The sequence below is a fragment of the Dioscorea cayenensis genome, chromosome 15, assembly GCF_009730915.1.
Source record: "Dioscorea cayenensis subsp. rotundata cultivar TDr96_F1 chromosome 15, TDr96_F1_v2_PseudoChromosome.rev07_lg8_w22 25.fasta, whole genome shotgun sequence".
Taxonomy (NCBI): domain Eukaryota; kingdom Viridiplantae; phylum Streptophyta; class Magnoliopsida; order Dioscoreales; family Dioscoreaceae; genus Dioscorea; species Dioscorea cayenensis.
Genome location: NC_052485.1, coordinates 4,014,446 through 4,141,413, shown reverse-complemented (window position 1 = coordinate 4,141,413; position 126,968 = coordinate 4,014,446). Strand labels below are relative to the sequence as shown.

At 33.3% G+C, this 126,968-nt stretch overlaps 15 protein-coding genes and 1 pseudogene across 15 annotated transcripts; 6 read left to right on the top strand and 10 right to left on the bottom strand.

Annotated features, from left to right (window-relative positions):
• Positions 1-2,884: 2,884 nt before the first annotated feature.
• On the bottom strand, positions 2,885-5,633 carry LOC120276665. Its single transcript, XM_039283332.1, has 3 exons — positions 5,428-5,633; positions 4,194-4,715; positions 2,885-3,552 (listed from the first exon to the last, which is right to left on the bottom strand). Exons 1-3 carry the CDS (start codon positions 5,507-5,509, stop codon positions 3,032-3,034), a joined length of 1,125 nt encoding a protein of 374 aa, XP_039139266.1. The 5' UTR covers positions 5,510-5,633; the 3' UTR covers positions 2,885-3,031.
• Positions 5,634-17,826: 12,193 nt separating this feature from the next.
• On the bottom strand, positions 17,827-20,693 carry LOC120278218. The gene is made up of 3 exons (XM_039285162.1): positions 20,013-20,693; positions 18,182-18,253; positions 17,827-18,061 (listed from the first exon to the last, which is right to left on the bottom strand). Exons 1-3 carry the CDS (start codon positions 20,643-20,645, stop codon positions 18,059-18,061), a joined length of 708 nt encoding a protein of 235 aa, XP_039141096.1. The 5' UTR covers positions 20,646-20,693; the 3' UTR covers positions 17,827-18,058.
• A 4,074-nt stretch (positions 20,694-24,767) lies between these two features.
• Positions 24,768-40,840, bottom strand: LOC120277082 (insulin-degrading enzyme-like 1, peroxisomal). The gene is made up of 26 exons (XM_039283827.1): positions 40,656-40,840; positions 40,485-40,560; positions 40,283-40,350; positions 39,201-39,292; positions 39,028-39,101; positions 38,899-38,942; positions 37,957-38,008; positions 37,275-37,397; positions 37,088-37,200; positions 36,770-36,932; positions 35,154-35,246; positions 34,910-34,995; positions 33,602-33,688; positions 32,818-32,921; positions 31,663-31,765; positions 31,428-31,523; positions 31,159-31,348; positions 29,505-29,566; positions 27,405-27,509; positions 27,122-27,323; positions 26,809-27,017; positions 25,953-26,077; positions 25,815-25,866; positions 25,637-25,723; positions 25,298-25,420; positions 24,768-25,158 (listed from the first exon to the last, which is right to left on the bottom strand). Exons 1-26 carry the CDS (start codon positions 40,776-40,778, stop codon positions 24,907-24,909), a joined length of 2,904 nt encoding a protein of 967 aa, XP_039139761.1. The 5' UTR covers positions 40,779-40,840; the 3' UTR covers positions 24,768-24,906.
• A 7,733-nt stretch (positions 40,841-48,573) lies between these two features.
• LOC120277593 (sugar transport protein 8-like) lies at positions 48,574-55,987 on the top strand. The gene is made up of 3 exons (XM_039284452.1): positions 48,574-48,727; positions 52,330-52,430; positions 55,535-55,987. Exons 1-3 carry the CDS (start codon positions 48,574-48,576, stop codon positions 55,985-55,987), a joined length of 708 nt encoding a protein of 235 aa, XP_039140386.1.
• A 583-nt stretch (positions 55,988-56,570) lies between these two features.
• LOC120277592 (insulin-degrading enzyme-like 1, peroxisomal) lies at positions 56,571-58,099 on the bottom strand. Its single transcript, XM_039284451.1, has 6 exons — positions 58,058-58,099; positions 57,636-57,760; positions 57,498-57,549; positions 57,313-57,399; positions 56,972-57,094; positions 56,571-56,822 (listed from the first exon to the last, which is right to left on the bottom strand). The coding sequence occupies exons 1-6, from the start codon at positions 58,097-58,099 to the stop codon at positions 56,571-56,573; spliced, it is 681 nt and encodes a 226-aa protein (XP_039140385.1).
• A 1,295-nt stretch (positions 58,100-59,394) lies between these two features.
• On the top strand, positions 59,395-61,409 carry LOC120277399 (annotated as a pseudogene).
• Positions 61,410-61,992: 583 nt separating this feature from the next.
• Positions 61,993-66,091, bottom strand: LOC120277398 (pre-mRNA-splicing factor 18). The gene is made up of 2 exons (XM_039284230.1): positions 65,210-66,091; positions 61,993-62,718 (listed from the first exon to the last, which is right to left on the bottom strand). Exons 1-2 carry the CDS (start codon positions 66,041-66,043, stop codon positions 62,311-62,313), a joined length of 1,242 nt encoding a protein of 413 aa, XP_039140164.1. The 5' UTR covers positions 66,044-66,091; the 3' UTR covers positions 61,993-62,310.
• A 1,640-nt stretch (positions 66,092-67,731) lies between these two features.
• LOC120278058 (photosystem I reaction center subunit II, chloroplastic-like) lies at positions 67,732-68,539 on the top strand. The gene has a single exon (XM_039284957.1). It carries the CDS (start codon positions 67,810-67,812, stop codon positions 68,389-68,391), a length of 582 nt encoding a protein of 193 aa, XP_039140891.1. The 5' UTR covers positions 67,732-67,809; the 3' UTR covers positions 68,392-68,539.
• Positions 68,406-71,062, bottom strand: LOC120278057 (thermospermine synthase ACAULIS5-like). The gene is made up of 10 exons (XM_039284956.1): positions 70,753-71,062; positions 70,586-70,652; positions 70,416-70,510; positions 70,229-70,331; positions 70,061-70,149; positions 69,824-69,980; positions 69,663-69,738; positions 69,515-69,573; positions 69,312-69,448; positions 68,406-69,221 (listed from the first exon to the last, which is right to left on the bottom strand). The coding sequence occupies exons 1-10, from the start codon at positions 70,857-70,859 to the stop codon at positions 69,131-69,133; spliced, it is 981 nt and encodes a 326-aa protein (XP_039140890.1). The 5' UTR covers positions 70,860-71,062; the 3' UTR covers positions 68,406-69,130.
• A 9,378-nt stretch (positions 71,063-80,440) lies between these two features.
• On the top strand, positions 80,441-82,764 carry LOC120276772 (COMPASS-like H3K4 histone methylase component WDR5B). The gene is made up of 2 exons (XM_039283466.1): positions 80,441-81,153; positions 82,224-82,764. The coding sequence occupies exons 1-2, from the start codon at positions 80,479-80,481 to the stop codon at positions 82,509-82,511; spliced, it is 963 nt and encodes a 320-aa protein (XP_039139400.1). The 5' UTR covers positions 80,441-80,478; the 3' UTR covers positions 82,512-82,764.
• Positions 82,765-84,490: 1,726 nt separating this feature from the next.
• On the bottom strand, positions 84,491-87,940 carry LOC120277444 (primary amine oxidase-like). The gene is made up of 5 exons (XM_039284297.1): positions 87,145-87,940; positions 85,889-86,273; positions 85,688-85,801; positions 84,910-85,457; positions 84,491-84,803 (listed from the first exon to the last, which is right to left on the bottom strand). The coding sequence occupies exons 1-5, from the start codon at positions 87,906-87,908 to the stop codon at positions 84,599-84,601; spliced, it is 2,016 nt and encodes a 671-aa protein (XP_039140231.1). The 5' UTR covers positions 87,909-87,940; the 3' UTR covers positions 84,491-84,598.
• A 691-nt stretch (positions 87,941-88,631) lies between these two features.
• Positions 88,632-92,806, bottom strand: LOC120277591 (primary amine oxidase-like). The gene is made up of 6 exons (XM_039284450.1): positions 92,043-92,806; positions 90,374-90,567; positions 90,152-90,342; positions 89,676-89,789; positions 88,931-89,478; positions 88,632-88,836 (listed from the first exon to the last, which is right to left on the bottom strand). The coding sequence occupies exons 1-6, from the start codon at positions 92,798-92,800 to the stop codon at positions 88,632-88,634; spliced, it is 2,010 nt and encodes a 669-aa protein (XP_039140384.1). The 5' UTR covers positions 92,801-92,806.
• Positions 92,807-94,750: 1,944 nt separating this feature from the next.
• LOC120277445 (primary amine oxidase-like) lies at positions 94,751-99,408 on the bottom strand. Its single transcript, XM_039284298.1, has 5 exons — positions 98,634-99,408; positions 97,181-97,565; positions 96,994-97,107; positions 95,308-95,855; positions 94,751-95,226 (listed from the first exon to the last, which is right to left on the bottom strand). Exons 1-5 carry the CDS (start codon positions 99,386-99,388, stop codon positions 95,022-95,024), a joined length of 2,007 nt encoding a protein of 668 aa, XP_039140232.1. The 5' UTR covers positions 99,389-99,408; the 3' UTR covers positions 94,751-95,021.
• A 3,904-nt stretch (positions 99,409-103,312) lies between these two features.
• On the bottom strand, positions 103,313-110,034 carry LOC120277443 (inorganic pyrophosphatase TTM2-like). The gene is made up of 12 exons (XM_039284296.1): positions 109,798-110,034; positions 108,577-108,940; positions 108,161-108,275; positions 107,823-108,018; positions 107,498-107,611; positions 107,207-107,380; positions 106,758-106,952; positions 106,043-106,165; positions 105,833-105,954; positions 104,652-104,772; positions 104,281-104,538; positions 103,313-103,833 (listed from the first exon to the last, which is right to left on the bottom strand). Exons 2-12 carry the CDS (start codon positions 108,911-108,913, stop codon positions 103,615-103,617), a joined length of 1,974 nt encoding a protein of 657 aa, XP_039140230.1. The 5' UTR covers positions 108,914-108,940; positions 109,798-110,034; the 3' UTR covers positions 103,313-103,614.
• Positions 110,035-114,093: 4,059 nt separating this feature from the next.
• On the top strand, positions 114,094-121,540 carry LOC120277511 (aminopeptidase P2). The gene is made up of 15 exons (XM_039284375.1): positions 114,094-114,439; positions 115,467-115,592; positions 115,700-115,819; positions 116,052-116,327; positions 116,888-117,060; positions 117,364-117,472; positions 117,554-117,648; positions 117,886-118,037; positions 118,369-118,559; positions 118,699-118,807; positions 118,914-119,068; positions 119,618-119,710; positions 120,148-120,228; positions 121,056-121,170; positions 121,281-121,540. Exons 1-14 carry the CDS (start codon positions 114,131-114,133, stop codon positions 121,122-121,124), a joined length of 2,058 nt encoding a protein of 685 aa, XP_039140309.1. The 5' UTR covers positions 114,094-114,130; the 3' UTR covers positions 121,125-121,170; positions 121,281-121,540.
• Positions 121,541-123,371: 1,831 nt separating this feature from the next.
• LOC120276989 (mavicyanin-like) lies at positions 123,372-124,941 on the top strand. The gene is made up of 2 exons (XM_039283728.1): positions 123,372-123,680; positions 124,442-124,941. The coding sequence occupies exons 1-2, from the start codon at positions 123,515-123,517 to the stop codon at positions 124,864-124,866; spliced, it is 591 nt and encodes a 196-aa protein (XP_039139662.1). The 5' UTR covers positions 123,372-123,514; the 3' UTR covers positions 124,867-124,941.
• The last annotated feature ends 2,027 nt before the right edge of the window (positions 124,942-126,968 follow it).

Here is a 126,968-nt window from a genome sequence, read left to right as displayed (position 1 = left end):
GGATTAGTTTATTATTGATTATCTTAATGAATACTAATAAATATTATTAAAGAGAGACATGTGGGTCATGTTGCTCATTTGGAGGCTTGTCCTCTGCTTTTATTTGGGAATCGAGCTGCTCTTTTGGGTTTAAAGAAATCAGATTCCTTTTTTTTTTCTTTATCTTTCTTTCTCTCCCTCTCATGAGTCATGACTACTTTTATTTTTTATTTTTATTTTTTGTATTTAAAAATTCTAGTCACTTCCCTGGAAATTTGGCATGAATTTAGGACCAAGAATGAATTATAGTTGAAGTATAATGCTTTGTTTGAGATTGGATGTCAAACATAAGTTATAGTTTCATATATATAGTATAAAAAGTGTATGTATATATAAATATACAAATTATATCTACATAAGAGCTTACTCTTACTGAGCTCACAACTCGAAGAAACTTGCGTTGGGGATTCGGTGATAACTATCAAACACACTTTTAACTTTTTTGTGCATGTTTTTTTTTGTGCTAATGAGATCCACTACAAATTAAAGATAAAATGAATAATTTTTAACATTTTAGTTTCATAGAATAGCTATGGACAGATGATTCTTTTTTAGATAGTCATTTTTTTAACACCTTATTATGCTCTTCCACGATTTCTCTATTATTATAGGATTATTTATTTATTTATTTATTTATTTTGATGAAAGCTGCAAACACTCTATACATTAGAAGCATATGGGTAAGATATAATCCCAATTTTGTTATATTGCACTTTATATTTATTTATATTCTTCAACTATTGATGTTCTTTATAGATTTGATGTCAAGTAATAGTTTCATAATATAATATAAAAGGGGTATGTATATATACACATTATATCTACATAAAGAGCTTACCCTTATGGTGCCCCAACTCTAGAGAACTTGAGTTGTTGATTCTGTGACAATCATCAATTCACAATTTTAACTTCTTGTGCATATTTTTTTTTGGTGCTAATGATCGATTCACTGTGAACTAAAGATCAGATGAATGATTTGTAATATTTTAGTTTGATCGAATGGTCATAGACAAACGACCTTTTTTATATGATTATTTTTTAAAAACTTTATCATACTCTTCCACCGTTTTTCTATTATTATAAAATTATTTATTTATTTATTTATTTTGATAAAAGTGGCAAGCGTTAAATACGCAAATTTTGTTATATTGCACTTATATATATATATATTTATATTCTTCAACTCTTGATGTATCAATAATGCATCTCATGTTCGCTTCATATAGCTGTTGTATTTGTACCTCCCTCTATCATTTTTTTAAAATATTTTTAAACTGATTTATCTATTATTTTTTTAAAAAAAATGTGTGCATATATAATATTCAGGGCTTGACGGACTTGGATCTGGTCAATTGATTCAAATATAAATGCATTGACATTTTTGTTGTTTATAGGATTGAATTAGTGATTAACATGAACTTATTTAAGTTATTTCAATATGATAATAAATTAATTAGTGAAACTTTTTTTTTATAATCTTTAACTGTTAAGGATGTCTAAGGGGGTATTTGTTTGGTAGTATTTAAAACTCCTTGTAGTTGGAATTACAAAATTCCTTGAAGTAAGTTGTTTGGTAAGGTGAATTTAAAAAAGCAACTGGAGTTGCAAATTCTCTCTAGTTGGATTTTGGTGGATTTGGATTTTCAATTAAAATTATTTTTTTAAAAAACTAGAATTTAGTTAGAATATAAACAAATAAAATTATATAATTAATTAATTTGATAAATGATTTTTTTGGTGGTTATATATATTAATTTAATACATATTATATTATTTATTTTAATAAATAATTAATATATGATATTTTATTATGATAAATTAAGTATATATTAATGATATTAATTACTCATAATATTAACTACACTATAATTATATTTATAAAATATTAAATAAAATATAATTATAGTGTAATTAATATTAAAAATATAGTATAAAATTGATATATTATAATATATTAGTTATTTTAATAAATAATTAATATATTTTATTTTATTATAATAAATTAAGTATATATTAATTATATTAATTACTCATAATATTTGAAATTTGAATTCATATTTACATAAAATAAACTATATATTTTATAATTTATATTAATTATTACATCAAACCAGTTTTCCAAATTCAAATTTACAAATCTTTCCAACCAAACACAAAATTTTGTGATCCACCATTATAAATACATCAAACCAAACACTGGATTTGACTCTTCTGAATTTTCAAATACAAGGATTTGTAAATACAAATCCACTGCATTTTCAACTTCATCCAACCAAACGCCCTCATAAGTATAAGCATTTACTTCATTTTAGTAACATTTGGTTGGATGAGTTAGAAAGGTAGCATAGGTCAAGTGGGTTAAATGAACATCATCATTAATGATACATATATATATAATGATCCTATACGTTTGCCATAAAGATTAAGAATAAACAAATAGTATCAAAACCTAAACTAATAAAACGTTTGTTTAGTGTAAAATAAATTTATTTTCAAAATACTAATTGATAAAAAAATCTATAAAAATAAATACGTAAATTTGGAAAAGAAATGTATAGCCAATATAATTCCACTTTCTTAGTCTCAAGAAAGTTCAAAAATAAAATAAATAATAATAATAATAAAATCAATGTTATTCTTCTAATAATATATAAACATATAAAACTTTTATAAATTAAGGACCACTTGGTTTATCTCAGCTCAAGTGTTATCTCTGACCTTACTGGAAATATATTAGCAATTACAAACTTTCATTCTCTTTACTTATAATGAACACGGATTTGGTAAAAAGACCATCAAAAGTCTTCATCTGAAAACCCAAAGATTAATTAAACTAAACTAAATATGCTCCAAAATATCCAAGGCTTCATATATATAATAATTACTAACACCCAGTTCTCTCATAAACCAAATTCCAACATGCAGTAAAACCATCAAGTTCCTTTTTTTTTTTTTACTGCAAACCATGAAACTCTAAAACTGAGAAACAGTTCTAATAGATTGGATAAACTCTAACTCGATCCAAGACAGGTCCACAAAGAGACCCAACATCATTAATCTTAGTGTGATAGAATGAACTGAAGAATGTGATCCTTGTTCTTGATCCCATGGCAATGAACTTCAAACTCCCCGGCACGAACTTACCTTTACCATGAGACTCGAAAGGCACTTTCGCCGTCGCATTTGCTGCAAAAGCTTCCACTAACATTTTTCCATGGCAGCCATTTTTCGCGTCTCCAATGACAAATGTGAGGTTGTATGATTTTCCAGCAACTGTTCTTAGCAATTGCGCAATTGCGCTTTCTCTCCCTGCAACGAGTTCGACTGCATATTGGCCATATGGGATGGAAAAATGAGCTGAATCGATGAACCGGACGGCTTTGAGTGATTCAATTATCCAACCGGGTAATGGGGAAATTGCGTCCTCTTGCCTTGGAGGTAGGAGTATACCCGATGTCGAGTTCTTGAATGAGTGTGGTCCTTCTTCAAAATCTCCATTCTTGACCAAGTTATCTAAGAGATCCAAGACAACAATCAAGACATAGTGTTTCATTAGCACATTTGAGTTGATTATAAGATACATTCTTGAGTAACATATAATATTGTAAGAATTAGTACTAGTTAAAGAACAAGCATCTCATCCATGCTTAACTAGTAATGAAAACAAAGCATATCAAAGCACTTGATAAATCCTCATTTTGATGAGGAATCTTTCAAAGAATTCTTGTCTTTATAATTTGATAACAATGAACTTAGTAGAATTATCCATCTATATATATATATATATATATGTCAATGAATCATTAATACTATTAAGAAACACTTATCTAATCTATGTTTTAACTTGTAACAAAACAAAGCATGCCGAAGCACTTCATAAACTTGTATTACGATTGCTGATGTTTCAAAGGATTCCCCGTTTTAACACACTAAAATTCAATTTCCATCCTTAATCCTTTTAAGGCTTAATCAATAATGCTAGTAAATTACAGAGCAAAGCATATCAAAGTGGTTAATTCACTTGTCAGTATCAACATTGTAAAAATCTTACTTCCCTCAGCTTTAACCATTTGAAAACGAATAAACAAAATACAAGAATACGAAAGAATTTATCAACATAAAGCATGAATTTTCAACTGAATTAACACACTTACATCTTGTGGGGAACGGAGGAACGAGCTCCTTGATAGCCACAATATCCAAAAGAGGTCCACAAGATGAGTCCTCTTGAATTCCCGGATTATGGAACATAACTGTGACTGTGACGGTAGTAGCATTAGCTTGATTGGTTTTACGGACAATGAAAGCCCAAGCATACGTATCGCCTCCATTGCTGCTGTACAAAGTTTGGAGAGGGAGATCACCGAAGACGGGTGGCACGGAGACTCTCAATGTCTCGTCCTGTGGACAAGTTCTCGATGCACCAAATGAAAGCGCATAGAGTTTGCCTACTTTAACAGTTATGTTCTGAGAGATGGATGCATGATTGCCAAGTCTCACTGCATGAACACCGTGTGGCACCGCGAAGAACATGCCGCCCGGTTGTGGACCGCCAGAGACATACTCAACATGGCCACGGACAAGCCAATTTGGAAGAGAATGTTTGCCGATAATACGAGTTTTGTTCAGCTTACTAGACTTGGGACTATCTTCAAAGTTACCATTAGCAAGAAGTCCTGATAACATTCAAGTGTGTATAATTATAAAGGTTGACATAGAAATGATTTGTTTTGCAAACAATGTGCATGGAAAATGTCATATTTCAAAGAACAAATTAGAGTTTTTGCTTTGAATGCTTCATTTCAAGTTACAAAGATGAACATCTCAAAACAATGGAATCTTTGTTTGAAGCATTAGGAATGGAAGATAAGAATGGATTTATGCTTTATTTCTTTTTTTTTTAACACAATATGCATGACAAATGCTATATTTGTTAGAACAAATCAGAGCTTCTAAGCTAAACCTCTAAAACATAATAAATGTCCAAGAAAAAGCAAGCTAAGACATAAACAGAGCATTTACTCATGGATTCTGCAAACTAAGTTAAAAAGTTAAATCTAAAAAATAAAATAGAAGTTAAGAGTTGGCAAGATACAAGAATGGTTCAACATTTATTATTTATTTATTTATGGCAAACAAATCACAGGAGTAATATTTACATTCTTCAGAGAAGCAGCAGCTCCATTTCCTAGATAGAATGAGGGGAAAAAAGTAACAGGCTTCAAAACGAAATCCCTCAAACATTAACCCCCTGAAGCTAAGAAAATCTTCAACACTAGCAACATTACTTATTTATTTGCTTATTTTGAGAAACAAAAGCAAGACAAACAACATCTCTAAGAAACAAAACAATAAGAAAAACAGAGAAACAAAACACAAAAAACATACCATCAAGAACACCAGTAGTTGCAAGAGCATGGCCAGAAGAGAAAACCAAAGAGCAAAAGAGCAGGAGAAGCAAGAAAGCCATACTAAGACAAGACTGAAAAGCAAGAAGCTAAAAAAAAGCCAAAGGAAGCAAATGCTACCACAGTGAAACAAGTGCTGCCAACCTCTGAATTTATTACAGAGTTCATGGTACAAAGTTCCCTCAGAACAGTATAACTCAAAACATGGAGCTCCAACTTCAAATATGAACACCATGAGCATCTCTTTCAACTTTGGAATCTCCATGGCAGAGTTGGTGTAGCTTTTCATGGTCCAGAGGTACATCTTAACAGCCTTTGCCGGTGTCTTGAAAAAAAAAATAAAAAGATATATTAATAAATTTATTGTTTCCATAAATCACGTTGCAGCAGATTGGTCATGTACGTGAACTGAGAACTTTGAATGCTGTGAAAGCAGTGTCAGTGTCCTCTGTGTTTATTTATTTATTTTTTTTACTTTTTCTTTTTTAAATTTTTTCTTTTTTGGTGGTTTGGTAATACTCTTTAATATAATAATTTCTTTTTGGTTATTTCGAGGAATAAAAAACATTTTATAGAGTTTAGGGAATTATTGTAAACTGGTTGAGAATAGATGGGATGCTTTTAATATAGGAGAAAATAAAAAATTAATACTAATTTATTGTTAAATTTGTGTCTGTACAATGTTGAGTTAGATAACTATTGCAATATTTTCCACTTTAAAACACTAATGAAAATAAGAGATCAAACTATTTCATAGATCATTTGACAACAGTACAAAGAAGCAACTTTGGGTACAGAGTTTAATTCAAATAAACCTGAGAAGTTGATAGAGGATCGAGCAATGAAGTGACCGATTGAATTTGTGGTGCTAGATACATGAGTAAGGGAGAGAGCAGGGTTTGAAAATACAAAAATCCTTGGGAGAATTTAAAGATCAAGTATTTTTTATTTTTAAAAAAATACAAAAAACATGTTACATATTTAAAGTTCATATCCCATTTGGCACCCACGGTTTCCTTGTGAATTGAATCAAGAACTTATATATTAAAAATAATACAAAATTCTTGGGAAAATTTAATGATTAAGATTTTTTTTTTTACATAGTAAACAATCCGTATATAAATAATTGATCATTCGAGCACAGAGAATGAATTATAAATATACACTTATAATTAGAGAGATTTTTTTAACACCCTTACATTTGGAGTGTGTTTCAAATTTTAGATAGTGAAAATTCCACATAGACTCTTGAATTAAATAGTCTTATTTTTTATAATATCTGAAAAACAATTCATGACCCATATCTTGTTGCATTGAAGACACAAAAACAAACGATAATGTAATAGTAATTAATACAAAAAGAAAAACTTTATTATTTTTATTACTAGAAGCGTGGATAATGACAAGTCAAGCATAAAGTCAGATATATATATCATGTTTTGGATATGTTGATCTTTGGAATTATTAATAAAAATTTCCTTGTTGAGCATTCATTACAATAATTAAAAAAAGAAAAAAAAAAAAAAAGAAAAAGGGAACAAGGGAATAATAATGATTCAGGAGTGCATGTGAAGAGTTGCATTCATTTTGTTGAATTTTGGGAGTCGGTGCACATGATCATACAATGCATGGGACCTTCTTAATGTTCCATAAGTCATATACACAAATAAGAACATACTTCACGCCGTGATCAGAGTTCACTTCTTCACTTGAAAATCATGACTTTATATATCTAATGATTCACTTTATTTTTATTTATTTTATTTTATTATTACAGGAGAAAATTAGCTGCCACTTGATTGAAGTTTTTAAATATATATTTTTTATTAATTAAAGTTTTTAACTTTTCTAATCAACCTCTACGACAATTTTTTATTTGTACTTTTATTTGTAGTTCTTATTATTTTGATAATTTTTTGTAATACTAAACATATCTTTATATTACTAGCATTTTGGTGCAGGGATGGCAATAATCCCTAAACCCGATTCGACCTGAATTTAATGAGAAAAACCTAGTTTGACCAAGTTTCAGGTCGAGTTCAGGGAAACCTGACTAATGTAAAGCGGGTGCAGGTATGGGAATCCTGATACTTGACCCGAACCCGATCCAAAATTCAATTAACAAATATACCAAATTATATATATTCAAAAAAATTTTTTTGTTTGGGTTTTTCAAATTCATACTCCATGATGTTGAATTTATCTATTTTATGTTGTTTTGAATGTATATTTTCAATTCCAACTCTATGGTGTTTATTCAAACAAAAAAAATATGATTTTGGATTAAAAAATTTTATTTTTAACTTGGTATTTTAATTTTATTTTAAATATTTTTAAATAGAGTCACGGCATGACGGGCATCCCCGTGGGTACCCGATTATCCATCAGATACGGGTGTGGGTTTGGGTTTTAAAATCCATCGGATTCAAGTTCAGGTTCAGGTATGGAGACAGAGTAACGGGTGCGAAAGTACAGGTATGGTAAAACTCACATCCAACTTGACCCGTTGTCATCTCTATTTTGGTGCAAAAACAAGCTTATTTTTTTTCACATTGATTTATGTGAGTAAAAACTGGAGTCGGATTGATAATTCTATATGAATTTAAAATATAAATTTCAAAATAAATTGTTAAAAAATAAAAATTGACAATCCAACATGTTTCTTACTTAGAATATTTATTTCAGAAAAATTAAATATCTAACACTAAAACTCAAAGTAAATGGGTTGGAACAGCAAAATGGTTCGGTGTGGGATTTCAGATTGTTGCTTAATGAGCCGCCATTCTCTGGGGAGCCTGAGGTGTGTGTGATCCGAGATAGGCTACAAAGATCAGAGCGGGATGTTAGGGACACTAGGCGGTGGAAGCTAACGGGAAATGGGGCTTACTCGGTTAACTCCTTTTACAGATTTCTCAATGATGATGGGCTACGTTGTCCTATCTCAAAATTTTTTTGGAAAAATAATTGCCCGAGAAAGATCAGCATTTTCAATTGGCTGGCTTGGCATAACAAGATACTCACTCTTGATAATCTTGCACAAAGAGGTTGCAACAGGCTCCCATCTGCAACATGCGTTTTGTGCCATTCTGATATCGAGTCAGTTGACCACTTGTTCTTGCATTGTGCTTTTGCTCGTGTCCTGTGGGAATATTTTGGTAGACTATTTAATATGCCGAAACCTCCGAGGACCTTACATCAAATTTGGTGTTCGTGGAGGTTGGAGTTGTGACCTTCTAGTAGGGTTCTGACTGACTTGGTTGTTAAGGCTTTATTGTTGAATATCTGGCTTGCTCGGAATGAATATCGCATATTTAATTCTAATTGCTTGCCTGCGCATGCTTTGTCCTTGAAGGTTAATCGTATGTTCCTTTTGTGGTTTGATGTTCTTACGTATAGTGCTAAAGCAAAACTGGAGGAACCTATGGCAGTCGTTCGACGTAGCCTGGAATTCCTTGGATCTAGTGGGGAAACGACTGGGATGGCCGAGGAGGCACACGATATGTCCACGGGCTAGGCTCCCTTAGATGTTGTAGGCTCTGAGGAGGCATGTTGTTCTTCTGTTTTGTATTTTGGTGTCTGGTCTTGTGTATCACTTCTTGTGGTACACCCTCTGTATCTTGTCTCTTTATCTTAATTTAATGTGATTTATTCATTTTTTTTTTAAAAAAAAGTAAATGCATTGAACTATTAATTTCATATCTTTGTATCGAACTCTAAAACTCAAAGTATATGTGTTGAACTCATTAATTTCATTTTTATGAAGAACCTCTCCAACTGGGGAAGCTATGTATTAAAAGTAAACGAAGACAAAGATATTAATCTGAGAACTAAACACAAAACTAGAAACATAATTAAAAGCTAAAACCGAAACTACGAAATGATTTCATAATCCAAAACGGAAGGTCTTTGCCGAATAGAAAAAGATTGAGCTGATGATGTATTAGTCCGTAAGTTGCGAGGTTGGCTGCCGGATAACCGTCCAGCGAGGGTATAATGTGTATTTGGGGATGACCGCATGCGTCGAGTAAGAACTTAAGGTTGCTAACTTGAGCCTCGAATCGCCACGAAGAGATGTGATCCGAGCAATTCAGGAGTTGTATGACGGCAGCGTGGTCGCAAAGAACATGCTTCACCGGGATGTGGAGGTCCAGCGCGGCTTGAAGAGCGACTTCCACAGCACTAATTGCGTCTAGATGCCGGTCAGAAAATTGTCTGGAGGAGCTGCCAGCAAGAGAAATTTTATAATTAGCGTTTGAAAAAAAGAATCCTGTTGAACTTACCCCGGTGGATTGATCAGATGCTGCATGAGAGAACAAGAAGTAGTCATCCGCGGAAGAGAAGTTGGACGGCAGGAGTTTTCTACCCAACATTTTAGAATTACACCAATGGTATTCTTCAACATGAGCAACAACTTTGGAGGCAATGCTGGAAAAGATGGGACGAGTGTCCCTGAAAATATAGTCACAACGGCACACCCAAATAAACCAAGCGCAAGCAGCAATGACTGCTAAATTGAACTTGGAATGCTTATGCTCAATAACCCAATTACCAGAAGAAAAGCCACCAGAGAAATAAAAGGAGGATTTAAGGATTCTGTTTACATGCTCCCAAATTTCTCTAATTCTATCGCATTGAAAAAGAATGTGATCAATAGTTTCACGATGGATACCACAGAAAACACAGGGATTATCAGGACCAAGGTGAATGCTGTGCAGGAAAACAGAAGTGGATAGCCTGCCTCTCAAACAAAGCCAAATGAAGTGTTTTATTTTGGGAGCAACAGGAATGCTCCAAATAATATTCCAACCAATCCAATCATTGTAGCAAACAGGATGCTTATTCAACGTGTGATAAACAGCTGAAGATATTTTGATATTAGAAGCATTAGAGAACCAAATCCAATGATTCTCAGAGTTTTGATTGATAGTAACTGAAGGCAACTCCAAATTATCAGCAGTATTACCAAAGATATGACTAAATTCATGAACAGACCAGTGATCAGAAGAAGTAAAATCAGAAAGAGAAATCCCGTTTAAATCAACATTCATGTTAAGATAAGTAGGCTTAAGTGCAAGTGGGATCTCAAACAGCCAAGGGTCCCAGAGAAAAGAGGTGTTTAGAGGATTAACATTATTGATTTTGCAATGATTTTTGATAACAAATGCAGATTTGCATAAACCCCTGAAGAACCAAGAGCATTTGGCCGGGACAGGATCAAGCCAGAAATTCATTTCACCATATTTATGAAGCACAATATCAACCCAAAGACAATCATGCTTGTTTAAGTATTTGAAAATGTTTTTAGACATAAGAGAATGCTTGGCAAGGTGAATATTTTTGATACCTAAGCCCCCCTCAGACTTACCTTCGGATATAATACTCCAACTCACATTGTGGATGCCCTTTCCATTACCATTCCTGGACCAGAAAAACTTTCTCACAACTTTGGAAATGTCAGTCAGGATTGAATCAGGGATTGGATAAACTATAAGAGTGTAAACAGGAATTGCTAACATGACAGAATTGATCATGATCTCTTTGGCAGCAGGGGAAAGGTGATACTTGGACCATTTAGAAGCTAAGCAAGAGACTTTATCAATCAGTGGCTGAAAAGTAATCGGAGCTAACCTTTTAGGAGAAATAAAAACCCCTAGATACTTGAAAGGGAAAGAGTCTTGCCTGAGATGCAAAATGTTACAAATCCGACTGATAATATGCTTATTCATCCAAGAAGGGAAGTAAATTTTGGATTTAGTATAGTTAGGAAACTGGCCAGAGTAATTGCTGTAAATTTTTAAGCAAGTGCAAACGTTTCGGGCAGCTTTCCTGGTAGCATGGGTGATAAGAATTAAATCATCCGCATACATTAAGTGATTGAAATTTTGACTCAGAGAGTTATTAAAGCCAGGGATGAGATTGCGCTGAAGACTGAAGTTGAGCAAGGTAGTGAGAGTTTGAGACACAATAATGAACAAGTAAGAAGAAATGGGATCACCTTGCCGCACTCCTCTAGAAGAACAGAACCATGGAGATGGGTTACCATTAACTAGAAGAGAAAAGGAACAAGCCTTAAGACAAGATTCAATCCAAGAGACCCAGAGTTGGGGAAAATTCATTTTCCTAAGAATGGTAAGAATTGCACTCCAATTGATGGTATCGTATGCCTTTTCGATATCAATTTTAAGAATCATCCTAGGGGGGCTATTAGTATCAGACTCAATCGAATGAACAACCTCTTGCACGGCAATGATGTTATCAGAAGAGCACCTAGAAGACACAAAACCAACTTGCTCTCGACCAATGATGCTGGGAAGAACTCTTTTGAGTCTATTAGCAAGCAACTTAGAAAGAACTTTGAAACACACATTGCAAAGAGAAATGGGACGAAAATCTGAAACCGTTTTAGGACTATCTTTTTTATGAATGAGAACGACGAAAGTTTTACCCCAAGATGAAGGGATGAAAGAAGTTTTGAAAAAGTATTGAATAGCCTTAAAAAGATGGATACCCACGATAGACCAATAAGCTTTGTAAAACTCCACATTAAAACCGTCGGGTCCAGGGGACTTACCTGAAGGAAGATCAAGCAAAGATTGATGGACTTCCTCGAGAGTAACATTGCGGATAAGGAAATCGCTATCAGAATCGGAGATTCTGGGAATATCAGGTGGAAGCTCGTCCAAATTGATGCAGATATTATCCGAGGGGCTGCTCCAGAGATTTTTATAAAAATTTGTAAAAGCTTGTTCAACGCCGTTGGGATCCCTATAAACAATACCATTAACATCCTCGATTTGAGAAATGTGATTGAAATGAGAACGGGTTCGATAAATAGCATGAAAGAAGCTAGTGTTTTTGTCGCCGTCAGAGACCCAGCTTAAACGAGCACGCTGAGCCCATTTAATGTTGTTCTGGCGTTGAAGAGCGGAAAGTTTAGCATAAAGGCCATTGAGAACCAGATGAGAGTTGTGATCCGGATCGGAGATCTCAAGCGAGTTAATAGCACTTTCAGTATCTGATATGGCAATGTCCAAATTATTAACTCCAAAGATACTCCAACGCTTGAGGCGATATCTGGTGCGAGACAGAAGATGAGAGAAAACGTGCATAGAATTACCACGAGGATGAAAATCCCAAGCATTACGGATGCACATGTGACAGCCAATGTAATCCAACCAAAAATTTTCAAACTTAAAATTGCTCTTTTTAAAACCAGGAGAAAGGTAAGCTGTGAGGAAAAGAGGAGAATGATCTGAAAAGGAACGATTAAGATGGGAAAGAGTGTAGGTTCTAAAAATGTCGTTCCACTCGAGATTAACCAGACAACGGTCGAGTCTGGCCCATCTGCGAGCCGAACCAGACTGGTTGTTGCACCAGGTGAACGAGGGCCCAACGAATTTGAGATCCAAGAGATTATTGCCGTCGATAAAGTTATTGAAGAATCTAGATTTGCGACTGTAATAAGAAAAAGAACCACCACGGTGCTCAGTTCTAGAAAAAATAGAATTAAAATCTCCCAGAATGAGCCAAGGAAGTTTGAGGTTAGAAAGTTTATGGAGCAGATCTCATGTTATGTTCTATTATTATGATCATTTAGAATAATTTGTGCTATCCTGTTTTTGAAAAATAAATGGGTATCTGTTTTATCAAATCATGATTCCAAATGCTCAATAAGTGGGAAACATCCATCATGAAAATTTAATTTATTATAATAATATTTTTATCTTCTTCTCTATGTTTCTTCACTTAGGATTCTGTTATTGTGCAGAGGGTGCTGTTTAAATTTTGTTTTTTTATTGTGTGAAAATGCATTTTAAATATATGTTCTAGTCTTCTAGAAATATTTGTCGGTGAAAAATTAAAAGTAATAAATAAACCCATCTCATCCAATTTTTATCCAAGTGAATATGAAATATTTTTTTTCAAACAAATAAATATAAATTTTCATTTATTCATATGTATGAAAATATTAAATGATAAATAACATATTTTTAATTTATTAAATTGGTTTAAAATTTTTGTAGCATATGAGAGAGCTTTTCTTTGCCTAGGGATGCTTAGATTTATCTTTGTTTTTTCATATATTTGTTTTTATAAATTTTCAATCTAGTAGATAATTTTTTTATTATTTTTATATATTTTTGTTATTTTTGCCTCGAATTTCTAAGTTTATTATTCCTGCATATTTTGTTGACAAATATCTTTGTTTTTCAATTTTATAAACAAATTCATGATTTACCCACTTAAAAAATAATTTAAAATAAAAATTGTACCATTATCCACAATAAAACAAATCAAAGCACCTTGTGAGAAAAGCCAATTTGCTATTCAATTTTTATTTCTTATTTTATCAAAATTCAATTAATTAGTTATTACTCACTAGGTTCAAAATTACTCATCACATTTAAGCTTCACACAAAATTTACAAATATTATTAAAACTCTTAAAATTTACTAATACAATAAAACAATTTTATCCTTCTATTGTGATTGTTAAGTTCCATTGATACAATCTCTCTTTAAATAAAGTTGATTAAATAAAAGGAGTAAAATTTAAAAAATCATAATTAATGCTTATATAATTATTACAAATGATAATTAATTTGAAAAAAAAAACCAAAATTTCCAAGACAACAGATAATTTAGAGAAGAGAAAGTAATTTTTAGTAATTTTAATTTTTTTTATATTTCTAAAATGCCATGACAAGATTGAGATCCATTTCAGGAAAAAAAATCAATTCTACGTTACATTTAAATATTTAAAAATAGGTTTAATTGTTGTACAAGTCCCTGTAATTGTGTACTTTCTGCTTTTTTAGTCCTTACAATATTTTTAGGCACAATTAAGTCCTCATATTTAGTCGAGTTGGGTCATTCTAGTCCACAGTGTAGATGGACAAGTATAAATTACAAGGACTTAATTATACCCAAAATTATTGCCGTGGACTAGAATGACCCAACTCGACTAAATATGAGGATTTAATTGTACCTAAAAATATTAGAAGGACTAAAAAGACAGAAAGTACACCATCAATTAAACCTTAAAAATAAGATTTAACCCTACATTACTCATTTAAATTAATTTTACAATATAAAAAAAAGGTTATTCTACATTACATTTATCTAATAATTTGTTTCAAATGAAGGTTATTCCTACTCCAAAAGGTATCAGGTTGCTAGTATAAATTAATATAAAGTATATTTTTATTGAATTTTAATATATACATATATATTCTTAAAAAATAATTTATCCTTACCACACTTGGTCAATTTATCCGGGTCTATTTAATTTAGATCCAATCAGTATTTTTAAATGTAACTTGATCTCAATCAAATATTCTATGTTCACACTGACAACAAAAGCTTGATGACATATATTTTAGTAGAAATTTATTATTATTATTATTATTATTATTTAAATTATGACATTTAAAAATGTCTTGGTGAAAATTATTATTTTTTAAAGTTATATTATATAGAAAATATTAAATCTTATATGTTTTTTTCTTGAAAAAGGAAAAAAATTGATGGAAGAATTAACATAAGATTTATTAGATTACATAAATTACAATGATAAATTCCATATGATGGTAATAAAAAAAATTTCAGATAATACTAAAATTAAAATAACCAATGACCTTAAAATTATATACATAATACATATATATTTAATTTGGGCCATAAACTGCTTGAACTTGTTTATTTTATCATTTCAATTCAACATGAAAATCTTATATATGTTTCATTGAACCAGTGAGTTAAAATAAATGATTTATTTAATTGATGGACTAAAATAAATTTATTTAAAGGTAAAATATGATTAATAAACCAAACATTCTTTGCTAATCCTAACTTAAATGTCAAAGGGATCAAACATGATGGTTGATTATTTCTCATTTGGCCTTAAATTTGGAGCTAAGGTATAGCACACAAGGCCACTAAGAGTAGCATTTGTTTATGACTTTTTCTAACTTAAAATATTAAGCTAAATTATAATATTATACAATCATGCATAGTTTTGTGTTTTTTTAAAATAAAAAAATTAAGTCTTGTGACACGTTTTAACATTAATTAATGCATTAATGTATTAAACATCTTGTCTTGGTTCCAACTTCCAAGATGTTCAAATTATGGGTTGAGAACTTGAGAACAATAACAAAGTCATAGAGATAATGTATTTATTGGAGTAATAGGGAGAAGATGGAAACATAAGAGCATGCGTTCATTAGGATTAAAGATAGCACTATGCTTTGAATTCTTTCTTTGAAGTTTTAATTCCATAAATAAATAATAAAATAATATATAGATATAATAATTTAAGAGGATTTGTTTTTGTTTCATGCCACCGTCTCATTATTCTAGAAATGCCTCATACTTTAATTTATATTTACTTTTAACATAATTTGATGTTTTTTATTTTATTCACAATATAGAATTAAACTATATATATATATATATATATATATATATTTAATTTAAGAATACTATCTACTTTTAATTAAAAATAAAAATTACGTCAATTTTTGAAAAAGAAAATATTATTTTTCATATAATAAATTTCTTATATATATTACTAATATGAATAAATCATTTTTACACATCCTAAATTTCCAACCATATTTAGAAAGCTCAACTTTCTACATAGGTTACTGAGATATTTGGAGGTGGTTATGCACTTATATCTCACATATAATACTACAGAGTTAAAAAAAAAATTTATATAAAAAGAATAAAATTAATTTACATATGTAAATAAAGTTAAACCGTTATTCCATGAGAAACAAACATAAATTTGAAGATGGAGAGTTACAAGTTATTTTGTAAAAATGAGAAGGATGACAAATAATTTTATATTTTTCTGGGGGTTTAAAGATGAAAAACCTCCTTCAATTTAATGATTATTAATAAAAAAAAAATCTCAATTTTACATCATGAGAAAAATAAAATACCAAATAAAAATAAAGTTCATCGTATAATTATAGTTCTCATTTCTGTTATTAGTTATTAACATTTTAAGAAATAAATCAACAAATATAATAAATGCTAAAAATGTAATTACACCCTTAAATAATACATTTAAAATTTCCTTTTCAAATATTTATTATTATTATTATTATTATTATCCAAAAAAAATTGTTTTTTTTAAATAAAATATATACACTAAAATTCAAACAGGGCCATGCACATTGAAAATGAAAGGAAAGAAAAGAAATTGAAAAATGGTAGTATTATAAACATTCAATCATAATAATTACAAAGAAAAGAGATTAAAAATCTATGAAACTAAATCTCTCTCTATATATATATATAGTAAAGAATTACTGATCATGAAGAGATGGAGATGGAGATGGAGATGGAGATCGAGATCGATGGAGATGGTGGTGTTCTCTTGGATTTTGATCCATTGGAGCGCCAATCATAGTGCCGGTGATGGAGCCGGCAACGAAAGGAGCCGGGATGATCCGTCGGAGAACACAGGCACTGTTTCTTCAACAACGACGGTCGCGGCGGCCGAGGAGGAGGAGGAGGAGGAGGAGGAGGGGAGAGGGAGAGTGGTGGAAGAGGGGGAGAGAGGAGGAGAGGGTAGGGTTGCACATGGTTAGGGTTAGGGTTAGGGTTTGGGGGTTTGATTTTGGGGGAGAATTGGGAGGAGTTTGGATGAATTGGTTTTTGGTTTGGATTTTTGCGAGAATGGGGGGGATGAACTGCGTGGTAAAAGCATCAATTCTTGGGACACGTGGCGCTTCCTCAGCTACTTGAAACCTCTTTCTTTATTATTATTATTATTATTTTAAATTTTTGATTTTTTATAATTTTGTTTGATTTGATTCTGATGCATTTTATGTCATTGTTTTTGAGATTAATGAGGTATCTTTTGATAAATATCTGAATATTTTATTATTTATAAAAAAAAAAGATTGTAAAGATTCTGGATGTCTGGTTAGTAAAAATTGTGATTTTATATATATATATATAAAGCAGTAATCTGATAGGACAATTGTAAATTAAATATTTTTGAAGAAAGCATTTTTATAAAATTTAGAAAATAAAATGAACAACTTTATATTTTAAAACAAACAATAAATATATAAAAACCAAGCTTATAAAAAATTTATTAGATTTTTGATTGTTGAATTTTGATTTTTTTAAAAAAAAAATAAAAAGGGGAAGGGGGGAATAGAAGGATAGTCTTAATATTTTTAATTTTATCTTTTTGTGCAATTAGAAAGAAAACTTGAATTGAAGAAACTAATAACAACCCAATCAAATTTCTCAGCAAACGCAGGAATTGAATTAAAATCAGAATTTAAAAGCTTCAAACCACACCCTGCTGAATGTTTGAATTAATATGTGAAGATTTAAATCACAACAAATCCATGTATGATAATTGATAACCAAACTATTTATATTTATAGGAGGCAAAGTCTGATAACTATATGCAAACCAGATCAACCAAAATAAAGACAAGATAAGGCCAATTCTAGTAGTAAATTTACAACAATCTTTATTCACATAGGTAAATTTCAAATTTATCAGCACTCCAAACATCAAGATTTACCTATATCATTTTGACCATAGCAAGGAACAATCATCCACGGTCTCTCTCTACCATCACTGCACAAAATTAAGAAAATAGTTTCATAAATATATATATATATATATATATATATAAGGAAGAGATATTGGTAACAATGAGTGAAATTGGTGATGAAATAAAACAGTGAAATGACAAACCTCAGGATAACAACCCTGATGAATGATAGTTTGATTTTCAGGATTTACATGCACTGCACAGGAGATTCTTCCCTGTAAAAAATAAAATAAAATAAAAGACATTTGAGATAATGAGGCAGCAATGGATGGTGAATCACATGTCTTACAGTTTAACTATAAGAATAATATAATCACAAGAATAATATCAATTATATTCTTGTATGTGTTTCAAGATATGTAAAAGATCATATAACCATGGCAACTATGACATCTGGTATAATAAAGGTTAAAGATTAAAAGATGCACAAAGTGAAATACTTCTCCTTTGTTGTGAGTTGAGCAACATAATGAGCAACAAAGTGAAATTAATTGGAAACAGATGCCAGGCAGTCAGGCTTAACCCAAAAAACAGCATAATGATCTGATAAATTCTGTAAATCCAATAGATACCTGATCATGAAGTTGTTTGATAGATCAAACAAAAAGAAAAGGAGATTTTGTGCTTAGAACACAAAAAATATTAAACAAAAAGATAATGTCAACCAAGACAAATGATTCTTCTATTGTGTGTTATTGTCATATCAGACAAAAAGTGCTTTTATCCATTTTGAGTAAAATCACAACTTTATGTTTTTCTTAACTCATCAATGGTGTAAAATAATTGATTTTATTGGTGGATGTTAATAAGCATGGATTATTATGATCAGTCAGTTTCAACTTACTTGCCTTCTATCATTCTTTGCCTGCCACTAGTTCCTATTTTTTTTTTTTAAAAAAAAATCTATCTGACTTAGCACTTTGTCTCCGCTTCAAATTTGACAATCCAACTTTGACCGAGTACATGCCTATGTACACAGAACATTCATGTGTTTCCTGTTTCTGATATTACAAATTTCCCTTGATTTCACTACTTGTTTTAATTCTTATGACTCTTCTACCAGCAATAAAAGGTTAAATATAATGGTACTATGGAGGATAGACAAAAAAGTAATATGATTCAGAGATGAAAATCAAAGCATTTAATCCAGCGCACAAACCAGACTTTTACATCTCCGCAGAAGCAATGTCAGTCATGTTCAGGATTGCCTTCTCTTAGTCATAGACAATATTATCACCATATAATAACTTGAAAAGAAACTGATAAGAACAATGGATAAAACAGACAACATCATTTTACTTCCACTGATTACTTACTCGATTTCATAATATATGCGAAAAAGCTGTACATATCTTCCATCAATTCATGCGTCAATTACTTCCAAACTTACACTACAGATCCAATATGAAAGATTAAACGAAAGCAAAGAAACAATCTCTAATGAGCATATATATGAAATGGAAGGTTTGTCAACTCCATCCAGACGAGATTCATGTTATTTCAATTAACATAACACTCACATTCAACATCAATTCTAAATCTTGGGAGCAATTGAACTGATAGATTGTTACAGCCTATTGCATGAACACCTTTATTACTAGGTAACCTCCAGAGTATGTGCTAAAAGATATAGAATAGATGTAGAGTTTATCCATTGATCTAATAATATGAAGATTAAATGAAAGCAAACAACCAGTACCTAATTAACATACATGAACTGAAGGTATTGTCCAATTCCTCTGGATGAGATTCACAGGCATATCAAATAGCATATATGCAAAACTTGAGGACAATTGAACTAAAAGATTTGTATGAATTATAGCAAGAACACCTTCACTGCTCGGTAATCCCCAAAGAACAAGTTAAAAATCATAACTTTCTTCTATTAATTCACAGTAAATCAAACGCAAAGTTTATGGTATGGATCAATGGTAAAAGAAACAGAGAATAATCAATAGGGGACGAAATGCATACCTGAATTGGGACATCAAGGGAGAAGAGGTGAAGCTGGCCTTCGATCTCAGTAACAGTGTCAAGAGGAATGGAACCCCTGGCGAGGTCTTCAATGAGATAAAAGACATCATTCAGAACACGAATCCCATCCAGATGGAGCTCCGCGTCGACATACGACACTCCGCGCGCCACCAAATGCCCACCCTTTGATATCACCGACCCGAGCCTCCGCCCTCGATACCCAATCGAGGCGACGACACTGTCGTAGTCGAGAGAGAAAAAATCCCGGTTCCGAACCTTGATCTCAAGGCCGATGGAGATGTCCAGCCTGACGATGGGTTGGGGGAAGACATGGATGCGGTTGAGGCGGAGACGGGCGACGGAGATCTCCGGATCGGAGGGCCAGAGGAAGAAGAGAGAGCCAGCGAGGAGAACGGATACGAAGGCGAGGGAGAGGAGACAGGAAGAGGAGAGAAGCGAGCCGCACCAGCGACACGGGCGGCGCCGGCGACGGGGGAAGACAGGGAGAAGGATGTAGGTGGGGGGAGAGGGGTCGTAGATCGGCGCCGGGATGCCGTAGTAGGGCTCCGACGCCGGCGGAGGCCGTGGAGGCGGCTGGAGGAACGGCGTTGTGGAGGAGCCGAACTTCTCCATCGTGGTGTCACGATTTGGGGTCGAACGAAAGGTTTCAAATGATTTTTTACTTTGATTTTAAATAGTTTATAAAATAGTGGTTTTGATTTTTTTGTTTTATAAATGCCTTTTTTTATACAATTGATTTTAAAGTTTTTTTAAATACTTTTTTATTTAGTTTTGGAATATATTATTTGAAATTGTCATCATCAATAACTATGATGCCTCTTATTTTAAGTTATTATTTAGAATATTTAATTTGAAAGAAATAAGCACACTGTTAATTGTATGGTGTTTTAGTTGATTTCAATGTTAATTAAAATTACTGTTGGTATTTGTAGTTCATTAAATGGAAAGGATAAAGATAGAGTTTTCCTTATTTTTCTCTCCATGATGTCTTTATTTTCGTTAATGTAGCTCTTTTTCATTTTGCTTTTTATATCTTTGTAGGTAGTGGACATCCTTTATATCTCTATAATTGTTTTTCATTTTCTTTCTATGATATATCTTATAATTTGTTTTCTTAATATATATTTGTTTATTCATTTTTTTCAATAAAAAATAAATTATAAGTATTAAGATTTTGTAATTTTCTAAAGAATATTAGATTTAGTCTCTCTAATATAGTCAATCTGCCTCTTTGGTCCCTCTAATATAATTTATCCCTAAGAGCCTCTATTTTAATATTTGAAAAATATAAGCCTCACTATTTAATATAATTTGTTCTTAAGAGGTCCCTATAAGGACTTATATTTTTTAAATATTAAAATAGAGGGACCTCTAAAGGATAAATTATATTAGAGAGATCAAATAGACAGGCAATGGACAGGCTGACTATATTAGAGTGATTAAATAAAATATTCTACCAATTTTTTTAAAATATTTTATTACCACAGCTATAACCCAAGAGATAAATATTTTATTTCTTTCTCTGTCAAGAGAATATATTTTATTTTATTTATGTCTATTTAGAACTTCAAGGTTAGATCCAGGTGGCGTGCATGTAAAAGTACTGTTTGTTTTGCAGGAATGGAGTTGAAGAGGAATGAGATAGGAATGAGATAGGAATGAGAATAAGGGAATGAATTAGGAATGGAAGGAAAAAGCTGTGTTTGGTTGGAGGGTATGGGAGAGTAATTCATTGGGAATGAGAAAAGTAAATAGAAAAAATATGTGCAAAATGTCTTTTATGCCCTTATAGAGTAAATATTAAAAAAATAAATACATTGGCCAATAATATTATTTTTATTTGTAATATGTTGTCATTATTGTCATAATTATTTTTTTATAATTAATTTTTTACAATCAATCTTCATTATTAATATTGTTGTTTTGTTACTAATGTTATCATTTTTATTTTTTTATTATTTTTAGAATTAATTTAATTTATTGTTATTGTTGTTGTTGTATTTTTTTATAGTATTAATTTATTTGTAATATGTTATCATTATTATTTGTTTACATGATGTTTCTCAACATTTTTCCTATATATATAGATAAAGTTTTTAAAGTCAAGGGTAAAATGGATATTTCACCATCCGGATTGGGCATTCCTCAACCAATCGGGGAATGCTCAATCAACCTTCTCCCTCATCTCATTCCCTCATGGATTCCTCCCACATTCCCAGTCGCTCAACCAAACAAAGATCGTTCGTCATTCCCTATCCATTCCCAATCCATTCCCAATCCAAGCGCTGCAAAACAAATGACATTTCTAATAACAATGAGACCAAATCATTTTGACACATACATGACTTAGAGTGATACCATAATTTTGAGAATAAAGATTCCCAACAGGAAATTTTAGCTATTAGAAACTATAAAAGTAAGATGAAAACATAAAAAGAAAATGAAACATACCTTGATGTATACCTTCTCTTCAACCTGTCTTAGTGTCAAATCAGTTGGGATAAATATATTACTAGCAGGAAGATGTAGAAATTTATTAGGAACTTTTACTTTTTCTATCCATTGATACAAAGAAAATTAGGGGATTATAAATCTGTACAAGAGACAAATGAAAATCTAAAAACACAATGCTAACAGAACAGTATAAAATTATATAGGACTAGCATAATGAACTGATATTCCAACTGATCGAGAAAAAACACTACCTGAAGTTATTTGGAGTCAATTTGTCCAACATCCCCTTTATAGTGCTTGGATCATATCTTGAAGGGAATGAAGATCCACATAGCCAATCCTTATGGGATATAGCTATCATATATAAAGAAAAAACAGACAATAAAAAATTAAAATTATTACATTTCTAAAAACTAAATGTTCATTCCCCTTAAAAATTGAAGTTGGTGAACAACATTAATGGAAGACAGACACATCAAACTGAAATTTACAATTTTAGATATTGGCTAGGCTGAAAAAAAAAGGATTTTACAACACGTATAATCATACAAGCAACTAGTTTAATAAATTATGTTACAACATTAGTAGATATTTTATCTTTATAGTGGAAGTCCATCTCACATATTGCCACCAGCTTAACAACCAATTGAAATGTAACTCACCAAGACTTTTCAAAACGTAAAATAGAGATCCCACCCCTCTATACCCAACAAGGTGAGAAAGAAAGTTATCTAGATGGGCTTTCTTTGTAATGTCTAATGTTATGAGTGATAGGCCATATGATTGTAGAATACCTATTTAGTCTCTCTAATATAGTCAGTCTGTCATTTTGGTCGATTTCTGTATTTTAATTTTTGAGAAATATAAGTCTCTCTCTAATATAATTTATTTTTAGAAAGTCTTTATGAAGACTTGCGTTTCTCAAGAATAAAATACAGGGACCTCCTAAAGATAAATAATATTGGAGGGTCCAAATGAGCAGACTGACTCTATTAGAGAGATTAAAGAGGGTATTCTACCGGTTCTCAAATGCAATATCCCTTTACTGGGATAGCTTTAACAAGAATCTACAATAATATGATAGTTGAATCAAGAATTAAATTCTTGAAGATCATAGCAAAGCAATGAAATCAAAACCTCATTCGGATTTTATTAAATGTGAACATTTAAAACTTGTAAATCACATGAATTATTATTAGTATTAGCTTTTGATCTTTCCATAATTTAATTTAAACATACAATCGCTATTGAGAACACATAACAGAGAACCCCATTCCCCAATAAACACAAGAAAACATATCAAAACTACCCAAAAACAGGAAAAGAAGAGCATTTTTATAACATATAGCAATCAAAACAGATCTCCACATAGATTTATGCTCCTCCAGACATCTGTTTTCTGGATGCCATTATTAATACAATTTTTACCAAAAATTTCTTAAGAGTTTTTAAAAAAGCAAAACAAAATAAAAACCATTTTGTCCTTTTTTTTTTCTTACCCTATTTCCAATTTGGCAGATGGATTCAAATGGACTCAAAGAACACAACAAAGTTCGCTTGGATTTTGAATCACAACTAGAACTCCATCAAATCACGGAAAACAAAGAATAAATAAAACCAGTGGATAAAAAAAATGGGAAAAGGAGAAGAATTGTTCGGCAACCCCGGAAGGGGGAACTACTCCATCTCTGGGCCTGAGTCATCTACGCCTTCTTCCCACAATCATTATACCTAATCGCTCTAATTCCTTCCATCTCTTAAAAAATTGCACTCAATCACAGACTAACATGCAAAAGAGAAAGACGCACACAACAGAGAGAGAACCTGAGAAGAGAAAGACATCAAGGAAAACATGCCGAACATCCACTAGATCAAAAAGACAAGAAGACAACGCTCAAAAAAACATTTTAATTTCCCTCTTTTTGTTAAAAAAAGTGACAATTCATCCACTATCAAAGCGACGGAAAGCGGCATTTTTCCCATAATCCCTAGAGTCTTGTCAAAACACGTGTCAAGAGATCGGAGGGCCAGGGTCTCGTCTGATTTTGGAACCAGGCAAGACAAGTCCCCTGGGCTCCTCCAAAATGTTCCAGCTACTATAAAAGTTCTAAATAGCTGAAGCTATTCTACTGTTTTAAGAACAGGGAAACCAGACCCAACTATTGCATGGGCAGAATCAATATTTCCAAATTCTAAGATGGGAGTAGAAATTAAGGAGCATTCACAAAAAAGAAAGATGCAACGCGATGGACTTATTCTCACAGCAATCAAGCAACAAAGTTTAAAGCGAAAGCAGGCACAATTCATTCCTTCTTTATTGTCCTGACTTTATGGATGGAGTAAGAATGACAAGTCTGAGAAGAAAGAAATAGTGATACAAGTTGCAATACAATACAATACAGAGCTTGAGTCTGGAAATTCACAGCTTCATCTGGCCTAAGCCGCCTCTAAAAGAACCATACAAAGGCCTCGACCTTTTGAAGCTGAATATGTCTCTAATTTGACAGTTTTGTGGTTGACTTGATCCACGAATCGTACTTTGAAACTCAGTAGAATGCCGACTCCCATAGACTTGAATACTGAGAGTCTTCCTCTGTGGGGCACCGACTTTGATGTATGAATCGAAGAACTCAAACAGTTCTTGCTTTGTCAGTTCCCTTAGGGCTGCCACCTGGTTTCCAGCAACAGATAAAAATGATTCAGGAGAATTAACTGGCTGAAAATCAAAGAGAATCCAATGAAAATTCGAAAAGCTTGTGTTTCTTGCACAGAATGGGTTTTGTTTACTGGTGCAAAAGATAATTAATTACCTCGGACTCCCGCCGATCAAACCTCAGAGTACCATCAAAAATTTCTCTCCAGTAGACAGCAGATTCTTCCCTCAAGTTCTTGAATTTCTCCAGCTTCACATCAATCAGTGCATTGACATTGCTCTGTACAAGAATCAACGCAAGTCAGTAATAATGAAATATGCTTGACATAGATGGTGAGCAAAAATGTCATTGAGACAACTGAAAGAGTAGAATTGTATCAATTTGCGTGCATGTGACTGCTCACATGCATATTGTGGGGATTAACACACAATATTTAACACATCCATGACGAGATTGTTAAGAGAAAACGATCTTAAACAGGCAGAAGATCCCAACCTTAAATTGATCATCAGTCATTTCATAAAGTTCACTTTCAAACATCTTCAGAAAAGCTTCAACCCTGTTATCGAGCTGTGCGGGGTCCTGAGAAGCTCAATAGAGTGTTAATGAAGAAAAACAATAAATGATAACTCTGACGACAATAGCTGAGAGAAACAAGCTGAAATGTTGGTACCTTCACTGTGGATTGGATGATGAACTGAAGTCCCCAAACCCCTGAATCATTTCTGCATATGGGATGTTTTCAAGCTTTAAAGCATAACAATTCAAAATTATGGCATACATAGCAGAGGGAATAAACTTATTTACCAACCTTTGCCTGAGCACAGTTATGTAGCCAAGTTGTTCAACTGACCGAAGCTGATGGAAAGCTGGTTGTTTTGCAATAAGAGCAAACAGCTGAAGCTTTACATTTAACTTGATATTATCTTGATGAATCTAAACAAATAAAATGAAATCTAGGGATTAATGAAAATGAATGAGTAGATCATATAAACCAAGTTTGATATCATGAGATATATTTAGATGATAGCAACCACTACACCAAGACAATGTGACAATCAGATCCATCCACCATGTGCTACAAATAAATTATCAGAAGTAAATTCAACACTAAACGAATCTTGTTTTTCATCAAAATTCAGGATTTTCAGGCATTAAGAGGATTAGAGCTGCCCTGGCAAATCAAGATGTGAATAAAAATCTCACTTGGGACAACAAATCGCATGATCTTTTAGCAGCTATATACACCAGGATTATTTGAGCCAAAAAAAAAACATAAAGAAAAGAAAAAGATCTCTCAACCATTAAAACGGCAAAGCCAAACAAAAGTATAAAACTTCCAGATTCATAACATCTGCATTCCTCTTCTATGATTTAATTTCAGAAGAAACAACACATCCAAATGAATTCACAGCTCAAATAGAAGTCAAATAAATGTGTGCATCTGAATATGAAATAAAAGCTTCTTTTACAAGGTCCAACATATAAAATAAAACTTTCATCTACTGGCAAGCAAAAATTAACTGGTAAAGAATAATTCAAGAAAGAGAACAAATCCATTTATGCCAAAAAAATCTAAGTAACAGACTTTAATTTTAATAAATCAAGAAAAAAAACAACAACATATATCCTTTCCCATAAAAATAAAAATATATTATAAATGAAACCTGAATATAGTGGACAAGTGTAGAATTCTCATCGGTTTGATTTAGGCCCTCAACGGGATAGTAGTACCCCAGACCTCTTTCAAGGTTAACAATTCTATTTGTCAGATGCTGAGAAGGAAGCAAAGGTTTAGAAGTAGCATGGGAAGATTTAAATAGAACATCTTCAACATGATCGATAATTGATATTGCTTCAGTTGAACCAACATTTCCTGCAAACCATTAGCAGAAAGATCACCAGAAGAACAACTATTAATCAGCTTCACATGGTGCATATATGAAACAGTTAATATGATATACTCTTATTCTTTCCTACCAGCTATGTAGCACTCGCAAAAAGCTCTTGAGAGAAGGCAAGGATAAAATTTCATAAGATGATCAGCTTGAAGAAAAGGGAGGATTTCAAGTTGCTCAGTCAATGGCCACATCTGTTCTTCCAGTAATAATGAGCAATAATACAATGCTTGGTGGTATGGTTGTTGGAACTTAAAATTCTGGTAGTCTTTCATAGTCGTTTCCTGATTAGCATAGCAAAGTCAGTAAAACAAAATTTTAAGACATTAATATGTATAGCCATTGAGAATAGAAGCTATATCTACCTTGATCACAGAAAAGCGGTCAAGTTTCACTTCAAACTGCTTGATCTTACTGATTATCATCTCTAGCAAGATTCTCAATTTGTGATTATAACCAACCACAACCACCTAAAATAAAAGCATTGTACATTCCATCAAAGAACAGAAAATTGGCTCACCATAAAGGTAAATTATACAAATAGATGATATCGTAAATTTGGAAATCTTTGGGATTCACATGTTTTTAATGCAAGGGTTTTATTAAGCAATCCTCACTACAAACACCCAAAACTTGAAAAGAGCTGACATGATAGAGTTACAAATGACAATTATAGTAAAAATTTCTGTGCTGTACTGTCCCCAGTAACAGGGAACACAGATGCAGTAAGGCAAGTTGTTGAACCTTAGACGGCAAGAGCCCTGAATATAGAAAGCTCTTTAACTGATGCCGGTTTCCCATAAAAATGCATTACCTAAATCATTTTCAATAAAAAAAAAAATGCTCTCTAAAGCAACTGTAAGAATTTAAATTTGGATCACAACATCAGGCAACAAATGTGATCCTTAAATAGACAAGAAGCCAAGGAAGGATTGACATGAAAAAAAAAGTTAGTCACTTTGCATCTTTATAGAACAATTGAAGATAAACTAGTATAGCCAAAAGGTTGGACAGCTTAGGTGGGATGCCTTAGTCAAAGAAAAGATTTTAAAATATCAAATTAGGGTAAAGGTGAACTGTGTAAATAAATATTATCAGAGCCCACCTGTCATTTAACTCATTAACCTTAGGGTGCTTCTTGGAAGATGAAATCAGGTTATCCCACAGGCTCCAACCAAACACTTAATTGGTTTAGATTATCCCGCCAGCCCTTGTACACACAATTTAATTATTTAAATCAATATGCTTGATAATTAATTTTTAAAAATTACTAATATTAATGAATGGTTATCATTAATTAGAAAAGCATAAGTTTAACCTTAAAATGTCCATTTTGATCAGTACCGAAGCAACTCAAAATCAAAGTTTCTATCTAAAATAATTAAAAATAAACCCATCATCCCAATCCCCAACCCAAAACGCTAGGAAACGTTCAATAATCAAGAACCAGTGATTAACTTATACACAAACATATTAATTACCAAAATCAGACAAATATGATATGGCAGGCATACACATTATCTAAATCATATACATATATTTGTGGGTCTAGCATCTGGTGTATACTACTTACAAGCATCTTCTAACTATAATCTATCCACAACATGTTAATAAAAACTAAATAGTGTGTTTTATTTTATTATTGATTCGATAAAAAATTTTAAGCCACTACATAACATATTGTTTTCCTGATAAGATTTTAAATTTTTTTTATTCATTACAAAAAGACTCGATTGTAATAATATTTTCAATAAAGAGACTGAAATTTTTCTCAAATCTCATGAAATTCTCAAAAGCAAACCCTCGTTCCACCCAGCTGCTCACCAACCCCTCATTCTCCACTGTATAAAATAAAGGTCTAGCGTGGGTTTGATAACGTAATTGTAAGGAAATAGAATTTCATTAGACATCTTAGGATATTATTTAGGTCATTCTAAATTCAAAAAATCAAAAAATAAAAAAAAAAACCCTGAAAATTCATGACATAAATTTTGCTTATTTGAGTCCCTCAAATCATGCATATTTCCAATATTTTCAATAAATCCAGAATTTGGAATGACTTTCATTTTAAGTTCCTCCTAGTTGCATTTTTTAATAGCACAGAAGTTAAAAAGAATAAAATTAAACAGAAAACATAAAAGTAAATACAATTGGAAAGTAATATAAATGACAGGAACAAAGGGAATCAAGATATAATTTGATCCTTATATAATATGTTTGCATGTCAAACAGCAAAGTATAGGCAAAAGTTGAACTTCTTCAATGGTAAATAATTAAGTTTATTCATGGTAAGATATAGTGGTTCAATGCAAACCCAGCATTATTTTTAGCTGTTTTTTCCCCTGATTTACAACTCTCTATAAATCACAAAAGCCTAACATTCTTTCAGTGAAAGCATTGAAAACTCATTTCAACAAGTAAAACAACGTTTCACGCAAAAAAAAGAATAAAGCAAAGGAATATACCTGAAATCCAGTATCGCTGCATTGTATTGAATAATAAAGACCAGCAACTTGAGCATCGTATGCTGGAAAAATTCGACCAAATTAGCTCACTGTTGAAAGCAAGAAATAAGAAAGACCAAAAAAAAAGTTCAAGCAGCTGCACCATATATGGTCTGTAAAATTACCCATCAAGTCTATATACCAAGATAAGACTAGTGCTGAAGTGAGTGAAAAGTAAAACTAGAGAACTGAATAGAAGTACAAATTGCAAATAGTTCAGATGAAACTTTTGTCATCAATAATATCAATAAACAACACATTGCAAGTGATGTTTTGGTATGCAAATTGGTTGTTACAAAACTCAAATGATGAACTGTGAGTCTTAGTAGCAGTGCTAAAATGACTGGGAGCATAAATTGTTCTCATCTTCTCAAAGTGCTTTATTTTAATAACTTCAAGTAAATCACCAGTAATGGTGCAGAAGCTGATTCCTTCACTATATATAAATCACAAGCTCCTCTATGGATTCCCCAAGCACTTATGAGATAATACCGTCTCACTAAAACAAGCTTACTGTTGGAAACTTCAAACTAAGACCAACTTCAGGTTTTCATATTCCTTGAGAAGCACAGATGTGAATTTTGCTTCAACATCAAACTGTTTGTAGATGTTGTGGCCTGTCATGATGCCAAAGGTGGACACTACAACTTCTTTTACACTTTAAAGTACTACAAGAAAATCCAAGTTGACAGTTTTGTGAGGCCATCATACTTGGTGTAGTTATATTTGCTTCTATAGTAACTACTTACAGCATCGATACAATTAATAACTGATTTCAATTGGCCATCACATTATTACAAAATTTAAAACTAATTTACAGTAAGTTTCTTTACATATCTAATACGACATACTCATTACAATGCAGGCATGCAATTGAAGGAAAATAACAACCTTATTCACAGGCATAGATATTATGGGCATCAGCCATACCTATTCTTCACCTGAGAAGCATATCTTAATAACTATGCAAACTTCCTATAGAATATCTCCTACTTCATGAGCTGTTCACAAAATTCTGGTATTTATTTCTTGTATTCTAATATTCTGAGCCACAACCAAAGTAATTTCAATTCCCCATAGTTTGTTTATGGACATCTGTCCCGCATAAAGATAACAAGAGAAAAAAGAATGCACAACACCTTACATCAATCAAACTTCTTTGCTTGAACCTTCACAACTATGCCAAAGTTTAGGATATAAGGTAAGAGTTCCACATTCATACAAGACCGAGAAGATGTCCCATTAAATTACCAAAATTTGATTTATCAATTGTAATGCTATGATTTTACATCAAGACTGACAATGGCCATTTGATAAAAAAAATAGCTGCTATAGTCAAATTAGTTCAGTCCCTAGGAGAAAACCAACCCTGTTCTAAGAATGAAATGAGAACCACCATGTCAATAGACTCAATACTCAAAAAAATATAAAACTGATTATATATATATATATATATATATATGCAAATACGTAAGCAAAAATGGTAAAATAAGGAAAAATTTTACGTTGATCTACACCTTATTCATCAATATCAAAATAGTTAAAGAATTTCCAAAAAAAAAAATAATAAGAAAGGATTCAAGTTATGCAACAAGAATGATGCTTCAGTAGTTACCATATTCATTAAGATAATCTGCCACTAATCTGGTAAAAATGTCAGTAAGAACAACTGCCTCTGGTGAGAATTTTGACTCTGGACAGTTGAAATCAATTCTCACATATGCTTTAGGTGTGAAGAATGTAGTATCAGATTTATACCACAATTTGGATAATGATGATTTCCTCAATAAAACAGGAAATTTAACCTGGTAAAAGCTTTCGGCCATTAGAAAATATAAAATAAGACAAAGACATAAAAAGAAAATGAAACATGTCTTGATATACCTTCTCTTCAACCTGTCTTAGTGTTAAATCAGTTGGGATAAATATATTATGTTCAGGAAGATGTAGACATTCATTAGGAGCTTTTTCTACCCATTGCTACAAAAAAAATCAAGTAACTAATTAAAAAATAAAAATCAGAGAGATGAAAATTCAATAACACAATATTAACAGAACTACCTAAAGTAGCTATCCCAGAATTGGCTACACTTATATACACAAAAGAATAAGAAGAAACCTGTATGGAAGCAAAAGTTATTCTTTCAATCGTATAAGAAGTTTTATACCAAGGTTCCAGTGAGTCTGTGCATCCTTTGAACTTCTGGGATTCCCAGAAAATTCTGCAGAAAAGAACAATTGTCTTAGCATGAAGAATGATTGAATTAAACAACACCTTCTAAATAACACAAATGAGAAATTGATCGGTTAAAAAAATGAAATCCACCAAACACTTTCATTAGCTGATCAACATTTCATTTCATTTTTTTTATTATTTGCCACATTAAAAATTGACGTATTGGAATTTACCCATCTTTTCCATGACAATACTTTTGCCAAAGCAATGTAATAGGAACTTAGATTAGACAGAGTAACTTGTTGAAAATATAGTACCACATCGGTTGTGTAATAGAAGTGTAATGGGTTTATATATAGGTATAGAGGTTGAGCCACTAAGTCCTCAGACTTTTTGGTGGAAGACCCCCAAACCCATATAGAGCCCATATAGAGCCCACTAGTATCAAAATATAAAATCTAACATGGTATCAGAGCAATATAGTGGAGCCACCGATGTGGTACAAGTCACATGATGTAGTATGACTCCATGTAGTGTAGGACCTACGAGACACAAGTAGTGTACAAGTCAGTATAAAGCGGGACCTTTGGTGTACAAGTCGCATGCAAATTCGAATCGAGTTGAACTTGAGGGAAGAGTGTTGGAAATATAGTCTGCATCAGGTTGTGTAATAGAAGTGTAATGGGTTTATATATAAGTATAGAGGTTGAGCCACTAAGTCTTGAGACTTTTTGGTGTAAGACCCCTAAACCCATATAGAGCCCATATAGGGCCCACTAGTACCAAAATATAAAATCTAACATAACTAATATAAGGGTAGTAATCAGCACAACCTAAAATAACATTTGAGAAGATTTCAAGTATAAGCAAATAATTCGTTGTTATATTGCATATGACGGATAAGAATCTCTGAATCACTACCACAAATATCATTGGTTCAATTATGTTTTAGCAAGCATTTGTATCTTTGTGTAACCTTACATTTTTATACATAGGATTAGCCTAGTGAACTGATATTCCGATAATTGAGAAAAAATCACATCAACTATTCAAGGCAATATATTAGAAATTTTAAATGCAAAAAAATAAAAAAACTACCTAACATTATTTTGAGTCAACTCGTCCAACATCCTGTTTATAGTGCTTGGATCAAATCTTGAAGGCAATGAAGATCCACATAGCCAATCCTCCGGGGGAAACAACTAGCATATATAAAGAAAAAACAGTAAATAAAGGATCAAATTATTACATTGTTAAGCACTAAAAATTCATTTCCACTTAAGTGAACAACCTTAATACAAGATGGACACATCAAACTGGGGTTTATATTCTTAGATATTGGCCAGCTGAAGCAATAAACAAGATTTTACAGCATGCATAATCATTCCAGCAACCAGTTTTAATAAATTATGTTACAATATTAGGAGTTACCAGTTTGCCATTCAATACGGTAAGTCAAAGGAACTAGAAGTACTAAACCTAAATAAAATGTTAAAAGCAATTTAAAATATAAAACAGTCGTCCATTAAGCATTACTTGGGATTGCCTTTGTTCTTGTCAACAGGCCACAAGTCTAATCTTATACAGACCGATTTATCACCAAATTATCATGGAAAGTTCAAGGCATACTATGTTGGGAGCTGGAGTTAGGACAAAACCAAACTGTCCACTATATAGACTGACATAGCTATACCCATTTCTGACATCATCACAAGGGCAATCCGATCCCAATTTACCATGGAAGTTCAAGGTGTGACTTCTTGCACACACGTGCACACAAATATATACGTATGCATAAACTAAAAATTTTTAACATAATAAATCATAATTATTGAATTAGGAACAAAATTCATCAATAAAATGAAACCAGATAAGGACTTACCTGCATATTTAATGCAATATTAGCAACATAGTTGATAGGTGGGATTTTGTCTTTATAATGGAAGCCTGTCTCACATATTGCCACCAACTAAACAACCAACAAAAATGTAAGACTCACTAAAACAAATACATCTAAGAACAAAAATTATTATGAATGATGCCAAATCCATATAATAGAATATTAATATAAGACCTTCCAAAAATCATAAAAACATCGGCTGTGAAAGAGAAAATGCAATAAAGGATCAGCAATTTCAGGTGATCACTTCACCTCAATATAATTAGTTGTGAAGACATAATCCAAAGTGGGCAATCATGTCTTTAACACGTGAACTGCATATTATTATCCAGTTAAGTAAAAGAAACCCTAAATTATTTTCAACCAAATCATTTTTGCTATGTCCCTTATTGCTACCAACTAGTTATTATACAATATTGGAAAAATGGCCTCCAGGACAAATCATATTTGGTTACAGTGCTAACTGAACCACAACAGTAATTGCTAACACAATGCCATTAGTGTTCCCATTCTGCTTCTATGACACTTCATTTAAACATGTTCAGAGGCCAATATTTGACATGATATATCAAGAGGATGATTGTATGATAATTTATCCTAACAGTGTGTGATAACTTTGAAGTGAAAAGTAATATGATTTTATGCTCCAAATATGCATCACTCTTCTTTGACAGGTTCCAAAAATTACCAAGCATGCAAGTAGATTCTGTATGATACAAATCAGAACCATACAGCATCAAAGATGCTTTTCAGGAAGAGAGAGAGGCATAGGTCATAGAGGAGGCCAGCACATCATTCAGTGATTAGTAAGGTTTGATGGAGGTCAAATATATATTCAACATTTTTCTGTCTATATCTTCAGTAAAAGTTATAATCGAATTCATTGTCAAGCACATTTTGTGTGCAAAATTCTTAATTCATGATCATGACAAGAATTATATGTAAAAACAAACAAAATGGAAAGAAACAAAAAAGTTGAAAATTATGTAGTGATTTAAACATCTCCCAAACTACATGTGACCCCGCAAGAAGCATGATGAGAATTATATGCAAAAACAAGCAAGATAGAAGAAATAAAAAAGACTGCAACTACAAACAAATTTAAAAGTCTGCCTAACTCATACAATCCAGCAAGAAACAGGATGACCTACCAAAACTCCATAAGTGCCCAACTCTATATATAACAATGTTGTGCAGTAAGAAACAGATGCATCAACTTATTTAATCCATGAAGTTATTAAGACATTTAAGATTCATTCCAGCAAGCTTCCATAAGTATTAAAGTATCACCTCATCAAAAATCCATTTATGGATGCCAGAATTCCGTAAAAGTGCAATATATTTGAACAATAACCCGACAACATCTTCTACATGCTCTGTCATACATTTTAAACACATCAAACTGGATGGCATAGTCCAAAGCTTTGGCCCCACAGGCAGTTAATTATTTTGTGGGAAATGTGAAACGCAGCATTAGTTGGTAACAATAAATTGGAAAAATAAGACAATTTTTCTTTGGTGGATAAGAACTAACCATGTCCAGAATCAGTGAGCTCAATGTTGACACAAAAAAATGCGAAATCATAGCTTGAATCACCTTCTCCAGCAGTAAGACTCATTGCCCATCCTACAATATTTATAAAATTTAAGGAAAAAGTTAGTCTAAATATTAAAACAATTGTTACATGTAGAGATATACCAAAAATGATGGTAGTCAAGAAAAATTGAAACAAAAGTCACTGATAAAGCCAACCAAAGCCTCAAATTAGAATGGCAATGGGACATGTTTGGACCAGAGATGTCATTTTCAACTGCATCCCTAAATTCCCTAACCTCTTCTCAAACCTGCCGTGTTCCCTAATGGGGAACTATACATGACACCCATCCCCACATCCAATGGGGCTGGAGATCCCCGACCCTAGCCCGCCACCCCGCAGAGAAACAGGGATAAGGGACCCATCATGCCGGGCTAGGGATCCCACCATGCCCTCGTCCTATATTCAAACTTTTAGCATCAAATTAAACAGGCATGTATGGTTGTTTTTTTTCTTTTTTTTTTTGTGCGCTTAGGGAAGAGGGTGTCAATAAGTGTTTTTCAAATAAGTTAAAGACTTATAGGCCAACTTTAGTTGTTTGGATTGGCTTTCTTTCATATGAAGAAGCTCTTTAAAAAAAATTAAAAAATTAAAAACTCCTTCTCAGAGAAGATTGTGAGAGCAGCTCCTGAGAAAAGACTTCTGAGAAAGTGTATTTGGATTTTCCTTTTAAAAAAAATGTTCTTCAAAAATTTTATAAATTACCCTTATAGAACTAATGGTTATTTAAACTACCTCCAGTGGCTCAAGTGAACTATTAGATATCATGTGCAGTACATTTCAAAAATAAAAATCCTCAGTCTCTTGAAAACTAAGTATACATTTGTTCCATGTTAAATCTATAATTAAAATAATGCATTGAAAATGGTTAGTAAAATTCAGGCTGTGTTTCATGATGCATCCAACAACCATAGATAACCAGCTAAAAGCTGAAACAGCCAAGACATAGTAGATAGAAGATCAAGCATATAGGCCTAGCTAAAAAGACTTCGTTTTATAGCACAAAATGGGAAACCAATTAATAAACCTTGTGCATATGGTGGTGAAAATGTGAAGAGAAAAACAGACAGGTCAACAAATACTCTTACAATGGTGGCTAGAATTCACTGCAGTAGCTTACCTATGCCTTAAACTAAGCATGCTGAGATATTGGCTACATGAACCAATGTACTCTAGAATGCTACCAAAAGCCTTAAGGACATTAAAAAAACCAATTTTTCCTCCACTTAAATAAAGGGCACCACAGGCCCAACCTGAACATAACTTTACACCTAAAATACGAGCACCTTGGGGTTTCTGGCCTTTCTAGAGCCACTTGAAGAATTCAACCTTAGTTATCTCGGTGACTTCACCACTTCCTGATTTCCCAAAAATTACCCAAATTAGAAGAGACCAAACAGTAGAAATCCAAAGATGTGTCACCCTGACCAGATATAATAACATGCATTCAGAGCTAACATAGTTTTGTCATGAAACACAAATAACAATGAACAATAAATAATAACATGACATGAAGGTATCCTGCAAACTATGAGATGAAACCATGTTAACTCACCGAGACTTTTCAAAACATAAAACAGAGATCCCACTCCTTCATGCCCAATAAGGTGAGAAAGATATCTAGATGGGCTTTCTTTGTAATATCGTATGTTAGGAGTGACAGGCCATATGATTCTCAACATGTGACCTTCCTTTATTGGGACAGCTTTGACAAGAATCTGCAACAATATGACCATTCAATCAAGAAAAAAACATTCTTGAACACCATAGCAAGGCAATCAAAGCGAACACACATTCAGATTTTATGAAGTAAATTTAGAAAGTAACATTCATCAACAATTTCACAAATATAGGCAAAGAGAACAGAACTTACCTGGAGATGTTCTGATGAGCATGGCTGTCCAGGAAAACAAATTTTGCCCCGCTCAATGTTCAGAACATCTTTGAAATTGCTCTCGACCAGGTTTTGCAGTTTGTCAAGACTCTCTGATTTCATTCAGAAAGAGACACTTGGTGAATAAGGAATAAAATCAAGAACCAAGTTGAGGATCAATTATAACCTTTCCCATAAACGACAAGATGCATTATGTTTGCAGAATAATTATCTTTATAGAATTTGATAAGCTCAAGCCTTGTGTCTAGTCCTTTAGCCTTTGGTACAACTTCCAAAGTATCCCAATTCCCTGAAAAGTTACATAGTTAAAAATTTAAAAAGCAAAACAAACTATATTCAAATTAAAATAAAAATAAACACTAAAAACTTATAAGTAACAGTTGAAGAAAGTGTGAACAGAGTGGCAAACATTTGAAATATATGTGCATAAATCTGATGACGAAGACCTAAGAAATTGACCCTGTAGTATATGATGATTTGAAACAAAGTCAACTTTATCACCGAGAAAACTCAAATATAGAAATTTACTCTATAAATTTGTAAAATGATCTAATCAACTTGAGCTGATAATGCTTAAAATGATCTAACAAAGAATCGGAGATGATATAGCAAACTGTCATGTGGTAATTCTAAAGTAATCGCCAATTGAATGTTAATATGCAAACAAAATATTGAAGTCTAAAACGAAGTATAAATGATGATCATAAAGATCCAACAAACAATAAATCAAAATAGTGACAGAAAACAATGACATAAAAGATCATCTACGAAATATTATTATCAAATAGAAAAGTAATTACTAAAATCAACTTCATTAACATATAAGAAGCTGAAAAACGATAGTACACCTGTACTGAATTTATGATATGGGTGATCCTTTGAACAGATATGCTTTTGAAGCTGAAAAGAATAAAAGCAGGGAATAATTGAACCTTGCACAGTAAGGGTTAAAAAAAAACTAGAAAATACTTACAATGAAAAACCCTGGATACTATAAAAATTTCAAATGCCTTTCCCCACATAAAAGAACTATTTCTAACAAAAATATTTCACCAAAACAAAATTTAAATAAACAAATAAATAACGAACCAGTGTGTCACAAAAACAAGACAATTAGAATTCACTTTCTTTCATTTTGTATATTCAAGAAAAAAAAAGAAGCACAAACATGAAAAGCTTCTGAAACCACTTAATGTAAAAGGAAAAGAATGGGCCTTGAAGGATGAAATTACCACGCACCCTAATGGATTCCTAATGTGCCTAGAGTGTCCACTTGCCAAATCATGTTGACCAAACAATGCCCAGAAGGAAGAAATTCACAATTTATTTTGTCACTAGTTAATGTTTCACTCATACTCAACACTGCAAATATAAACACTCAAGTTACTCGACCTTTATCAGGATACAGAACAGTCAGGAATACTTAGGCCGCCATAGGATGACAATAGAACAGTCCCAAGTTCATATCCATTTTCTTAGCAACAAATTTCATAGCAAGCGGTATAAGCTCCAGCATCACCAAACCAATCTGGCTTTATAAAGAACACACATAAGAAAGACAGGTTTACTTGGAGTTATAAGACTAAAGCAGTCAAGCTAGAGCAAAAGAGCAAATCATAATATGCCACTTTCTAAAAAAGGGCAGTTGATAACAGTCATCTATGTTTTAATAACATTTTGGTTGCTCAACAATCAGACTGTGCTGCAATCCACCATATAAAGCAGTTTTTAATCTATGTGCCTGTGAAGAGTTAAAAATTGTAAAAACATAGGCAAAGTATAGTACATACCTGACCCATTCGCCAAGCATCAGATAACAGGTTCTTTTGATTCTCTGGATTGAGGAAAGAAAAGAAATGTCATAATTATTGGCCGAGATTATCACATTGAATGCTAAAAGCTGTGAAGGAAGGGCCTACCAGAATCAACAGCTTTTATTTCTCTCTGAGTAGCATCAGAAGACATTAATGGTCTGATAAAGAATTGCCCGAATCTGAATAAAATATGACAAACTCAGAATGATCTGAAGAACTAGTAGAAAAAAATACAAAGACAATGAATAGCTAGAAAAAACAGTAAAAAAGAAGCTTACCGGTCCAATGCCTCATCAAGGTAGTCTGCATTAATGTCAAAGAAAAAGTTCGTATGCTCAGCTGTCGTGTATGCATTTGTGGAACCGCCATGCTGATGGACCCACAAAAATAATACCAATGGCAGAGGAAAAGAAAAAATACAAAATCATCAGCAAGTGGAAGCATCAACAATGCATTATCTCTATGAAAAAGAACTAACCAATCTACCAGAAAAAAAAAATTGAAATGAAGAGAAGTTGATGCAAGAGCATAAAGAACACTTGAGATGTAATCCTTCAATTCTCAAAGAGATCTAATTGTAGAGCAGTTAGTTCCTTTTGTTAGAAATAGAAGGATAATCTGATAGGAAAAGCATTTTACTGTCAGAATCAAATGAGTTCAAAAGTATATTAATAAATGATAGAATCAAATTCATTCACAAACTACCTAAGAAATTGAGCTCATTACACTGTTTATAATGATCTCACAGCACATCCACACTTAGAACATTCCACCGGACACATACTAAGTGAATAAAGGATCTATACCAATTAATGAGGATTAGATATGAACCCTTGTTGAATACTTCCTGTATATGACATCCCAAGTCACTCAGATACTAGCTAAGAAAATGTTCGGGATAAATGTTCAGAATTGCCCTAGCAAAATCCCTACATGCTGCAACTACATGATAGGTTATTTTCCCGTGCGCGCACACACAAGTACGCATAAATCTGACCCACAAGCAAACAAGTTCAACTATTATTTATGCTCCAAGATCCAATATTTACAACATCTTGGGCACAGAAAGGCTACAAGGCCACCCAAAAATGGAAAATAGACCACTACTGTCCATATAAAAGCAAGCCCAATAACCAGGAAATTTAATCAGAAAACTTGGTGGCTGGTTTAAGTTAAAGGCCTATGTGAAAAGAAAACCCTAGGAAGAAATAACTCAGCTTTGGATAAATACAAGGCCCATAGATGAAAGTACAATTACTTACGAGATAAGAAGAAAAATTAAAGCCAAACGGAGACTTTTCAAGATTGCAAAATAAACAAAAATGTACAAAAAAGACAAGATAAATCGAATTACAATCACCTCAGTTATAAACTTCGAATAACTATCTTCAAGAGGATATTTCTCGCTGGCATAAAACAGCATGTGCTCTGTGGGTGAACACATAGAATTCTTTAAGAAAATCAGAGAAAACATGCAAGAAACCCTCCATATCAAACAAATCTCGCCAATAAATAAATAAATAAATAAATAAGAATCACAAGAAATACAAATGATCACGAACCAAGAAAGTGAGCCAAACCCTCAAGTCCTTCAGGATCACTGAAATATCCAACGGAAACATTCATCGCCGCCGCAGCCTTGAAGAAAAACACACACATCCGATCTCAATTCACAGAAATTAGAGATCACTGATGAAAAGAAAAGAAAAGAAAAGATCAGAGAAGACTGACACCTTATCGGTTTCCGGATCACTGATGAGAAGAGCTTCAAGGGAGTTTGGAAGGACGATCCTCCGATACTCCCGCTTGTCCGTCCGGGGCTTCAAGATCACCGTCTCCGGCGAAATCACCGCCATTCCTCCTCCTCTGTCTCCCTCGCTGTCTCTCTTTCTTTCTTTCTTTCTTTCTTTCTGAAAGACTCAACCGAAGACCTTAATAACAAAAGCAACGGACATTATATGAGTAATAATAAAGACCCGCTCCTTAAACTTCCCAAAAGATCCCTAGAAAGTGTTTCGTTATAATCCACGTCCCTATGTTTTTCATACATGAAAAATAATATATTTAGGTTTTTTCCCCTATATTTAGCTGAATATTCACGGAATACCCCGTATATCTTATACACTTATTTACTCCCATGCATTATTAAAATATATTATCACATATAATTCAAATATTCCTAAATAGCCCCTCTAACTTTGGCAAACCCCGGACAACCCTTCCGTTATTATTTAAATTCCATTTTACCCCCTACAGTTCACTTCAAATGGGTCCATGTTATGAAATTCCATTGTTGCCCTTGAAAATTGTGGGGAAAAAAATCGTCCAATCACATCATGCCCGACCTTTATACAAACAATTTTGCATTTTTTTTTTTTGCCTTTCTGCTTGCTTTTTTGTCAAACAAAGTTTAGAAGGCTCATCATATCTTCTTCTTCTTCTCCTCATTTGGTTTGTTCGATTTGAAATTCGCCGATTTCTTGATAATGTGAGAATTTCTTCGATTCGAGTGCTAATATTCACGGCGCTGACTTCTTGGGAATCGGTGTTAACTGAGATATGTGAGTGATGGGGTCTCGATATTTTCTGTGTCAGGGTGAAATTTACCACACCCGATAGATATAAAACGGTTTGTCCAATAGAAAACGAGGTTGACTTCCAGCGAATGTATCACATGTACTCCATCTTCAAATGCGTTGTAGTCGATCTTGTTGTCGAGACATGACGATATGCCATTGTCTAATCCTACTGAAAAACGAGGTTTTCTCGTTGTATGATTCTTCTTTTTTATGTTTATCTAGTTGTATAAGTTCATTACTGTTTAACTATGCCAGTCTCATGTTTAAATATATTGCGTTTACATTTAAACATTATGTTCTTCGTTTAATTTATTCTGTCTCTTGTTTAAATATTTATGTTAACGTTTAAATATTTACTTAACCTTTAAATTTTTAATTATTATTTAAAAACTTTATGTCTCTCCTTAAAATATTGATCTTTTTCGTTTAAACTGAAAGTGTTGGCAGGTGGCAGATGGCAAGTTTATGGTATCCCGTGCACAAGAATTAATGACGGCATTAAATTTTCTAAAATTTAACATAAATATCGGAAGACCCCTTCCTCATTATCAGTCAAGCACGGTCCCCCATGCGTTTCCCTTTTTTTTTTCTTGGATCTGAAGCGTCAACCAGCTTGTGGACTTCACACCATAAATGAGAAAGAAGACCCCTTCCCCTGGACACCCCCAACTCCTCCTCCTCCTCCTCTGTTTCTTCTCGGATGAGTTTCTTCTTCATGTGTCCAGGATATTCACTTCAGTCAGACCACATTTTTTAGATTAACTCTATCTTGAAGGATGTGTCATGATCATCCTCTTCTGGAGAATCAATCAGCCGCAATCACGCAACAAGTTAAACTATCTTTTCTTGCCCAAGTCAGAATGCCCGCGTAATTGGTTGAATGCGGAGGATTCTCCAGCAGAGGATGACGGGCAAGCAATTAAGCGGGCATTTCGACTTGAGCAAGAAAAAAGAAAGTTTTCACTTATTGCTTGATTGCTGAGGATTCTCCAGAGGAGGATGACCATGATACATCCTTTAAGACGGAGTTGATATTTATCACTTGAGAATTATTCTTGTCCTTTAAAAGCTTTTTTTTACTGTGCAAACATCATTGTCTGCGTTTAACTATCTCGTTCTTCGTTTAAATTCTAATGTTATCGTTTAAATATAATTTTGTCTATTTAAATATTAGTGTCTTTGTTTAACATTGTTTAAGTGTTCGTGTTCTACGTTTTACAGGTTGAAGTTGATATGCATATTATGCAACCACCGTGAGCAAGTGAACAAATGGGAGACCTACTTATGCCCGGACATACATTCGAAGGTAGAGATACTTGTTGAGGAAAGCCGAAATCTTCATGTTGGTCGTTGTGTCGATGATCTTAATAGATGAAAGAGTATCGAGTCACAAGTGTCCGAGGTCCGAGTAGGCATTGTAAATTTTAAATATTTTAAATGAAACAAACTTATTTGAGTGTCAACTTTTGATATTTAAACAGAGACATTCTCTTGTAACATTTTACTTAAACATTTTGAGAAACAAAAACGGCATTGTAAATAAACAAAAAGTTAAACAAAAACTCTTATTATTTAAACAATGACAACGGTATTTAAACAAAAAACAATGATATTTAAACAATGAGATAATTTTGTTTAAACAGAAACAATATTTTTTAAACAGATAAACTTAGAAATCAAACAATGAAAATGATATTTAAACAACATCAGTTATATTTAAATGAGATACAATGTTATTTACATGGTATCAGTGTCGCGAATAAAGGGGATATTGCCGTCGGGGAGAGGGTGTCATTAAGTGAACGGCGTCGAGGGCGCATTCAATTTAAACAATAACATATATTTTTAAACAGTTAAATGAAAATATTTAAATGGTTTACATATGTATTTAAATGATATCCAAAATATTTAAACAATGAACCGAAAAATTTAAACACTAAATCACATGTTTTATTGCCTCTTTTCTTTCGAGCGATGACAATATGGCTTCCATCATCCATCATCCACTTATACGTTGCTTGCACCCATACATATCGTCCCATGCATATCGTTCCATCAGTTTGAAAATCTTTTTTGTATCATAATCATTTATAAAAAAAACCATAAACACAACTTCTTCAACGTCGTCCACCTCGGCTCAATACCTCACACTGCAAACTAATGAAATGCCGAATACTTCTTTGAGACAATGGTGGAAAAGTGAAGAAGAACTTCGAGACAAGATGCCCAGCCAAAAAGAAAACCTGAAGAGGAGGAAAGAGAAAAAAAAAGTATAACCGGTGCCAATAATGATTGTCTCTAGGGATTACCCCTTGTCGGTCACTTCAAGTTGGTACATGTTATGAAATTCTTTTTTTGCCCTTGCGATGAAGGAAAAAATACCGCCCAATCACATCATGTCTAACCTTTATGCATACAATTGTGCACTTTTTTTTGTTTGCCTTTCTGCTTGCTTTTTTGTGAAACAAATTTTAGAAGGCTCTTTACATCTTCTTCTTCTTCTTATTATTATTCTCCTCATTTGGTTTGTTCGATTTGAGTTCTGTCGGTTTTCCGATAAGATAAAAATTTCTTCATTGCCGTTGCTTTCATTTTGATCATTCTGCGGGAGGGAGTGAGTAACACAATTTATAAAAATGCAAGTTTATTATGGAGAGTTTTTGTGGTATTGCTAGATACAACGGGGAGGGATGAGTGCTAATATTCACGGTGCTGACTTCTTGAGAATCGGTGTTAGCTAAGATATGTGAGCGATGGGGTCTTGATGTTTTCCGTGTCAGGGTGAAGTTTATCACACCGGATGGATATAAAACGGTTTGTCCAATAGAAAATGATGTTAACTTCAAGCGGATGTGTCACGTGTACTCCATCTTTAAATGCGTTGTAGTCGATATTGTTGTCGAGACAGACGATGTGCCATTGTTGAATCCTACTGAAAACGAGTTTTTGGCGTTATAAGATTATTTTCTTTTATGTTTATCTAGTTGTATAAGTTCATTATTGTTCAACTATGTCATTCTCTGTTTAAATATATTACGTTCCCATTTAAACATTGTATTCTCCGTTTAATTTATTTTGTCTCTATTTAAATATTTAAATTAATGTTTAAATTTTTAATTTATCATTTAAACACTTTATGTCTATGCTTAACATATTGATCGTTGTCGTTTAAACTGAAGTGTTGGCAGGAATTCGGATTCTGCGAGCGCTCCGATCACACCCCATGGCGACCCTGACGGTGTAGGATGCCTTCCTTCCTCATCAGATCAATCTGAAGTGTTGTCGTTGGATATCGGACAACGTTTTGAAGGCGTTGAACATTTCAAGGACTCACTTCGAAATTTTACAATCAAACGGAATTTTGACTTCAAATTCATAAAGAACAAAAAACACCGAGTGACTGTGGAATGCGCTGTCGATGGTTGTCAATGGCGCCTTCATGCATCAAAATAATATAATAAAAATACTTTCAGAATCAAGACAATCAACCCGTCACACACTTGCGGTGGTGGAATAGGATCAGTGTCACATCTGAAAATGTCAAAAAAATGGGTAAGCGCATGAGTGATTTAGAAGCTCAAGGACCGACCCTTGTACAAGGCCATCGACATTCCAAAGGACATGTTGTGGGAACATGGCGTCCACATTCCATACAAGCAGGCTTAGTTGGGAAAAAAGCATGCCCGGGTGATCCTCGACGGCAACAACATCTCCAGTTATGATTTGTTGCTTTGGTACGTGGATAAGGTGGTTAAGACGAACCTCAGCAGCATTTGCGATTGTTGAAAGACACAGTGAGCGTTTTAAACGTGCATTCTTTTCTTTCAGTGCATGTATTGTGGGATTCAAGAGAGCTTGCAGGCCGCTGTTGTTTCTCGATGGTACGCATCTCCTTGGAAAGTATCGGGATACTCTATTGGGTGCAACATGCAAAAATAAAAATAATGGTTTTTTGCACGTCACCTTCGATATTGTCGACAACGAGACCACTTGCTTTATATGATGAAGGAGATTATCAAGAGATAATTACATTCGTGTTGGACAGGTCTAAGGGCTTTGTGAACGCTATTACGAGAGTCTTCCCTTCTTCCCCACATGCATACTGTCTTCGATACTTGGAGGCAAATTTTATGAAAGCCAACGTCAGACTTGGGAAGGCATTGAGGGAGGACTGTTAGTCTATATACTTTCGTATTGCGTGGGCATCGGCGGCTAAAGATTTCAATGATACCATGAATGAACTTCAGGCCACATCACCCGAAGCCCATTATTGGTTGATTAATAAATCGGATATAACACATTGGTCGAATTATCTCTTCAGAGGTGAACGTTGGGGTGAGATGTATTCAAATGTCGCGGAGTCGTTCAATGCGTGGATCAAAGAAGCTCGGCATTTACCGGTGACGAAAATAGTCAACTACATAAGGTATTTGAAATTAAATTAATTTCATTATTGTGCAAAACGTCTGTGTTTAACTTTCTTACTCTTCACTTAAATATTTCTCCTACCCTTAACACATAATTGTTACTGTTTAAATATCAGTGCCTTTGTTTAAATATGTTCGTGTTCTATATTGTACAGGTTCAAGTTGATGCGCATGTTATGCAACCGCCGTGAGAAAGCGAACAAATGGGAGACCTACTTATGCCCGGACATACATTCGAAGGTAGAGATACTTGTTGAGAACAGCCGAAATCTTCGTGTTGGTCATTGTGCCGATGATCGTTATGAAGTGATTGACCAGTGCAGCAACTCTGCAGATCTTGCCAATAGAACTTCCTCATGTCGTAGATGGCAAGTTTATGGTATCCCGTGCAAACAGGTTTGCGCTTCAATAATGCAGACAGTTACCAACGTTCATCAATTTATTAGCGGCTACTTCACCGTCGACAATTACAAACTGGCGTATAAGGAAGCTATATTCCTCACACCCGATGATGACAAGCCTACGGACGGAAATCGTGAACTGCGTTTGCGACCGCCTATGACGAGAAGGCAACCTGGGCGTCCTAGACGAAAGAGGATCGAGTCTCAAGTGTTTGAGGTGCGCGAGTTACATTGCAGCCGCTGCCACGGCTTCAGTCACAATCGTAGATCTTGCAATGAAACTGTCGCCGACTAGGCATTATAAATAAACAAATTTTTAAAAAGAAACAAACTTAATTGTGTCTCAACTTTTGATATTTAAATAGAGAAACTATTATTCTTAACAGGTAACACATATTTAAATAGAAACATTATTTGTTTAAACAGAGACTACTTTATTTTTACATATTATCCTACGTTATTTGTTTAAACAGAGACTACTTTATTTTAAATGTAAACACTAATATTTAAACAATAAAATTGAAAGTTAACCAAAGAAATTCAATTACATAAGTATACTGACTAGTAAATTTATATTGAAAATTTGTCATGTTCTTCGAAAACAATGAATTGAATTTAAATTTGAAATAAACAATATCATGTCAATTCTATTTTCCCGCAGTCGAAGACCCCCCTTTCTCAGTGATGCCAGTTGCCCTCCCTTCCTTAGGTATGCGGGTAACATATTTTAATCTTAGATAAGGGACGTCTGTTTGCGGTAGCCATAGCTTTTTATCATTGAGTAATTGCTCGATAAACCGCATGACATAGACAGCGCAGTCGACACTTCTTTTTTTTGTCGTGGGGTTTCAATGTTGTGAACTAGTGGGTACTTTGCGGTCACCGTCTCGCCAAACTCCAGATCGATACAAATATCAAATAGTCTCCGCTGTCGAGGTATACATTTGAGATTAGAATACCGATTATTTATCAAATACTATTAGTCAAACTCTATTTATCAAAGAACTTACCATTTCTAACGCGTCTTTATTGTACTCCTCACTTTGGCATGAAGAATAATGCCTATATTCTTGTTTGTTATTGTCAAGGACCACGACATGGAAGTGGCTATTTATTATTATCGGGAGGATGACAATGTCAACATTATGCAAATTGCGCGACATCTCCGATCATAGCGAAAGTCATGTTAGACGCGTCTTTCTGCTTTGACATAATCAGCGCCAGTGGTCGTGTGATGGAGGCGTGTTTCTTATAAGGATATGGTACTCTGCTTAGCGACTTTTGTATTATGCATACAAAAGCGTCCATCACATTGTCTGACACCATCTCCTTCCCATTAAGCAGCGTGAATAGTCTGGACTATGTGGTGCTGAGAGAGTCAATCATCCACACGACAGTGCTGCAGTTAAATGGTAATAGATATAATTAAACGATATTGTAAATATTTAAATGATATCTCAACTATTTAAATGATATTGCAACTACTTAAATGATAAGTACATAAATTAAAAGTTATCATATAAATGTAAACAACAACATAAAAACTTTAAACTTACTTGTCCATAGAGCAGTTGAGGAAGATCCTTATCAACTCCTGCTCGAATTTGTTGAGTCGCGATTGTCTAAGGTATTTTTTCTTCTTCGGAATAAAGTCTTTCCGAACTTCTTCATATTGTTGGTTGGCAAGGATCCTATCTCTCGTTGTTTTTCGGTGACGTTCCCTTTTCACTTGTCAACAGCTGTTTTGGGATCATCATGCGGCACTGTTGTTGACGGTTGTCGGTGTTCAGCACCAATAGCATCTTCCTTTGATGCGGCATGATGACAGCATCAACCGGAGATATATCCTTACATGCTTCTTGTTGTTGTGGGATTGTGTCTGCCTTCGATGCGGCACTGTCGGACGCTGATTCCACAGTAGGCATGATTTGGTTGACGACAGACTCAACGATCTTCTCAGTCGCGGCCATGGCAATAATATCAACAGGAGACACACCTTTGCTGGTTCTTGTTCTTCAGGGATTGTATCCACCTTCGATGCCGCACTGTCGGCCGCCGGATCAATGGGAGACACACCCTTAACAGGAGATACATCAACGGGAGACACACCCTTAACGGGGATTTTGTTAACAATAGAGTCAACGATTTTATCAACCGCAGCAATGGCAACATCATCTACGATATTCTCCACCGTGACGGGCATGTCATCAATGGCGGCAGGACTCAATACGACATCGGTCGCCGATGGTCTTCGCTATTGTTTCATCGTCAGCCAGAGGTGGATACAGAGTCATTATTGTTTTCCTCTTTTTTACAAGTCTCTTCAAACGTGGTCGTCTTGGAATAGGCATCCCGATGAAGTCGTCGTCATCAAATTTCAACGCCTCGTCCGTCCCGGGTGCTTCATTTGTTTGGAGGGGACGGCGCGATCGATTGTGACCATCCTTCGATGCCTCGACCGAGGCGACGCCGAGGGAACTCGGTCATCAATATTTGGCACGCCTGCAGAAGAGTTGTAGTGACATCATTGCCTAGTGCCGTCGGGGGGACTGTCGTTGTTGTGGTCGCTGGGGGAGGGGGGTGTTGCAATCAGGCAGGGTAGGGGAGGACCTCTCCAACGTCTAGAAATGTGTGCACGCGTTGGGCTGGAAGTAGGAGAACGACGTCGAGCGCGCACGGAAGAGGTTGGCCTCTCATCTTGCCTTCAAGCAAGTGGTTCCGGAGCAATAGCATCCACCCGGCGGTTGGCCCGAACAAATATATCTTCATCAGCATTCGCCGGGATCAGCTTAGGAAACTAACATATGTAAACCAAACAATCTCAGCGAAATCATTCAGTTTAAACAATAACAAATATATTTAAACATTTAACTTATATATTTAAACGGTATTGCATAATTTTAAACATAAAACAAAATGTTTATGTGGGCTCCTTTCTTTCCATCCGGCCTTTGATTAGGATTGACCGGATAAAAAGCATGGATCACAAATCAAATTTTAATATTTTGTAGACTTCAAGGGATTATGGGTTCATGACTTCCATTAGGGGCAAACCCCTAATGTTAATTACCCTGCACATTGTCACAGGAACCTCCGATTAAGAAAATAAGTGTGAAGAAAGAAACAAATTCTGACAAATAAATTTTTATTCATGAATTCATAGTCTTCGTTAAAAGTACAAGAAATTTGGAATTTAATCATCTTGACATAACAATAATTGTAGCCTTTTATCTCTTTCCGACTATTTTGCCGAAAATCGCGCTTTGACTTTTGTTGACTTTTGGTCTTCGTCAACGGTCAAAATATGCATCTTGAACATGACTTAAAAACTGGTGAAGTTGTGTCTTGGATATTTGAATTTGCATCTTGGACTTGATTTGGAATTTGATTTGAATTTTCATAAGCTTCGGCTTCAGGCTTGTGAAACTTTTTGCAACTTGTGAACTCTCCAACGCTTTATCCTTGAGGTTGTTGAGCTCATTTGTTGACTTGCTCGAAACTTGGATCTTTGATTTTGAACTTGCATCTTAGATTTTTGATTTGGAACTTGATTTGATTTTTTTCATAAGCTTCGACTTTTCATGCTTAGTAAAAGCTTTTTGGCAACTTGTGAACTCCCCAACGCTTTATCCATGAAGTTGTTTGAGCTCATTTGTTGATTCATTTGAAATTTGTATCTTGAACTTTGAACTTGCATCTTGGATTTGATTTGAAACTTGATTTGATTTTTTTATAAGCTTCGGCCTTCGGGCTTGTGAGGCTTTTTGCAACTTGTGAACTCTTCAACACTTTAATTTTAAGGTTATTGAGCTCATTTGTTGATTTGTTTGAAACTTGGAACTTGGATATTGGAATTTGCAACTTTGATTTGATTTGGAATTTGATTTGACTTTTCATAAGTTTCGGCTTTTGGGCTTGTGAAACTTTTGTAACTTGTGAACTCTTCAACGCTGTAGTCTCGAGGTTGTCGAGCTCATTTGTTGATTTATTTGAAACTTGAAAGTTGGACATTTGAACTTTTGCATCTTGGATTTGATTTGAAACTTGATTTGATTTCTTTATAAGCTTTGGCCTTCATGCTTGTGAAGCTCTTTACAACTTGTGAACTCTCCAACACTTTATCCTTGAGGTTGTTGAGCTCATTTGTTGATTTGTTTGAAACTTGGATCTTTGATTTTGCATCTTAGATTTTGATTTGGATTTGAAGCTGTGGATTCCCTATGTTGATGAATCACAAACTTGGTTTGACTTTTCATGAGCTTCGGCTATCATGCTTGTGGAGCTTTTTTTTGCAACTTGTGAACTCTTCAACGCCTTAGCTTTGAGGTTGTTGAACTCATTTGTTGACTGTTTGAAACTTGGAACTTGGACTTTTTAGTTTGCATCTTAAATTTGATTTGGAACCTAATTTGATTTTTTTATAAGCTTCGGCCTTCAGGCTTGTGAGGCTTTTTGCAACTTGTGAACTCTTCAACGCTTTAACTCTGAGGTTGTTGGGTTCATTTGTTGAATTTGCTTTCTTTGATTTGATTTGGAACTTGATTTGACTTTTCATAAGATCCGGCCTTCAGGCTTGTGAAACTTTTTGCAACTTATGAACTCTTCAACACTGTAATCTTGAGGTTGTTGAGCTCATCTGTTGATTCATCATTTTTGAATGCCTTGATTTTGATTTGATTTTTTTTTCCTCTCTTTTTTTTGTTTTAAAATGCTTGGCTTTTGAAGATCTTGAAATTTCTTCATCACTCTCAAGAGAATCAATGGCCTCAAACAGGGTCCATGAGCTCAAAAAGAGTTTTATGGGTTTTGGAATTTTTCATCACTCGAAAGAGAGTCAATGGCCTCAAACAAGGTCCATGAGCTCAAAGAGAGTTTTATCGGTTTTGGAATTTTTCGTCACTCGAAAGAGAGTCAATGGCCTCAAATAGGGTCCATGAGCTCAAAGAGAGTTTTAAAGGGTTTTGGAATTTTTTTATCACTCCTAAGAGAGTTAATGACCTCAAACAGGGTCCATGAGCTCAAAGAGATTTGTCATCACTCCAAAGAGAGTCAATGGCCTCAAACCGGGTCCATGAGCTCAAAGAGAGTTTTAAAAAGGATCTTCAATAGTCCATCCGCTTCCGTGACTGTTAAGAGGCAATGAAGAGGCCCTCCAAAAGAGAGCAGTCGACATGCATTAGACATCACGGTAAGCTTAAGACTTAAGAGGGTCTTGTGAAATTACCAAAATACCCCTCATCTTCGTTTAAAAATCCTTTTTTTCTTCTTTTCTTTTCTTTTCATTTAAATCCTCTAAGTTTTCATTTTTTTTCACATTTTATCAAAATTTGCAAATAAATCCCCAAACTTTCATATTTTCATATTTTTCCATATTTATTATTTTTTGCAGTTAAACCCTCGAGCTTTCGTATTTTCACACATTTTCACATTTTTGCACATGTGTCCTCAAAAATTTTCTTTTCTTTCTTCTTCTTCTTTTTTTACGATGGTGTTCACAGTGAGTGTAAACCAACAGCATGCATATGCTCTTGTCTATGGGCATGATTTAAAGACAAATTATGCAGAGGGAAGGGTTTAGCATTAATATTTAAAGATTTTTTATGGCATGGGTATGGGAAGTACAACCAGAACGCATCTTATACATTTTGTATAGAGTTTCATCTACCTCATCAAGATGATATTTTTTTTCTATGGCATTATGCATGGGATTAACAACCAAATGTAGGTATTTTGCATGAACTTTCATCTAAGATTTTTTTTTCTTCATGGCATCTTGCATGGGTTGAACGAAACCAAAACATACTTGTATATATATACTTGGTATGAGATTTTATAAGGTCATCTACCTCTTTTGAGTGACGAACTTCTCAAGCATGCTTCGGGATTCATGAAGAGGGCATCACCATCGTCAAGCATCTCAGTAGGACTTTCTTGTTGAGGCCTTAAACGGAGGATAATGACGATCAGACGATCGCTGGCTGGGAGTCCATTACTTTGCAGGTCTTCAAAAGGATGACAAGGCTCATAATGTTGTTGTGCACGTAGGAGCTAAGGTTGTTGATCATGTACAGAAGTCTAGCTTGCACAACGAGATGCATCATGTGAGAAATGGCACAACGCCGATGAGCTTTGCAAGGAGTTTTGCATCGTCATCCATCCCATCCATTTGCATAGCATCTTATCTATTCTATTCTTGCTCTTCTTCATCTTTTTTTTTTTTCTGGATCTGTTCATATTCACTCTCTTCTTCCTCTTACTTCAAACTTCACAACAGCACCAATATCATCATTCCAGTATCTCTTTTATTTGTGTATGCAAAGAGGTGGCAACGAGGAGGAGCGTGCTTCATCTTCTTCACCCGGGTCCCGCATCAAGAGAAAGCCTTTCATCCTTGCATGGGCATGCTGACTTCTTTTTTTTTTTAGTACTCCCGGTCCCACCATGGAGAAAGGATCCTCCAATCATGCATCACCATGCTATTTTTTATATATATTTTTTATATCCTAGCGGTCCCGCCATGGAAGGGAAAACTAGCCCTCCTTCTCTTTTTCACCTCGGTCCCACCATAGAAAGAACCTCCTTTGAAATAATTTTTTTTTTTGACCGGGCCCCCATGGACAGAAGTATGTCTCCCTTGTTTTTTTTTTAAACTCCCTCCTTCTTCATGCCCTCCTCTCTCCCTAAAAGATCCGGGGCCCACAATATTGTTATTATTTTTTTAACCAAAAGATTTTTTTTTTGTTTTCAAATATCCGGATTTTCATTAGCATTATCCGAATATTTATGTTTTTATTTTTATTTTTTTATTTATTTTTATTATTATTATTTTTTTAATTTAATTTAATTTTTTAAATTTTTTAACTCAAATTTAAAATTTATATATTTTTTTCTTTTAAATCCGAATTATGAGATAGAATCGGACTTTGATTAATATTAAAACTCCTTTTCTCTTTTTTTAAGCATGGATAAGCTCAAAATGACCTTTATCCCCCTAAGTTTTATTTAGAGATAAAGATTAGGGTTTTATTCAAATTAAAACTCTTCAACTTTTTTTTTCTATATAAACAGTTTAAACTCTAAAGAATACTTTTAAATAGAAAATAAATACTGTTAAACGCTAAATACTATATTTAAACATTAACTACTGCTGTTAAACATATTGTTTATGATTTATTACCTCTTTTCTTTTGAGAGATGACAAACTGGTTTCTATCGTCGCTTGCTTCCGGTAACTATTTTCACCGTAGCACAGCATCTTTTGAGTCTTGCCGAAATGGACTTTCTCTCCGGTTCCGGTCAGCTCATAAAACCAGATGTTTAGGGCGACCGAGCAGCTCTTAATATACCCTAGGTTGGTCTTCTCCCCGAGCATCTAGCTTGCACTCGAGCGGCTGCTTGTGGAATGTCCTCCATAAGCCACTTGTGTGTTGCCTGCGCTCATGCGTATCACCCCGTGCCAGGTAGATCATCGACATAATCAACGATCCAATTCGGAACCGAGCATGAGGTATTCGGAAAGAGGATGGTACCCTAAGTTACACCATCAGTAGTTTTACAAAATTTTCTTTTTTTCCTCTCTGTCGAACAAATTGCTCAAGAGTTTTCTTGATGGAGTTTCTGTGTCTCTCGTAGGTTTTTCATAAATACCTCTCTTCGAAAGCTGAGCGTGCTTTCTTCTTCTGAAACACGACTGCGTCTCCATCGCAACGCAGACGAAGAACGATGCCCACATCTTCAGGCTTGAAACTCAGCATGCTTTCCCCGATCCTGAATTTATTGGTGAGGCCATTGTACCTTTGCAATAGAGAATCAAGAAGGGTCCTCTCTTGCAATACAGCTTCCAGTTTAGTAAATGCTGCAAAAGTTGTCCTTCGGATGAGCTCCTAGTGTCGAAAGGTCATGTGAACTTTCAATTCAGCCAAGGTCTCCACTATTGGTGTCAAGTAGCATCGCCCATTAACTAGGTTGACTGCCATAATCACAAGCTTGCGACAATAACAACACATTCAGCAGTATTCATAAATTTTTAAGCGGAAATATAAGGTTTTAAACAGTAACCTCTTAATTTTTAAACAGAAATATCACTTGTTAAACAGAGACCTAGATTCTTAAACAGAGACAATAATATTTAAATGGAGGCATACGTTTTTAAATTAAAACTCAATTTTTTAAACAGAAACCTCATTTGTAAAACTGCAACCATATCAAATAAAAAGGGAAATGTACATTATAAACATTACACAAATCATAACAATCAAAAAACTATTTCGATCATGTACACAGACGAAAATGTAAAACAAAACAAAACTCTAGCCGAGAAATCTCCCTGCAGACTAACAAAACCCCAGTTGAGAAATCCCCCTGCAGACTTCAATATCTTCTAATAAAAACAAAACCACAAAACAAAACCAAAAAATCTTTTTTTTGTAACAGAATAGTTAACATAAAACCATAATCACAACGTCTTCAATACCTTAGATTGCAAACTGATGAAATACCAAATACTTGCGCGGGATTTCTCCTTTGAGAAATCGGTAGAAAGCGAAAAGCTGAAATTACAGAGGATGTGCCGGTAGAGCAACTTCGGAAACGGAAAAACAAGTATACGGCTCTAGTAAAATTGTCTCTTGGGATTATCCTAAGAAAACCCCCCTACTTCCTCTCAAACAACCAAAATGATTGCAGTGTCACGACTTCCTATGCAAAGACAATTTAGTCCATAAAATTTAAAAATAATTCTGTTAACCACCATTACATGGTTTGGGGGTTTGGAAAAATTGAGTTTAAAAGAAATGGGTTTTTAGAGATTGCCAAATTAAGGGGGTGTTTTTGGCAATATTGCAAACTTAGGAGTTTTTTTTTGCAATTTCGCATATAAAATATATCTGTACATATAAATTTTTTAATAATTATTAAATTAATATTTTTACATAGATATAATATTAAAAGTTAAGTTTTTTTTATTCATCACATCTTAATAAAAATAAAAATAAAAATTATATTTTATTATTATAAAAATTTAATATTTATATAATTTATTTAAGAAGATGCGCACAGATTCAAAATTCAAGTACATTTGCTTTCAACAGTTGGATTTCCATCAAAACGATCATAATCATATTTTTTTTATTTATGTTACTGTGCTTAAGATTGTGTTGTGTGTGTTTTGTTATTATATAAAGTTCTTCTTCTTCTTCTGTTGCAGACAATCATAGGAGGAATTCTGGTAGCGACGTTGCATGACAATAACACACTGGGAAAGGGAATGGCTGTTGGAGTGGTGTTGTTGGTCTGCCTATTTTTGTCTGGATTTGCATGGTCATGGGGTCCTCTTGGTTGGTTGATACCAAGTGAAACATTCCCACTAGAAACAAGAACAGCTGGTTATGCATTTGCTGTGAGTTCAAACATGCTCTTCACTTTCCTCATTGCACAAGCATTTCTATCAATGTTGTGCCAGATGAAGTCTGGTATCTTCTTCTTCGCGGGGTGGATCATCATCATGGCGTTGTTCATAAAATTCATGCTGCCAGAGACCAAAGGGATTCCAATAGAGGAGATGACTGAAAGAGTGTGGAAGAATCATTGGTATTGGAAGAGGTTCATGGTTGAAGATGAATGTGAGCTTTCCAAGATGGAGAAGGGCATTTCACCCTAATAAAGATTATAAACTTTAGTGTATTGTTTTTTGTTCCCTAATTATTTTTTTTTTTTCGGTTTTTTTTCATAATGTATGTATGTATGTCCATAAGACTGGTTCTATTAAACAGTAGTTCATTCTCTTCGTTTAGTTCATGAGATTGTGAGGGGCGTCGAAGTTGAGAGACTAAACCTTAAACCTTTTCAGTTACCTTTGTCTTTGATGTTTAACTGTCCAAATTAATAAAAGCTTGTTCTATTAAACATTAGTTCATTTTCTTTGTTTATATATTCTTGACACAACCAAACTTTAATTTTAGAATCTCTGATTCCCTGGCAAGTGGCAATTGCACTACATGGAGCTTAGATATATTATGAAGCATTCACTAAAAGAAAGATGCGACGCAATGAACTTATTCTCGCAATTAACTTTTTTTGTTGCAGCAAGCAACAACAAATGTTATAGTGAAAACAGGCACAATTCATTCCTTCTTTATTGTCTTGTCTTTATGGATGGAGAAAGAATGGTAAGTCTGAGAAGAAAGAAATAGTGATAAATACGAGTTGCAATACAATACAATACAGAGCTTGAGTCTGGAAATTCACAGTTTCATCTGGCCTAAGCCGCCTCTAAAGGAACCATAAAAAGGCCTCGACCTTTTGAAGCTGAATATGTCTCTAATTTGACAGTTTTGAAGTGAACTTGATTCATGAATCGAACTTTGGAACTCAGCAGAATGCAGACACCCATAGACTTGAATACTGAGAGTCTTTCTCTGTGGGGCATCGACTTTGATGTATGAATTGAAGAACTCAAACAGTTCTTGCTTTGTCAGTTCCCTTAGGGCTGCCACCTGTAATTCCAGCAACAGATAAAAATGATTCAGGGAATTTAAAAAAAAAAACTGGCTGAAAATCAAAGAGAATCCAATGAAAATTCGAAAAGCTTGCACTTCTTGCACAGAATGAGTTTTGTTTACTAGTGCAAAGGATAATTAATTACCTCGGACTCCTGCCGATCAAACCTCAGAGTACCATCAGAAATTTCTCTGCAGTAGACAGTAGATTCTTCCCTCAAGTTCTTATATTTCTCCAGCTTCATATCAATCAGTGCATTGACATTGCTCTGTACAAGAATCAACGCAAGTTAGTAGTAATGAAATATGCTTGGCATGGATGGTGAGCAAAAATGTCATTGAGACAGCTGAAAGAGTAGAATTGTATCAATTTGTGTGTGCATGTGAGTGCTCACATGCACATTGTGGGGATTACCAACAATATTTAAACACATCTATGATGAGATTAGTAAGAGAAAAGGATCTTAAACAGGCAGAAGATCCCAACCTTAAATTGATCATCAGTCATTTCATAAAGTTTATCTTCAAACATCTTCAGAAAACCTTCAACCCTACCATCAAGCTGTGCGGGGTCCTGTGAAGCTCAATACAAAGCGTTAAAGAAGATCATAACAATAAATAATAACTCTGACAAAAAAAAAAACTGAGAGACACAAGCTGAAATGTTGGTACTTTCACTGTGGATTGGATGACGAACTGAATTCCCCAAACCCCTGAATCATTTCTGCATATGGGATATTTTCAAGCTGTAAAGCATAACAATTCAAAATTATGACATACATAGCGGAGGGAATGAACTTATTTACGAACCTTTGCTTGAGCGCAGTTATGTAGCCAAGTTGTTCAACTGACCGAAACTGATGGAAAGCTGGTTGTTTTGCAATATGAGCAAACAGCTGAAGCTTTAAATTTAATTTGATATTATCTTGATGAATCTATAAGCGCAGTTGAAGCTAAACTAGGATAGCAAACAGGTTTGACAGTATAAGATTTATCAAATGGGATGCTGTAGTATTTAAATGTCATATTAGGGTAAAGATCAACTTTGTAAATAAATATTCTTAGAGCCCACCTATCCTTTGACTCATAATCTTAAAGTGGTGTTTGGTTGGAGGTAATATTAGATTACCCCCAAAATATAGACGAGGTAATTTACATTACTCCGTTTGATTGTCTAAAATGACAATATTATATTCCCGGAATGTGATAACTTGGCCAAATTAGTGAATTACCATAATGTGATCACCGTTTGAAGAGCTAATTAATATTTTCATATTCCGGGGAGAAAATTTTTTTTTTCACTATTATACCCCTCAAGCTCAATACAATTATCAAAATACCAACTTTTAAAAATTTTAAAAGTAAAAAAAAATTAAAATATTTTGTTGGACATAAAAAAAACATTTGAGATTAAACCTTTTTTATAACTATTAAATAATTAAATTTGTGGAAAATCTTATATTTATTTAAAATAATTAAGTTTAATTTAATGTTTACTTTTTAAAAAATTAATTATTTAAAACTTATATATTAATAAAAATTAAATATCCTAATATTAAAATTTATTTTTTATAATAACAAATATTTATTATTAATCAACTCCAATATTTGCATTAGCAAATGCTATGCACTTTAATTTATTTGGCACCTATTAAGTAAGGGTATATTAATAAAGATGATAATTGATAATGTAAGATTCTAACCTAACCAAATATGGTAATACTCTCTTCGTTTCTTTTTAATTGTCGTGATTAATTGAATCTCACGTATCAAAGAATTTTCTTTTTAATTATCGTGATTAACTGAATCTCACGTATCAAAGAATTTAGTTATTTCACAAACTTTTATAAAAAATTTGTTATCTTTACAAAATTACCCATAATTTATATCTTCACATTTTTCCAAAAAAATAATTGAATAGAATGTTAAGGGTAATTTTTGGAAAAAAATATAATAAATGCTTCTTGATGTTATAAAATAACAGATAAAAAAAGAACATGGATTTGTGATAGATAAAATATTATCACTCCATAATAAACATAACAAAGAGAATATAAGTATAAAATAAATAAATAATTTATTTTATGGATTAGTTCAATAAGTCGAGACAATAGTTACTAGATAACAATTTAATTTACACATATTGCAATATATTAATATATCACTAATATCCAATAACGCGGTGTAAATGTGTACCACATCTATAATCTAATTATTATTTAATAATACTATTATTATTTGTAAATTTGATACTTTAAAGGGATGTGTATATATATAGACATATTTTAAAAAAAGAAAATTAGAAAGAATAATAAAATAATAATTTAAAATATGACTCTTTCCTAATTAAATTAGAAGTTCATCCTTACTAATTTAAAATATGAATCCTAATCAAAATTAGAAAGTCATCTCTCTAATCCGACTAGGAATAGGACTAATTAAACACTCTTCAACTCCTACACCAACTACAACTACAATTCATTGCCTTTATATGTGCATCCATGCATGGTGTGTTGTACATTTCATCAGAAAGGTTGGGATTAATTAGAAGCAAGTAAATTAATTAAGGATGGGAGGCTTTGGGTTGTCGACGACGAGCACCGGCGGACATGTTGAGTTTGAAGGGAGGATCACATGGTATGTTGTGTTGTGTGGCATCATTGCTGCCACTGGAGGTCTCATGTTTGGATATGATATTGGAATTTCAGGTATATACTTAATATATGCGTGTTTGTCAATGTTTTTTTATATATATGTGATTAATTCTAGTGTCTGTGATTTGGTTAATGAAAGCTTATAAGAGTTCGTTTGATAATTAATACTTATTAAATTATGATGTCATTGTGATTGATTTGGTTGTGCATATATTAATGTACAGGGGGAGTGACATCAATGGATGATTTCTTGGAGAAATTCTTTCAGGGAGTGTATGTTAAAAAACATGAGGCCAAAGAGAGTAACTACTGTAAATTTAATAACCAGGGCCTTCAGCTTTTCACTTCATCACTGTATCTGGCAGCCATTATTGCCAGTTTCTTTGCTTCTAAAGCCTGCTCAAAGTATGGCAGGAAACGCACCATGCAAGCTGCTTCTCTTTTCTTTCTGGCTGGTGTTGCCTTGAATGCTGCAGCTGTTAGTCTCCCCATGCTCATCATCGGAAGAATTCTTCTCGGCTTCGGAGTAGGATTTGCCAACCAGGTCTGATCATTATTGTCTCTAATAATTAATTAATTAATTTTCACTCTGTTTCTGTCTTATAGACAACTAGTTAATTTGTAGAATATATGATGTGTTTATGTTTTGTCTCTTAATTAATGAATATTGTTTATCAAAATTTTGCAGGCTGTTCCATTGTTTTTGTCAGAAATAGCACCGGTGAGAATCAGAGGAGCATTGAACATCCTTTTCCAGCTGCAAATAACAATTGGGATATTCATAGCAAACATTGTGAACTATTTCACATCCAAGTTACATCCATGGGGATGGAGGCTCTCTCTTGGTATTGCGGGAGTTCCGGCGCTCATCCTCTTCCTTGGCTCCATGCTCATCACGGAGACTCCAACAAGCCTCATTGAGCGAAATGAACATGAACAAGGCCGTCAAGTGCTCAAGAAAATCAGGGGAACAGACAATGTGAATGCCGAATTCGAAGAACTTGTTCATGCAAGTGAAATAGCACGACAAGTGAAACACCCTTTCAGAAATCTCATGAAGAGGAATAGCAGACCTCAACTCATCATTGCCATATTGATGCAAGTGTTCCAACAATTCACAGGAATTAATGCCATCATGTTCTATGCTCCTGTGCTCTTCCAAACAATGGGATTCAAAAACAACGCTTCATTGTTGTCAGCTGTGATTACTGGTCTTGTGAATGTTTGTCCACCATTGTTTCTGTTGCTTGTGTGGACAAGGCTGGCAGGAGGGCGTTATTGCTTGAAGCTTGTGGTCAGATGCTCATTGCACAGGTGAGTAGCTAGTGTCTGCTTTGACTTGATATATCAATAATACTAATCTTTTGTGTTGTGTGTGTTTTGTTATTATATAAAGTTCTTCTTCTTCTTCTTCTTCTTCTTCTGTTGCAGACAATCATAGGAGGAATTCTGGCAGCGACGTTGCATGACAATAACACACTGGGAAAGGGAATGGCTGTTGGAGTGGTGTTGTTGGTCTGCCTGTTTGTGTCTGGATTTGCATGGTCATGGGGTCCTCTTGGTTGGTTGATACCAAGTGAAACATTCCCACTAGAAACAAGAACAGCTGGTTATGCATTTGCTGTGAGTTCAAACATGCTCTTCACATTCCTCATTGCACAAGCATTTCTATCAATATTGTGCCAGATGAAGTCTGGTATCTTCTTCTTCTTCGCGGGGTGGATCATCATCATGGCGTTGTTCGTAAAATTCATGCTGCCAGAGACCAAAGGGATTCCAATGGAGGAGATGACTGAAAGAGTGTGGAAGAATCATTGGTATTGGAAGAGGTTCATGGTTGAAGATGAATGTGAGCTTTCCAAGATGGAGAAGGGCATTTCACCCTAATAAAGATTATAAACTTATTAGTGTATTGTTTTTGTTCCCCTTTTAATGTTTTTATTTTTTTTATTTTTGTGGTCTTTTCATAATGTATGTATGGCCAAAGACTGGTTCTATTAAACAGTAATTCATTTTCTTTGTTTAGTTTATGAGATTGTCAGTATAATGCCAATGATTTGTGAGGGCGTGTGGCTGAGAATTTAAACGTTTTTTTTGTTTTTGATTGGCTTTGATGTTCAATTGTCAATAATAAAAGCTTGTTCTATTAAAACATAAGTTCATTTTCTTTGTTTTTGTTTAAATATTCTCGTGAACCGACCATGCCTATAAATAGAACAAACTCAGGTTTAGAATAATCCATAATACATCACATTCCTTTATATAAATAAAAAATTTAAAAGAAAACTATTTATCATCAAAAGTTGTAAATTTGATAAATTAGAAAAAAAAATGTATTTATTTTAATAATAAAAATAATATTAAAACCATTAGTACCTGTCATATAAATGTCCTTTTTGTCCATTTCAGACTCAAAGGTAACAATTTGTGAAGCAGCATATACAATATGTGATGGAAAGTAACAATGTCCGTGTTTTCATCCACCATTGGAAGTCCTCAAATTTTCTTTCATCTACAAAAATCCCACTTTTATTGCTTTAAAACCCATCGATCATAAATGTTCCTGTCAGCCAACACTGCATGCTCTGTTTCTAATGATAGATTTTACATAATTATAAGGCTTTGGAGAAGATCCAACTTCCAGTTTTGGAATTCAAGCACAATTAACTGTATGGATATTAATCACAGTACCAACAATGTGATTTTGGAGAACACTGGAGACCACTGCTTGCTCAAAGTAAAGAAAATTAGCCCTTTTAAAACCAACAGACCTGACAATAATGTACATTTCCCAATCTTGGTGGATAATCAAAATGCATCCATAGATAGCATTACTCCCTTGCTGCAGGCATTATGCGGAGCTTTTCCTCGGATGTAGGTTTCTCAGTCACCCTTTCCTCAGATAGAAGAGAATGAAGGTCGCTTCCGTTTGCCAAACTATTGAATTCCACTGACTTGGAAGGATCTGCTGGGTATCGACGCTGGCAGAACGTCATTAGTCTCTTCACAGACTGCAGGTACTTTCGAGTTGTCTCATCGTTCATGATATGAGCAACACTGTTTGTGTAAATCTTCTCACGAGCTGAACGCTCGTGAATGCCAACCATAGTAACACCAATAGGCCAAGGTGCATTGCCAATGGCCAACTTTATGTACTGATCCATAGCAGCCAAATAATCTCGTTTCATGCAACATTTAACCACTACCATCAATGCTTGACGGATATCATCTTGAAGAACCTGTAAGATTATCATACATCCGGGTTATCAATGGATATATTTGATATATTTGATCAACATAACCATAAGGGTTGATCCAGACAATTGCAATTTTGTGTATAGCTTGCTAGCAGCACAAATAATAGGGCATACCGGATAACAAAGAACCAAGTACATTAGGAAAAGGATTACTTCAATTAATTAACAGCAAACAGGAAAACCACCCGGAAAGACTCAATCTCATTTACCCTTTCATTATCATTTTATGTAAATGTCATAATGGGAAAATATATACTGTAACATGATAATTCAAAATGGAAAAATTGCACAAGCTGTGGATCACCTTTTAATAATTATGCGCACAACTCTGTCAATCAAAACTTGAACCATCAGGTGAATATTTCACACAATAAGATTCTTAAGCTGATGTCTGCTAACTAACGCAATGTACTCTTCTCTCTATAAAGCTCCATAGCAGAAACCACCTACAATCTAAAAGGAAGAGTCTAATGCCACATGGTATTCATGAAGAACCTAACCACTTCCGATGCTAGTCAGTTCACTTTTGGCAAGCATAGAAGACATACACAGACATGCAGAATTTCAATCTTATAATGGATCGATTTCACATAATTTTGATAAACATCCTTCATAAGTTTCTCAAGGAAAAACCGATATATCATGATTTCTTTAATCATCTCATCCAAATATTTCTCATTGGCAAATACCTTAGTCCTATTTCAAGCGAACTAAGCAATTGCTGTCAAACACCCACGTTCTATCAGGCTAACATCACAGCTAGAATCAGAACTTTTACTAGGGTACCACCAAAAAAACGACACAACTAACTTCAACATGGCCACTTTGGTAGGCCATGCTCTAATTGTAAAATGCAGCGTTTTAAATTCCGGATTGACCCAGCACTTGGTTCGACCGAACCCTCCAAGGCCCCCTAGTTGGTATTTATAAAAAATTAGGTTGAACTTAAAACTCATATTTGACCCGGCTGGCCAAACCAAGTACCCAATGAACTAGTTGACCTAGAGCTAAGTCAACCAAGTCTGTCAGGTTACTGATTTAATTTTTGTGTGTGTGTGTTTGGGGGTTGGGGGGACAAATTTATTTAGGATATTAAGTTAGTATTAATAAATTATTAAGTAAGACTATTTCTTTGTCATACTTTTTGTATTATTTTTTTCCAAATTTTTTTAGCAATTTATAATTTTTATAGTATATCTTATATATTTATATATAACTAAAATTATAAAAAATATATATTATGGCTCGACCCAGGCGCCTCCCCTGGTTCAAGTTTCAAAATAATAGCTAAGAACTAATTGCACAATTACCCATCAAATTCAACAATAAAATAATTTCTCCAGCTTCTTAGCGTTACAATTCTTTAGCTTATCATTAACCAATTATAAGCCTCAAAAATACACTCTAATGCATTAACACCAAACATGGCCAAACAAATTCAACACTTCAATCCTTATTTCGCATTTTTGCATTTACTGGGAAATCCCTTGACTTCCGTATTTACTCAGAGAAATCCAATTCACTCTCCAAACTTTTTTTTTGGTACAACAATCAATCTGATATCAAATTTATTTAGGATATTAAGTTAGTATTAATAAATTATTAAGTAAGACTATTTCTTTGTTATACTTTTGTATTATTTTTTCCAAATTTTTAGCAATTTATAATTTTATAGTATATCTTATATATTTATATATAACTAAAATTATAAAAAATATATATTATGGCTCGACCCAGGCGCCTCCCCTGGTTCAAGTTTCAAAATAATAGCTAAGAACTAATTGCACAATTACCCATCAAATTCAACAATAAAATAATTTCTCCAGCTTCTTAGCGTTACAATTCTTTAGCTTATCATTAACCAAATATAAGCCTCAAAAATACACTCTAATGCATTAACACCAAACATGGCCAAACAAATTCAACACTTCAATCCTTATTTCGCATTTGCATTTACTGGGGAAATCCCTTGACTTCCGTATGTACTCAGAGAAATCCAATTCACTCTCCAAACTTTTTTTCTTGGTACAACAATCAATCTGATATCAACTCTCTATGCTATTCAACAAACTTTAGGCTCGAGTACAATTGAGTTTGTAACCCTCAGCATCCTAGGTCCAAATTCACATAGATGGAGACACCAATGCCATGAATACAATCTACCCATGACAATTAATCTGACATCAATCCTCCATTTATATTCAACCAATCTAATGCTCAAGGGAAACTGAGTTTTGTAACCAAATTTAAAATAAAACCAAATAAACATACACAGATATGGAGTCATGGAGATGCCGCCTCTAGCACATCCTACCCATGAAGAAACATTAAAACATACAACAGACATCTAGGGTTTGACTGCAAGTACTAAATTATGCAATAGAATCACAGAATATTTGTAAATAAGTGCTCAATGTAATGTAAGACTATTAAAAAAAGTAAAGTAGTGCATATGTTGAGGAAAAAAGCTCACCTTTTTTCTGCAAAACTTGAACAAAGGATGGAGGTACCGAGCGCACTGCTTGAAGGTAGCAACCATCTGCTTGCCCTTTGCTGTCCGCTTATCAGCCTCCGGCATCTCGTCCAACTCCTGATTCCACTCATTCAACAGCCTCTTGAAAAAAACAAGAATCTTATCCTCGTCGCACAGCTCCTCAAAATTCGCCTTCATCCTCTTGATATCCTTATCAGCATCCATTCCCGACGAGCCCCCATCGCCGCTGACATCCTTATCCCCATCGTCATCGCCACCATCGCCCTCAATCCCATCGCCATCGTCCCGCTTGTGCTTCGCCCGATCATGGAGTAACGATCCGGCCTTCTGGCGCTTCCGGAGCTCGTAGATATCGCGGAGGAAGTCATTGGTCTGACCCTCGGTCATATCGCTATCAACATCGAAAACCCCCGATTTAAGGGTGAGCTTGAGGCGATCAAGCCGGGTATCATCGTCCTCGCCGAAAAGGGTGATGGGTTGCTTAAGAAATCGAAGGCGGCGGATGACCTCGTGGCGGGGGAGGACGAGGTCATCGATGCGCTGCTCATCGGATTGGGCCTCGGAGGCCTTCTTGGAGGAGGCGGCAGCGAGGGCAGGGGGTAGAGAAGAGGATGAGGAGGATGAGGAGGAGGAAGGGTTAGAAGTGGAGGAGGGAAGGGGACGGGATCGGGATTGGAGATGGCGGTGCTCCTCCTGACGGAGCTTTTGGATCTCCTTCTGCTCGATCTCGGAGCGCTTGATGAGCTTCTTGCCCCCGAAGTCAGCGGCGAGGCTCTGGCGCTTCCGCTGGAGCTCTTGCTTCAAGAGATCCATTAATGGTGGTGGTGATGGTGATCTAGGGTTTCAGTCGAGAGCAAGAGCAAGAGCGAGAAGGGAAATTATATCCACAGAGAGAGAGAGATGTTGGCACGTGACAAGCACGTGCATATTTTCAAAAATATACTCCATATAATTATAAATTATAAATCTCACCGTAGTGAGAAAAATGCATGTGAGTGAGTGACTTATTATAATGTAGGAAAAAAAATTATGAATGATATACTGTTTGATAATTTAAAAAAAAATAATTATGAGCAACCATATTCGTCCTGACTTAAAATTTTAAATGAAAGTGCTTGTCATTTTAACTGCGCTCCACATCTGTACTTATTTATGACTTAAACTTTAAATATAGTGCTTATCACCTAGTATAAAAAAATTTTAATTATGATTTTAATTTTAATGAGGGTTTAATTTTTTTAAATAGTTAGAAAATATTATTTTTGTCTTATAATTTTTTTTGTTATGTATTTGCTTTATAATTTTAATTAGTGTATCCTTCCACTTATCTCAATTATTATTAAATTTAATTATATATTTATTTTTTGTCATTGTTTATAAACTTAAAATATATATATATATATAGTCTAAATAACTTGATATATATGATCCAAAGCTACTTAGTTAAAATAATTAGTGACATTAAAAGTAAATCTCTAATATCATATTTTTATAAGAAGTCTACATATAATATGTACTTTTAAAATATTAATTATGATCATATATATTTAATTTTTATTTTAGTTTGAGATGGTGGAAATACTTCCCGAAATATATTATTAATTTATTAATTATTTAAATTGTAATTTAAAAGGAAAGCTCACAAGATATTTAGTTTACTAGCCAATTTGTGAGGGATCCCTTGATACCAAATATACATGTTATAGTTGAAAATATTAAAGTTTTATTATGTATTTTAATATATATATAATTTTAAGTGTCTTACATTGGATTTTTTTAGTTTTTAGTTGAGTTTTATACAGTCTGTGACATTAGTTTTTATACTGTCTATAAATATCAAAAAAATCCATCCATGAAAAAGTGATATTATATATCTTTTATAACGACAAAAAAATCTCACATGGAAAGGATTATAACTGTCAAAAGATATATAAATACAGTGGTGCACCAACTATGATTATTAAAGTCCTATATATCATGTGCATGCACAAAAAAAATTTTGAAACTAAATCGAATTAATAAATATCTTCTACTATGCAACCCTATACATCTTTTGTACATGGGACCTGTGAACATTAAATGAATAATATTGTATAAACTATTCTATAATATATGCACAGTATTGTTATAATATTATCGACCCAAAGATGTGACCCCAAAGTCGTTTATTAATTATTTTTATAATATCCTTGCATCAAACAGTGATTGTTATTAAAAAATCAAAAATATTGATGAGGCTTGTGTGTTTTCTATTTTATCAAAAATAAATAAATAAATACCAAAACAGATATAAATAAAAACAAAGTGCACATACGCGTAATCCTAAACCCACAAAATCATCATCTTAAAAATAAAATAAAAATAAAAATAAAAAAGAAGAATGAATAGTGAATACCACCAGCAAATCAAAATCAGCTCATCTGATTGGGACAATCCTCACAACACCTTATCCAAAATCACCATGCAAAACCATGCAGAACCACACATCCCAAATCCAAATCCCATTCCCTCCTTCCCTTCTCCACCATATCACTCACCACCTTCCAAACCCCTCCTCCACTCATCCACCTCCTCCATCAATGGCAGCCCAAGCATCCACCTCCTTCTTCTCCCCTGCCACCCTCACCGGCACCACCATCCCCTTCAAACCCCTCAAACCACTTACTTTCCCCCAATCCAACCGCCTCTCTATCAAACTCTGCGCCACCGATGAAAAGACCGCTCCGGTTGGCTTCACTCCTCCTGAGCTCAACCCAAACACTCCTTCTCCCATCTTCGGCGGCAGCACTGGTGGTCTTCTCCGCAAAGCTCAGGTGGAGGAGTTCTATGCCATCACTTGGGAGTCACCAAAGGAACAAATCTTTGAAATGCCAACCGGCGGTGCTGCCATAATGAGACAAGGTCCTAACCTTCTCAAGCTTGCTCGGAAAGAGCAGTGCTTGGCTCTCGGCACTCGGCTTCGGTCCAAGTATAAGATTAATTATCAGTTTTACAGAGTGTTTCCAAATGGAGAGGTTCAGTATTTGCACCCAAAAGATGGTGTTTATCCTGAGAAGGTGAATCCTGGACGCCAGGGTGTTGGTCAGAACTTCAGGTCTATTGGTAAGAATGTCAATCCTATTGAGGTTAAGTTCACTGGGAAGCAAGTCTATGATTTGTAAGCTAGTTCAGTTTGTGGTTTATCTGTTCATGTGTTTTAAATATCAATTTGTATCTGAATAATTTTATGTTCACGTTGTTGTTGTTGTTGTTGCAGTTATTGTTGTTTTTTCTGCTGATTTCTTGTTTTATATATATGTACAATATGGATATTTTGTTCATCTTGTGTTGTTAGTTTGAATTAATCATGATGAGTTTTTTAATTATGTGCATGGTTTATGGGATGAGTTCTTGGTTGGGGAAAACAGAGTACAAGTAGGAGAAAGTTTGGCAGAGATGATGATTTCTTATTGTTATCTTGTGATTATATATTAGTTTATGTTTGCAACATTGAATCATGATTATTTATTTATTTATTTATTTTTTATGATGATGATGATGTGTGTATATATATAGCTGTGCATAAGAGTTATTTGTCAGTAGAGGAAGTTTTCCATTTTTTTTCTGAATAATTTTTGGTCAGTGAAAGCAGAGTACAAGGACAAAAGAACCAAATGTTCTTCACGGGTAAATTTTATCTTGTGAAATATAATGTAATTTCTGATCATAAGAGCTTGAATTGGGATGAAATTTAGTTGAAATGAGAAGCTGGTACTGAATTGAACATTGAAAAGAGAAAGCTACATTGAGAATTCATAAGTACTAAGGTACCACAAATACATAATTCCCTCAACTGAGCCAAAAATATCCATCACTCTGTGATCACTTGGTAGCCAAATCTCCGTTCGGGTTCTTCGAAACCTAAGTTGATGACTGGAACTTGTGACCAGCACCGTGGCCGTAGATGAACTTTGCCGTCCCCTCAGTGTATACTTGAGTTTCATTTGCTAGCCTGCCAATTAAACAAGACAAGCATAGAACCAAATCAGTTATAAATATGACCAAAAGCAAGGTTTCAGGTTTTAGTTTCGATGTCACTAACGATATTCTAACGGCCTTGCTGAGCATTGAAGCTGATGCAAATGTCTTGCCATCAAGATATCTGTTCTCCCCTTTGATCCTCTGCCGGATTCTCAAATCCAATTCCTCAGCATCTTGTGTCAATGGAGAATCAGATGCCTGAAAAGGTTCGATTATAAGTTTGGATGTTATCGATCGAGTTAATTGTTATGTTATAATCTTTACCATAATCCAACCCCAAGTATCGGCGTACGAAGGAATGTGAGCAGAATAAGGCACCACAACTGCAGCAAAAGACAAAGAAGAATAAACCAATGTATCAAAAATGGATTGCATTAAAATTCAAAGGGTTTAAGGTTTGAAAAAGCCAAACATTTGAACACTTGTTTGAGTGTGTTGTAGATGCAAGAGAAGACCTCTGTGTGCGAGAAAACTCCGGCAGGTCCTGCCTGTGAATCAAATAAACACACTAGTATCACATTACATTGTTAATTTATATAGTTGTATACAAAGAACAAATAAACAAACAAACACCTGAGTGACAAAAATGCCATCATCACTGAGTCTAGGCTTGAGAGTGTCTTCATAAAATGATTTAGTATAGAGTTGGTAGCACGGCCCGCCTTCGATAGGATCAGCAAGGTCACCGATGATCACATCGTATCGGCCTTCACTCTTTTCAAGCTCGGCTCTGTTCGACACCCAATTATGAATAAACTAGACTAGAATGAGCAAAAGAGTTTATTGCTATCAGAATCTAGATTATAGTACCTTGCATCATTGATAACAAGTTCTAGTCTTGAATCGAAAAAAGCATCTCTGTTTGCAACAAGGTAAGATTTGCAGAATTCTACCACTTCCTGATCAAACCAATGCAAATATAAAATCACAACATTGAACTCTAATAAAAACATAAAAAGAACAAACAAACAAACAAACCTCATCAATGTCACACATGACCACCCTCTCAACAGTTCTATGCCTCAAAATCTCTCTTGCAGTGGATCCTTCTCCTCCTCCCATAATAAAAATACTCTCAGGACTACAAAACATACATCTCAGGTCACTTCAAATCAATCAATCAAATTACAGTCAACAACAACAGGAAGAAGGAAACAGATCATACTTTGGGTGGTGGAGAAGAGCAGGGTGAACAAGAGATTCATGGTAAATAAACTCATCAATCTCAGCACTTTGAAGCTTGCCATCAATAACCAAAGCCTGAAATGAAGAATGAATCAGCATCCAAACAAAGTACAAGATTAATCAAACTCAAAAACCTTCATATATACTGACTTTCCCAAAAGGTTTAGTGTCCAGCAATGCAATGTCTTGGTACTGAGTAGCTCCAGTATGTAAAATACTACAAAATAAAAAGAAAAATACATCATAACAAGAAAAACAAGAAGAGCAAGAAGAAGAAGAAGATGAACTCTATCTCTTATTCATGTTAGAAGAAGAACCTGTTAAGAGCAAAACACCATCTCAAGTTCTGTTCAATCTCTTCTTCATACCAGCAGCTCTTTCTCCTTGCATCAACTTGGCCATTAGAAGGAGAAATGTCACCCATTGTTGATACTCAAGAGTAAGCTTTGAAGAAGAGAAAGACAAATAATAACAAGTATAAGTGGAGACAGAGGAATGGGATATATAACAAGGGAAATGAAGAGAAGGCACAAGCACACAAGAAAAAGGAGGAAAGAGAAAGAGAGAGTGAGCACTGGTTCAGAGGATGATCCGGAGAAGCAGCGCGCGTGACAGAGATTTGGGGTCATGGGGAATGGAGATGAAATCATGGTCCACAAGTGGGTGTGGAGAGGCTTTGGATTATGTGAATTTTTGGGAGTATCCAACAAATGCACTCACTCTCCACTTACATGCTACAATATCAGCACCTTTTTTATTATTTCTATATTGAGTTCCAACATGCATTGCTATTTTATTTTATTTTATTTATTTCTATATTGAGTTCCTAAGATGCATTTTTAGGTTGCTTGTTTATGCTTTTAATGTGTCCTTTCTATAAATATGAAATATTATTTTTATTCTTGTTGAAAGTTAGCTTTTTCCCATTGAATTGTATATTTGAAACTATAAAAATGTTTTTAATATCGCTCCGACTCGAATATTATATTTTTTTTATATAAATTGAGTAAACCATATTTTACTATAATAAAATAAAAAATTGATACAAAATTATGAGACATAGCAAATAGAACTTAGAGTGACATAGAAATTTACTAAAAATAAAGAGGAAATGCAGTCAAATAACAAAGAATGCAAATAGATATAAGTAATTAAATATAAGAGCGTAATGCAGTTGAAAGACTTCAAATTCTCATCACTCGTAGAGGTTAGTATGAATGACTCTAGTGGACATTTCTCTTAGGTAGGGATAAAAGAGCTCATAAGATTAAAGCTTTTTTAATTAGTAAGGTGCTTGTCTCTAATTTAGCTTTTTTAGACTACAAACACACATGCAAGAAATATGTGATTTATCTTAAAAATAATAGAAATAAAAACTTATATTAAACTATTAAAAATATAATTATTTCGTTCAAATCAAATATTCCAACCAAATATATGTATTTATATTTTATATTTTAATTTAGTCCTTGTGACTATGGCGTCTATGTGTATATGAAAATTTTCAAACAAGAATTAAATTTAAATAGGAAAACTAAAAGTAGAATGAAAAGATACTTTTCTAAATGCTACATATTAGGTGATGCAGTGACTGTTTATGGACCATGGTAACTTTGTATTTAAATTCAATTATCTCAATAAATTTCATATCAATATCTTTTAATGTCATGAAGTTGTGAAATGACTTTTAGTTTAGAGGTACTAATTCCACTACAAAAGATATTATCTATAAAACATTTATTGATTAGGTTCGAAACGCGCTAAATATAATGATAGTAAAAATTTTTGATTGTGGGTGCAGATTTATAATTCAATTTCTCTATCGGCCGAGTAAAAGCACATAAGCTTTACTATACACACGCCCCTCGTTATATATGTGCTTGTCACATTTTAAAAAAATCAAGGGGTTATTTTTATTATTATATTCTAATATAAAATAAGCACAAACATAATTCAAACATGTAAAACAACTAGTACATTGATAAAAATTCAATAATTTTAAGTTTAGATGCAAAATTAAGGCAACAAGGAAAAAAAGAAAAATTGAAACAAAAGTAAATAGGGAGGCGAAAAGGGAGCACATGATGTGGATGCACATGAAGATGTTGATGATGGTGATGAATAATCACCATGCATGATGGTCTTAAGAAATTTGGATAGATGCTGAGAGAGAGAGAGAGAGAGTGTGTGTGAAGGGTGAGGCGTGCTCAATGGACATCATAACCGAGCATGAAATAAAACAAGAAAAACAAATAAACAAATATAAATATAAATATTAAAAGAAAGAGCACATTGTTTTGGTTGGTTGATAGTCCAAAAATAGAGTGTAGCGTGCGTGCCCGGGATGAATGGCCGAGCCACTCATCATCACAAATTCATCATAACCAACTTGAATAAAAAGTTACACTTTTGGACTACCATCTCCTGTCAAGTTAATTAATAATTTTTATTTAAATAATTAATAATTGAATTTTCAATAGCTAATTGAGTGGTAATTATTGATAGTAATGTAAATAATTATTTTTAAGTAATTTATAATATATATATATTGACAAGGACACAACCACCGCTCCATAAAAAAATTGTTAAAGAGATAAACATATATGTTGGTACATTAGTAGGTGGCTTAATGATCCCTTATTAAAAAATTACGGTATGTATCCAATATAATGTATCAGAGACCAAAACCCCATAATAATAAATATTTTTTTCTCTACAACTCTAAAAAAACGGAGAATAAACTTTCATCCACAAAAAAATCTAACAAATAGTATTCTATAATATTTCTATAGTATTATACAGTGTTACTATATTATTAATTAACTGCATAAGGATTCAACCCTCTATCTCCCAACTCACACCCACATATTTTAGTTAGACCCACCTATTAAAGCTCGTACCCTAGGATTCACTAGTACTTAATCGGAATAAGCTGATATTGTTTTTTTTCCTAGCATTTTAGGCTAGTACTGAAGATCCACAACACCAACCGATACACGTATTATAAATATATATATATATAATCTCTTCTCTACTTAGGACTTAACCCAAATCACCACTTTCACTTATTATTTCTCAAATTTATGAATTATGAGTATTATATATTTAAAAAATAATAATTAAATTTCTCTCAACAATGATGAGGGGGCAGAGAGCAGATGACAGAGGGCAGAGAAAGTAGCCACAGGCATATGTGCGGCTGAGTACATGTCAAATAACATTTGAGCTATGCTTGTGGACTTGTGGATAAAGTAAACCTGCGGGCCAGTTGGGTTGAGGAGGCCCATTTACTAGATCTTGTTGAAGTCGGCATTCAATCTAAAATATAATTATATTTATATCAAGCCGCGTCATGCCAGTTATCCTTAAATTTTAAATTTATGTATGTTTGACGGTGCTCATTAGAATCTAATTGCTATTATTTATTTATGTACAATATCAAACAATACTTAATAGTATCTAATATTTCTTAACAATACAAAAGTAAAGTAATTTTCTGTACCCTCTTATAAATAGCAACCATTAAATCACAATAGATCTAACGGCTACGTCCACAGAAAACATATATTATGATTATATTATAAAAAAAAACTTTAATATAATATTATAAAATATATAAAAAAAGTTAGGCAAAATCATTTTGATTTTTCTTTTGGGAATTAAATAATAATTTTTTATAAATAATATATACTAGTGTTTGTATAATTTTTGTAAACAAAAAGTTTTTAAGTTTATATATCTTATATTGACTCACATTTATTAAGTTGCTTATCAACCATTTTTTGATCTATTGGTATTTAGTTTTTTATGTAAGGTGTTTTTTTATAGAGAGTATGAAATAAAATCTCAAAATCCACACAAAATAAGAGGGGATATTTATTGAATTTGTTATATATATATAATGTCTTTAACTTCTTTAAAATGGATGAGGCTAGTAGTTTCCTTGTAAAATAATAAAAGTTAAAAAAATTGTTGAGGCTGTAATCTAAGTTGTAGTTTAAAATTTGAAATGCATGAAGTGTCCTTTTATTTTTATCAAAGTTCCACACATGTAGAGTGGGATGAGCTCCACCAAGGTCTCCGTAGTGTGAGAGATATAGGGCACATCATTTAGAGATGTCCCTAAATTTTAAAATCTAGGGACACTATAGTAACTGTTGGATTTGCATTTGACAGTTATGATGATTCTTGTACAACAACAAACAATGTACAACAGTTCAGAACAGTGCAAAATAATAAAAAGAAACAACATGATCCAATGGCTCTCAGCTGTCAAACATACTTACAAAATATTATCTAAATACTTACTTAGATGATGTTTTCTCATATATATATATATATATATATATATATATATATATATATATATATATTAGTTCCTCCGGTGTGGTTTGTGGGTATTAAGTAACACTTAAGCACTCATAGAAGTCTCACACAAACCAATAAAGAAAGAGCACACAAACAAACACAAGGAGACACACAACGTTGGTTACCCAGTTCGGCGTCCACTCGCCTACGTCTGGGGGGCCAAGCCCGGAGATAAACAATCCACTAAAAGAGGTAAAAATAGATGAGTACAAACACTTGTCACTCACACTCTCAACAATAAAGATCACTACCCTCTCTAGATTGTTTGGTGCTCACACACTTTCCTCCAAGAGTCACTCAAGAGTCACACCTACAATCTACGAGCAAGGTAGCTTATATAGACGCCTCAACGTCCCAAATATAGCACATACCTCTTTTAGAATCTCCGCGGCTACTAATTTAAAAACCTGACGAAATTAGTTGTTGCAACTCCTGTTGTAACATGAATTGCAACATGGCCATGACTGCTGACTTGACTGAGTTCTGGTTACGTTGCGGACGACCTCAAGACCCATCAACCTCCCGGTCATGCTTAGTCCGAGTCGATGCAGCCAAATCTGCCGATCCCGACTGCCGGCAACTAGCCTACCTCCTCAGTTTCTCATCACGCAGTCCCCTCGCAAGGGGCGCACGTCCTTGTGCGTCTTCATGAAACTTGCCAAACTTAGTCTTCAATCTTCCAACTTTGGTCTTCAAAGATTCTCCAAACTTGATCTTCAATTCACCCATGTTTGGTCTTCAAATCTTGCCTTTAATGGACTTCAATCAATCTTCATTAAGGATTATTCAAATCATATCTTCAATTAGTCTTAATTCCATATTTAGTCTTCAATCACATCTCCTAAATATGGTCTTAAATAACTTCACCAAGATCTTCAAGATGTCTTGCCTTGCAAGCCAAGACTCCTTGCAATGTCACCATAATCTCCATGTCATCAATTTTGCTTTGTCACCTTAGTTGCCACGTTACTTGGTCTAGGTGTCAAATTATGCCAATAAATAGTGCGATTGCACTAACATATATATTATAATGTTTATTAAAATATACATAAGCAAATTAGTTAACTATACCAATAATTTTGATAAGGAAAAAGACAAAAGATAAGCGATTTTTCCAACGTTATGTATAAATCAATTAAGAATATGTATAAATTTGGTCATATAAGCTAGTCTTATATCTATTAAGAAAAAAGTAATGATTTCCTAAAACAAATAAAACATCACCAGAAAAAAATAATAATAAATTTTCAGTTTTCTTTCGTTCGTAATTATTAGTTAGCTTTACAAATAAATTTCAATCAAAATTAGAAACTAATCCTTAACACGGCTAAGCAAAAATAAGCAAATTATTAGTTACTTTTCTGCTTCCGTAACTCTTTTTTTTTTTTTGAATTCACATTGTTGAAGGATTGTTATTGCATGAATTTGCTTAATTAAAAACAAAAATTTAAAAATAGAATTATTCTATTTCAGATTAGAAATGGATTATGGTTTGTTTCCAATTTAAAAATGAAACAAACTACGGTCTCTTTCTAATCCAATAAATTTCATATTTATTTTAAATTAGAAAAAATTTGAAATGGATTATTAATTTCATTGTTAATAAATGTGTTTTGTTGTTAATAATCAGTAATGAGGATTTTAGAAACAGGAAATTTCTTTTTCCAATCCATTTTTAGTGAATTAGGAACGGATTAGAAACGAAAAATGATGTTTCTAAAACGTAAGTTGTATTGTGTTTCATTATAAAGGTTGAGATTTGAAGTAAAGGAGTGGAAGGATGGGAGCCTTTAGGATGCCCATGAGCACCGGCGGTGGCTCCACTGGTCATGTTGAGTTTGAAGGGAAGATCATATGATATGTTGTGTTGTGTACCATGTTGGAATATTAGTTGTGTCTATGTTTTCATTTGTGCTTTCTAAAATGTTTATGGCTTTCTTGATTTGGTTGATGAAAAAGGTCATGTTTTTGGTGGATTGATTGAGAGTTGGGGTTTCAGTGAGGAGGGCTTAGGTTTAAAGTTAGGGTTTGGAAGATTGGTTTTTTATTATTTTCATAAAGATATATTTTTTTGGATGTTTGCTTTTGGTGTAGATGCATGATTCGTACTTGTTGTATTTTGTCATGGATGATTGAGCATTAGGGTTCAATTAGTAAGGCATAGGGCTTTTAATGTTAGGGTGTGCAAGATGGTCTTTATATATATATATATATATATATATATATATATATATATATGTATTTAATAAGAAATTAATAGACCCATTGGTTGCTTTTCGCCAATATTGAGTTATTATTTTATGGCAGGGAACCCTCCCTTTGAAATATCCGGGAGTTCCAATTTCTGGCCGACAACCTAAATGACAAAATTGGGAGACTCTTATTGTTCATATTATATTAAGACTATCCACTTGGAATTCAAAATTTCTCTTATAGCTAGGGGGGAAGACTCACGTTGATCGACTCGGTTCTGACTGCCATGCCAACCTACTGGATGTCTAAATTTAAACTTCCATCATGGGTTATCAAAGCTATCAATTGTATTCGAAGAGACTTCTTGTGGTGGGACCATATCTTCGAAAGTCCAAAATGTGGCTAGTTAATTGGTAGCTGCTATGCGGACCACACAACCAAGGGAGTTGGCTAATGCTAAATCTAAAGGTCTCCAACATAGCTCTTCTAGACAAGTGGTGGTGGGAAACCCTAAAAAATCCAACTTGGTGTGCTACCAAAATCATTCAACACAACTATTTTAACAATAGCCCCTTGTGGAACTTGCACAGTAGACATCATAGGAGAGGATCCTTCTTTTGCCTAGGTCTAGCCACTTTCAGAAGATGCATCCATATAACTATTAATAATGGGATGTACACCCTCTTCTGGCTTGATAATTGGTTGCTAGGAAAAGCTCCCAAAAATTTATGGCCACAAGAATTCTTCCAATCTACTCATAAAATGGTTACTGTTCATGATATTCTAGATCATTTTTGTTCAAATATAACGGGATCTGACCCTGCTTTGGCTGACATGTGGCAACTCAATCTTTAGGCAGGAAAGCAGGATCTTCAAAAATGGAGCCTAACAGACAATAGTATTTTTAACATTAAAACGTTTTATGGATTTTTGATTGATGGGGGACAGCGCTGTGTGATTACTCTGAAAATTATTAAAAACCTTTGTCCCTGGAAATTTTTCACTCTGTAATTAGCTGGACTGGGACAACAAAATCATCACTTTGGAGAACCTTGCCTTAAGAAAATGCAACAGGTTACCTATGCCCACATGTGTCATTTGTCATGCGGAACTGGAGTCTGTCATAGACCACCTCTTCATCCATTGCTCCTTTGTCGGATCAATTTGGTCTCATTCTAACCAAATCCTCAATTCTCCACATCTTCCACACTCTTTGAGGGATCTCTAAAGTGCGTGGAGCAAAATTATCAATCCCTTGCATAGGGACTCTTGGGGCCTATTATCTAAAGCTCTAATTTTAAATATTTGACTGTCTAGAAATGATTGCATGTTTTATTTTTAATTTCCTAACCTGCATTCAATTAAATTGAATGTAAGTCTAACTTTTCTCTAATGGGTTTCAGCAGTCCCAAATAACAAGAGACAAAGGTTGGAGTCTTCTGCAACTGCAGTCAGATGGATTATTCAATTTCAGGGTACCTTAATAGATGAGGAACACAATCCAGATGCTCAGGCATCCACTCCGTTCGCCGGCTAAACATCATCAACACTTTAACTGTCTAAACCCTCTGCATGGAGACTCTCTCTAAACCCAGGGATTGTTACCTCTTTTAGTAGTGTCTTTGTTGGCTCCTCTTTCCACTTCTAATGGACTCTATGTTGTTGTGCTTGTAGTTTGCTTTTCCTAATTTTCTTGTTTCTTGGACTTTTTAATGGACTCTATGTCATTATTGCCAGATTCTTTGCTTCCAAGGCCTGCACAAAGTATGGCAGAAAACGCACCATGCAAGCTGCTTCTCTTTTCTTTTTGGCTGGTGTTGCCTTAGAACGCTACAGCTGTTAGTCTCCCCATGCTCATCATAGGAAAAATTCTTCTCGGTTTCAGAGTAGGATTTGCCAATCAAGTCTGATCATTATCTCTAATAATTACTTAATTTCACTCTGTTTCAGTCTTATATCTTCTTCTTCATCAAAATTCAACATTAGAAGCATATATACGTTAGAGGCCCAATATATCTTTGATTTCAAAATATTCTTATTTAGTTAAGTATCATATTGCTTATTTGTAAGGCTTTCACCCATCTTATATATACCACTATTCATAAGCTCTCAACTTTGGTTTAGTGGTTATGCTCTCTCGTTATCAAAATTTTGTAAGCTATTCCATTGTTCTTGTCAGAAATGGCACCGTTGAGAATCAGAGACATCCAACTAATTACATTCATGAGGATGGAGGCTCTTCCTTGGTCTTGTAAGAATTCTGGTGATCATCTACTTCCTTGGTACCTTGCTCATCACTGACAGCACTCCAACAAGCCTCTTTGAGCAAAATGAACAAGAACAAGGCCTACAAGTACTGAAGAAATTCAGGGGAACATAATTCCAAGAACTTGTTCATGCAAGTGAAATAGGATGACAAGTGAAGCATCCTTTCAGAAATCTCATGAAGAGCAACAGTTAGGTCTCAGCCTTTCATCAGTGTATGGATACAAATATTCTAGCAATTCACCGGAATGAATGCCATCATCTTCAACGCCTCCCTCACTTTTCCTCCCTTGCCTTTCCAAACAAACAAAGGGATTAAAAACCGAAGCTTCTTTAATTTTTTATCTACTGTAATATATTATTGGTTTTAGTAAGGGGTTATTTGGATTGGTTTTTAAAAAACCCAGAAGTACTTAATTTATAAAAAAATATTTTTTGGTTCAAAAATAATTTTGTATTATCTTTTATGCAAAAACAGAAGCCAATTAAAAAAAAAACAACTTATTTTCATAAGCTAGCCATGCGGACAAGATTGCTATTGAAAGAAAATTGACCATGAGATATATTTATATATTTTTTAATGCAATTACTACAAAAATATTAGAGTTGAAAGAAATTGATGTAGAGTTCGTTTAAAGTATAATAGGAGAAATTTTATTATTTGGCGTTTTGAATATGGATGAAAATAAAAAAAAGAAATACCAACTCTAGAGAGTTGTAATATTTTCATATTTTACAAACAGTATATTTAATTTTTATTTTTCATATGAAATTATATTATATTCTTTTAAATCAAATTTTATTTGCAAAATAATGAATTATAATTATTAAAATTTTTATATGTATTATGTATAATAAATCTTTTCACAGGTGAAGAAAAGAATAAAATATTAATTTTTTTTTGTCAGCGGTAATGACTCTATTCTCGTTTAATAATATCTAAAAATTAAATTTATTCTTACATATAAAAAATTGGTATTTACACCAATTTGAATATATATCAATATATTTAATTATTTATATAAAATTAAGATAGTAAAAACAAAATTTTATTTGTATAAAGAAATTACTTAGTTTTTGCAAAATTGTTAAAACTTAAAAGACCCATTATTTTTATTTATTTATTTTTATATTTTGCAACTTCCCATTTTTTACTTGTTATAAAACCACCAAAAAAAAAACCCATTTTCCTTCGAGATCTCAATCGGAGCTTCTCGATGGCGAGCGGCAGCGCCGGCGGTGGTGGAGGCGGCGCTACTCCGCCTCCCTTCCGGCCATACCGCCTCCTCCGAACCCTCAACGCCCACCAGCGCGCCGTCTCGTGCGTGAAGTTCTCCAACGATGGCCGCCACTTCGCCTCCGCATCCCTCGACAAAACCCTAATCGTGTGGTCCGTCCAATCCCTCAGCCAGATCGCCGTCCTCTCCGGCCACTCCGAGGGCATCTCCGACCTCGCCTGGTCCTCCGACTCCCACTACGTCTGCTCTGCATCCGACGACCGCACCGTCCGCGTCTGGGACGTCCGCCCCCCGAACTTCGAGTGCGTTCGCGTCCTCCGCGGCCACTCCGACTTCGTCTTCTGCGTGAACTTCAATCTCCAGTCCAATCTCATCGTCTCCGGCTCGTTCGACCGCACTATCCGCGTCTGGGACGTCAAGACCGGTCGCTGCCTCCGTTCCATGAATGCTCACAGCCTTCCAGTCACGTCCGTGCACTTCATCCGTGATGGTTCTCTGATTGTATCCGGGAGCCACGATGGGACGTGCAAGTGCTGGGATGCTAACTCTGGGGCTTGTCTCAAGGTCCTAATTGATGATAAGATCGCCGTCTCGTTCGCCAAGTTCTCCCCCAATGGCAAGTTCATTCTTGTTGCTACTTTGGATGACACCCTGGTCAGTACCCTTCCCTGCTTTGATTTTGTTCATTTTCATATAGTGTCTGGATTTATATGAATTTCCTCTGTTTTGCTTATCTATTGCTTAAAGCTTGAACCTTTAGCTAGCTTACTGCTCAATGAATCATTTTGGATGCTTTTACTATGATTAGGAATAGTAGTTTATGTATTCGATCAGAGTTGGTTCTATGCCCACACAAAAATTAGACTGCTAGTAATTCAACCCACCGATGTGAGTTTGTTAAACAATTTGTATTGTGAAAGCACGACAGAGTAATGAGAGATGCAGTAAGATGTTTAGGTATTGATGCCTGGCATATTTAGTGTGTTTACCCATAACTTGATTTACTTTGTTGATGAAATGAAATTAAAGTGCTGGCAAGAGGGAATGGACGACTGCTCTCCAGTGGTATGCAGTAAAATAGTTCATGAGAATCACGTAACTTAGATTTATAGTCCAATGTAATCTTTTATCATGCTCATATCTGCTGCTGCTGCTAATAGCAAACTGCCTTCTTAATCTCCAGAAATCTATTAATATCTACTTTTAACCGCATTTATATTTAATTTGTTAAATTGTTTTGCTAAGATTCACCTAGCCTTCCTCCTCCCTCAGAGATCACAATGTGATCCTACCTCATTCTGCATAAAAATTGCCATATGAATAAACAATAGACCCTGAAAAGTCAAGTAACAAATCTAAGCTAAAACTGGAGCATTAAGTGTTGGAGTAATTTGTTTTGTTCTGTAAGTATACAATGACAATTGGCACCGAACAAATTTGATAAAATTTCAAGTGTTGCATTACTTTTTGGTTGTGGTTTCATTAGGTTCATTATAATATATTAATCTCTGTCAACGAATGATCCTTGGATTTTCCTTTCCAAGGTTGTTGATCGGATGCTATTGTAATCTGATTGACAAAACCTTGATGTTCCAGCTGTTGTTACTTTTTGGTTGTATGTTGATGATGTTGCATGTTATTTAAGCACTCCCTGTTTGGCCTTCTTTTTCTAGCTTTATCTTATGTGGTTATCTGTTTTGATTTATATTTTAATCACCTTGCAGAAACTCTGGAACTATGCATCTGGGAAGTTCTTGAAAGTATATACAGGCCATGTCAACCAAGCTTACTGCATCACATCCACGTTCTCTGTTACAAATGGTAAATACATTGTCAGTGGCTCAGAGGACAATTGTATATACATTTGGGATCTCCAAGGTAAAAATTTGGTTCAAAAACTGGAAGGTCATAAGGATGCTGTCATCTCTGTATCATGCCATCCGACCGAGAACAAAATTGTTTCTGCTGCCCTTGACAGGGATAGATCTATAAAAATTTGGGCTCAAAACTAGGCAACAAGCATTTGATGATTTGTTTGGTTGGGGAAAAAAATTAAAAAGAAACAATTATTTGCTAAGTGAAAGCAAAAATTGTTTTAATTATCAATTTGTTGTGAAACTCATGAACTGTTAGTATTCAAATGTCTGATCAGGTTGTGATGTTTCATGCTGCATCCCAAGTGGTCAAGTTGACCATTAATCTTTCCTTATGTATGTATTCCTTGATGTGTAGAGAATAGAGATAATATTTTGAGCGAATTTTTCAGTTTGCTGCTTGCTTGGCTCATTGTGGAAGGATGTCGAATATCAAGGTACTACCCCTCCAATTACATGCTTATTATGCATTCATATGAAGATATTGTTCTCACAAGAAATGTAGGTTTGATAACTTAGTATAGTTGGGATCACCAAGAGTTTGTAGAGACATTATTATGGTTCAGTATTATTGCACAGATTGAGTTTTTCTATCCTTACAAAATTACACAGGGAGCCTTTTCCTGTTCAATTTGAAAATGCAGAACCACATTGAAGAAATGTTAAAGTCATATTAGTAGTAAGTTTAGCTCATTTATGTCGAAGTCTTTCATTATTTATTTATTTATGTGCTTTTCACTGGTTGGAGCTTTGGTGGGATTTTCTTTTATTTGTTTGATTGAAGGGAGTTAGATGTCCTAAAAGTATCCAAGTGTACATTGAGTTAAAAGATCTGTTATGTACCAATTGGGTCATGTGTAGCTACAAATATACTATTGAACAAAATGAGGATGAACAGAAAAGTGCCAAAATGCATCTTTACTGAGTTGAAAATTGTCTTCTCTGAATGCTTAAATTGATTATTATCCATAAGGATGAATTTATAAATAACTGATTAATTTAATTTTATATTCATTATAAGCAAATAAAATTATACAGTAGGGTATGTGAATAAATATGATTTTTTTTAAGGGCATAGTTGCTATTACTTGCTTTTATAGCGGTAATAAAGTAATTTTATCAAATAAAAAAAAAAGTAGTAGCTCTAACTAATAATTTTCTTACACTTAGTACTGGATTCTTCCCTTTGTTTTGTGGAATTTGAAATGCTGAAGTTGGAATTATGCCAGGTTCCTTATCAATATTCCTTAAATTATTCTATTGTTCAAGATTAGCAAAGTATTATTTATACGGTGCATTTTTAATGTTCATTTTGAACGTTTTCATTCAGGAAAATATTCCTTTATCCTTTTGAATGTATATGAACTTATATCCATTTCTCTTTGCAAAGATTTTTTTTTTTAGGTTCCGTTTGATTTGCACATGGGTACAACATAAGGAGTACAATATAGTATAAATATATTTAGTACAGTATAAATGATTGTATTATTTTTTGTTTGATATTCAGTGGACATTACAACAATTTTTATACTATTTTTTGTTTGATTTATAAAAGTATTAGTCTGTAAAATTACTATAATACTCTTTCTATAGTCTTTTATTGTTTTCTTCTCATTTTTAATAGTTACCACTTAATTTTTTTATAATTTGTAAAATTATTAGGGTATAATTATATCTTTTTTAAAATTTTAAAATACATCAATTAATAATTCTTTACCAAATGTTTTTTATTTTTAAAATTTTTTGATTGGGTTGTGGTTAGTCAGTTGTTGTAATTTTTTATTTTAACTACGGGTAAAATTGTTTTTTATTATGTTGTACCACTATTAAAAAGTTGTACTGTGATTTTGGTGGAACAAGATTTTTAATGACTTGTGTCGTACTAAGATAATTTTTTGTGTTGTACTTTAAGCTCATTTGCAAATCAAATAAGGACAAGAGAGTTTGTGCTATGTTGTTCCTCATTTTCACATATTAAATATATTTTTAATTTTTATTTTGTTAGCTATTATATTCGATGCATTTGTCCTAACAAAATAATAATAATAATAATAATAATACTAAATTATTATTATTATTATTATTATTATTATTACAACATTATAATTCATTCAGATAATAAAATCATAATGTGATGGTTTCACTTCAAAGACTTAGAAACAAAATCCTAAATTCATGTCTGATATCATTGAAATAAGAGAAACAAAACAATGTTGATGATGTTTCTAGGGCTTATCTGTACTCTTGGGCCAATGTGTTTCGTTGAAAGGTATAGTCTTGATCAATGGATTATTCTCAAAGAAGTTGGAAGGCCTAAGTTCAAATCCACCACTCAAACTTGGCATCAAAGGGAAATCTTCCTGATAAGGTGCATGATGGAACCCTACCGTGTACCACGCCACAATATCCTTATTTTTTATCACTCTATTCCTACATCAAATTATAAAAACAAATAAATCAATCAATCAAATTAAAACTTATATATATATAAATATATATATATATATATATTGAAGTTTACTTAATAAAACCATACCTTTGACTCCAAATATTTATAGTGTCATCACCTCTACTTTCATCTGCATACAATCCGGCTGCCCATTTTTCAGACACATTATAGGCAGTCACCCACAATTGTTTCTTAGTATAACCCGCTCTTATTTGAGGATAATCATCATCTGATAATAAAGAAATAGCTGTTGCACCATGATTGATAAATCGATAACCAACATCATTCCCTATCTTGGTTTTTTTGTTAGTATTCACAACTAAATATTCCGCCGGTTCGGCTTCGAACTTAATTCTCGCATCCATTTCCGTTTCCGCAATTTTTTTAACGAGTGTCCAATAGCTTTTTCTTGGATTGCTACCATCTGTGACTTTGATAGTTTTCATTTTGGCTTTGACAAATGAGTTGTTGTAGCCATCAATATCAAGGTCCAAATAGTAAGTTATGAAATGGTCATGGTTAACACCAATTGTGTTCTTAGCCAACAATGAACCACATAAGTCTATATCTTTCTCTACTTGTTTTACATGGGTGTATGATGTGCCCTTCATTTCCAAGACACCAGTCAATGTGACCTAATAAGAATCACAAAAAAATGAAATGAATCTTCAAAGAACTCAATAACAGTAGCCCTTATCTTGTTTAGGCAAGTCTTTCATTATTGCTACTAATGTTTGATCTCTTTAAAAGATTTTATATTCATAGAAAACTCCATGAATGGTGGTTGGCCTAGGTGTTTTTTAAAAGCAAGGCAAACTTTATAAATAATAACAATAAGGTATGAGACATTGTGACATAGACTCACCATAAATTTAATAGAGCCACTTGTCTTGAACTCCCAATCAATGACATAATCATAATTCCCCACGGCCGAAACCATCCTCACAATTAAACTTATCTCTGGACGTACTTCAGTAATCTACAATTTAACCCTTCATCAATGACAACAAAAATAAAATAAAATAAAATAAAACTGTAATAATATCAAAATAAATATACTACATACCACTTTTCCTGGTATTCCAAACTCAGTATGTCTCCAAGCAGAGTCACCTGAATATCTCTCAAACACACAAAATACATTTTTGATTCTCATTGGAGGCCCATCTTGAGTAGCATAATACCCGTCCAAAAACTTAGCATTAACCGGACAATCAGTCAGTGGTTGGAGAGATGCAGCAAAAAGACCTAAACCATATTCTCCTACATCAAAAAATGTTCTAAAATACCATTCTTTCACAGGATCTTGATAAGGCACGAATAGTTCTGATATAAATCCTTTGTAGAGTACCAATCGATGTAATTCTTCATCATTTTCTTGAACTGAGGCTAGAGATATAACTGCACCTGCCCGAACATCATAACTGAGGTGGAATTTCCAATTTGCCCAACTGATTCACCATTTAGAATTTATTCAACCATCTATTACCAGAGGATTTTTTATGATTTAATTGAAGATATATGATCATCACTTCATATTACCTAGGAAATATATTATAGTAACAGAATCAAATACCCAAGGGTTCTCCCAAAGTTGTATGTACACAAAATACCAATCCATTCATCGAATATCCAATATATCCCTGATTTAAAAATATATATAAATCTAAATAATATTTATTTAATTATATTTTTAACAAATTACAAAAGTTCAAAAAAAAATCATTGATGATTTTTGAAAAGGACTAAAGGGCCATGTGAGTAGTGCTCTGACAATAATATGGACAAATGTGTAGTGGTCACGTTTGCATTGTGACAGACTTTAATTGTTAAATAAGAAAGCAATGATGTCATTGTATGGTAAAACCACCAAAAACAATGAAAGCCTGTATTAAATACGCATACATCTTCAATCATTAAAACACTGCAGTACAAAATAAGATCCAATTTTCAAAAAAATATAATAATAAGAGTGAAAGGCCTCTCTTCTGAGTGGAAAATGAGTCATAAATCTCCTTTGGCACTTTCTACAAATATCAATACGTATTTTTTTTAATTATTTTTAAAAGAATAAAAGGGAATGGTAAATATATAATCTCAATAAAAAAAATTATTATATAAATATTATTTTACATTGAAAAACAACTATTTAAAAATCCCATAACTTATTAGCTATTTTGAAGAATGGAGTGATGTTTTAGTTACATGCAAATTTAGCTAAAACATTGTTCCATAAGATCAAATTTTACTGCAAAATAACATTAAACATAATAATAATAATAATAATAATAATAATAATAATAATAATAACAAACAACAAACCTAATAGAATGGCCATCAATGGAGAAGCCCTTCCCTTCCGGTTGCACCACAGTCACCGGCTTCCCTCTCGGCCCAAACGGCGGCTTCTGCTTCTTGCTGCGGTAATCCGTTCCTCCGGCCACCGGCACCGGAACAACAAACCGGTCAGTATAATCCAGAATCTTCATTAAATCAAGGTCTACAACAATGGTGATTCCTTCAAGAGGCCTTGCATAAAGGTTGACAGTATCACCAGTGGCAAAACACAAGATCTTCACCAACCTCTTGCTCTTCTTCACTTCACCAAACCATCCAACTGTGAAAGCAGCACAAACAACATCACTAGACTTCAAACCTCTCTTCTTGATAGAGTTCATGAATGGAGTGTAGTTGAAAGGGAGGTTTGAGGCTGCTGTTTGTTCTTCAAGGCTGAGCAAAGGGAAGGAGGAGCCAGTATGGATTGTGTTGGAGATGATGGACTTGGTGGATATGTCAAGGTGGAGTTCATGAGTTTGGTGGCCGGACCTTGCAATGATGAAGGCCCGGCGAGGTGGTGGGGAGTTGGAGGTGTTGGATAGCCATGAGAGGAGAACATGCTTGTCGATATCGGCGAGGCCGATGTAATGGAAAGTTAGAGGAGCTGATGATAAGAAGAGGTTGGAGGTTTTGATGGTTTGTTGGATGATGGTTAACTCTGAGGGAGTGAGAGGGTCTAAAGGATGAGATTTGGATAATGGGATATTGGAGAATAAGAAGAAGATGATGAAGAGGAGTTGTAGGTCCATGTTGTGCTGTTTGGAGCTGAGTGAGTGTGTGTTGTGAGCTCATAACGTGGTGTGTTTTTATTGAGTCAGTTTGTTGTGGCCAAGGGTTTTAATTAATGTTAATAACTTAATATTAATTGAAAGCTGGACATGTGTGGCTAGCTAGGTGCAGTATTGACTGGTCATTAGAACTTAGAAGAAGTTTATAATCAGTTATATTAAGTTCCTTGTTGGTTAATTATCTTATACATGTTTATATGTGGTCAATTGTCAGCCTTCTGTATAGAAGGCATGTGGGTGTTGCTATTTGATTAAGTTGAATATATATAACTGTAATTTTGCTTGAGTTAATTTGCTCGTGTCATTTGTTGAGTTGTAGAGTACACATCATTTAGAGATAAATATATATTTTTTTTAATGAAGATGCATTAAAAAATGTAAAAATTAAATTACATTAGCAAAGAGGAGTTTCACTTATTTTTAAATAAAATGTATTATTCCCAAAAAAAAGAAACCGGGATACATTGTTGGAATAAAGAATCACCTGAACAGTGATGAATTAACCCAAATTATAATTTTATATATCATTATCAAATAGTAATATCATAATTTCATGGCTCCCCCTTACAAAGATATATTTGAAAACAAATCCCAACAGAGAAAAGACAATTTCAAGTCCCCATGATTCAAGTAAAAAACATAATAATAATAATAATAATAATAATAATAATAATAATAATGTTTCTATGGATTATTTGTACGCTTGGGCCAATGTGTGTTGTTGAAAGGCATGGTCTTGATCAATGGATTAGTCTCAAAGAAGTTGGAAGGCCTAAGTTCAAATCCGCCACTCAAACTTGGCATCAAAGGGTAATCTTCTTGATAAGGTGTATGATGGAACCCTAATGTGTACCACACCACAATATCCTTATTTTTTATCACTCTATTCCTGCATCAAATTATTAAAAAAAATCAAATTAATCAAATTAATCGAATCAAAACTTACATATATTTACAGTGAAGTTTACTTAATCAAAACATACCTTTGACTCCAAATATTTATAGTGTCATCACCTCTGCTTTGGTCAGCATACAACCCAGCAGCCCATTTCTCGGACATATTATAAGCAGTCACCCACAATTGTTTCTTAGTATAACCCGCTCTTATTTGAGGATAATCATCATCTGATAATAAAGAAATAGCCATTGCACCGTGATTGATAAATCGATAACCAACATCATTCCCTATCTTAGTCTTTTTGTTAGTATTCACAACTAAATATTCCGCCGGCTCTGCCTCCAGCTTAATTCTTGCATCCGCTTCAGTTTCTGCAATTTCTTTAACCAGTGTCCAGTAGCTTTTTCTAGGGCTGCTACCATCTGTGATTTTGATAGTTTTCATTTTGGCCTTGACAAATGAGTTGTTGTAGCCATCAATGTCAAGGTCCAAATAGTAAGTGAGGAAATGATCATGGTTGACACCAATTGTGTTCTTAGCCAACAATGAACCATGTAAATCTATATCTTTTTCTACTTGTTTCACATGGGTGTATGATGTGCCCTTCATCTCCAAGACACCAGTCAATGTGACCTAATAAGAATCACAAGAAAATGAAATGAATCTTCATAGAACTCTTTTAAGTTAGTATGGCTACTAATTTTCTGTCTCTTTAGAATATTTTTAGAAAACTCAAGGAGTGGTGGTTGGCCTAGGTTATTTTAGAGCAAGGCAAACTTTATAACGAGTTACAAGAAGATGTGAAAACATTGTGAAGAAAAAAGGCTCACCATAAATTTAATAGAGCCACTTGTCTTGAACTCCCAATCAATGACATAATCATAATTCCCAACAGCGGCAACCATCCTCGCAACTAGGCTTATCTCCGGACGTACTTCGGTAATCTGCATTCCGCTTCCTCGTAAACAATGGCATTAATAAAATAAAATAATTTAAACATTCTAAAATATAAGTAGGATTGAAGGTTTTTTTTTTTTTTTTAATAAGATGAAGGTATTATTTTTAAAAAAAAAATTACTTTTTTTAAAATTTTTAAGATATATAAATAAGTAAAGTTATATTCATAGTTAGTAAACTAAAATATGGTTTCAAGGAAAAAAAATATTTTAGTTATTTAATTTATTTTTTATTTTAAATTAAAAAAATTAATATTATTTTTAATTCTTACACAACATCCTAAGATAATTTATGTTTATAAATGGAAGAAGTAAAACAATAATAATATTAAAATAAATACATTACGTACTATTTTTCCCGGTATTTCATGTTCAGTGTGTCTCCAAGCAGAGTCACCAGAATATCTCTCAAACACACAAAATACATTTTTGATCATCAATAGAGACCCATTTTGAGTAGCATAATACCCATCCAAGAACTCCGCATTAACCGGACAATCAGTTAGAGGTTGAAGAGATGCCGCAAGAAGACCAAAACCATTGAAGAGATGCCGCAAGAAGACCAAAACCATATTCTCCAGCATCAAAAAATGTTCTAAAATACCACTCTTTCGCAGGATCTTGATAAGGCACAAATAGTTCTGACATAAATCCTTTGTAGAGTACCAATCGATGTAATTCGTTATCATGCTCTTGAACTGAAGCCAAAGATATTACTGCACCTGCCCGAACATCATAACTCAGGTGGAATTTCCAATTTGCCCAACTGATTCACCATTTAGCATTTGTTTAGTCATCAATTACAAGTATTGAGGATTCTTAATGATTTAACTTAAAATATATAATTATGAGCCGAAGAAGTAATAAAGATGACAATTGACTTCTTACTACCTTGGAAATATTTTATAGTAATAGTATCAAGTGCCCAAATGTCCTCCTAAAGTTGCACGTATACAAATTCATCAAATATCCAATAAATCCTTGATTTATATATATAAATATATAATATTTATTTAACTATATTTATGAAAAAATTATTTATTTATTTTCTTTCTACGCCAAATCTATCAGTGGCCTTGAGCTCGGGCTAAGTTTGAACTCAATGGCTAGTGAGTTTTTTTTATCATATTTTTAATTAAAAAATGATTAAAATAATAAAAATGTAAAATCAAAATAAGATGATAGGACCAAGTGTCATACTACCATGTGAGTACTGTTCTGAATTGGACATATTACAGTGGCCAAAGGCTGCAATGTGACAGACTTTATTTGGTAAATAAGGACGCAATTGCATCATTACTTGTCAAAACCAGCAAAAATAATAATGAAAGGCCTCTGTCAAATAGCATACTTCTTCAATCATCGAAACAATAAAACATCACATTACAAAATAAGATGCTTTTTCAAAGAATATAATAATAAGAGTGAAAGGCCTCTCTTCTGAGTTTAAAATCAGTGACAAATCTTATTTGGCACTTTCTAAAATATCAATACTTTTTTTATTATTTTAAAAAATAAAGGGAAGGTAAATATATAATTTTAATAAAAAAATAATTAAATAAATATTATTTTACATAGAAAAAAAAGGTATTTACAATCCTAAATTTTATTGGCTAGTTTCAAGAATGTAATGATTTTTAAAAAATAATTAAATGAAGAGCATGTTCAATAACAACGTACCCAAAGTGAAGAGAATTGTATAATACAAGGCTAAGCATAAAGTGATGTTTTTTTTTTTTTTACAAAGGCGACAAACGCCACTCAAAAAAGATGTCAAGGGACATATAAGTATAAAGATGCACTAGTTATAGTGGCTTAACGACCCCCTAGAGATTTATTAACTCCGCTAGACATCACATGAGCTAATTAGATTTTTACTATGTGCAAGCCCAGAAGATATTTCATGAACTAAACCGAATTAATAAATCCCCCATGCCTTTCAACTTTGGAGAGGAGAAAAACGACATCCTCCCACAAGGGACTCATAAATAGTGAATATACAATACTACTATAGTATTTTTATACAATATTATACAGTAATGCACAGTCAACTCAAAGAATTGACGCTGGGTCTGCTCACTCAATTACTCAAATAACATACCACTACACTAAGCATTTGTTGTACATAGTGATGTTTTAGTTTCATGCACTAAAATTTTGTGTAAGATAACATTTTACTGCAAAATAATATAAAAAATAAAATAAACCAAGAGAATTAAAAAACCAAACAAATTAACAAACCTAATAGAATGGCCATCAATGGAGAAGCCCTTCCCTTCCGGTTGCACCACAGTCACCGGCTTCCCTCTCGGCCCAAACGACCGCTTCTGCTTCTTGCTGCGGTAATCCGTTCCTCTGGCCACCGGCACCGGAACAACAAACCGGTCAGTATAATCCAGAATCTCCATTAAATCAAGGTCTACAACAATGGATATTCCTTCAAGAGGTCTTGCATAAAGGTTGACAGTATCACCAGTGGCAAAACACAAGATCTTCACCAACCTCTTGCTCTTCTTCACTTCACCAAACCATCCAACTGTGGAAGAAGCACAGACAACTTCACTAGACTTCAAACCTCTCTTCTTGATGGAGTTCATGAATGGAGTGTAGTTGAAAGGGAGGTTTGAGGCTGCTATTTGTTCTTCAAGGCTGAGCAAAGGGAAGGAGGAGCCAGTATGGATTGTGTTGGAGATGATGGACTTGGTGGATATGTCAACGTGGAGTTCATGAGTTTGGTGGCCGGACCTTGCAATGACGAAGGCCCTGCGAGGTGGTGGGGAGTTGGAGGTGTTGGAGAGCCATGAGAGGAGAACATGCTTGTCGATATCGGCGAGGCCGATGTAATGGAAAGTTAAAGGAGTTGGTGAGAAGAGGTTGGAGGTTTTGATGGTTTGTTGGATGATGGTTAACTCTGAGGGAGTGAGAGGGTCCAAAGGATGAGATTTGGATAATGGGAAATAGGGGAAGAAGAAGATGATGAAGAGGAGATGCAGGACCATGTTGTGTTGTTTGGAGGGAGTGTGTGTTGTGTGTGCATAATGTGTGTTCTTATTGGGTGAGGGTGTGGTGGGGCTGTAATGAACCCGAATCTAGTCAGAGATTTGCTATATATGTTTAAGTTTGACTTGGTAATGGTTTAAATTAGCCAGCCAAGTCTACCTCGAACTTCATTCGTCAAGTGCAAGACTCAATTTGTTAAAAAAAAAAATGAGAGCTTGAGCTTGCCATGTAACTATAATAAAATAGCTGACGTAATAATTATTACTGTAACATAACTACAGTATTTAGCGATGGATAAGATATATAAATTGCTATAGTAATTGACATATTACGGTAACAAGTTATTTACATGGTTTAATGTGTTAAGTTATTAAGTGTTCATTCTTAGTTTACTTATTTTACGAGAGCTCAGAAATTAGGGTTGGGAATTTCTTGTTTAACTAAATAAACGAGTTTAGGTAAGCCTCCAAACTTAAAACAAATGCATGTTTATGGTATTGTCAAGATAATTCAAATATGAAAAAATGACTGGGTAGATGTTTCATAGTATCATAGTAACTCAATAGGGCCTATAGTTTTTCCATCATATGTCTAATAAAGCCCTGTTTTTTTTTTTTTTTTTTAATTAACCATCTTAATTATCCTTCATCCATCTACATCTTTCCACTTCCTCACTTTACTCCCAACCATCGTCTCTAAGGCATCCTTCTCATGTCTCACCCCCACTGATGCTTGCTTCGGAAGGTCTCCGGAGAAGGAGATCAACAGCAAGAGAGTGAGAAAGATGATGACAACCAATGTAAAGAATAAGAAAAATAATAAACGTAAAGGCACAATTTTATTAAAAATACATAAGTTCTTGGGACTAAATAATCAGAAAAAATTTTGAAACTATTTTTAAAAAGATTTCATTTTTTACAAAATCTTTATCTGTCACATGCAACGTCCGATGAGTCATCAGTACTTCCCTATTCTTATATCCTTTCTTCTTTTTTTTTTAAAGTCGATGAACTTATACACAATTTTCTTTGTAAAGGTTATTTTATTGATTTCAATTTGTTTAGCTATTGCACTTGATGAATTTATGGTAATAAAGAGAATATAATTATATATATACATTTTATTGGCAAAATAAAAAAATAACACAGATGTAAAACAAGTGAAGTTTTGAAGCAAGGAAATGGAGATAAAGTATTTGAAAGCTGAAGAAGTTCTCTCTGCTTTTTAATTGGAAAAGGATGACAGTTAAAACAGTTTGCTACATCAGCAGTACAACTAGAGTAAATTGTGACACATGGATTAGTTATGACACATCAGTGAGGTTGTTAGAGAAAGGACATGTAAAAGAATTTGTTATTTTAGAGCTCAAAATCTCTTCTATCTAAAAACAGAGAATGTTATGCTTTTGATACATTGAGGATGAATAAAAATTTCTCAGATCTTTGTTCATTCTCCAATTAAATCTCTTCTCCCACTTATTTTGTTCTCGGTTCACCATTGATGGAGCTAGAGTCTGGAATATTGGTCTCCATTGTTGATGAAGCTTGAGCTTGGAATCATCTCTAAGCCATTGAAGGAGTTTGAGCTTGTGATTAACTTCTTATAAACCTTGGAAATCTCAACAGAAATGTTTGAATTCCCACCAATGAAAATATTCACTTGAAAGGAAAGTTTTGAGTTGTTTTATTTTATAACCAAGTGTACTCCCCTTGCATTCGATTTAAGGGGTCTCAAGTACGACTCACTTAGCCACCAATGTGGAAGGTTTGTGTGAGGAGTACTCCACATTAATCATTCAAATAATAATATCATAATTTCATGGCTCCCACTTCAAAGATTTGAAAACAAATCCAAACAGTGAAAAAACCAACTTCAAGTCCCCATTTATTATTATTATTATTATTACTATAAAGTGATAAATCACAATTTTATTTAAAAAAAGAGGGAGACAAGACAAACACACAAATGAAAAAAATACCGAAAAAGAAAAGTAACAAACTGAAGTCTCTCATTAGAGGTGAGATACACATAAATAAAAAAAAAAAGAAGGAAGAGGCAACAGGTGCTGAAGATAGGCAGTTAAATCAACAAAGACTACCGTTTGGTAACACATGCCTGCACGAGTTGCAAGAGGGAGTATACTACTCTAGGCCCCACTCATTTATTATATCATTCCAATAGCAAAAGTATAATAATAATAATAATAATAAAATAATTTTTCTAAAGATTATTGGTGCACTTGGGCCAATGTGTTTCGTTGAAAGGCATAGTCTTGATCAATGGATTAGTCTCAAAGAAGTTGGAAGGCCTAAGTTCAAATCCACCACTCAAACTTGGCATCAACGGGAAATCTTCTTGATAAGGTGCATGATGGAACCCTATTGTGTACCACACCACTATATCCTTATTATTTATCACTCTATTCCTGCATCAAATTATATACATATAAATTAAATCAAATCGAAACTTGTATATTTATATTGAAATTTATTGAACTAAATCATACCTCTGACTCCAAGTATTTATAGTGTCATCACCTCTACTTTGATCAGTGTATAACCCGGCAGCCCACTTCTCGGACACATTATAAGCAGTCACCCATAATTGCTTCTTAGTATAACCAGCTCTTATTTGAGGATAATCATCATCTGACAACAGAGAAATTGATGACGCACCGTGACTGATAAAACGATAACCAACATCATTCCCTATCTTAGTCTTTTTGTTAGTATTCACAACTAAATATTCCGCCGGTTCGGCTTCGAGCTCAATTCTCGCATCGGCTTCTGTTTCAGCAATTTCTTTAACAAATGTCCAGTAGCTTTTTCTAGGGCTACTACCATCAATGACATTGACGGTTTTCATTTTGGCCTTGACAAATGAATTATTGTAGCCATCAATGTCAAGGTCCAAGTAGTATGTTATGAAATGGTCATGGTTAACACCAATTGTGTTCTTAGCTAACAATGAACCATACAAGTCAATGTCTTGCTCTACTTGTCTTGCATGGGTGTATGATGTGCCCTTCACTTCCAAGATACCAGTCAATGTAACCTGATAAGAATCCCAAGAATATGCAATAAGTCTTTAATGGTGGCTTCTCTTGTTTGGTGTGGGTATCAGTCACGTTACTAATTTTCTATCTGTATTTATAAGATTTGTTTGAGATTATTAAAAGTAAGGAAGTGGTGGTTGGTCTAGGTTATTTCCAAATGAAGCATTTATTTTGAAATCATTTGGAATAAGAATAATTATTATTATTGTTATTATAAATTTTAATTAATTGAATTTTATTGATTTTAGTTTTTTTAGTTATTAATGAATATTATTTTTTAGTTTAAAAAAATAATATATTCTAAATTTTTGTTATAAAATCTTGTGAGTTGATATAAATAATTTCTTATAAATCAAATTAGAGCTCAAGTTAAATTTATTTCACCTTATAATAAATTAAGTTTAAATTTGATTTGAAAATATTTTTAACAACCATTGTCTAGTATAGTGAATTATTACTTGAACGGTGAATAAACTGACCTAGGGTCACATTCCTGAGTCCATAGTATATTACAGTATTGTGCAATACTGTAGAAATACTATATTGGTACTCTTCATTCACTATTCATTAGATCCCCTATGGGTGAAAATTGTTTCTCTCCAATACATGGTTATATGGCATGGGGATTTATTAGCTAGTTCCTAAAAATTTCTAGTGTATGCATGAAGTAGGACTCTAATCACTTTATGTGACATTTGGCTTAATTAATAAACCCCTAAGAGGTCAATAAGCCATCATAATTGGTGTCCATCATATTTGTTTATCCCTTAACAACCCTATTGTGAGGCGACAAGTGTCAAAAAAAATTATTTTTAAAAAATTTAAACTAATTAGATTATGTAGTTAATAATTTTCCACCAATTTGAAAACTAAAAGTAGTTTGGGTCAAACCATTTTGTCCTAAATTATTTTGAAGTAACCAACCACTTTTTAATCTTTTGGCATTTGATCTCAAAGTTATTAATGTCTTTATCTAGAAATCAAACTAGTTCTAATCTTAGCTCACGCAACGTGAGCACAAGTATATTGAGATAATAATTTCATACTTATATATACCTCTAATACATAGTTTATCCACATTTCATCAAATATATATATATATATATATATTTTGAAGCAGAGCAAATGGAAACTCACGGTGAACTTAATAGCGCCACTAGTCTTGAACTCCCAGTCAGTGACATAATCATAATTTCCAATAGTCGAGACCATCCTCACCACTAAACTGATCTCTGGACGTACTTCAGTAATCTGCATTCCATTCTCTAAGATATATAACAATAACAATAACAATAACAAATAAACAAATAATAAAGCTACTTACCACCATCCCTGGTATTCCAATCTCGGTATGTCTCCAAGCAGAATCACCTGAATACCTCTCAAATACACAAAACACATTCTTGATCTTTACTGGGGACCCATTTTGAGCAGCATAATACCCGTCTAAAAACTCGGCGTTGGTCGGACAGTCACTCATTGGTTGGAGAGATGAGGCGGAGAGACCAAAGCCGAACTCTCCGGCATCAAAAAATGTCTTGTAATACCACTCTTCTGTAGGATCTTGATATGGTACAAACACTTCTGATACAAATCCTTTATAAAGCACCAGACGATATAATTTTGCATCATGTGCTTGAACAGAGGCAAGAGATATGATAGCTCCTGCCCGTACATCATAACTTAGATGGAATTTCCAATTCGCCCAACTGATTGATCATGTAAATTTAATTAGCCATGTGATAGGGTTATCGAGGATTTTTTTATGATTTAATTTAAAATTTATGATTATACAAGTGAAATAATTAGCAATAAAAGAATATGATTGAGCTGCTACTATCAAGGGCATTGAACAAAGATGTCAGACTTTAATTTATAATAAAGGAGAAGTTGGATCCAGTGCAAATTAATCAAAGATGTAGTGCTTGTTTTCATGAAGATAATATTTTGGTGTTTAGCTACATCATTATTTATATATATTTTTCAGTAATTAAAAAACTCCTTTAACTTATGTATGCAAATAATATTTGTGTTTTGTAAAAATTAATAATATATATTTGAAAAGACATATCAAACAATTTTACTTGTGAACAAACAAGTTCTTTTTTCTTCCTTATTAACAAAACAAAAAAGAAAAAAAATTAATAACTTCCAAAGTCTCAATTATGCTCCTATCATTAAAACACTACCATACAAACTAAGATGATCTCATTGCTATCCAAATAAATTATAATAACTTTAAAAAAAAATTTGGGAAGAGAAAAGACAACAGAACCCTTCACAATAACTTTTGTATTTCTATTGTAGCTTTGACTTATAAGTTTCAAAGTTTATCTAACCATGACTTTTTACATCACAAACACACTCTAACTAAAATACCATATATATATATATATATATATATAGTCCATAAACAATATCAAAATATTTATTTAATATCCAAAACAAAATACAATATCATTTTGGTCCCTTAGAAAACAAGTTGTTTTCTTTTTCTTTTTCTCTTTTCTTTGCTCTATAATGACAATATTGTTTTGACAAAAACAACCCAAATAAATAAATAAATAAATAAATAAAAGTCTCCATAAAAATCACATACTTCATCTATCATTAAAAAACTACTATACAAACTAATATCAACTATTCCAAAGAACATATATAAAAAGAGAGAGAAAGGTTTAAGTTGCTATAAACTTTGTTTCATAAGATCTCATTTTAGTTCAAAATAAGCTATAATAAATAAAAATAAATAAAAGAGAAGAAAAACAACAACAAACCTAATAGAATGGCCATCAATGGAGAAGCCCTTCCCCTCCGGTTGAACCACTGTCACCGGCTTCCCTCTCGGCCCAAACGGCGGCTTCTGCTTCTTGCTGCGGTAATCCGTTCCTCCGGCCACCGGCACCGGAACAACAAACCGGTCAGTGTAATCCACAATCTCCATCAAATCAAGGTCCACAACAATGGTGATCCCTTCAAGAGGCCTCACATAAAGGTTGACAGTATCACCAGTAGCAAAACACAAGATCTTCAACAACCTCTTGCTCTTCTTCACTTCACCAAACCATCCAACTGTGAAGGTAGTACAAACAACTTCACTAGACTTCAAACCTCTCTTCTTGATAGAGTTCATGAATGGAGTGTAGTTGAAAGGGAGGTTTGAGGCTGCTGTTTGTTCTTCAAAGTTGAGCAAAGGGAAAGAGAAGCCAGTGTAGACTGTGTTTGAGATGATGGATTTGGTGGATATGTCAACGTGGAGTTCATGAGTTTGGTGGTCGGACCTTGCAATGATGAAGGCCTGGCGAGGTGGTGGGGAGTTGGAGGTGTTGGAGAGCCATGAGAGGAGAAGGAGCTTGTCGGGATCGGCGAGGCCGATGTATTGGAAGTATAGAGGAGTTGATGAGAAGAGGTTGGAGGTTTTTATGGTTTGTTGGATGACGATGAACTCTGAGGGACTGAGAGGGTCTAGAGGATGAGCTTTGCATGATAGAAGTGAGGAGAAGAAGAAGAAGAAGAAGAGGTATAAGAGCATGGTGTGTTGCTTTGGAGGTAAGTGTGTGTAGGTATAGGTATAGATCTCCTCTTATTTATTGGCTTAAAATTATTGGTTGAATTGAGCAAAAATAATATGTTTAGTTAGCAAGTGATATTATATATTAAAAAAATAATATAAAAAATTTAAATATAAATTAAGTTTATTGGATTATTAGGGTTGTCGTTTTAGATGTAATTTCCTTATTATTTGGTAGTGCTTGTCTAATATTGATGAAGACATGTTCTAAACAAAGATTTTTCAAGTTTATTGATGAAGTCATGTATATATAAATTAATATTGGATTTTTTTTTTTTTACCAAATGTGGACAAAATAACGTGCACAAATAAAGAGTTAATCCCACAACATATTTGTGCTCTCACCCTTATATAAGAGAGTGTTTGGTTGTCAGGAGTAGATTGGAGGAGGAGTAGAATAGGAGTGAGATAAGGGGGAGTGGAGTATGAGTGAGAATGGAGAATGTGTTTGGTTGATAAGCATTGGAGAATGTAATTTATTGGGAATGAGAAAAGTAAACAAGGTAAATATGATAAGATGACATTTATGTCCTTTATTCAAATGAATATTATGTAAATTAAAAAAAAATAAATTAATTGTTATAAATAAATATTTCAAAAATTTTTTAAATATCATTAGTAATTAATTAACTATAATAAATAATTAATTAATGAAGAAATATAATTAATTAATTATTATAAATAAATATTTAACTATAATTATTAGTTATTATTATTTCATTTTAATTATTAATTATTATTAAATTATCAACTTGATTATTATATTTAATTAAATTATTATTATTTAATTAATAATTATTGTTAAAATTAATTAATTAATTATTATTTAAATTAAATTATTATTTAAATTATTAAATAAAAAGGGTAAATTGGTCATTCTTCCCAAGGAGTAAGGGAGGAGTGGAGCAATCCCCCCATTTTAGGAGGATCGCTCACTCCCTACTCACTACTCATCCACTCCTCTCTCACTCCCACTCATGATCATCCAAACAAAAGCTTGGATTCACTCCTCTCCCACTCCCACTCCCACTCCAATCATGTGAACCAAACACTCCCTTAAGTTAAAGATTGAACCTGCCTCTTCAATAGAGTATGAATACTTCAAACAGAAGGCCTGATGCTATTAAACCAAGACATCATTGGCATTGATATTTGTTATTATTTAAAGCTACTAAAATATAGGAATAGTAAATGAAAAATGGACAAGTGAAGAACATGTGCAGTGTTTTTTAATGTTTTATGGATGGGAGTATTTTGTAAAATTTTTCAGTTTATTATTCTTATTTTGATATGAAGAAGAAGTTAGCATTTTTGTGATATATATATAATAATAAAATAAATAATAAAATTATTATTATATATAACTTAAAATTTATTTATTTATTTGAACTAAAACAATTAATTTTAGCAAGAAGGTATAATTTCCATGTAAATATCACTTCCAAACTTACAACTCAAGGACACCCAACCAAAACATTTTCATTCATGCATATGGCTGGTTTAATCTATTATGAATTTATGAATATTGCACAGTAAAAAAACATGAGATACACAATATTTTAGGTCTTGTTTGGGTTCTCAAAAAAGTACTTTTTTTTTAAGTTTAGTAGAAGTGCTTTTGGAAAAAAGTGTTTTTCCAGAGTAAGTTAAACACTTTTTTATATTTTGTGTTTTTTCTGTAAAAGCAGAAGCTGTAAAAATAAACTAAAAACAGTTTTTTTCAAAAACTGCTCATGACTAGCTTTTGAAAAAAAACTGTTTTTCAGCTTTTTTTTTACAGCTTCTGCTTTTACGGAAAAGCTAATACAAACAATTTTTTTTTAACCCAAAAGTGCTTAACTTATAAAAAAACACTTCTAGTTTTTTCAAAAGCTGATCCAAACAAGCGCTTAATCTAAACCGTTCAATTTATTATTTGTACAATAACTAAACAAATCATAACCATTAAATCACATTTCTACTAACACTCGTAGTAAAAAAAATTTTAAAAAAAAATCCACCTTATTATCAACTGCAGACATTTACGATTGTCCGCAAAATACCTTTTATACATACGGAAATGGTAAGCATCAATGAATTTTAAATCATCTTTAAACTATAAAAATATTACTTAGAGAGCTAAAAAAAACTGAAAAAAAAAAAAAAAAAAAAAAAAAACATAAAAAGTCATTGCTATTAAAAGGACATGGTTGAGTAATTGTCCCCTGGTTCTTTGCACTGCAATAAAAATATTATCTGTGTCACTTTTTTAATTATTTGTTTGGTAGTTGAATTGTTCCTTTTCATAAATTTCTCTGACATTGCTTGGAGGTTAACCGCTAATATTATAAAAGGGAAAAAAATGAATTCATATCATGTGGATGTTATTATTGAAAAGGACTTCCTCAATTCATACACAAGAGATACATAGTATTGTGTTACCATCTTGTTAAATATGGATTAGTGTTAATAAAAGTCTTAATGAAGACATTAGTAAATGCAAACAATAAGTTATTGATGTAATGCATACTATTGAATATGCAAGTCCCTAGATAATAGTAATACTTTGAAAAGTATTTTTTTGCTTGTTGAGTTATATTAGAATATTCATCTTGGGCTTTTTTTTCTCTGAAGTCGTTGATACTGTGATAGTTGTCTTAAAAAAATAAACTAATTAATAATGTGGTTGAGATTGCAAGAAAGGATTAAAATAAAAAATGTGTATTTTAGGGAGCAAAACAAATATATTTATTTAGTTTTGAAACTAAAATAATATATTTTAAAAAAAAAATTCAAAAACAGAGTGAATATTTTGGTATCGTACACATATTAAATTTATTTGCTATTATTATTATGATTATTATTATTCAATAATAGATAGTACAATATCAATAATGGCCTTCAGGTAATCTGAACTGTTGAATTTTTATAGACTTTTAAATAGAAAATTTTAATGTTCAAAGGGCGCCATGTGAACGCACTTGAATGGTCTTTCTTCTTTGATGGATATTAATATTTATGATTTGGCAAATGGCATGAAAATGCAGAGCTTGCTTTGAATTTTTTTTTTAATAATTTTTATAAAATGAATAATCCATACCAATGACCAATACAGGCAAGCCTTTTTCCAAAAAAAATACAGAAGTAAAAATTACTATCCACATCCACCCTCACCATCAGTGAACGAAAATTTAAATCTATCTTTATAAATATCTCACGTAAAAAATTTAATGTTATAAATTTAAAAGTCATTGGCTAATGCATACTTTCATTTACTTTTTCCGAGGAAGAAATTGGATAAGAAAATTAAAGCTTGAAGAAAAATGGTGCACAACTTTGAATTTATCAAAAACAGACATGAAAAGAAAACATCAAGAAGCATGATTTTCTAATTGAATGAAAAATAAGTCTTTGAAGGCTATAAACCGTTCAAAGAAATCAGGAAAAGAAAAATCAAATTCCATCAAAATTACAAAATTTAGATACACCATGGGGGTAAAACTTTTTATAGACACCAAACTATGACTTTTTTTTAGAGTTCAAACTTTAATTTAAATTAAAATAATTATCTAATTTTAATTTTATTTTATTGAGTGATCACATAAGAGAATGAGGTTTATTTTTGATATTCTGATGTTAAAAATTCTCTGTCAGCAAATAAAATAGAATTGCTAGCCAAGCGGACAGTGTGTCATATATGTTATAATAGAGAATTTTCAATATCTATATCATAAAAAAAACGAAATTTCTCAAATAACCCCCGGTAAAACAAAATAAAAATTAACCATTTTAATTCAAATTGAAGTTTGAATCCCAAAATGAAAAAAAGACCATAGTTCGATACCCTGCCAAAACACTTACCCTACACCATAGTAAAACAATCAAGAAGAGTACTAAGAAAAATCAAAATTTAACGTGAATATACCACGTATTTATTCTCAAGTGTTGAGAAATCCACTGCTAACATATTACAAAACTTAGGTACACTACGCTAAAAGATCAATCAGACTCATCGCGGGCGATGTTCGTCTTAAAAATATATCTTTAAGACGGGTTAGTATTCATGTTAATATCGCCAAGACATAAGAGCATGGTAAAAATTGCAATTTCGGTTGTGCTCGGCAGAAAACACAGATACTTGACAAGTATCTTGCAACCTGTAAGTGTTCCTGTGTTCTATATGGTACTTTCGGTTTTCCGATTTGTATTTAATTCCGATTTAAACCCTTAAGCAAGAAAATTCCTAGTCCGCCAACTGCCAACAAAATAATGAGCGAGTTACCGATAGAGTCTGCATCAAATATCCTGCTGCTTTGGGTATCAATTCTTCGGGGTTGAGTCAGTGAAGCCAGATGCTCATGAAGCAAGTTCGATAGGTTGTCTAATTGATGCATGATCTGCCGCTGTCCCCGTGCAATTACCACCATCTGCTTACAAGAAACAATAATACATGATAAGATCAGAGTCTTGGACTAACTGGATAACATGTTGTACATTTATTCTTCAAACTTACAAGTATGATCTCAAGACATATATCAATTCAATCACATACATCTAATGCCTGCATACATCTAAATTTTAGTTTTTGGGGACTACAAGTCATAGTGAATTCAGTAAACCCATACTGCAACATAGTGAGATAAGTTTTTGTTCAGTCCTAAAAATTTTTCACAATTCTCTAGAATTCTTTGTACAAGTCCCCGATAGGTTCATTTTGATTCCAATCATCATGCATTTGGTTTAGGAGAGGATACTATACAATAACAGAAATACCCAAAAAATCTTAGAGAACGAATTGAGAACAAGTTACAGATCAGTGGGAAACCTTTTGCAAAAGCAGGTAGTTTTCAGGAAGAAAAACACACTCGACTTACCTCCTCAACCAGAGAAAAGTCTTTTAGTTGGGAAGAAGATGACGAATTGGGTAACAAGGTACCATTGCCTAATCCAGACACAAACAGAGATGTAGGTCCTGAACCATTGCAGGCATCAGCTTGAAGAGCCAAGTTCTGTTGGCTCATGGTAGGCTTTCTCATGCTAAACTTGGAATTTAGTTCTTCAATCCGGTTTGTAAATTCATCCATTCTCTCATTCAACGTTGATATCTGTTCTGAAAGTTGTGTAATAACACCCTATCCATAGGTGGAACAAATAGATGGGTGAAAAGTGTTGTCAGAAAGAACACTGAGATAGAAAAAAATGATTACAGCATTACGGAAACAGAGAGTTGACAGATGTACGTTACCGAATTGATTGAAGGTGATTCAGAGTTGCGGCCTTCATATTTGTTGTTCCCTACAGTTAGTCTGGTAAGTTTAGCCAAATGCTCGTCTCGGTGAGTTGAGAAAGAGCGAGCCATACCAGTGCTGGAATTTGCCACCAAACTATCATGATCAACACTATGCCTTTCTAACGACATCAACTTTGTTGGAATTAAATGGAGTGAAATCAAAACCATTGTGCAAAAACAATGCTGGCCAAATATAACAAAAAATCCCAAAAATAAACAGAAAAATAATTGTGGAAAAGATTTGTTTAACTATATTTTTACAGCCAAGCGAATATGGATACTTCAGTTGCAAAAGTCATGGCACCTTACAAGTCAGCATATTGCTTAAGTGACAAATGTTCAGCATTTGTTAAGGGTCAGTGACTAATAAAAGTTATTGTACAGGCTTGTGTGAGAGATATCACGGTCAAATGAAAGCATTAATTTAACAAAGGCACTCCAATAACATTCCATCATCCAGAAGTTACAAGCAAAATGGAGAATTTACTCTACCATCTTCAGTTTATGATGATAAAACTTCCTGAACTTTTGGTTAGCAACATAGCATGAGTGGACTTCATTGCAACAAACAAGTATAACACTCCAGCATATAATAACTTCCAATTAACCTTAGAATTACTTCATGGACAACAACAATAGCAGCTAAGAGGTCAAAGATTGTAAACATCCTGAACTCCGACAACAATTTAATCCCAGATATACAATTCAAACAGGAAAGGAACCATTATTTTAGTTTCTTCATAGAAGAAGAGCCATAGTAAAGGACTTCCTTCATAACTCTTTTATTAATCTTATTTATAGCTTTTTCAATAAATTCCATGAACAACAGTTACCCATGAGACTCGTGTAATATAATGAACCTTAATTTGGCCGCTCATAGTTTCTGAACTTTCATTTCCACACTACTTCAAACAAGATGTATTGATGGAATGTGAAATTTGTTTGAACTTAAATTCTTCAATAAGGCAAAACCAAATGAATTTTCTGGACCTAGCACTAAAGTATTAAACTATCTGCCAAACAAAGAATAAAAGCATCCCTAGAGCAAGTGTACTTCACATCATTAAATAAAAAAATGTGATTTATATTATGTTTGCAATCAGATCCTAGAGAATTAAAAATCGACAAAATAGAACCTCTTTAGGTGCTTGTTTCTCATGGCGACTCTATCAGCAGAGGCACGAGAAAGTGCTTCTTTTGGGCTTGATACCATGTCATCATCTATGCTAAGTTTTGTCTTCAAATCATCTGGCAAGGCCTGCACAATGGATAAATTAAAGCAAGAGATGCCACTGAAAACAGCAGAAAGGCCACATTTTGAAGATCATCCATATGAAATATCATACCATAACTTCGTTTACAAGCTTTTCAAGTTGAATTTGCTCTATGTAAGTCCGTGCAATATAAGAACCTTCCAAACCCAGCAGCTCTGCAACATTTCTGACAAGTAGTCTATCTCTTCCTTGAACCTTCAGCAACATAAAACAAGAAGCAAATCTGATTTAAAGCTCAAACTCAAAAAGTTAATGGCCACGCCACCATAACAGCAAAAATAAAGGGAAGACCGACGTGCATGCATTTCAGAAGTCACTGAAAACAAAAAGAAAAGTTTTCCTCTTGGTGAACAGTTAATCCTAATCAAAGAAAACTGAAATTGAGATTCTAAAAGAATTCTGACAAAGCATACGCCATAGCCACTTCATACGTTTCAAATCCTTTAAGTTGTACCCATTATTTTAGATTCACTTCAATAGTTTCAGATTTGTTTCATATGTTCTAAAGTAAACAGTTGCTTATTTGAGGAAAAACCAGAACTAGGAGGCCATTTTGGTTTGGTTCAACCTTGCCAAATTGTTCTAGTTAAGCAGCTTCAAATCCAACAGAAATTTCAGACCTTGACAAGCACAAGCAATTGTGATCTAAAAGTAATATCACTTTAGGGTACCAAATCAAATGGACTGGAGCTACAATACGCAAAAAGGGGAGATTTGCAAATGTAAACCAACAGCACACACAGGCAAATGAATGCTCTAAACAATTTATCAGTTGTTAAAGGATTACCTGGACATATTTTCTGTTCAACTGTTCTAACCAATCAATTTTTATTGTCACCCTTTCATCAGAAAATACATGGCTGCTTCTTTTCAAGATGGCCGCAATTGTATATCCCAAGGCCATCAAACCACCAAGAAGACGCACACTGACTTCAAAAGTGATCCTTGGCGATATGATGAAGGGACTATCAGTGACCCATTCCTGAAAATCAAACATCTAGGTAAATCAAGCATGTCCTGATTGAACTAGAAATTTTTGCTGATCAAACATGTCAAAAAGGTCTCACATGTACCAGCAGTAATTAAAGGTTTATTAAAAAAAGAAAAAAAAAACTTTTATTGTCCAAAAGGATGCTTATGCAAGAGATAACATGGATAGTTAATTCCAACAATGACCACATACTGGACCATTTTAACATAACTAAGAGCTAGAATCTGTTGCCAAAATAGACTTGCCTCAAACATGAGGTTGTACTTTCCATCCCGGTTTCGCATCCTAAGATAAGACTGGCATGCTTCTGGATCTTCACCAGGTGGTAGGAGATATATATCATAAGTCTCCTCCCTACTTTCTGTGAAATTTTCCGAAATTACAGCCTTGATTTGATCAATTGACAAAGCCTTTGGTGACTGCGATCATAGAAATAACAGAAAGATAGCTTCTAGAATATTTTGCTCTAATTTCAAATTTTATAATAACTGATTCAGCAGCCAATAAACTTAAAAAGAAAATGAGGATAAGGTAACCTTAAGAACATAAGTGGGATTCTGGAACCCCGAGAATGGATTGAACTTGTTAATTATTTTTATATGTGCAGTTTGCAGATCTGGTTCAATGAAAGCCTTATACATCGGATATACCTACAAAACAATACAATTACACATCAGAATCAGAAAACGCATTGTTTCTGTAGAATATAATAAACAAGCTAATCAACAATAAAATGGATTTAAAATAAAAAATTACAAGCATATATAAAATTTATAATTCTTGATGGACATGAAAACAATTTGAATGGTAATACTGACCACATATATCTAGAGAAAATATTCAAAACAGAAGAATAACAACCGTTTCAGATATCTGATGAATTATTTCTTCTGGTTCCTGACCAGCTCGTTGTATATCCCTCAAAACTCTTTTTACAAGATCAAAATGCACACCACCTGTCACAGAAACTCTCAAGTCTAAATAAGGCCTCAATTTTTCACTCAACGCATAAATGCCTTCAATTACAACAATACGAGAGCTCGGGACTTCAACCGTCCTGTCAACAATACAGAAAGAGATGAGCCTATGTCATGAAGTTTTATAAGGGACTAGTCAAATTTACCAATATCTCATAATCAGAAACTATGTGCTTTCTGAAGTAAATTCAAAGAAAAATAGGTGTTGCAGAGCTGTCTTGCCTGTATCCTATGCGGCTGCTTGACTTGAAATCATATATAGGCACTTGGACAGGCATCCCCTCTTTCAAACCACGAATATTTTCCAGCAATGTGTCATAGTCTGTTAGCCGTGGATCTGTTTACACCAACAACATCAACAAGCTATTAGTCCTAAACTATTTGAGGTCAACTACATGAATCCTTCCCCTCCAAGCCGTGGATCTGCTTAGAGATGGCAGATGCTTGAGTTTCACAATCAATAATGCTTTCTCCTCAATTATTCCAGGACATCAGAAATATGCAAAACAAATTTGTATATGTTTGTAAAGAAAGGAATAACCATCAACATCGCCATAAAAAAGAAAGATTAAAACAAACACACAAATGCTGACAAAGAGCTAAACAGTTGATGAATTCGTAAGAAAGTCCGGAATTACCATCAAAGTTGCCATCAATAATACGACTAGCATCATTATAGTTATCCATAGAAATAACAGCAATGCTTGGCATGAAATTGAGAACTTTCTCTGTGAATACAGTCTTCCCTGCCCCAGAAGGACCAGCAACTCCAACAAGAATAATTCCTTGATTTTTCTGGGCCAACAACTGGCAAGCACGAATAACTATGAAGAAACCTTTTTCAAAGGAAAGTGATTCTTGGATAGGCGCTATTTCGTAGCGATCACAATCCCTTCTTTTAACCAATTGAACCTGATCTCTTAAAAGCCCTTGCCTCCGACGAGGTGAATCCACAATAGCAGCATCTTGAGCCATGTACAAGAAGTTGTACAATGTCTTATTCTGTAATAAAAGAAAGAGGATTACCGTTACAAGCGACCATTAACCAACCATTATACATGAATACAAATTTGACTGAACAAATGAAAGGTGTTCATAGATGCTAGCACAAATTTCTAATAGCACACTCTGCTTGAAGGAAGTGAATCAAATGTTACATGTCCACTGCTCCTCAACATCCTTGATAAGAAAAAATGTGAAGCAATGTGGTGATTTCATTTTGCAAATTACATTGTGGGAATGCCTGATTTAAGATTATATGGAAAAATCGGTGAGTCTTGTTTTTGTCCCTAAAACTTGTATTTAAGAATCACTAACCATGTAATTTTTTTAAATTAATTTTTTCATAACAAAATAAAAATAAAAAAACAAAAACGATGGCGAAGTGAAGTGCCGCTGGACTATCTGACTCGTGTTAGGAATACTTTTGATGTTAAAAAATAACGAATCTTTTAAAAAAAAAAACTGAAGATTGATGAAGATGTTTCTTCATCAGATACATCATCCAGCTTTCTAAATCCGGTCACCACATGATTGCACCTCCAAAAGAAGAGGACCCCAGTTAAAACCCTACGTCCATGTGGTGAAATATTCTAAAATTCTCCAAAAACTAAATTTCCAGGTTTGGCACTACCAATAATAGGAATTCAACACCACCGTGATCATATTACAAATTCAAGCATAAAATTTTTTTTTCCAAAACTCACATAAAACCTAAACAAAACTCCAAAAATCAAAATCAAAACACATCCTAAGAACACAGCCCAAGAACTAAATTAATCCACCAGACTCCCACCCATGCAAAAAGGAAATCACAAGCATGAATTCAACTCATTCCACATACTGAAACCAATCCTTACATCAAAAATCCGATTGAGATCGTGAAGCGGCAATGGCACGACGAAGCGCGAGCTTGCAGCACAATGTAACGGCGATCGACGGCGAGATAAGAGAGATAATGGGGTTAGGGTTGAGAGAGTGGATTCAGGAGGCCGTCAAAGAGGAGAGGAGAGTTGGGAGATGAAGAGAAGGAGAGAGCTCTCGCTCTCCGAGGTTGAAGAAGGATTGAGAGAAAGGGGTCGCGAGAAAGCGCTTTTCAATGGTGGGAGATTGGCATACGCCTATTCGGTGCGGGTGTGGACACCGCCCATTAAGGGCTTTTACGGGCTTCTCTTGGCCCGGAACCCACCCGAATCATCTTATCGGATTCGGGTCTGCACTTTGGATCTGATTGAGTTTGAGATATACTTCTTCTTTTTTTAAAAGAAAAATAAGCAATATCTTAAATTTGTATTGTTTGGAATTTTTAATAAAATAATTAATATAGATAGAGGGTCAATCTATTAAGGACATTCATAAATAATAACTTTACAGATGTCTCTCTATCAACTGTTAGATTTAAATTCAATATTTCAGATCCACTATGTAAATAGTGTGATATCAACTGTAGTTATTCAATAGTATAGCCAACAGTTGTATGAGCAATTTTGTAAATAGTACTATAAAATAGTGCATCTATTTTCAACATAATACAATACCGTGGGAGTACTATTTATCATTGTTGTTGTTTAATCTCTCTGCAAATGTCCGTGGAGAAAATATCGGTATATATATATTAAATTATTAATTATTTTATTAAAAAAATATAAAAATTATATTTCAAGTCCAAGCAATAAATAGCAATATCAAATTTTTAGGTAAATATGTAATAGGAGAAAATAACAAAGGCATATGCATAATTTTAAAATTTTTGTATATATATATAAAGTAATGAATGAATGAATAAATAAATGAGGGAAAACTCCTAACACAATGTTCACACAAATATAGATATGATATATTAATCGATTGATTTAATATTGAAAATGGGTATTCGGGTCAAATCAAATTTTTGTTATTTATTTGTTGTCGGGCTTGAAATTCAAGATGCGAATAATAATATATAATAAATGTGAGACTTTTTATTTTATATTTTTCTTTTTGGACTTCTAGAGAGGAAAGTTAGGAACATTATCCAGTGAGCAGGAGGAAGTGTACTTGCAAAATGGGTGATATTTTTGATTTTTCTAAAGAGGTCAAAAAGAAAAGTCAAAATATTTTTAGAATAAAAAACACATAATCAAGTCTTAAAGGAAATGTTAGTAATGTAATGATGCAAGCATATTTGCTATTAAAAAGCAACGGAGAAAGTTAAAAAGTTGGCATTCTTATGCTTTGACTTTTGTCCTTCGTTGTGGATGAAATCAGCACAAGTTGAATTGATCTTCCAATTGTGGCTCAAAAAGGTCTGTTAATTATATATATATATATATATATATATATATATATATATATATATATAATGTTTCTAAGTAAATAATTAATTTTTAAAAATTTAAGAGCATATAATGACAACCATTAGATTATGATTTAACCATTGCTATATATAAAAGTGATATATAGAGTTTACTATTGATTAATGTGTTTATACACCCTTAATTATAGTTAAATTAGATATTTTCCTCGGCTTCGCATCGGAATCGGTATTTTATGAATTTGCTATTAAAATTTTTCCTTGAAACGCTCTCGGAGTAGATTATACATCTACTTTAATAATATATATAGATATTATGTGATAGTAGCTATTAAAGTACTTTGCACAAATGATACATACTTAAATTTAAAATTTAGAGACATCTATATATATTCAATTTTTATAAAGTACTTTATTTATTAATTTACTAACTTTAATTTATGGAAAACAATAGTACTACATGATGTATGAGTGGAGAAATTTTTGTTATTGATGAAAGTGTGATGGAGTAATATCTAAAAGACAAAAAAGCTCACATGTTGTGAATTTCTTTTCTCGTAAAAAAATTTATGATATTTGAAGAACAAGAATTGACATATTCTATGCCAACAATTACTATGAGTTTAGTGAAGAAACGAATTAAAAAATATTGGTTTTATCAAAATAAATAAATAAGATTTATAATTATTTGATTTTTCTTGTTTTTTTAGGATGAAATATGAACTAAATACCTTCATGTAAAACTTCAATATATATATATATATATATATGTAAACACTAAAAAAAATTGAAAGCATATACCTCCAATTGAATTTTTAAATAATGCTTTGTAATTTAGTTCATTGACTTGTTTTATTCTTGCTCGGATGCATAGAAGATGAACAAGCATTTGTAATTGTATTATTTTAATTTTTTTCATCATTTTTTATTTATTTTTTATTATGCACACATACATAAGTACTAGACTAACTAGAGGTCTTCACATATCCTAATGGATAGCTCTAGTTTCATATAATTGAAGTCCATGAATAAATTCTGAGATGGAATTTTATATTTTAGTTTCATATAATTGAAGTCCATGAATAAATTGAAAACATTTTTCTAGTTAATATAAAAAAATCATTTACATGTAAATCTTTCGAAAAGTTGAAAATTATGTCAATATCTTAAGAAATAATATATTTGCATATGCAGTTTATATAATTTTCTTTTTTTTTATAAGGATATTTACATAATATGTTCAAATATTTTCAGATATTTTTATAAAATTATGAACGAATTTGATGTTAATTATTACATTTCTCTTGGTTTTAAACCACTTTCACCATCTAAACATTAATTTTTGATGAAATTAATTTTTTTTCACCACTTTAATTTACTATTAGGTTGTGTTTGATTACCTTTTTTTCCCCTGGAAAAATTTTCTACGGGTCATTTTTCAGGTAAATAGGATGTTTGTTTGCCAAAATTTTCCGTGGAAAATTTTTCCACAAACTCTATCACGTGACCATTTTTTCCCTCAAATCAATGGAAAATTTTTCCTACCTCCACCCGGAGAAAAGTTTCCCATGGAAAACATAAGGGATATGTGAAAAAATAATGTGCGATTGAAATATTTAAAATAACTTTTTTTAAAAAAATTTAAATGTAACTTTTTCCAATAAAAATTAATGTAATCAAATAACAAATGAGGTTTTTTCCATATTTTCCGTGGAAAATAAGAGCAATCAAACAACAAAATCTGAATTTTCTATAGAAATTTTTTGATTTTTAGGTAGAAAATAATGCCAATCAAACGACTATTTATTCATGTTCCATGTAAAATTTTTCCATGGAAATATATTCCATGGAAAATTTTTCTTTTTCAGCCATTTTCTTTGTTCGTAATCGAACACAACCTTAGTAAAAAAAAACATATTTTTAGGTTGTGTTTGATTGTCTTTTTTCCTTAGAAAAATTTTCTACGGGTAATTTTTCAAGCTAAATAGGCTGTTTATTTGCCAAAATTTTCCGTGTAAAAATTTTCCACAAACTCTATCACGTGACCCTATTTTTCCTCAAATTAGTGGAAAAGTTTTTCTACCTCCACCCGGAGAAAAGTTTCCCAGGAAAAACATAAGGGATATGTGAAAAAATAATGTGCGATTGAAATATTTAAAATAATTTTTTTAAAAAAATTTAAATGTAAGTTTTTTCTTTTCTTAAATAATATTTTAAATAAATTTATCCATTGAATAGATCCCGTGGCATTTTGATGGTAAAATTAGCGTTGTTTATAATTTTAATAAAATTTTAAAAAATAGACTAATATAGAAGTACACAAGTTATTGTAATTTACAGACCTCCTAAAGATAAATTTCTCCAAAAATATATATATATATATATATTCCTTAAACTGAAGACCATCACACTCGTAACTCGTAAGGCACGAAAGGAATCCGCTTGGGCAAAGGAAAAATATATATATATATATATATATATATATATATTCCCAAAAAATATATATATATAATATTAATAAAAATCTATTATTATTTCAATTACAAAATATTTAAAAATTTTAAAAATTATTTTTATTAATGTTAAATAAAGTCCAATCAGTTTAAACAAACTTCACTCCCATTAAATAATTATTATTCCCATATCCCTAAATTTTAACCTCACACTTTCACTCTCAAATGTTGTAAATATAGAATTTTAAATTTTCAAGGGAAATATACATAAAACCCAGAAATAATCACTTGTTTTCCACGGAACACCAGTGACACTGGGCCGTACATTCAAGATCCAACGGTCCAAATTCACTGAACTCCAACGTTTGGTCACTCTATAAAGCAAGCAACTTTCTTGCCCAAAAGGAACGATAATCCTCATCTCTGTCTTTCTCCTTCGCTGCTTCAATGGAAGCAATGGCGACCTTCTCCTCCCTTCCAGCTCTCTTCTCTCGTCCTCCTGTTCGCTTCTTGGCTTCCCTTTCCATCCCCTTCCTCCCAAACCGTCGCGTGGTTGGTCGCCGATTCCGAAATCTCCGCTTTGTGTTTACTTCTTGCTCTGCCGATCGGGTCGTGGCGCGGCCGTCTTCGGAGTTTCGGAGAAAGAGTTCCGTCGCTGGACACGAGGATGAGAAGCTCCGAGCACTCCGGGCGTTGTTTTCGAGGCCGGGGATTGGGATTGATGCCTACATCATACCCTCGCAGGACGCTCACCAGGTGGGAATTTCTCTTGTTTTTGATCTGCAGTGTGAATTCTTGGAGAGTCAGTGAGTAATACGCGAGACTTGATTGGTTGGATTAGAAGAAAGTATCATTCTTGGTTCATCGCTAAAGTTTTTTTTTCCTTAGTATGGGAAAGCCATAGTTAGTTCAAAAATTAGGTTTTGGATATAATTTTGAGTGTAATATGCTCTTGTTCTGTTGTATAGGGAGACCAAGGTCTGGTGCAACTGCTATTTCACCAATTATATACATTGTTTTTTTTTAATCATATTCTGTTCTGTGAATGGTTGTGTCTGCATCCAAGAATATTTGTTAGACTATCTAACTCATTACTTATGTATGGTATTTAGTTCTGTCAAACTTTGGAAGAAGTAAATTATGTTTCAGTTTGACCATAACTAACCTGATATAATTGTATAATTGTTTAGTGAACAGTGAACTTGAACTACACTAGGAAACTGTCAGCTCATGTAGTACACTACATTACATATCTTGTCATAAAAAATTGGATGATTAATGTTGTTGGTGTCTGATCATCAGGATATTTTTAGTCACTTAAACTATTGGAAAAACTGAAAATTCAGCATTAAATTTCTGTGTTGCATCCATGTATTCTTGCTATACTCCTGGTTAGAATTTGCTCCTAGTCTTGATGGCACATGTCTATGTTTATCAGACTATTTTTTTGTTATGAAAAACTAATCATTAAACAGTGGAAACTTCTGCCCTGCATCCACATATTCTGTAGTTTGCTACCATCATTTTCAGCCTTTATTTGTAATGCTTGTCAAATATTCACTCTCTCATGGTTTCTTGTGGTTTCCCTTTCTCTATGATTACTTATAATTTGCTTCTTAATGGTATCTTGTGAATGGATCTCTTCGTTTGTTACTTAATTCAAATATATGATTTTCCCAAGATTGTTGTCAACTGTAGAAAAATGCTTATAACAACAATTCAGTAAGGATTTCCCTTTAGATTTTCAGCATAAAATGCTATATTATATGTATTTTCTTTGTAGAGTGAGTTCATTGCTGAATGTTTCATGCGGCGAGCTTATATATCTGGCTTCACTGGTAGTGCTGGGACCGCAGTTGTAACCAAAGACAAGGCTGCTCTTTGGACTGATGCTCGCTATTTTCTTCAGGTTCTGCCCCTCCTCTCCCACATGTTCATTCCAGACTTTCTGAATCAGTATGAGGATTATGTTTCTAGAAACTATTGAATAATTATACTTTTGACCTTGATGGTTAGGCTGAGAAGCAGTTAGGCTCTGACTGGATTGTTATGCGAAGTGGGAACCTTGGTGTTCCTACAACGATTGAGTGGCTCAATGATGTGTTGACTCCTGGTTGCAGGATTGGCATAGATCCTGTGAGTTTCTACTAGTCTTATATTGGTTTGCTATGTTACTGTATTAGTTTTTAAAGAATCCATTATTCGTAAAGTTCAGTATGAATGGTTGATCAAGCATCTTGAAGAGAATAAGTATGATTTCCTGTCACAATGAAAGTTAATATGTCTTTTATTCAAGTTCAAGCTGCAAGGGAAATTTTTTACATCTGATTTTAATGTCACTCCTACTTCGGTAACTTGAAGGGAGCAGTATCTTTTCTCATCTGATGCTACCGATGAACTGAAAGAAGCAATTTCCAAGAAAAACCATGAACTAGTTTTCCTGTATGATATCAATCTGGTGGATGAGATCTGGGGAGATTCCAGGCCAAAGCCTCCAATGAAACCAATCAGAGTTCATGAAATCAAGTATGCTGGTGTTGATGTCTCATCAAAACTATCCTCCTTAAGATCTGAACTTTTTGAAGCTGGCTGCACAGCTATTGTTATATCCATGCTTGATGAAGTTGCTTGGCTCTTAAACCTGGTAACTCTTCAATGAGATTATCTTCCTTCAAGTAAAATTGTGAATGGCTATTTAATTATTTTCTTTTTAGTGTTTATTTCATGAATCAAATTCAGTGTGATAATGAATGCAAATATACTTGAGAAAGGTTCAAACTCTTAATTTTTATTGAATGTGACATATTATGAACTTGTATTTGTGTTTTGACTTGGTTTAAGTAATTAAGCAGAAAGGAATCTAATAACTTACCCTTGTGCTGAACAATTAAATGTTTGTGGAGACATCATGATCATGTTTTTGCTTCTTGGATCTGCTGAGATGTCAGCTTAACAAAGACACACAAAAAGGTTAAAACAGCCTAATAAACCATGTGCATTGTACCAAAGGAAGTAGCAGAAGAATAAGAAAAAGAAAAATCATTAATAACAAGTCCTAGTATGGAGTTTTGTTTAACTTGACTATTTATTAGTTATTGCTATTAGTGCATCATTTCTTGATTTAAGGCCACTTATCAAATATTGATGCTTTTGGTTTGTTAGTGTACTTATGAGTGCATGTCTAATCTCTATCTTCTTGAGCAGAGAGGAAATGATGTTCCACATTCACCTGTGTTCTATTCATATTTGATTGTGGACGCTACTGGTGCTAAATTATTTGTTGATAACAATAAAGTTACTGACCAAGTGATTGCTCACCTGAGAACTGCTGGAGTTGAATTGAGGCCATATGAAGCCATTCTTTCTGAACTTGAGAGGTAGTAAACTTTCCTTACATGATTGTTGCATTCTCGGACCCAAGTTGTTGGCAATTGGCCAAGATTCATACATCCATGACAGTTTTGTTTTATTTCTATTATGCATTAATTGTTTTCCACGTTTATTATCATGCATACCATGTGGTAATGGTTTCAGAAAATTTGTTTTGGCAATGTAATGCGAAACTAACAAAAACATAAGGACCTGTTTTTGGAGAAGGTATTGGATTTAAAGTAACAGATTATTTCATTATCCTGTTGGCGTTGGATCATATAATTCTTAGCTTAATTACCATCTTCCAGTTTGGCTGCAGAAGGAGCAAAACTCTGGTTGGATTCGTCAACTATGAATGCTGCAGTTGTGAACATATATAAGTCTGCTTGCGACATAAATGGAAGATTTGTAGAAAAGGTAAGACAGAAAACAAATCAAGTACAATCTCCAAGTATGTAAAAAATAAAAAAATATAAAAATCATAATGCTTGGTCACAGGGGCTTGCTGGACTCTACAGGGCTTCACCTGTTTCCATAGCCAAAGCTGTGAAAAATGAGTCAGAGCTTGAGGGAATGCGCAATTCACATTTGAGGTAAGTGGCGTGAACTGTTTGTTTGATTTAGATTTGCTTGGATTTCTTCAAATAAGCATGCATGTGCAACTATATTACACACGGGGGCTTGTTCTGCACTCATAGAAATGAGCATCTTGACAAAATATGGGCATGTCTCTCGATTTTATGTTAATGCTGAGGAAAGTACATGTACCATCTAGAACATGCATGCACACGTAAATCTTTTCTAAAAGCATTAATTAAAATCTTTTACAGAGATGCAGCTGCTTTGACAGAGTTTTGGGCTTGGCTGGAAGAAGAAATTAGTAGGAATGCAGTTCTAACAGAAGTTGAAGTTGCTGATAAACTACTTGAATTTCGGGGAAAGCAGGCTGGTTTTTTGGAGACAAGCTTTGATACTATTAGTGGTATTGCATCCTTCGTGTTCCTTTATGCCAGCTTTATGTAATTTGCTGAAGTCCAATAAACTTTTAAACTAAAATGTTTATCTTGTAGGTTCTAGGATATTGTTGGTTTTGAATCACACAATTGTGTTAATTTGTGCCACCTTTATCTCTATTTTCATGACTATTAGAACCAGATTCAAGTCTGAACCATTGACCTTGCATAATCCGCATAGGTTTTCTGTTTGTCATGCATTTCTTTGAGTTGGTTTTCCTTTTAGGTTTTATGCTTGGATTTGAAGGGTTTGGCCTTGTTTTACTCTGTGGTTTAGTTATTTTTTATTAACTGCTTCAGGATATGGTGCAAATGGTGCTATCGTACATTATAGGCCAGAACCAGAGAGCTGCAGTATTGTTGACAGCAAGAACCTTTTCCTATTAGATAGTGGTGCTCAGTATGTTGATGGGACCACTGATATAACGAGGACTGTACATTTTGGTGAACCTTCTTCACGCCAAAAAGAGTGTTATACAAGAGTATTGAAGGTACTTGGTCTGAACTTATATAACAGGTTCCTGAATTATCTCACCTCCTGCATTGTTTGTAATGTGCTAGTGGAATTGTGAGATGAATTTTTTTTTCATATATTCTCTAATTTTGTTCATTTTTTTCAAATAAAAACAGGGCCATATTGCTCTAGATCAGGCCGTATTCCCTGAAAATACTCCTGGTTTTGTCCTCGATGTGCTGGCTCGTTCTTCCTTATGGAAAGTTGGGCTTGATTATCGTCATGGTATTATTGTTATTATCATTTATTTATTATTATTATTTTTTTCATTCATTTCTTCAAGGACTTACTTTTGTGGAGCGTCTACATGTGCTTTTGTTTATGATTGAAGGGACTGGCCATGGGGTTGGAGCTGCCTTAAATGTCCACGAAGGCCCTCAGGGTATAAGCTTTCGGTATGGAAATTTCACTACGTTGCAGAAGGGTATGGTAGTCAGCAATGAACCAGGTTATTATGAAGACCATTCATTTGGTATTAGGATTGAGGTATTTTTTCCTGTACTCTTCCTGCATATCACTTCTCAATGTTGTGTCTCGCAGTTACAGTATGTCAGTATGATCGGAATGCATCAAGAAAGCTATATACGAACCTCATGTACCTTACAGTTATTGACATGCCCTTTGGAAACCCAAGGGAGGGTGTAAACATCTGCCAAGTTAATACCAAGTTAAAGATAAAGCATATAATCTTGGTCTAACATTTTTAAAATTGCTGATACAGTAATATAGGGTTATTAGTTGAACAGAAAGTGAGCAGAAAATCATCTCTAGGTATTTATGTAATATATAACTTTGTTAAAGTTTTGACTATTTTCTATTTCTACACACTTCTGGAATGGTATGTAGAATGTTGTTGTCATCAGTGCTGATAAACGCTTTAAGTTACTATTTTATTTGCTTACTACCAGGTCTTTTATCCTACTATTTCTGAGTGTTAGATGTACATGGTACGAAAGTGGCACAAACCCGATGGGTAATACTTGTGGTTTCTTTCAGTGACTGAAATCTCTCTTTTCTGGAACATTTTTTTTACAGAACCTCCTGTATGTGAAAGAGGCAAATGTGCCAAATCGCTATGGAGGAATTGGTTATCTTGGTTTTGAAAAGCTTACTTTCGTTCCTATTCAGGTAAGTTGAAGATTATCTTTGATTATGATTCTATGAATATGGTTCCTCTAAACTGCATCTTATTGGATGATAGATGGCCTGGTTTCTACATTATTAGTGCTTTGATTCTGAGCTCTTCTATTGATATGCCAATAGTTTTAAGAAAATTTTCAAATTTTTGATGATTTAGAATAAGATAATTAGCTTTTAGCTAATGTAACCTAAAAGTTATTGATCCTTTCAAATAGTTCACTCTGCCATAGTTAGCAGTTGGGCATTTATGCTTATACAGTAAATTCGAGTTGGTTTGCAGAGTCCAACCCTACTTAAAGTGCCTCTTGGCTTGTTAGAAAGCTTTCAGTCCATAAGCTGGGTTTTTTGAATTTTTTTTAACAAAAAAAATTTCTTTTGCGGAGTTTTTCCTAAAGTACTTATTTGGGCTGTGCATTATTTTGTAGAGCAAGCTGATTGAGCTGTCCCTTATGACCCCTGAGGAGATCAGTTGGCTCAATCAATACCACTCACAAGTGTGGGAAAAGGTGAGTTACTTATGGTTTTGAAAATTAAACTACCATTGCTTCTGTTGGTGATTTCTCCCACTCATACACATCTTATTTACATATTATCTGTCACCTTATAATCATAAAATTATTGCTGCCGGAACATATGTTAATATTTTTTTATGAAGAGTCCAAACTTGAGAGAAGATTTGGATTATCCTAAACAAGTCAAGTTTATTGTAGAAGTCGTAACACTGGTCCTACTAGTGTTGGAGTTTATGAAGACTGTAAATTTGAGAAGATTTTCGCTAGCTAGTTTTCAACTTTTTGAGTTTCTATTCGTTTGGATATGATGCCTGACCAATATGGGGTAGTTAATTATATTTATCAAATAGACTTCACACCCCATGAAAGCATTAAAATTATCTAGAGACAGTGATTTTAGTGATATGAAAAATAGTTAATGTAAGTTGGAAAGTTCATTTAATAGTAAATTTAGTTTGTACAATTGACATTGATCACAATTGGACAAATCTATTTGATTTGAGATCTATTAGATTCAAATCAAGCATATTATTTGGACTCGATTCAACTCAAGTTTAAGCTAATATTTGATATCATGTTAGATGCAAATCAAACATATTATATTAATAACTCGAGAGATCCTTGCTATTGTATTTAGATCCATATTTACTAAATTACCTGATATGAAACTATTAAGATAGTTTGATAAATGTCAACCTTGTCCTCTTGAGAAACACAAGCTGGTGTTTGTTGGATTTTAACCTGCTGCTTTTTTTAACAAAGTTATCTTCACCACTTAAAGTATGTGCCGAATGATACAAAATGTTTCATGGCATTTGCAGGTCTCACCTTTGGTAGATGGCTCTGCTCGCAAGTGGCTTCGGAATAACACCCGGCCTCTACCACATTAACTGTGTGCATCATCAATTCAAATCTTATTCATCTTGACATGATAAGGTGATCTGTTTTTACTCAAGTTCTTGTATTTTAAATCTTTGAAAACACCGGCAATTTATGAGATCGACAGATGGTATCCGCCTTTGACCTATAGCTTTTGTTATCAGCAGCAAGATCTACATGGACTGAAGAAACAAATACATCATCATATTATGTACAGTGGCAGGAAATTGTCAATAGAAATTAAGATATATATTTGTATTGTGTTGGTCTATTTATTTGTCAAGAATGAAGACCAAAATTCCTTTGTGTTTCTTTTTATTTTTACTGTTTATTTCCCTTATTTGATTTTAGCTATGAAGTACCAACTTAATTGTGGTTTCATTTATTATTTAAGGTTATGTTTTAATGGAATGAGTTTGTCTTTTAAGAGCTCCTGATATTGTAATATTTATTTATTTATTTATTTATTTATTTATTTATTATTATTATTATTATTATTATTATTATTATTATTATTATTATTGTGGAGGTTACCTATGAACCCATATTTTAATATATTTTTCCTCAAAAGTCTATGAGACAATCAAGTTTCTGATTTAAAAATAAATATTTTGTATTTATTATTATTATTATTATTTAATTTCAAATTTGAAATATAGCTGGGTTTGTTCATTTGGTTGATTTTTTTATAATTATATAAATGAATTCGGTATCTCTCTGTCTCTAACATGTATATATATATATATATATAAAGTAATTGAATCAAGCAAGCTTATTTGTTCACAGTAATTTAGAGGACCAAATCTAGATAGAAGATATTATTATAATTTTTATATTTTACAAATTCATGCTTGTAGATGTTTATTATTATTATTATCACCTTTAATTAACGTAGCCGATTTAATGATTTTATAGTTTTAATAATTGATAAGGTTTCCGTTTTTTAAAGTAATCATTTAAATAGTGATGTCTCAATCAAGCCATTTTAGTCTTTCTTTTGTTATCTTTAATATTGATAATATATATGTTAAAAAAAATTCTTAAAACATTATATAATTTTTAAAATAATTTCTTTAATTTATAAAAATCAAAGGTAGTAGTAGTACACTTTACTACAAAGATAGTACATGAGCACAGGCATAAAAAAAGAGCACTTCTGTTTCTTCTTCTAAAGAGACAAAGATGCAACAATGGACATTTATTTGGGGTGGGTGCCTAGAGATTCGTGTTATCACCTATCTCGATGCTCATATGGATGGTTCAGATCCTATCTCAACCTTATGCTGTGGCCCAGGTGCAGTGTTTCTCTTCTCTCTCTCTCTCTCATCTTCAGAAATTAAATAAATAAATAACACATCTTGTTTTTGATAATCAAAAGACAAACAATATATGCATTTTTTTTCTTCATTTATATTTTTATTTAAATATATTTTCAATTTTATTAAGTACTACATAAATATTAATTCACTTCATTTACTAATCAAAAATTATTTAATGCTTGACATTGAGTTTGAAGGGACGTTATAATTTTAAAGTTTTTTTTTAGATGGGGCGACAAGCACCAACTCTCAAGGACGTATGCGGGTAGGGGAATTGTCACGATGTTCTCACCTTTTTAAAATTGGAGAGCGCGGTCAAAGGAATCAAACTCGCGTTTCTCCCAATTTTAAAATTTTTACTTAATTTCTATTTTTATATAATTTAAAATTCAATATAAATGTGCATTTGCAACATACCCCTACAAAAACAAAAAATGCTATTTGATATGAAAAAAATGAAATTGCTTTTAGACATACTCTAAAATCCTTTATATTTCCTCTGATATATTTTTACAATAAAACACAATTTTCCCCCAAAAATAGCACTTCTCTTTCTATATTTATATATACATATAAAAATATAGAAAGACACACGTCATCATCATCATCTCATTAAAAAACCATCAAACAAAACTCAACTTTAGAACTAAGACAAATCAATGAGAAACTAAAATAAAAAAGAAGCAAACCAAATCATGCCCTCTTGATCAAACAACAAATCACCCATGATTTTCACTTCCCCTTTTCTTAAACTTAGAACAAAAGGAATAGGTAGGCATGAGATTGCACCTTGTTAGGTCATGCCCCACTCAATCACATCAACTCAAAACCCCACCCTTTGATCACCACATCCAACGGTTCAAAATCCATCATCCCTACCTAGTGTGGAAGCTAGGAATCAATATAAAAGCAAAGGTGGTGGTTTGGTGGTGACCTTCTAAAGATTAGAATATATGCATATAAATATATAGATATAGATGTCTTTATAAAGAGCCAAAAGAGTGGAAGAGGAGAAACAAGAACTAAAGCTTAGTCTTTTGCTTTTCTTTTTTTGCTCCTCTTTTAATTTCTTCTCTTCATTCATGGCTCCTAGTTTGTCTATGTTAGTTCTATTTCTCTTTTTAGGGTTAGGTTCAAGCATGGGTGAAGTTTATAAGGTGGGAGACTCTGCTGGTTGGACTATCCTTGGGAATGTTAATTACACTGCATGGGCTTCATCAAAGAAGTTCAAAGTTGGAGATGTTCTTAGTTAGTATTTTTTTTTTCTTCACTCTCTTCTTTCTTCTTTTCATCTATCTTTATTATTATTAATCTTATTTTTTGTTTAATTTGCTTGTTTATTTTATTTTATTTTATTTTTGTCTTTTTTGATCTTTATAATTTTGTATTAGAATTCATTTAATATAGAAGGTCTTTGGTTGGAAGTTGTTATAGATGCTAGTGATTTTTCAATACAAAATTTTTATTAATATGATCTATTTTTTTATTATTAAATCCATTCAGAGTGAGAGAAGTCATATAAAAATTCGAGATATGTTGGTACCCACCCACCCACACAATCGCTATCTTAAATATTTTATGAGTTTTATTATACTTAATTTCCAAATCACTCAAAAAAAACTCTTAATTTATTTTAAAAACTAGTATAATCAAGAGCTAGTTTAACTGTTATATAGATATTTGGGTTATTTAAGCAAGTAATTTTGTTAATAGAAATTAAAATACGTACCTTGACTTTCAATGATTTATCCAGACTAATTTAGAGTATGTAATGGTTTCTATATTAAAAACTAACAAACTAGAAAACCTAAAACATAAGTCAATTAAAAAAATATATCAATCTCAACATAAACATATTTTTCTTTTTTTTAAATAAAAATATACATGAAACTCACTTTTCAAATACAACTTTTAATTTTTCTCTTCCCAATTATATATATATATATATATATATATATATATATATATATATATATATATATATATAACATTGGAATAAATTGATGCAGTGTTTGAGTATGATAGCCAATTTCATAACGTGTTGGAAGTGAGCAAAGATGACTACCATGCATGCAACAACGGCTCACCACTGACTACGTACTCCACCGGCAATGACTCCATAACAATCAAACGTAGAGGCCACCATTTCTTTCTTTGTGGCTTTCCCGGCCACTGTGCTGCTGGCCAAAAGCTTGATGTTAGAATTCCCAAATTGCGCTCTTCCGGCGCCACCGCGTCTTCTCCCGCCGCCGCCGCCTCTTCTCCGGCCTCCTCCCTTGTTGTTCCTTCCGTTCCTCCGCCCTCCCCTTCCATTGGCACTTCCTCTCCCTCTCCACGTCCTAACTCTGCCATCCCTGCTTTTACTAATTTCAGCTCAAGAGTTACTCTCATTGTTACTTTTGTTGTTGCCATGTTTTATGTGTTTACATGTTAGATCATTGTTTTGATCTGTGCCTTTTGTTTAGAGACTTCATTTTGTGATGAATGGTTTTCATTTTTGTTCTGATTTTGATTGTAATTGTCATTTTTTTTTTTTGAGTGGATGAAGTAAATATTCAAATAAAAATTTTAAACGATCGTACAGAGATTGGTGTAAGTGGTAGAGATTTGAGCCGTCTGATTTTAATCAACTAAAAATATATAAACAAATTAATTTGTAATTAAACTTGCATATAATCCATTAATTTTAATATATTTTTAAAAAACTTATTTACACTTTTTTTATAAATTGCATATATATATATATATATATATAGATAGATAGCTGAACATGAAAATGAGTGATCAGTGGATGGAGAATGATGATGAAGGTGAGAAATGAGAATAGTGGAGCATTGAGTGGAAGGCAAGGACACACTTGTGTTTCAATTGGCAAGCATGCATACACACTAGCGTGACATGTTTTTGTTGGAAAAATGATTTAAATGTTTATTTATTTATTTATTTTAGGATTTGATGGTGTTGTGAAATGCAAGCAAACATAAAGAAGAATTTGACAGGGCATGGTTTATAAAAGTTAGTTTTTGTGGTTTTATTTGATTTGGGCTTTGACTTATTTTTCAAGTGTGGCCATTTCATTGCCACTATACAACCTCTTGCATCATGTCTTATCTCATGCCAACATCATCATGCATCCCTTCTCATGGATTGTTATTTGATCATCTTAACTATATCAGGTTGCTTCTTTAGTTCTGCCGAATTTTTTTTTTCACAATGCGACAAAACACCCCATTTAAAATTTATAGTCAAGAATGTATACGGTTTTGATCTCAGGTCTTTCAGAAACAAAAATCTCATGCAAGAAATCCAGTACCAATAGACCAAAAGGTTGTTGGTAACATTCAAATTTTCAAATTAGATGTGATATTTTTACTAATTAAAATAATATTAAAAAAATAAATTTTGGATTAAATTGACAAATCAAGTCTAAATTTCAACGGATGTTGGGTTTGTCACACCAAAGCCTTACAACTGAAAACACAAAGTCTATTAGGGTTTGGATTTGATTTTTGGATTTGAAAAATTGAGAGACCTCAAATGGACAATTCATTTTATTGCGGATTAAAAGACACGTAGTTAGAGGGACCTAATAGAGTATTCCACTTTATTTATATAGTTGGTGAAAATAGAGTGCAATTTTAAAAGTTGTATTTCATAAATAAAAACGCTTTTTTAAGGTTTTTCTAACATCAATTAAAAATAAAATAATTAAAAAATACATTTTTTTTTCAAATAATATTAGTCAAATAGCTATATCTATTATAAACTCAGCTATTAGAGGAGTATACCTGAAAATTTTATATTATATGTTGTTATATTAAAATATTTTGTATAATTTTTATCGTTTATTTTTAAAAATAAAGTTTAAGCTATAACTGAAATTTAAATATCAAACTAGTCTAAATCTACTTGGATTTGATTTTTTTTTTAAAATACGCTTTGTTAATTTTAATTTTGAATTAAAATCCAGTACGGTTTCAATCTTTAAATTTAAAATCAAGCTGAGCTTTTGAGTTCGAGCTTGGGCTATTCAATTTTGAGCAGAAATAGACCCAATCAAGATTGGCCCATTTAAGGCCCAATCCTCATGTGAATGTCAAGGCTTGTTTGGTTGAGAAATGAGCATTATTTTCACAATTAAATACTTTATAATTTTTTTAAAGAAATTTAATTATTTAAATATATATATACATATTAATTATTGCTACATACCTTATTAATATTAATAAACACTTATTATTATTAATTTAAAAATTAATTTTAAATCTTAAAATATTAAATTTTAATTAGTATTATTTAAGTTAAAATTTAATCAACTTAAATAATTTTTTTCTCCAGCCTAATATGTAAACATCAAGTGCTAACTTCAAAATTTTAATTTAAAAATAAATTATTTTCAAACAATTTTTTTTCTTGTTTTATCCTCAATGTAAACTCTATTTTATTTTAACAAGCTAAATTATAAATACGAAGGTGATCTTGAGGGATTTTTTGCAAGCTAATTATCTTGTTAAACAAGTAAATATAAAATTAAAA

Coding starts and splice junctions, on each gene's coding strand:
- LOC120277398 (XM_039284230.1), bottom strand. CDS start 66,043: ATGGATCTCTTGAAGCAAGAGCTCCAGCGGAAGCGCCAGAGCCTCGCC. Junction 62,719..65,209: donor TCAAGTTTTGCAGAAAAAAG/GTGAGCTTTTTT, acceptor ATAATCTTACAG/GTTCTTCAAGATGATATCCG.
- LOC120277591 (XM_039284450.1), bottom strand. CDS start 92,800: ATGGTCCTGCATCTCCTCTTCATCATCTTCTTCTTCCCCTATTTCCCA. Junction 90,343..90,373: donor ATTTTTTGATGCTGGAGAAT/ATGGTTTTGGTC, acceptor GGCATCTCTTCA/ATGGTTTTGGTCTTCTTGCG. Junction 89,790..90,151: donor ATGAAATACCGGGAAAAATA/GTACGTAATGTA, acceptor AGCGGAATGCAG/ATTACCGAAGTACGTCCGGA.
- LOC120278057 (XM_039284956.1), bottom strand. CDS start 70,859: ATGGGTGACATTTCTCCTTCTAATGGCCAAGTTGATGCAAGGAGAAAG. Junction 70,653..70,752: donor TGGTGTTTTGCTCTTAACAG/GTTCTTCTTCTA, acceptor TTTATTTTGTAG/TATTTTACATACTGGAGCTA. Junction 69,574..69,662: donor ACTCAAACAAGTGTTCAAAT/GTTTGGCTTTTT, acceptor CTTTTGCTGCAG/TTGTGGTGCCTTATTCTGCT.
- LOC120277444 (XM_039284297.1), bottom strand. CDS start 87,908: ATGGACCTACAACTCCTCTTCATCATCTTCTTCTTATTCTCCAATATC. Junction 85,458..85,687: donor GTGGCTCTATTAAATTTATG/GTGAGTCTATGT, acceptor GATTCTTATTAG/GTCACATTGACTGGTGTCTT. Junction 84,804..84,909: donor ATAAATATTTGGAGTCAAAG/GTATGGTTTTAT, acceptor AATTTGATGTAG/GAATAGAGTGATAAAAAATA.
- LOC120277511 (XM_039284375.1), top strand. CDS start 114,131: ATGGAAGCAATGGCGACCTTCTCCTCCCTTCCAGCTCTCTTCTCTCGT. Junction 116,328..116,887: donor TTGCTTGGCTCTTAAACCTG/GTAACTCTTCAA, acceptor CTTCTTGAGCAG/AGAGGAAATGATGTTCCACA. Junction 118,808..118,913: donor TGGGCTTGATTATCGTCATG/GTATTATTGTTA, acceptor TTATGATTGAAG/GGACTGGCCATGGGGTTGGA.
- LOC120277593 (XM_039284452.1), top strand. CDS start 48,574: ATGGTCTTCGCTATTGTTTCATCGTCAGCCAGAGGTGGATACAGAGTC. Junction 48,728..52,329: donor CAACGCCTCGTCCGTCCCGG/GTGCTTCATTTG, acceptor ATTACTTTGCAG/GTCTTCAAAAGGATGACAAG. Junction 52,431..55,534: donor TGCACAACGAGATGCATCAT/GTGAGAAATGGC, acceptor CTTCTGTTGCAG/ACAATCATAGGAGGAATTCT.
- LOC120277443 (XM_039284296.1), bottom strand. CDS start 108,913: ATGGCTCAAGATGCTGCTATTGTGGATTCACCTCGTCGGAGGCAAGGG. Junction 106,166..106,757: donor TGAACAGAAAATATGTCCAG/GTAATCCTTTAA, acceptor ATGTTGCTGAAG/GTTCAAGGAAGAGATAGACT. Junction 105,955..106,042: donor AGCTTGTAAACGAAGTTATG/GTATGATATTTC, acceptor TCCATTGTGCAG/GCCTTGCCAGATGATTTGAA.
- LOC120278218 (XM_039285162.1), bottom strand. CDS start 20,645: ATGGAGAAGTTCGGCTCCTCCACAACGCCGTTCCTCCAGCCGCCTCCA. Junction 18,254..20,012: donor CCCTTGATGTCCCAATTCAG/GTATGCATTTCG, acceptor TATTTTTTACAG/GGAAGAATCTCCTGTGCAGT.
- LOC120276772 (XM_039283466.1), top strand. CDS start 80,479: ATGGCGAGCGGCAGCGCCGGCGGTGGTGGAGGCGGCGCTACTCCGCCT. Junction 81,154..82,223: donor CTACTTTGGATGACACCCTG/GTCAGTACCCTT, acceptor ATCACCTTGCAG/AAACTCTGGAACTATGCATC.
- LOC120276665 (XM_039283332.1), bottom strand. CDS start 5,509: ATGGCTTTCTTGCTTCTCCTGCTCTTTTGCTCTTTGGTTTTCTCTTCT. Junction 4,716..5,427: donor AACTACTGGTGTTCTTGATG/GTATGTTTTTTG, acceptor GAATGTTATCAG/GACTTCTTGCTAATGGTAAC. Junction 3,553..4,193: donor TCCTCCGTTCCCCACAAGAT/GTAAGTGTGTTA, acceptor TGGATCTCTTAG/ATAACTTGGTCAAGAATGGA.
- LOC120277082 (XM_039283827.1), bottom strand. CDS start 40,778: ATGGCGGTGATTTCGCCGGAGACGGTGATCTTGAAGCCCCGGACGGAC. Junction 26,078..26,808: donor CACTTGTCCACTATATTCAG/GTTTCATTTATA, acceptor TTATTTGTTTAG/ATTCATCAAGATAATATCAA. Junction 25,421..25,636: donor TGACTGATGATCAATTTAAG/GTTGGGATCTTC, acceptor ATTCTTGTACAG/AGCAATGTCAATGCACTGAT.
- LOC120276989 (XM_039283728.1), top strand. CDS start 123,515: ATGGCTCCTAGTTTGTCTATGTTAGTTCTATTTCTCTTTTTAGGGTTA. Junction 123,681..124,441: donor CAAAGTTGGAGATGTTCTTA/GTTAGTATTTTT, acceptor AAATTGATGCAG/TGTTTGAGTATGATAGCCAA.
- LOC120277445 (XM_039284298.1), bottom strand. CDS start 99,388: ATGCTCTTATACCTCTTCTTCTTCTTCTTCTTCTCCTCACTTCTATCA. Junction 95,856..96,993: donor GTGGCGCTATTAAGTTCACC/GTGAGTTTCCAT, acceptor GATTCTTATCAG/GTTACATTGACTGGTATCTT. Junction 95,227..95,307: donor ATAAATACTTGGAGTCAGAG/GTATGATTTAGT, acceptor AATTTGATGCAG/GAATAGAGTGATAAATAATA.
- LOC120278058 (XM_039284957.1), top strand. CDS start 67,810: ATGGCAGCCCAAGCATCCACCTCCTTCTTCTCCCCTGCCACCCTCACC.
- LOC120277592 (XM_039284451.1), bottom strand. CDS start 58,099: ATGAAAATATTAATTAGCTCTTCAAACGGTGATCACATTATG. Junction 57,761..58,057: donor CAAACGGTGATCACATTATG/GTAATTCACTAA, acceptor CTGCGCTTATAG/ATTCATCAAGATAATATCAA. Junction 57,400..57,497: donor TCATCCAATCCACAGTGAAA/GTACCAACATTT, acceptor TGAGCTTCACAG/GACCCCGCACAGCTTGATGG.